We start from the raw sequence: 144,179 nt of genomic DNA on the forward strand, positions 1-144,179 counted from the left end.
ATTCAACTGAGGAGGAACACTATAGACTTTGCAGACAAGCTTTCATAGCTATTCATTGAGATTCTACAGATCTGTTGGTTACTGTCCTGTCTTCTGCTGAAAGCAAATGTTTTATTTTTCTGAATAACCTAATGATTTCAGTACAAAGGTTTGGTAGATAATTGTTTCTAAGCACCTTCACTCATAGAAATACATGGTGCCTCCATGACTAGTATCAAAAGTCTGTCATTGGGTTCATCTGTATGTGTCCATTCTCAACACTCAAAAGCTTCCTAAGGTATCAGTAATGAACAGCTTCTCTTTGAAAGAAGACGGTGACAGCTTAGCTGTCCTCAGCTCCCTGGATGTAGGGAAAGAAGTTGGAGACAGAGAACAAAGCAGTATCAGGCAGAGAAAGAGTAAAACTGAGAAGAAAAAAAAGCCTTGGCCCACCCAGTAAGAACACTGTCCAAGTCCAATTTGTGTTGCTCACACTTCCACTGGAGCATGTTCCAACTCCCAATGGCCCAATCCCAAAGACAACCAAGTTCCTTCCCATTTCCCTGCTAGAAGGTCATCAACTGAAGAGCTATACTTCAGCATTGTACTTTGTGTGTGTGTGTGTGTGTGTGTGTGTGTGTGTAGTGGGGACTCCAATGGATGGAAGGATGTACCCAGGAGGAGAGGGAAGAAGGCATGTTTGTCTACCAGACCACTGAGCTGCTTGGGGCTAGCTTTTATATCTACACATGGCCAAGGTATAAGATGCAGACTGGTCCAGGAAGGAAAAGACATGACCAAGGTGAGTGAGCCAGGGGGTGCAGGAAGTATCTGAGCTTCCTATGCTTATGGAGGGAGAGGACAGAGCTTTCCATATCTACAGGATCTCTTACCATGCCTAATGTCTATTCAACTACCTGATCCCCTTTCAAATGCCTATGCATTCCCTCTGTGGGTCTCTTTGCATTTTATAAACTGCTTATCAAACTTGTAACTTCCACCACACAAACACCGCGTAAGAATGAACAACAGTGGCTTCTCTCAGGTTCTCTGCCTCCATCTTTCAAAACCCTCAAAGTCCTTTAGCCCAGGGTAGATATCCTAATCCCTGCAGTCACCAGCATCCTCCTTTATGACTTGTTGAATGATTAAACGGAGAAAGCATGTAAGTTCATTGGCTCATTCTCTGGAATATCTTACCGAGCCAGTATATGCTATTATTAATGATGGATGTGTAGTAGTTAGGGCACACTGTCATGCTGTTCCTGCAAGAGGCTGAAAACTTTCTAGATGCACTGGTCAGTATTAGCAGAAGAAGCCAACTCTTTAATATATCTGCCTGTGAGGTATCAGGACAGCAGAACGAATGCTAAGTTAAAATAATTAAATAAGTGCGAGGCGAGGGGTGAGGGAAAACACCATCTGGCAGTGCTCTGCAAGTCATTCCAGAGTGAGCGGTAAGATAATGAAGTCCATTGCATTCTGGTCATGGATGGATCCTTCTGCTTGGCTGGTGTTTCAGGCTGAATTCGAATAAAAATAGTCCACGCATCCCTTACTGCAACTCAGTAAACACAGCCCGTATGAACAAAGATAGAAAGATGCACAAGAAAGTCTTGTGGGAGATTTGCCACAATGATTTGGTTTCCTAATGCACCCATGAATTCCAATATAATCAACCGTTTAATCTGCATGGACAAGCATTTGTTTTTGGCTGTGAGTTCTCAGTTTTACAGTCGTTTCCAGGCAGGTCTGATCACGTGATATGCCTAAGAGAGCCATGAAACAGTCTCAGATGCAAAGCAACACAGGACAGAAATACAGTGCTGTATATCCACTCACAAAGATGCCAAGGTAGACTTGGCTGCTCCTTACTTCATGAGGGAATTGAGTATCCCCACAGGTTATTCCCTTTCCAGCAAAATGGTGAGGCCAATAGAGCTTGTAATACATTCATGAGAGCAGATGCAAGATGCATATAGTATTTTTTTCTCAAATAACTGTAGCCAGGTATGGTGGCACACACCTATAATCTCAGCATTCTGGAGCAGGGAGATTACCACGAGTTCAAGGGCAGCCTGGCCAAACAGCAAGTAAGAGGATAGTGGGAGGAATATCGAGTGATACCCTATCTTCAAAAACAAGCAAAAAATGTTTGTAAATATTAGTTTATCCAGAGTAAATGTAATAAGCAACTCTTCAATGGAATTTTCATGTTATGAATTTAAAACTAAACAACATATTAGTAATAAAAGACCATCTGGCTAACAGTTCCTAGCCAGGTAAAATTACTTTAATTTGGGAACTCAACTTGAGGAAATTATTTAAATTTTAGAGTAATAATTCCCCCTACCCACTTCCTCTTTTTGTGTTTTCGAGACAAGGCTTTCATGTATTTCACACTGCCCAAGCTGGCCTCAAACTTGCTGTGTGGCTGAGTGCAAGGGACACCAAGTGTCTGCACATAGCCAGACTCCATTTCTTATCTTCAAAATGGTGTAATTAGATACTGACCTCATAAGTAGTTACAAGGACTTGAAGTAATAGTGCAGTCCCCTGGGGCACAGTGCCTCATCCTGCTTGCTTAACCTGGTTGCTGTAGTTTTTCTATCACAAGAGCCTATGTGATTCCCTTTGGCAGGGGGTGGGGGGTGGGGGCGATATTGTTCACATCAAATCTATTTAGGCAATTCTGGAATGCTTTGCTAATATTTCTATGTAAGCTATGGAAGTTTTTGGTGACACAAACTCAGCTGGTGTTTTGGAGAGACTGCAGTGACAGAAACATGAAGGGATTCAGCCTTTGAGCAAGTGGGTGGTGGTAGTGGTATGTTCCAGGATTATTTCTTGAAAGGTGTTTCTAATGATTTTGTTTTACTTTTTCAAAAGATGAGGACTGAAGAAGTTTATAGAAAATGTTGGAAGAAATGGACGCAGCTGTAGTCGGTGTGAGCCTGAAGTTACAGACTTCTTCCACCGTATCCAACCATCTATGAACACTGAGAGCCTAATGTGACTACGTAGCTCCCAAGGGGACAGATAGATAGACAACACTAGTGTTTCTTAAACCTGGCCACAGATTAGAGATATCTAGAGATTTAGAAAATCAGTGTGGCTGGTTCTACCAGGTCCATCTCAGAGAAACTGAATAACTAGGTTGAGATGGGGAAAGCGGTCTCAGTAGGCATTGGGATAGCTCATGAGTATCAACACCTATCTGTCTAGTGCTTACCCACTAGACAGTGTCTCCCAGTGCTCACGCTGTGTGTATCAGCATATCCTCCTATTACAATCACATACATAAAGATACTTACCCCGGTGAAAAACATATGAACATTGGTATCTAGAGGAGTTAAGAGAATCTGACTTAAGCTATTAACTCTCGGTCAAAGCAACCTATTTTCCAAATTTAATAGTAAAGTATGAACCATTCTCAGCCTCTGAGGGGTGTACTGCTAAAACTGTAACTGTGTGCTGGGTTCAACTGTCCACCCACGCAGTCTCTCTCATTTCTAGTGTGAAAAGTTCTACCTCTGTAGAAGTTCAGATGCAATAAATATGTAGTACCTGGAAGACTTCTCTAATTGGAAACTATAAGTAAAGGAAAATGTGGCAGCTCTTTTCTGGAGACTATTCTTCTCTTGTATTGATCACAGTACACAACATCAGCTTGGACAAAATAATTTTCCTTCATGATAAAATTTTCAGTGATTAAAAACCCCATACTTTCCATTTGTATCATTAGCATGATAGAAGGAGCATATGGCCTGGATTAGGGAAGCGAATGTTAGCTCTGAGGCTGCATGTGCAAGAGACATTAATTAGGATTGTGAGTACCTCAAGTACTTGACTCAGAAAACAAATTTATTTAAGAAGCATCACGGCTCACAGACGCCTTCCTTCCTTCATCATGTTTCTGAATTAAGCAGCTCTATGTGTACAGAGATAAACACACCTGGGAATCCTACAGTTCTCTGGCTTCACTCCATTTGTGGTTAGAAATAAGTTGGCATGACCCCCACATGGGTAAGGTGTCTCTAATAGCAGTGGAGAGCAGGCAAAGAAAGCACCACTGTGTGAGGTCAGGATCCTCACCCAAGCCTAACTCGGGGGCCTCACCTTTGCAAAACTGTCCCTTTGATGGAATACCCAAGACAATGTTCTGTGCCCATACCCAGAGATGCTCTGGGCCAGGGCGTGCTTGACTGGAGGACTTTGCACATGTCCTGCCTCATGCTTGGATCAATTCCTGCTGCTTCCTTTGATCAGTGGCTGATGAAACCTCTCTTGGGCTTTGGGAAGCTGATAAAAGCCATGTGTTTGGGCTAACTCTTTGGAACTTGAGTTTTGGCAGTATCCAACTGTTACTATCCAACTGTTAGTACGTTTTAAAACATGTGCACAGGGCCTTGGTTTCATGGAGTTATCTCACTAATGCTGGCTGGGGCAGCTGACATATGGGTTTTGTCGAACCCTCGAAAGCATGCACTGCATCACTTAAATGAGGAGAGATGTAACTACTCCCCGGGGACAAATAAACATTTCCTGTGAAGTCCCCACTTGCTTAATTGCCAGCCTTGAATGTTAAAGTCCTTGCTACCTTAGTGAACTCATTGGAATGAAGCTAGAAGTTTCCAATTCTTTTTTCTCCTTTTGTAAAAAAGAAAATATCAAATAGAAATTGATGAAAGAGTCAACAAGTTAAGACAATATCTGTGGATGCTACAGAAAGATGGACAGGTGGGGAAATTGGCCAGTGGAAGAGTGAGTTTCTGGAAACAGACATTCTGGCTTTCAGCTCTAGCTCTATAACTGTTCTTCTTGGAAAATTCAGACAAGCTATTAAACCCTCTGTGCCCTGATTTCTATGTAAAAATGTGTACAATGACTGAGAAAACAAGTTAGTATTTGTAAAGAGATTGGCATTGTGCCTGTATATCAAAAGCACTCAATAAATGCTGTCACATCAAAGGCAATAAAATGCTTTAGAATAAACCCAACCAAAGATGTGAACAAGCTCTACAGTGAGAACTTCAAGTCTCTGAGGAAAAAACACCACAAAATAAAAAGTTATCTCATGTTCCTAAATTGCTAGAATGAATATTATGAAAATGGCCATCCTACCAATTTATAGATTCAGTATAATCCCAATCAAAATATCCATAACCTTCTTCACAGAAAGAGGAAAAACAAAGCAAGCAAGCAAACAAACAACAAACTACCCTGAAGTTTATATGGAACCAGTAACATCTCCAGATGTCAAGGCAATCCTGAGTAAAACAGAACCCATGAAAGAATGCTATTCAAGACATCAAGGTATATGGTAGAGCTATAGTAATAAAACCAATATGGCACCAGCACAAAGCCAGATATGTAGACTGATGGGAAAAAGCAGAATACCTAACTGGGTATAAGTACAAAGAGGACTTTTCACTATAGATATCTGATATTTGACAAAGAGGCAAAACACATATGCTGGAGAAAAGACAGGTTTTCATCTAATGATATTGGGAAAGTTGGATCTCCATGTGTGTAAGAAAACACTAGACCTTGATGTATCATCCTGCATAAAAATTAAATCTACATGGGCCAAAGATCTCTATTTAGAAGCCAAACCACTAAAACTACTAGAAAGATCATAGGCAGTACCTTACACAACGTAAGAATAGGAAAGGACTTCCTGAATCGGACTCTATCTGCCCACGGAACTGGAGCCAGCATTTGACAAGTGAGACCTCATGAAACCGAAAGGCTCCACTTAGCTAAAGTTACAATCAGTGGAGTATAGAACAACTCACAGAATGGGAGAGAACCTTTGTCAGCTATCCACCAGAGAATTAGTACCCAGAATATAAGGGACTCTAAAAACAAGGAGTCAAGGAAATAAATGACACAATTTGGAAAAAAGTGGACTAGGGAATTTTCAATAGAAAAAATAAAAATAGCTAAGAATGAGAGTAGGTGCCAGAATACCAGGAGGCCTTCTGGGAACCATCTTTCCTAGGAATGGCTGCATAAACAAGACCAGAACAATGGCAATGGCAATACACATGTTAGTGTGGAAGGGGAAATTGTTCCCATATCACATTTCTAGACAAAGAACAATAAGCAAAAATAGCTACTGGGAGAAGAACAATTAGCCTCTCACTTATTAGTTACCCAATGTAGAATGGGCATCCTTTAAGTCATATGCACACAAACACCCAAAATGAACTCAGCAGGTTGTATTTATATCACACTTGCACACACACGCACACACACACACACACACACACACACACACACACACACCAATATTCAAAGAAAAAGTGGCTATCAATTTGAGTATTGAGGGCAGACATTGGAGGAGTTGGAGGGAAATTACTTGACAATGGCAGGGAGCTGGAAGGGCAGAGAGGAAAGTATTGCACTTCTATTTAAGTTAAAAAGTATTTTAAAAGACAAATGTTGCTTATATATTTAGTAGGGCGACAACCAAGTATACTTCTCTACAACCAGGACAAAATTGTGAATGTAGACTAAGGTTTGTCTTCCAGTTATGTGGCAGGGGATTCTTCTGTGATGTTGCCCTTGTTTATGGAATGTAGGTCATGTCAATGCTATTTACAGGATCTTGGTAAAAAAAAATTACTAAGACCATTCCTATAAACACTTTGACCTCACATGGCCAGCAGAACCACAAAATGGTGTGTATAGTTACCCTACTTCTCAGTACAAAACAACCCTCACAATAATTAACCGCACGATAAAGGCTGAATATTCCTTTTAGTATTCACAAATCACAATAAGGATTTTATTGAAATATAGTGAGTTTTTAGACTGGGTTTTTCAAGTTTTTTCAGCTAGCCATTTATATAAAGCAGAAGAAACCTTATCGCCTTTATTGTTGATATACTCCACTTAGGTCTAGGAAGCATTTAAGCCTGCTGATGAGTACTTCAAACAGAGGAAGTTAGGAGCATGTATTACCTTGTGACCTTCAGTATTTTGGTATATCAAAGTTTCCTTTAACCATGTTTTTGATTGAGACAGCAATCTAGTAGAAACCTGTAAGAAACTCTTGTCAAAAAGTCACCTTGTAGTGAGGTTAGAATTAAATATTCACGTTATTAGTTAGGTATTTGTTAGTTAGTTTGGTCGGTTGGTTAGTTGGTTGGTTTTGTTTTGTTTTAGTTTTGTTTTTGTTTTTGAAGACAGGGTTTTTCTGTGTAACAGCCCTGGCTGTCCTGGAACTCAACTTTGTAGGCAAGACTGGACTCAGACTCACAGAGATCCACCTGCCTCTGCTCCAGGTGCGCTGGGATTGAAGGGGTTTGCCACCATGCCCTGCAGTTAGTGATGTTTTGAGCTGTAAATTGGTAGCTGGATGGTTGGTTGGGTTATCATACTTCTTGACACCTTGTGAGAGGCTCTTGTGATCCCACCCAATCTTCAGTTCCTCTAATGTGTTTGTGGTTGTATCTTTCATTACTAAGTTGGATCTTGAGGTAAATAAGCAATGAGCATGTAGGTGCTAATGGATTTGTTTCCTTTCATATACAGCAGGACTTCATTAAACATTACTGATCATCAGTGTTTCTTTTTCATATTTGTAATAATATTTTTGGAGAAAACTAGACAACAGGCAATTGGCTGATAGTGTTACTTTTCAACTTACCCTGGTAATGTAGGCAAGATATCTGTCATCTGTGAATTAAATGGGACATTCTAGCTTGGTACTCACCTTGCAAAGTTGAGTAAAGTGATCTTCTTCTTTTTTTTATTTACATTTCAAATGATTTCCCCTTTTCAGGCCCCCCACTCCCCAAAAGTCCCGTAAGCCCCCTTCCCACCCCTGTTCTCCCTCCTACCCCTTCCCACTTCCCTGTTCTGGTTTTGCCCTATACTGCTACACTGAGTCTTTCCAGAACAAGGGGCCACTCCTCCGTTCTTCTTGTACCTCATTTGATGTGTGGATGTGTGTTTTGGGTATTCCAGGTTTCTAGGTTAATATCCACTTATTAGTGAGTGCATACCATGATTGATCTTTTGAGATTTGGTTACCTCACTTAGTATGATGTTCTCCAGCTCCATCCATTTGCCTAAGAATTTCATGAATTCATTGTTTCTAATGGCTGAATAGTGCTCCATTGTGTATATATACCACATTTTTTTGCATCTATTCTTCTGTTGAGGGATACCTGGGTTCTTTCCAGCTTCTGGCTATTATAAATAGGGCTGCTATGAACATAGTAGAACATGTATCCTTATCACATACTGGGGAATCCTCTGACTATATGCCCAGGAGTGGTATAGCAGGATCTTCTGGAAGTGAGGTACCCAGTTTTCTGAGGAATCACCAGACTGATTTCCAGAGTGGTTGTACCAATTTGCAACCCCACCAGCAGTGGAGGAGTGTTCCTCTTTCTCCACATCCTCGCCAACACCTGCTGTCTCCTGAATTTTTAATCTTAGCCATTCTGACTGGTATAAGGTGAAATCTCAGGGCTGTTTTGATTTGCATTTCCCTAATGACTAATGAAGTTGAGCATTTTTTAAGATGTTTCTCCACCATCCAAAGTTCTTCAGGTGAAAATTCTTTGTTTAACGCTGTACCCCATTTTTAATAGGGTTATTTGGTTTTCTGGGGTCTAACTTCTTGAGTTCTTTGTATATATTGGATATTAGCCCTCTATCTGATGTAGGGTTGGTGAAGATCTTTTCCCAATTTGTTGGTTGCCGATTTGTCCTTTTGATGGTGTCCTTTGCTTTACAGAAACTTTGTAATTTTATGAGGTCCCTTTGTCAATTCTTGATCTTAGAGCATACACTATTGGTGATCTGTTCAGAAACTTTCCCCCTGTACTGATGTCCTCAAGGGTCTTCCCCAGTTTCTTTTCTATTAGCTTCAGAGTGTCTGACTTTATGTGTAGGTCCTTGATCCATTTGGAGTTGAGCTTAGTACAAGGAGACAAGGATGGATCAGTTTGCATTCTTCTGCATGCTGACCTCCAGCTGAACCAGCACCATTTGTTGAAAAGGCTATCTTTTTTCCATTGAATGTTTTCAGCCCCTTTGTCGAGGATCAAGTGGCCATAGATGTGTGGGTTCATTTCTGGATCTTCAGTCCTGTTCCATTGATCCGCCTGCCTGTCACTGTACCAATACCATGCAGTTTTTAATATTATTGCTCTGTAGTATTGCTTGAAGTCGGGGATACTGATTTCCCCATAATTTCTTTTGTTGTTGAGAATAGTTTTAGCTATCCTGGGTTTTTTGTTATTCCAGATGAATTTGAGAATTGCTTTCTAACTCTATGAAGAACTGAGTTGGGATTTTGAAGGGTATTGTGTTGAATCTGTATATGGCTTTTGGCAAAATGGCCATTTTAGCTATATTAATTCTGCCAATCCATGAGCATGGGAGGTTTTTCCATTTTTTTGAGGTCTTCTTCCATTTCCTTCTTCAGAGTCTTGAAGTTCTTGTCATACAGATCTTTCACATGTTTGGTAAGATTCACCCCCAAGGTACTTTGTACTATTTGTAGCTATTGTGAAGGGTGTCATTTCCCTAATTTTTTTCTCAGCCTCCTTATCCTTTGAGTATAGGAAGGCTACTGATTTGCTTGAGCTGATTTTATAACCTGCCACTTTGCTGAAGTTGTTTATCAGCTGTAGGAATTCTCTAGTGAAGTGTTTTGGGTCACTTAGGTAGACTATCATATCATCTGCAAATAGTTTGACTTCCTATTTTCCAATTTGTATCCCTTTGACCTCCTTGTTGTCTAATTGCCAGAGCTAGTACCTCAAGTACAATATTGAAAAGATAAGGAGAAAGGGGGCAGCCCTGTCTAGTCCCTGATTTTAGTGGGATTGCTTCAAGTTTCTCTCCATTTAGTTTGATGCTGGCTACCGGTTTGCTGTATATTGCTTTTACTATGTTTAGATATGGGCCTTGAATTCCTGTTCTTTCCAAGACTTTAAGCATGAAAGGATGCTGAATTTTGTCAAATGCTTTTTCAGCATCCAATGAAATGACCATGTGTTTTTTTTTTCTTTGAGTTTGTTTATGTAGTGGGTTGCATTGATGGATTTCCGTATATTGAACAAACCCTGCATCCCTGGGATAAAGCCTACTTGATCACGGTGGATGATCATTTTGATGTGTTCTTGGATTCGGTTGGCAAGAATTTTATTGAGTATTTTTGCATCGATGTTCATAAGGGAAATTGGTCTGAAGTTCTCGTTCTTTGTTGGATCTTTGTGTGGTTTTGGTATCAGCGTAATTGTGGCTTCATAGAAGGAATTGGGTAGTGTTCCTTCTGTTTCTATTTTGTGGAATAGTTTGAAGAGTATTGGTGTTAGGTCTTCTTTGAAGGTCTGATAGAATTCTACACTGAAACCATCTGGTCCTGTGCTTTTTTTTTTTTTTTTTTTTTTTTTTTTTTTTTTTTTGGTTGGAAGACTTTCTATGACCCCTTCTATTTCTTTAGGGGTTATGGGAATGTTTAGATGATCTATTTGGTCCTGATTTAATTTTGGTATTTGGTATCTGTCAAGGAAATTGTCCATTTCCTCCAGATTCTCTCCAGATTCCTCCAGATTCCTCTCCACTTGTGTTGAGTATAGGCTTTTGTAGTAGGATCTGATGATTTTTTGGATTTCCTCAGTTTCTGTTGTTATATTCCCCCTTTTCATTTCTAATTTTGTTAATTTGGATACTTTCTCTGTGCCCTTTGGTCAGTCTGTCTAAGGGTTTATTTATATTGTTGATTTTTTCAAAGAACCAGCTCCTAGATTCATTGATTCTTTGTATGGTTCTCTTTGTTTCCACTTGATTGATTTCAGCCCTGTCCTGTCTTCTACTCCTTCTGGGGGAATTGCCTTCTTTTTGTTCCAGGGCTTTCAAGTGTGTCCTTAAGCTGCTAGTGTATGCTCTCTCCATTATTTATTTATTTATTTATTTATTTATTTATTTATTTATTTATTTATTGGAGCCACTCAGGGCTATGAGTTTTCCTCTTAGGAATGCTTTCATTGTGTCCCAAAGATTTGGGTATGTTGTGCCTTCATTTTCATTAAATTCTAAAAAGTCCCTGATTTCTTTCTTTATTTCTTCTTTGGCCAAGGTGTCATTGAGTAGAGTATTGTTCAGCCTCCATGTGTATGTGGGCTTTCTGTTGTTTTTGTTGCTATTGAAAACCACTCTTACACCATAGTGATCTGATAGGAGGCATGGGATTAGTTCGGTCTTCTTATATTTGTTGAGGTCTGTCTTGTGACCAATTATATGGTCAATTTTGGAGAAGGTACCATGAGGTGCTGAGAAAAAGGTATATTCTTTTGCTTTAGGGTGAAATGTTCTATAAATATCAGTCAAATCCAATTGGTCCAAAGCTTCAATTAGTTTTGCTGTGTACCTGTTTAGTTTCTGTTTTCCTGATCGGTCCATTGATAGTGGAGTGTTGAAGTCACCCACAATTATTGTGTTAGGTGCAATGTGTGCTTTGAGCTTTAGTAAAGTTTCTTTTAGGAATGAGGGTGCCCTTGCATTTGGCGCATAGATGTTCAGAATTGAAAGTTCTTCTTGTTGGATTTTTCCTTTGACCAGCAAGAAGTGTCCTTCTGTGTCTCTTTTGATGACTTTAGGTTGAAAGTCCATTTTATCTGATATTAGCGTTGCTACTCTATCTCGTTTCCCAAGACCATTGGCTTGTAAAATTGTCTTCCAGCCTTTTACTCTAAGGTAGTTTTTGTCTTTGACACTGAGGTGTGTCTCCTGTATGCAGCAAAATGTAGGGTCCTGTTTTTTTATCCAGTCTGTTAGTCTATATCTTTTTATTGGGGAATTGAGTCCATTGATGTCAAGAGATATTAAGGAATAGTGATTATTAATTCCTGTCATTTTTGATATTATTTTTCTATTTGAATGGTTATCTTCTTTTGGGTTTGATGAAAGAAGGTAACTATCTTGCTTTTTCCAGGGTGTAGTTTCCCTCCTTGTATTGGAGTTTTCCTCCTATTATTCTTTGCAGAGCTGGGTTTGTGGAAAGATATTGTGTAAATTTGGTTTTGTCATGGAATACCTTGATTTCTCTATCTATGGCGATTGAGAGTTTTGCTGGGTATAGTAGTCTTGCCTGACATTTGTGTTCTCTTAGAGTCTGTATGAGATCTGCCCAGGATCTTCTAGCTTTCATGGTCTCTGGTGAGAAGTCTGGTGTGATTCTAATATGTCTTCCTTTATATGTTACTTGGCCTTTTTCTCTTACTGCCTTTAATATTCTTTCTTTGTTTAGTGCATTTGGGGTTTTGATTATTATGTGACAGGAGGTATTTCTGCTCAGGTCCAGTCTGTTTGTAGTTCTGTAGGCTTCTTGTATATTCATGGGCATCTCTCTCTCTTTAAGTTGGGAAAGGTTTCTCCCATAATTTTCTTGAAGATATTTGCTGGCCCTTTCAGTTGTAAATCTTCACTCTCATCTATACCTATAATCCTTAGGTTTGGTCTTCTCATTGTGTCCTGGGTTTCCTGTATGCTCTGGGATACAAGCTTTTTGCATTTTGCATTTTCTTCGACTGTTGAGTCAATGGTTTCTATGGTATCTTCGGCATGTGAAATTCTTTCTTCCATTTCTTGTATTGTTGTTGATATTTGCATCTATGGCCCCTGATTTCTTCTCAAGGTTTTCTATCTCCAAAGTTGTCTCCCTTTGTGATTTCTTAGTTGTTTCTACTTCTGTTTTTAGATCCAGGATGGTTTTGTTCAGTTCCTTCATTTGTTTGTTTGTGTTTTCCTTTAATTCTTTAAGGGATTTCTGTGTTTCCTCTTTCATGACTTCTGCCTGTTGACTCAAGTTCTCCAGCATGTCTTTAAGTTTCTTTGCGTTTCTTCTTTATTGGCTTCTCTCTCTTGAGCCTTATTCTCCTGAATTTCTTTAAGTGATTTTTGTGTTTCCATTATACAGGTTTCTAGCTTATTTATGTTCCCCTTCTTTCATGTCCCTTTTGTCCAGAGATTCATTTATGTCCTTTTTGTGTTCTTCTAGCTGCATCATGACCAGTGCTTTTAAATCCAAATCTTGTTTTTCTGGTGTGTTGGCATAACCAGGACTTGGTAATGTTGGAGAGTTTGGTTCAGATGCTGCCATATTGCCTAGATTTCTGTTAGTAGCATTCCTGCGTTTGCCCTTTGCCATCTTGTTCTCTAGCATTAGTTGGTCTTGATTCTGGCTGATGTTTGAGACTCCTGTGAGGCTCTAGGGCTATTTTAGCAACACTGGATGGCTGGGTTTACCCTGTTGCAGATTGCTGATGTGCTGCCCCCCTGCCCTTGCAGCCATAGTGTGCTTTGCCCCAGATTGTGTCTGTGAACCAGATGGTGCCTGTTTGCTCCTTCAGGGAGTGCTGATGGTGTATGCTGAGGGACCTTTTCTGAGTGATGATCACTCTGCTGGGCAGCCGATCTCCCAACCAGGTTGGTGCACACAAGGCTAGCCTAGCTGCTCAGGCCCCGAGTCTAGGCAAAAGCCTGGCAGGCCAAGGTCCGAGCAAAGTTCCCCTAGGGCTATGACTGCTAACTGGTTCTGTCAGGTGGCCAGGATGACAGCATGCGCGCGTGCGCGCTCCCTGAAAGTGGCAGGAGAGTCTGCTGGACTAACAACCTCCTGGCCAGGTTGGCACACAGATGGCCCACCAGCAGCTCAGGTCTTGGGGGCAGTCCAGGGCCTGTCAGGCCTAGACCCCCCCCACCCCCCTCCTGTTAGCCTCAGGCTATGACTCTTAGCTGACTTTGCCTGCTAGAGCTCTCTGGTGGCGCTTGAGCACAGGGCTGGACAAACAACCTCCTGGCTGGGTTTGCACACCGATGGCCCCCTGAACAGCCCTGGGCCTGGGTGCAGGCCAACGCCCGTCAGGCTTAGATCCCCGCGATGTTGGCCTCGGGTTATGTTTGCGTACCTCAGACTGTCTGATCTCTCTGGCATCTGAGATCCAAGATGGTGGAGAGTCTCTTGTAACTGACTGGCAGGAGGCAGATTTCTGATGTGGCTTCTGTGTGGTGAAAGGCGTTGTAAATCTGTCCCCACTTGCAGCCTGGCTGGCCAGCGATGGTCAGTGGTAGTGGGCGCAGGGCCTGCCTGGCCCCTGTCACCTTGGTTTCACTGCTGATGGCCCTTCCGCTGGACTAGCCGCTGCTGCTGTTTGGTCACTGCCTTCGTGATGCTCTGCTAGCTGTTCATCTACCTCGAGTAAAGAGATCTTAATATTCTAAGTGTCAGCATAATTTTGGAGACCATTGCTGCTCTACAGGATAACTCCTTAATTTTTTTAAACTTTGCAGAATTTATATAGATCTAAAACATAAAGTCTTTAAAGTATTTGGATATCAGATGATTGGGCTTTTCATTTTATTTTATATAACTTGATTATTAGATTCTTGCTGGGCATCACTTGGTATGGGCTTCTGTTTTATTTGCTTTTGGAAGTAGGTAACTGCACAAGACAGGCACATGTAATTTACTGAAAGGAAATATTTCAAAATAACTATAAAACAGGTACTTCCTTTGCATCTGTGTAGGAGTGCATATGATGGTGTACCTGTGGATGTCAGAGGACAACTGGTATCAAGGATGGATCTCAGGTCATTACGGTTTGCCAACAAATGATTTACTTACTTAGTCTTCTTGCTGGCACCCAAAAGGAATATATTCTTGTCAGGCAAGTGGCTAATGTCAATATATACTAATTCAATAAATATTTACTTAGTAATCTAGTAAGAAGCAATAAGGCAGTGGATAGCACACAGGGCTTGCCCCAAGAAGTTAATGGTCTAATGGAATTTTGAAAGTAAATAGATAATTATAAGACTGTGATAGAAATGATAATTGGTAGAAGCAGAGTATAATCTTAACACAACTGGGGGAATTGCTACATACTCCCAGAAGACTTGACATCTAAGTACTGGAGTAGAATTCATAAGAACCGGACAAGGTTAGCAACCACATACAACCCTGGGAAAGAAGCACGTGTTCAGGAACTGAAGGGACTTACTGGATGCATGTGTGTGTGTGTGTGTGTGTGTTTGTGTGTGTGTGTGTGTGTGTGTGTGTGTGTGTGTGTATGTGCATGCCTGTATGCGTGCACGCACACACGCGTGCCATTGACAAATGTGTGGGGAGAGGTGAGGTAGAAGGGAGAGGGGGAAAGTGATCTAGACTGAGCATCTAGGTGGGTGGCAGCAGTGTATTTGAAGAGATGGCAGTTTCTAGTTAAGATGGAGACAGCTGTGTATCTGGTTATAAGAAGCAGAGTTCCAAGAAGGTTGTCAGAGGTGCCTGGCTGAGTCACATGGTAGCATTGTTTCTCAGATGATTCTCAGTACTGCTGAAGCACAGCATAGTTCTTAGTACACAGTCCTCAGTAATAACATCAGTAGGTCTTCTATTCACAGAACATGCAGTGTTTTCTTGGGTTTTCTCATTTAAATTGATATGGTTATTTTTCCACTTAAAATAATAAAAGGTGAAGAAGTTTGTGACAGTGTTTCTTATTGATATTTTTAAAGCTTTAGGTAGAGCAAAGTTTTAATGTATATAGTAAAAAGACAAAAGTTATCACTATTTCTGAGTTTGGAATGGAAAAAGATCATTTTAAGTTGATGCTTTTAAATATTTTTCTCTCAACTGAAATTACCATCTTCTAATGACATGTGGAAACACCACACAGCTATTTCTTATGAAAGTGAAAATTGATACAACTGTATTCTCAGAGTCACACCTGTCCTCACATGCATTGCTCTTTGAATAGAGAGAATAGTTTAAAATGTTTATTATATGCCGATTAACCATTGAGTTCAAATCATGAAAATGTGAATTTTGAGTATATTTGTGGTATATTTACACTATGGAATACTACTCAGCTATTAAAAATAATGAATTCATGAAATTCTTAGACAAGTGGGTGGAACTGGAGAATGTCATTCTAAGTGAGGTAACCCAATCACAAAAGAACATACATGGTATGCACTCATTGATAAGCACATATTAGCCCAGAAGCTCAGAATACCCAACAATTCACATATCAAATGATGTCCAAGAAGGAAGGAGAGTCCCCTGGTCCTGGAAAGGCTCAATGCAGCAGTGTAGGAAAATACCAGGACAGGGAAGCAGGAAGGGGTTGATTGGGGAAGAGGGGGAGGGAAGACAGCTTATGGGACTTTTGGGGAGGGGGGATTCAGGAAAGGGGAAATAATTTGAAATGTAAATAAAGAATATATCAAATAAAAAACTGTGAAAAAAAATTTGTGCAAGCAGAACTTTTTTCTGTCAGTGGATTTATGAAAATAATGTAAATAACCAGCAGTTTTTTATTAGTTTTGCTACTATAACATAATTCTTGAGACCCAGTAATGTATAGAGCAAAAATTTCTTCCTTACAGTCTATAATTTGGGTAGAGTGTATGTTGTTATGACCGGCAGGCGACTGCAGTGGTGGCTGAAGCAGCAGCAGCAGCAGCAGTGAGACCACAACAGGCCTAACAGTTCCATGTGGGGTTTATTAAGGACAGGGGCAAAGGTGGCAGTGGAAAGAGGGGAAGAGAAAGAGAGAGAGAGGGAACTGCTACTCCCATATATACACGGATGGCGATGTGGTTGCAGGTAAAGGTCAGCCCAGTGAACTCTGGGAACATGGTGGGTGTTGCCTTGGCAACAGGCTGTAGGTTGAGCTGTTGACTATGTGATGTCACAGGTGTCACAGGTCTCGATACCAATAGTATGTAATGAGGGCTTCCTTCATATTTCATCCCGTGGTATCAGGGGGCAAACTAGAGAGAACATGTGCAAGGGCTGAACTCATCCTCTGTGGGACATCCAGTCCATAATAATTAACCCAGTCATCTGCTGTGACAGAAGCCTCAAAACATGGGAGGCACCCCTCACAGGCCATTCCGCTCAATACTGCTGCCCTGGGATTTGATTTCTTTTTTTAAATTTTTTCTTTTTTTTTAATTTATTGATATATTTATTTACATTTCAAATGATTTCCCCTTTTCTGGACCCCAACTCCCCGAAAGTCCCATCAGTCCCCTTCCCGCCCCCTGTTTTTCCACCCAACCTTTCCCACTTCCCTGTTCTGATTTTGTTCAATACTGCTTCACTGAGTCTTTCCAGAACCAGGGGCCACTCCTCCGTTCTTCTTGTACCTCATTTGATGTGTGGATTATGTTTTGGGTATTCCAGGTTTCTAGGTTAATATCCACTTATTAGTGAGTGCATACCATGATTCATCTTTTGAGTCTGGGTTACCTCACTTAGTATGACGTTCTCCAGCTCCATCCATTTGCCTAAGAATTTCATGAATTCATTGTTTCTAATGGCTGAATAGTACTCCATTGAGTATATATACCACATTTTTTGCATCCACTCTTCTGTTGAGGGATACCTGGGTTCTTTCCAACTTCTGGCAATTATAAATAGGGCTGCTATGAACATAGTAGAACATGTATCCTTATTACATGGTGGGGAATCCTCTGGGTATATGCCCAGGAGTGGTATAGCAGGATCTTCTGGAAGTGAGGTGCCCAGTTTTCGGAGGAACCGCCAGACTGATTTCCAGAGTGGTTGTACCAATTTGCAACCTCACCAGCAGTGGAGGAGTGTTCCTCTTTCTCCACATCCTTGCCAACACCTGCTGTCTCCTGAATTTTTAATCTTAGCCATTCTGGTGTAAGGTGAAATCTCATGGTTGTTTTGATTTGCATTTCCCTAATGACTAATGAAGTTGAGCATTTTTTAAGATGTTTCTCCGCCATCCGAAATTCTTCAGGTGAGAATTCTTTGTTTAACTCTGTACCCCATTTTTTAATAGGGTTGTTTGGTTTTCTGGAGTCTAACTTCTTGAGTTCTTTATATATATTGGATATTAGCCCTTAAGATTTATTTATTATGGGTAAGTACACTGTAGCTGTCTTTAGCCACTCCAGAAGAGGGCGTCAGACCCCGTTACAGATGGTTGTGAGCCACCATGTGGTTGCTGGGATTTGAACCCATAATCTTCAGAAGAGCAGTGCGTGCTCTTAACCACTGAGCCATCTCTCCAGCCCAGGATTTGATTTCTTGCACACAGTTTTAGGGGACCCTTTCAAATCATACTATCAACCATCATCACAAATTCTAATTTAAAATCAGAAATGTTCATTTAGGATCATCCTTATTATATTTCCAGAAATAAAGTGATAATAATACTAGATATTTTTGAGAAATTTTTGCCATATCAGTCCAAAAAAATAAAAGGAATTTAAAGTTTATATTAGTGCCAATAAAAATAAATTGTGACATTGTACCCATCTAATGCGTTAGAATTGAGTCTCTGAGCCTGTTCTCACAAAATAGGAAGTAGTCTAAAGTAATATTATTTTGTCAACCATCTTTGGCTCCTAGTCTTAAGTGTAAAGTGATCACATACTCAAAAAGTCAACATCTTTTAACAAGAATCCTTTAATCATTTGAGACTTTGCAACCTTCAGACTTATTTTTTTCCTCTGAGTCTTAGTTTGTTTGTTATTCTTTATATTTTAGGGATTTAAAAGACATCTGGTTATCCTATAGTGTATGTTCAGAAATGAATGGAAATTATTGACGTCAGAAATTTCCTCACATTGTTCTGAAGGCGCAATTATTGTTTTATAATACTGCTAAAGCTCCATGTGATCACAAAAAATTACACTATCATGGTTCTGGCGAACTCAACAAAGCACAGCATTGACTGGGGATGCTGATAGGCTGTTCTGCTGGGGGAAGGCATTCATCACCATGGCCTGATATGCCCGAAAGTGTCGGGGAGAAGCCATGACACCAGTTACTGATCTATGCTTAATTAGGAGTTCCAAGAGTCTGGAAGCATCTCAGAATAGATTACCGTTTAGGAGAGTATTTGTGTTTAGTGAAGTTCATATTTTAGAGAATAGTAGAATTTGTGACTTGAGTGTTAAAGAGAATGGGCATCAGATTTTCATTGGCACCAGCTGGAACTAGTTTATAGGAGTAAGGGTTTCTTTGTACGGATAGCTCTGGAGAAATGTAACTTGACCTGGTGTAATCGGGCTTGAGTGTGAGCCCAAAAGCCTGGGATTTTTGTAATTGGAGGAGAGAAATGCACGTTTTCCTGAACACACTATGCAGGGCTGTCCACCCCCTAAGTGAGGCTGCTTCCTAGCCGCAGACAGAGTTTGGTAATGTCCATGTCTCTCTACAAAGACAAGCAAACCTTAGCGGGGTCCCCTTCCCCTTAATTGTTTTGTAAGTCAAAGTCTTTGAATAGTGCCAGGTTCTTATTTTTAAAATTTCCAGGCACTTGAAGGTCACTAAAGAGCCAAGTAACAGGCATCCTCAACAGCCCGTTTTCATATGAATGTCTGCTCCAGTTCCTGAGGAGTCAGGAAGCAGCCGCTGATGTGACAGCATAGGGGATGTTCTTTATTGGGTTAGCCTGCTGGGTTACACGAGGTTCCCTGCTGCTTAGAGTGCAAAGGTAGGTGCCATTGCGCCAAGCAGCAATTCCCATGGGTCTCTGCTTTATGTGGGGTCTGTCGTTCAGCACATTAACATTTACAGCGTTGTACACTTCTCTTGTGTAAAGAGAATGAGTACTCCTTCGAGATGTCAACAGGCTCATAAGGAAGAGCTGACCAAGTCATCCTGTCAGATGCTGCCAGTCATTAAGGGTATGGAAGCTTGTGGTTTAGGACAAACTTGACTAAGCTAAGAGAGGTTGTGATCCCTTGGGTGCCCTTGTTCATCGTCTTTAATCTTATAACACCTTGGCTGGAGCAGACTTTTGATCCAACAGTAATCTGAACGCTTCTGTGGGGAAATTTGTACAGAGCCATGTGTCATGCCATATGGTAGGAATTTGACCTTGGCCAAGGACAATTCCTAGCTTCGGGCAGGAATCTGAAGTTAGGGCATAATAGGGAAGTAGGTTACAGCAGGAATATTTATCCTAGTGTGGAGTGCTAAGAGTGTACTTGACATTGGTCAAGGTGAACTTCTCCCAGCCTAAGTTGAGCACAGAATCCTGTGCTAGTCAGGATCCTGCTCCACCTAGGGTGGAGAAGCTCAGAGTGAAGGTTAAGTTCATTGTTCCTCCAGGTCTACGAATTCCTGAATTAAACAGGAATTTGTACCCAGCTGTCTGAGCAGTGGAGCCAAGTATGGCCAGACAACTTCCCCAGAACTCAGCCCAGAGTTATAAGGTCTGACTGCCATTAAAGTTGGGGCCTAGATCAGTAAACTATCACCCTGGCCTCTCGTTCTTTTCGCCCCTTCCCCATCTATCCCTCTGCTTCTGTTCCAGCAACCCAGTTCAGAATACAACAGAAATTAACATTTCAATGGCAAGATTAGAGTGGAGAAGACTGACCTCTATTATAAGTAGAATAAGTTGAAACTGATCTCTCTAGGCAAGGATTGCTGCTGACAGGTTGCCTGTGACCTCAGACTGTAGCTCCTCCCTAGTCTCCAAACTGCTCACCTTTACTGAAGACTATCTTTGATGAATTTATGTGACTCATTTTCAAAAACCAACTACTCCCTCAAACACACAGCCACAGGTACATCCTGCTGGTAGTGTTTTTGTGGGGTATATTGCTGTAATTTGCCTAAGTATACGATTAAAATGGTTCTTACTTCATGGAAGAAATTAAAATGATCAAATGAATCAACCAGTAAAAATATGTAATGGCAGTAAAACGTGTACTGTAAAAGTCTGAATACCCAGAACCTATGCAAAATGTCTGGCATGAGAGCATATGACTGTAAACCCAGTTTGCGGAATCAGAGACAAGAGAGTTCCCCTGAGCTTGCTGTAGGGCTCCCAGTCTAGCCAAATCAGGAAGAGACACTGTCACAAAAATCAATATGGACAGTGAATTATAAAGACATGGGATGCTAACCTATAGCTTCTATACACCCCTACATACACATACATACTACATATCGCACAAAATAGGCTTGGAAACGTAAATTAATAGTGAAGTTTCAGGGAATACTTGTCCATCCATACTAAGGTGAAACTATATTTACATCAGCCATGAAACTCGATGGTTTCAGAGGAAAAAGCCTCCACCAGTCTTGGCATTAGTTTAGTACCTGCCGACTTAACAGTTTCTTGCTCTGTAAAATGGCAAATGTGAACCTTCAATGACATTTAACATCCTTTGGTTATAAGATGTTTTAATGTGGGGAGGGAAGAGGGCTTATGGGACTTTCGGAGAGTGGGGAGCCAGAAAAGGGAAAATCATTTGAAATGTAAATAAAAAAATATATCGAATAAATAAATAAATAAATAAGATGTTTTAATGTCATACTTTTCTTTTGGTACCTTCCCAACATTTCTTAGGGTGTCACTAATCCTGATGGGCTCCACTCAGAAGCTGCCAGTGCAGGAGACAGCGCTTCCCATTGCTTCACGAGATGGGAATGGAGGGGTTGAAAGAGAAAGATAATTGGGCATAGGAAGGCGGTTCTGTTTCCTGGGTACTATGGAGAAAAACTTAGAAATGACTGAAGTTCTCTCTGTATTTTATGAGAAGCCCATTCTGCAGTTCATTGAAAAAGGAGCTTGGGGTGGCGGACTTATCTCTAAATGGCATGATGATCAAAAGCTTCTTACTTGCATTCATGATTTTGCCTGAAAAGGAATTTAGTGTTTGCCAACAGCTGTCTTAAAAAACCAGTGGGTCCTTTTGCAGCCCAGCATTTATTAACATCAGGTGTTAAATATGATTTAACCTTTTGTTGTTGTTTTTGTCACCAATTTGGACATAGAATATAAATTCAAAAGAACAAAACTTTAATGACCTGAGTACAGTGTTTTGTATCTTTTCTTCCATCATATGCCATTTAGAGAAAAATCCTCTCATTTCTCTCTTCTGTAGTTATTTAATGAAAATATCCCAAATACATGAGGACATGCTCTCAGCCAATCATTGAACTGAGTGCAGGGTCCCCAATTAAGGAGCTAGAGAAAGGACCCAAGGAACAGGTTTGCAGCCTCATAAGAGGAACAACAATATGAACCAACTAGTACCCCCAGAGCTCCCAGGGACTAAACCACAAACCAAAGAGTACACATGGAGGGACCCATGGCTCCAGCTGCATATATAACAGAGGATGGCCTTGTTGGGAGAAGAGGCCCTTGGTCCTGTGAAGGCTCAATGCCCCAGTGTAGGGGAATGCCAGGGTGGTGAGGTGGGAGTGGGTGGGTTGGTGAGCAGGGGGAGGGGAGATGGGTTAGGGGGTTTTCCGAGGGGAAACCACGCAAGAAAACATTCGAAATGCAAATAAAAAAATATCTACTTTAAAAAAAAAGAAAGATTATGAAGCTAAGAACATCATCAAGATCTACTGCCTGCAATCTAGTTTTCAAATCATGTGAACTTTTTAAGTAGATCTGTATTTAAAATCCTATACACTCTAGTATTCAAAATGCATCCAGTGAAATTTCAGTTCTAAATAAATATTCAAAATATTTCTTCTGTGTCAAGTAGAAATCATTAATAATAATGAAGCAAAGCAGTAGAAAAAAGAAAAGAAAGGAAAATATTCATCTGAGCTGCAAAAGAAAAGATCATTACAATTTTGACTCTTGCCAAAGAACAAAGGAAATTGCATTCACTTTGTAAGAGGGCAGAACTACAGAAAGACCCCCCCCCCCCTTATTAAATATCCTGACAAAAATTAACTGGTCACTGCATTATTATTTCTCCCAAAATAAATTTGCTCTTTGCCATTGTTGAATCTTCAGTACTTGATGTCAGAAAACATGGAGAAGGTGTGAGGGTTCTGCCTACTCAAAGTGCTCACTGCATGAGCGTTTGTGTGTTGTGGTGCTTTACCCTAATAATTATCCTCGCACCTACACAGATGTGCACAAAGACCAGGACTTTAAGAGAGGTTTGTCTATGAAGCCATTGTGAGAACAGGTTTTTCCCATGTCAAAACCAAGACATGTCCAAGCCCTAACTCATCTGTGGCTGTGGATTTGGCATTTTCTTACCCATCAGTGTTGGTGTGTAGAACAAATTCAAGGCTTCTCACTGCTATAGGCAAATGAGAATCACTCTGGTACATTTCATCTTGGTTTTCTGGACAGACAAAGGGTAACAAGCCCATTTTTCCCAATGTTCTCACTCCAGCATTGACTCTTTGGAGAGCAAGCATTTGCCTCTGCTCCTTTTTAACCATGGGCACACCTCTTCTTCACTGCTGAGCCCAGAAGAGTCTTCAGCAATCAGTGTTTGGCAAAGGGCATGATCCTCTCCTTCCCTCTATGCTTTATTACCTCCTCTCTCCTCTTTTCTTCTCCTCCTCCTCCTCCTCTTCTTCTTCTCCTTCTCCTTCTCCTTCTCCTTCTCCTTCTCCTTCTCCTTCTCCTTCTCCTTCTCCTTCTCCTTCTCCTTCTCCTTCTCCTTCTCCTTCTCCTTCTCCTTCTCCTTCTCCTTCTCCTTCTCCTTCTCCTTCTCCTTCTCCTTCTTCTTCTTCTTCTTCTTCTTCTTCTTCTTCTTCTTCTTCTTCTTCTTCTTCTTCTTCTTCTCCTTCTTCTTCTTCTTCTCCTCCTCCTCCTCCTCTTCCTCCTCCTCCTTCTCTCTCCTTCTCTCTCTCTCTCTCTCTCTCTCTCTCTCTCTCTCTCTCTCTCTCTCTCTCTAAATATAGGGTTTCATGTCACTCATGAATTTGCTGTGAAGCCAAGGATACACAGCCCTGGATATTCTTTGACCTTGGACTTCTAATCCTTCTGCCTTTATGTCCTGAGTGAGTTCTAGGCTTAGACACTTGCATCACCTCTGGATTAATCATCCTTTCTTCAAGGTATGCCTCCAGCTTCACGTGTGTGGCTGGATCAGCCTTTAGCATCAAACTGTTCTTAAAAATCTATTCCTTCCGAGGGCCCAGTTTGAGTGTCAAGAGAGGACTATGGCTCAGTCATTTGGGTGGGGCTAGTTATGTGCTTTCCAGATCTCAGTTATTTCCTGCAATGAGGCCTCCACCAGACGAACATTGGTTTGCCACATCTGTATTATTTTATCTTCATGTTTGGGTATTAAAGGGAACTAATTAATTGGGAATTAAAGGGAGTTGATTCCTTAGAAATCACCTTAAGTTCTCTGTAGATGACTATCCAGAGAGAGCTGGTGCCTGACTGACCTTGTCTATCAAGCACACCTAAGAGATAGGCCTTGCCCAGGCATCTAGGCAGATGGTATACATAGCTACCACTCTCCCCTCTCAGTGAGGTTGCTGGCCCTGCAATAACCTTTTTACATGCAAACCTGCTGTTTTCTGGTTGGTGATCTCATGAAATTTACTTAACTGCTCTGTAACCACACTTTCTTATCAATAATGCAGTGCTGATAGTAAGCACACTGTTTTCATTCAAAGCTAAGAGATGAAATACACATTTAGCACTGTTCCACCCCAACTAATGTTAGCCATTACTACATCCATGATTCAGATAATTAAGAGAATATTCTAGTAGTTGTGCCTCCTAGAATAAAGGAGAGCTGCCATCATTAACAAGTATGTTTTTAAAAATCCTAACAAAACTTGAATATCATTTTCCTATTCTATAAAGATGTATTTGCCTACAGCTACTGCTTGGCTTTGTCTGAATCTGTTTAGCTATAATATTTTATGTTTGTTCAATTGCATCTGAGCTTAGAACTGGCTTTCCGCAGCAGTATTTAGATATTTTAGAAATATAAATATAGACAACGGAAACAGACAAGACCTCCCCTTGTCTATATTTATACTTCTAAAATATCTTCGTGTGGATCATCTTTCTTGTAGGGAGCTGGATTTGGCCAGTTACCTCATAGAAGAGGTCTTTGGTAGGTTATCAGTTGGTTCTTAGATTGTTATCCTCAAAGGAACATTAACAAAGAAATTGTAATCTTTTAAAATATGTTATTAAATTTCTCCAAAACTATTTACTAGATTATAATAATTGGCAACTATGTATTCTCAACAACATATAGTATTTGAGAAAGGAAATGCTTTTTGTTCTAAAAACTAATTTATTTATTTTTTATGTATGGGTGTTTAGCATTCAGGAATGTCTGTGTACCACATGAGTGCAGTGTCTTCAGAGGTCACCGGATCCCTCGGGACTGGAGTTACAGATGGTTGTGAGTCTTATGTGCTTGCTGGGAATAGAATTCAGGTCCTCTGGAAGAGCAGTCAGTGCTCTTCAATGTTGAGCTCCGTGTGTGGAACTGTGGATACTTAATTGTTTGGGAGACACAGAAAGTTGTGTTAGGCTGGTGAGATGGCTCAGCAGGTAAGGGTACTTGCTACAAAAACCTGACACCCTGAGTTTAATCCCTGGGACCCTTGGAAAAGAGAAAATTGACTCCACAAAGTTGTCCAGTCACCGTACTAAATGTCGCAGCAGCCTATTCTCCATCATTGCTAGCACACACACACACACACACACACACACACACTGAAATAAACGTGAGATGCTCTCATTTCATGTATATCCCTTTACTAGTTACGAGTGAAACAAATTATTATCTAAGTTTAAATTTGTTTTTTTGTGCTGTGCTCTTAGACTACTTTTTAAAAGAATGTATGAAGAGTAGACAATTCTGTGAGGACAAAAAATCCTCTACTTTGTAAGCTTATAAGGAAAATACAGTAAGTGTTTCAAAGGAATTTAAAGAGAATCCCAAAAATATTGTCCTTGAATGGACAGTGCTGCCCAGAAGTAACATGGGTTTTCAAATTAAAATCCCAGTGCCAGTAATGAATTACCTCCCACAAATTATTGGTGAAAGAGGACCTAGAGATAGCCAAAATAGCACAGGCCATTACCATTGCTCTTCATTGACTACTAAAAATAAATTGTAAGACTCTATTGCCGAAGACAGCATGCCCTTTGGAAATAGGGCATAGAGAAATCAGCCTCTCTTTTCCTTTTGGTCAGCTTACATAGTGCCAGAACTGCTATTCCATCTGCCGGGAGAGAAAATACATCAGTGATCTCACCCAGCACTTGACCCTGCATGCTACAAAAACAACCTGCCTGGAAAGATATGACTTCTGCTGTTCTGGCCTGGTAAGGGTCTGAAGGGTTGCCTTCTCTGGTTACATCTCAGCTATAATCCTATTGCTTCATTAAGCTGCTGCTGAATGGACTCTGCTCCAGCCTTGGTCACACTCAGTCTTCAAGAAGTCCAGGAAGCTCTTTCCCTCAGGGTCTCTTCTTTCACTAACTGCCTGAGATGCTCTTTGTACTCAATTCTTGTCTTTGGGTTTCCAGTTTGGGATAGGGGTAAAGTCCTTCAACATGTGGCTTTTATTCCCACCCTTAAACCACCTTCTCTCCCCCAAAGTCTTGACTATGTAAGGCAACTGCTCTACAACTATGTGCCTCTGCCTCTCTGACTTCTTACAATTCCACTGGAATTTGGGATTTTGCTCAAGGATACAGAGCTAGGACACTTCACATTTTTTAAAAATTTTTTACCACATCTTCCCAGGCCCACTTTAGTAGCATATCATCTTTTTCTTACCTGTGGCCTGATTTCACCTTTATGCTGTATCTTGGTTCTGCTGGGTACAGTATGTTTCCAGTATGAGACACTCTCTCAGCTGAATGCATTCTTTCTGGTAGCTAAAATGATCATCTCATGGCAACTTCAAACCAGAGATTATGCAGGGTGAAACTACATTTTCGATGCTCCCAAAATGCTGTTTTATAAATACATAAAAACATTTAGATTAAGCTGGGAGAAGAGACAAAACTGGTATCTTTCATGTATGTTGTAAAGATCTATTTACTCTTTGTAAAGTAAAAATTGATGTTGAGGTAGAATCATCATTATGTAGTCAAATTTGTGATTCACAATGTGTATAGTTTCTTATTGTTAAAGCTAAAAATGCCCACCTTATTGTCAAGGAACAACTATATTTCAGTTCTATTTTTCCCATATATTTAATAGATTTTTAACGACTTTACTTTGGAAACATTTTTTGCAATCTAATTATACGTGCATGTATGACTATACACATAGAAACAAGTTTATTACCAGCTCTTTTTGTGAACATTGACTCTATCTTTTTTCTTTATTGTTTTGTGGTTCTTCTTCATTGAATTTAATTAACTGTCTTTATTTCTCTGCCTCACTTTACCTATACTCATGTTACTCTTTATCCCTTTACTAGTATAACAATGTACTTAGCTTTCCAAAGCCTTTGTTTCAGTTCAAGCAGCTTCCCTTCATGCTTTTATGGATTTTTGCAGAGTCTTCTAATTAGTTATATACAGATAGTTTCTAGTTTCTCTCAAAATCCATTAGTATTTTCTTTTGTTAAATTAAGTCAGGGGACTTGAAGAATAGCAATTAATTATTGTTGTCTATAGGGCTTGTTAGCATTCATGAATTAGGGCATGAAAATAATTGTCTCTATCTGCCCCTTGCCTATTATTCTGTTTAGGCCAAATTACAATTTCACAATTACAGATCAGAATCGAGTGATATGCCTTATCTGTGGGGAAAAAAGTTAGAGAAAGACATATGACTTAAGTAGTTAGAAACCAAAACCACATTTTTCTATCTATTATTTAGATGAGTAATAATATAAGTTTTTAACTGCACAGATAAGATTCCTAGGACTGTCATTTGCTAACTTCAGAGTTGCTAATGTTCTGTTATTACAACGATGATGTTCCAAGGCTTCAATTGATGCATTTTCAATCATTTTAATAACTAATATAAGCCAGGGATTGGCTTCCTACTTCCTCCAGCTCCCCATTTACTCCTGTTTCTCACATTTGATTATGTCAGTTCACCTAGCCTCTAAGCGACATGAATGTTTCCCTGTCACTATTTACTTCATAGTGGGCCTAAGTTCATAAAAGCAATTCTATATTACTCTGTGGATTTATTTGTTCCTGTGACCATGTATGTCTAGTGTATTATATATTAGGTTATATATTATATATCCTGGGAGCATAGTCTTTTCACTTAGGAACTGTCTGTGTATGTTATTTCACAATGAAGGTTGCGTGGTGTTGGTTACTGAAGGTGGTGGGCATGGGGTGGGTTCTGGATTTTGCAGTCGTGTAGGGTCTTTGTACACTTGGGGTTGGTACAATGGCTGCCTTTGTCATTCCCTGTCAACTTCTGCAAATGCACAGAATTAAGGGAGATAGGTCAGGGATTAATGACTGGGAGGCACATGGGAAGATCATTTATTAAACTGAAGGAATTTATAATCTTCCAGCTTTTAGCTCTTAAGCAAAACAAAGGATCAAGCTGTTTGATACATTGAGTTTTCCAATGCACTAGAAACCTTTTCTGGCTTAGTATTTAGAAACCTGGATAAGAGCAACCCAACCTGGAAGAAAGAAAAAGATAGATGCCAACACATAACTTCACCCAAAAAGAAAAAAAAATGTTAACTGTTCCAAGTGTTACTTACAGACAACTAATCCTACTGTTAAGTTTTCACTTATTTATCTAAGTTTATAGGATGCTTTACATCTAAATTATTTTCTGAACTAATTGTAGATATTGAATTTTACCAGAAAACTCAATAAAGGGTAAAATATATTTCTTCACATCAAAAGCAATGCACTATGATTTCAGCACCTTATCTTTAGTAAACAAATTGCATTATACATTTTTAACTCATGCCAATAAATAACCAAAAGCAGTTTATTTGCTGCTATCATGACCACCCACGTTTAGCACAGATGTTCAGCAAAAGATTTAGGAACTATGTTGAAGCTTTCATTAGCTCAGATAAATTAGTAGTGTATTTATTGGCAATAGTAAACCATGCAAGTTCATATTTCCTTTCTTCCTCATTTTATAGAGGCCTCCTAAATACCATCAGCTTATCCCTCAGGAAGTTCTTGCACATACCAGTAAGCCTGAAGCCTGAAGCCATTTAAAGGGTTCTGAGCACTGAAGTAGTGATCTGATGAGAGAGCATCCCAGCTAGACTCCAGCCTCGAAGTGACTGTTATCTAATTTAAGCCTCTGCTTGTTTCTGAAGCTCTTTGTGCATTTTGTCTATACCCAAATGGTTTTCCACAAAGGATGTGATATGTTATGAGCTATATTCCCCCCTGAGCCTCTAGGAGTCTATTTTATACATGGAACTCAAAAGATATATACAGGAGGGAATTAGAAAGCATTACTATATTCACAATAGATTGTTTAAATTAATGCAAATCCGGTTTTCACATAGGTATGCCTTCTTTCTTCATTTAAGGCTGACTCAGTCTTTCAGGAACTCAGTAGACTGGTACTAGGCAAGTGAAGACACCAACTATTCAGAGAGATACAGAACAGTACAACTACATGTAGAACTTGTTAATATTCGATTGGTAGGTGAACAATAAGCAAAGCAAAACAAAAAAAAAGGAACAAACAAAAAAACCTTTAGGTTGTTAGTTATCATATCTACTTTGGGGTTAATTTTGGAGAAGTAAATCATAGAGTCTAACTTGAATTCATCAAAATGACTGGAAGAGAGGCTTTATACAATAGATTGCTACTGGGCATGCATCTTGATAATGGAGTCCACCAAAATCTTGTTAAATTTGAGCATGCCTATTAGCAATATCAGCAAAAGGAAGCTGTGATGGAGAATTATGGGAAAGACATTAAGGTTGATTAACTTTACATAAGACTGATGAGAATTGTAGGCACTTAGAGGCAGACAAACAGGTTCAAGTGAGCTGTGCCAGTCATGCAGGTTTAAGTGAGATGGGTCTGAGTTTGGCAATGACAACAAGGAGTGGAAGTGGTCACTGAAGCCATGGTGAGCATTCCCCATTGGTGGTAGCTCACTGCTAATCACAGTGAGGAGGGTAGATTTGAATTGTGTGGTATTTTGAGCAAATATAACTAAGAGAACATAATTGTTACTAAACAGACAGGCTAAACTGGAAGGGTTCCAGGTATGGAGGATGCTATAGGTTGAGCTTGTACCCTTTAAATGCATGCTGCAATTTGATTGCTATTGTAACACTATTCGCATGAAACTGAGAGAAATGATTAGCACCTTAGGGTGCTAGTCTCATAGGTGGTATTGGCAGTGTTATGAAAAGGTGAGCTCAGATCTCTCTTTCTCTTTCTGTCTATTTTCTGCCAAAAGATGACATAGTCATAAGGACCTCCTCAGATTTAAGGCTCTTGACATATGTGGACTCCTTGGTCTTGGTCTTCCAAGACTGTAGGGCTAACCATTGGCTAATAAGTTTTTGCTAACTGTAAATTCTCCTCTCTGATATTGTGTTATATTAGCAAAAACTAGGATGGAGCCAGGAAGTTTTTGCCTTGCAGTCATGAGATCCTAACTTTGATCCTAAGAAGCTATTAAGAAAAAAAAAAAAACAAAAAAAACAGGCATAGCAGTATGCTTATAGTCCCAGAAAATGGGAGACTAGTTAGTGTACTTGATGAACTCCAGGCCATTGAGAAAGCCTGTCTCAAGCAAAACAAAACAAAAGACACAGGATGTATGGAACCTGAAGAACATATTAAAGGTTTGTCCTATAGTCTTCCATATGCATAAGTATCTGCACCCTATGAACATACATACACATACATGTACATAATACATACATGTATATGTATATACGTATGCCATATGTATATTATGGCAGTACTTAAAGAAAATCTTATTGAAAGTTAAGATAATGTGTTAGTTTTTTACTCCCTCAAAGTTGGCACTTTGTGAATTTATAGCCTAGATCGTGAACAAAGAGAGTAAGTCATTAGTGAATGCAAAATCTGAGGACACCCATGTGTCTGGGACCCTGAGACGCATTGAAATAGATATAGATGAAACTGAGAATAGTGAACACTTAAAAATGATATCTGCTTCACTCTGGGATAAGGTCATTAAGGAAAGTTCCAACCAGCACACTTGAATTAGACAGTAGACTGGAGCATCAAATCCAGGCGGAAAATATTCACCGTGATCACTACGTAGGAACTTTCACACTGGGAAGTTTACATAGTTTGTGGGCCCAGGAGCAAACAGATGGTGAATAACCCAGAGGTTAACATTAGCAGGAAACTGCACATGCCTAGAGCTGGAGGACCATCAGAGATGCAGTGTGGCCAGATCCTTGCAGCTGAAACATACAGTGAGAGACGAACATCTGTAATTGGGAGAGTCAGAAGTACTAACGGTGCTCCAAAGGGCAGGGAGCTGAAAGAAGCAACACGTTGACCTTGTTCCTTAGCCTTTCCGTCAATCTTCCATCACAGGTTCCCAAGGGCTAAGCCTATCTCCAATCTAGGGGGCCAAGGAGCCTGAGAAATGTCCTTTCCTTCTGCCCGGAGCCGAGGAAAAGGAAGATTGCAGACCATTCACTCATTAAAAGAAAAGAGCCTGTAAGGTCAGCCTGCCATGTGTTACCTAATATGGAGTACAGTATTTTAAGGGCTCGGGGCTGTCTCCTGGGAACTTTTGGAAGATAAACAGATAAAATGTTGAATATTTTTCCTCCTCTGTAACTGTAGTCTGGGGGTGTGTGGGATGCGACTTTCAAATGCTATTAAAAGCTGTGAGTTTAATGGTCATCTAAAAATAGCGGAACATGAGTTTTCAGCTGCTGAAGGGCCTTAATCTTCTTCCATCCCTGTATCTTGTCAACATCACCATGTGCTGCTTCTCTAGACATCAGAAACAGTGCATCTGCTTAAAGAACATGGCTCAGCCTCAGCGAGCAGAGCACTGAAGGATTCTGGGATGTGGAGGTAGCTTCTCAAAGATAAGGGCTAACAAGTTACCAACCAAACTCCATTTTGTATTTTAAAAGTGATTTATGACCCCCTGGCTGGAAGGCTCATAGTTTAGATGCTTTGCTTTTGGATTTCTGTGAGAATCTTGGAAAGTCACTGACTGGCAGGGTTCCTGTTTACTTACACAGAAATGAATGTCTCAAAGATAGAGACAGGGAGATAGGAAGAGGAGACAAGCAAATGCCCTAAAGAAACACAACAATGTATTTATTCTTTGCTTCTGCTATAACATAGCACATTGAATTTAGTCTTTATATTTGATTAAAAATAGTAACAACTAACATTGTATATGAGTACTCACTAATTCCCCAGTAAAGTTTAAGTACATACATCCCTAGTATTACATTATTTAATTTCTGGTAAAAATCTATGAAGGAAGTCCCCGTGTATTTTACATTTAAATCAAGGCACCAAAGAGGTGTTGGCTATAGAAACTACCTGGTGTGTAGCAGGGTCAGTATTGGATACCCACAACTTGTCCTCCATGCTGCATTTACAGTTTGAGCTCAACTCTGGTAGTTTTAGCTACAGGAACATGGATCACTGTTGGCATATTCCACAACATTCTCCACTAATGAGTGAAGCAGAGGTGGTGGCTTCTGGAGAGACTGGGTTATGCTCAACCTCAGGCTCTTCCGAGGCTCATTTTGGACCAATGTGTCTGAATAGCCATCAATAATAAAGGATACAGAATTCTCTGGTGTCCCTATGTGAAGTAAGAGATGAAGAGTGGCTAGCCCAGGTCAAATCAGTTTGACTGGGCTTTTCTGGGATTTTACTTGGACTTGGGTGTTAGTTATTTGATCTGCAAACTCATCCTGCAACTCCTACCACTTGAGAACAGTTCTAAAAGATAAATAAATTAATATAATTAATGCTTGTCACATCCTAAGAACAGCACTCAGTATATGGTGGTTTTTTTGTTGCATTGTTGTTTTGGAAAATAGGGGAGTGTAGGTTAGCTCCCATGTCGCTATTCCTTCTACAAGTCTAACTGACCACTGGCTATGGTCCAAAGCTGACCTGTTGTATGGGCAGCTGACATTAGTGAGCCCATCCAAGGAAGGTAGCTTTAAAATATGGTTTATTTTTAAACATTCTATTTTTATTCAACACTACAACGAATAAGAATCAATTTTCTACTGGAGACTTCTGAGCCAACATAAACAGTTTAAAAAAAAAAAAAAAGCCCATGGAGCTTTCAACCTTTCTGTAAAACAGACTTCAGTGGTATGTCTGTCTGATCTCCTCTTTGCTATGTCCACTGATCAATCAAGCCAAGTACTGTTCCCATACTTCCTCCACTTGTTGTGACTTGTTCTTATTTTATATTTACCTAGAATAGACCCTTCCCTTCAACCTGACAACGTTTCCTTTCCTAGGTCGGGCTTACATGAATCTGGTCTACAAAGCTTTCTATTGTTTTCCTCAGTCAGTAGGATGAACGGATGAACTGCCCTGCAGTTCATTACTCATCTGAGTAATGATGAGCTATCATTACCTCATCTATCGGAGCAGCTTCCTCCCTTGCACTGTTTGTGAGTGGCAACCCTGTGAGGAGGTACAGATGAGAGAACTGAGGTGCAACCAGACACACTCTTTGCAGCAGCTTTCCTTATGTCCTCCACAGAGCAGTTGTTTAAAAATTATGTGTGAAAGTAAGGAATAGAAGGGTTCTTTTTTTCTGAGAAATATTACATCTTCAGTTCCTTCCATCTCTGACCCCGTTCCTCAGCGCCGCTGTATTTTTGCTTGGAGTCTCTGTTCCCAGGTTCTGATTAAACAATGCCTAAGCAAGCCTTGCATTGAAGAGGTCTTTCTTGGAAAGAGATCATAAGTGGGAAACGTTTTCACCATTTATTTTGTTGTTAACTAAAAGCAAGAGAGTTTTAAAATTAAAGCCAACCTACTATAGCTGTTGGAATAACTCTTTAATTGGCCATTAAGCATGAGCATGGGAATAAAAGCTCTCCAAAGTGCACTGAGAATTATGTCACCTGACATTGACTGCTTCCCCCCTGCAACCCCCCAACCTCCAAGGGAATTGAATGAGTCAAAAGGAATGAGTCAACTTCCTAGCATCCTTTTCTCCCTCACAGGGCACCCTGCTTCTTCAGAAGTGTGAGACCCAAAAACTCATGGCACATACGCATACAAGCAAAATGTTACCTTTCCTTTCTCCATTCATAAAGACAATGGAAGCTGGCAATGGAAACCCTGGGGTGAATATTGTGGTTTACTTGCTTTCAGTTGCAGGTTATAATAAAGATGATAGAAAGTGATCACAGATGACGGTTTTATTCAATGGGCCACATTCTCCTGTATTTATCATTTGGCATCGGGTTTGCTGGGAATTTGAGTACATACTAAATAATGTAGAGAGAACCATCCCATGGGGAGGAACAGAGAGAAATGCAGAACCCCAACCTTTTAGATTTGTGTTCCCATGACAGTGTGGCTACACTACAGGCTTTAGGCATTTGTCTGATCCATTCAGATTTTTTTAGAAAAGATTCTAAGCTGTAAATTCTCATTTCAGTTACAGCTGGTAAAAAGGAAACTAGTCTAAGAGTTATTAATGTGTAAATCTGGTAATATAGAAAGTTGAGTGATCTCAGGCTAGAGTTCTGAATTTATACAATCCAATTTTGACCAAAATGACCCAATATAGCAGCGGCTCTGTGTAAATCAACAGCAAATTGCAAATGATTCTTTAAAACTGCTCTGGAGAAAGAATGCACATGAAGAGGCAAGAAGTTACCATACCAGTGACCTACATAGTCTGACCTCTCATTCCCCAGAGGCTAGTATGATTGTCTATGGGAACCCAAACTCCAAGAAAAGAGTTCATGTTCACAAATAGAGCTACATGGATGGATCCTTTAATAACATTCTTTACCTTTGTTAAAACTGGAATGTTTTCTCTCAATGATGGTATAAGCATAACCAGTTTTTAAAAATCTTTGCTAGCAGCCTTGTCCTTTCTAGAGGTAGGGCTGATGGGGGAATGTTTCTTGGAATTGCTCTACCACCAGGTCTCAGATAGACACAGCTGGACTCCATTATGAAATGGGATACCTGGTTAATCAGCTTACAATATGGACTTGAGGCTTGACTGCTATAACTCTCTGCTTGCAATCACTTGCAAAAATCTCAAGAAACCTGAAATAATCGATTTGTTTTGAAAACCAATCCCGTGGTTCCTTTCCCTGACTAAAATAGTAGTTGACATGGTGAGCAGGTTACATTAGTCGTCTATTATCCCACGGAACCAGAAACACTGCGGAGACAGTCCTCATTATTTTTTCATGCTGAAATATAGCTCAGTCAGTAAAATACTAGTTCAGGCCCCAATCTACTGAGCTTAATGATTTGACAGTACTGTGAAGAGAAGACTTATATGGATACATATGCCTTTCTCAAACATTGTTTCTATCTTGGTTTGCTTTACCTGACCAATCTGTTGTAAATGTGCTATATAAAGAAATGTAATTATATATAAAGCCTGCGAAAGTTAAGCTTCTATGTGAAGTCGTTTTTTGTGTGTTTTTTAAAAAAAATAAAAAAGTCTCACAGAATTGTCCTTACTTTCAGTATGCAAGGATTTAGTGAGCAACTTCATATGGATCACTCTAGTTGCAGGAGTTAGCTCTGTCCTGAGACCTGAGAGGAAGAAGTCTTGGCTTTAACTCTTAGGTTCCTTCCCAGTAAATTAGTTGAATATGACAGTCTCCTTTTCCTCTGAAACTTAAAGCATGCATACCTCCTGTATACATCCTTTTACGTCTACAGACTCAGAAAATACTACTCATTAGGCATTTTACCAGATCCTAGTGATGCACAAGTTGAATAATTATCCATTTTTGTTTTACAACCCAGGATCTTATCCATTAGTGTAGGCATGGTGCAGACAACAAGCAAGATTAGTAACCCAGGCACCAATACGAAAATTGTTGGAACTACAATAGAGCCAACATGCCCAGAAATTGAAAAAGAAAGGGAATTTATTTTCCTTCTTTCATTGGTTTTAAAAAAGAAGTGATTTTAATTTGGGCCAAAGACCAAGAAGAGAATGAACAGGTGTGGAATCCCGAGAGAGGCGTGGTAAGGGGACTGTGTGACTGTTATAGAATGTGGGGGTGGAGTGAGAGGAAAGGAGAGCAGGTGTCCCTTTGCCATCAGAATATAACAACCATCCCTCTGGTTTCGATGTCACGGTCACGCTTTTCTACCTTACCAAACAATGCACCACAGTATTCACTCATATTTCCTTGTGAAAACATGGGCCACGTGTATGCACATGTGAGTTTTCTACAGGCTCACCAGTCCTTATTTTTATTATAGGTTGATCCAGGCTTCCAAGTGTGGTAAGAGGTCTCATCTGTCTTTATTTTCAATTCTTTTTGGAAAGTGCCTTCGGCTACAGATTGGTGCTGGCCATCTAACAATCATTTTGAATATGATAGTCTGAACTGAAAAAATAGTAGCTGTCCATAGGTATATGATTCCAATGTGTAATCCTTATAATATTAGCAGATGGATTCCTCTGACCCTATCATGGTGTTCATAGCTTTGGAAATAAAGAAATTCTATGGAGGATTTGACTTAGGCCTTAAAAGGACATAAAGAAAGTGATGGCTACACAGGCCCCAGAAACTTCACAAAAAACTCAAGCAAGAACATTTAGGGCAGGAAGTACAGAGCAAGATCAAAAGCATTGAGTCACTGGGTACAAAATCATGGTGACTGCTTGCACATTTTGGCTTTAGTTCACGGATACTTTTAGAGTAGCTGAATTTTGAGAACGTAGGACTATAGTGGTTTAAACTGATCTGTAGAGGGAAAAAACCCTCAGTCTAGAGAAGACTGAGCATAAGGAAAGACAGTAGATAATATTTAGAGAGTGTATAAATAGTGAGATGAAATATCTTGAATTGTGGCTGTGGTATTGAACACAAAGAAAAAGGGGGAAAGTCGAGATGTGTTTGGGAAGTATGAGCAGCTGGCAAGTAGCTGCAAGGGGGAAGGGCTGCGCTCATGGTGAGCTGAGGCTTTGGACTAACTGAAGCTGTTTCTGGGAATAGAAAGTGGAAGCACCAAAGACCGAGGAGAGCTAATGTTTCGGGGAGAATATGACGAGTTAATTAGCTACACATATGTAATGTAAGTAGAGATAATAGACTGCTTATAAAATTAGATGTGTGGGTTAGAGGAAATTAAGCCTCTACCATCTGACATCTGTGTTCTTTTCTCTTTTGGTGCTGACTGTAGTAGATTAGGATGAAAGGTGAATTGCAATTACCGGGTTTGTTTAGATTAAGCACAACATTGTCCTCATCTGAGTATCTAACTCTCTCACTGCTTAGCCTCTGTTCATAGTAATAGGCTTTCTGTCCTCCATCTAACTCAGCTGTCTCCGTGAAATCCCCAGCAAATAGAGAGTATCTGACTACCTTTTTACGGCTGCATGACAGCTGGAAAAGGTTACTGGTTCTGAACCCAGATAGCTTCTGTCTCATTCTCCCGCTGAACTCCCATAATTAATCTTTTCCAGACTGACAATAATTCCACTGTCTTCATTTCAGAGAAACTCGTGGTGTTTCTAACACTTCAGATAACTCATTACTGGGTTAGAAAGGAATGGCGATACTCTACCAGGCTTCTCCGGTTTCTCCGTGTGCTGTCGGGTCAATGCTCTCAGCACAGCTAAGCAGGGACAGATGGTGCCCATTCCCTCAGTGACAGAACCATCCAGCAATGTCAAAGGCATTTACATCCTTGAGAGAGAAATGCTTTATGACTAAAAGTTTCCTACCATGTGTACTTCAGGATACAGAAATGAAACTCCAAGAACAATTCATGTCCAATTATGTTAAACTTTAATTACATGAATCATTTAAAAATAAACTCAGTTACTCTCTTCTGTTAGCGATTCTCCAAGGACCCTTTCTAAAAGGGCATTAGTGCACTTGGCTTGAAGGCCTCTACAGTAATTATCATGTAAAACTCAAGAGTGGACACATGTTCTATCATAAAGACACATACTTACACCACTAAAGAGAAAATAAAAGCAGGGAGAGGGAGAGATACTTAGGACAGGGCCGTCAATCCAGGTTGTATGGAGAAAGCTTTCTGTTTCTTTAACTACAATCCGTAACCTTTATGGATGACAGAGGCTTTTGTTTGATTGATTTTGTAAATATGAACTCACAACCTCTGCTTAAATAACAGAAATCTGAAATCTGAATGTAATGGAATATGCCTGCAATTCCATCTGTAGAGAAGCCAAGGCTGGAGGATTTGGGGTTTGACATCTAGATATCTAGAGAGACCTTGTATCAGCAAAGCCCAGTGAGAGCAGTAGGGGGAGAAATAAATTTGAAGAGTGTGCTGATTTGCATTCTAGTTCCACATGGTCTTTGCTAACTGACTTATTTTCTGAATCTCAGACTTCTCATAAAGAACAAAGATTTATAGCTAAGATCTCCCATGCTTCTGAAATGTCAACAACATGATTTGCCAAGATAAAAACAGTGAACTGATTGTGATATGAAATAGTTTGCAGAAGTACATTTTTCTGAGGTTCAGCAGATAAAGTACTTGATAGTGAAACATGAGGAGCTGAAATGAGATCACTCTTTTACTCTTAAAAAAACGCTAGGCATGATAGCGTGTGCTTGTAATCCCAGAGATGGAAGACAGAAACAGGAGGATCCCTAGTGCTTGCTAGTAAGCGGGTATGGGCTTGACTTGAAGATGACAATATCTGGGTTCCCTTTTCCAAAAAAATAATTGGGGAAAATGATAAAAAAAAGACATGACTAATGTAGACCTTTGCCATACATGAAACATAGACCTACATGTGCATGTATATTCTATACATAAAATACATATGTTAATCCTATATCAAAGTTCATGTCATAGGATCTGAAAGAATTAAAAAACCTGTAGTATTTTTGTCTTTGCCTTATCTGGAGATGACAGTAATTCTAATCCTGAATATAACAGAGCTAGGAACACAATTCCATGTTTACTATGTTATTGCCACTTCTGAGTATTTCTATCACCAACGTTGTATTAATAGTTAAGCTATAGTTATGTTAACGAAAATATATGCATTGTATATATTTGCAGTTACTCCATATAGTTTTACCATTACCAGTATATTTAAAGTAAAGAGGACCCAACAAGAAAGTCCTTAAGCTATAAACATCCACAAATGTAGATGAAGAAAGCATCTTAGTTGATGGTAGGTTTATGACTCACCAAGGTGATCCACCCATCAGGCACCTGTTTGCCCATTCCTTCCAAATCCATCTAATATTACATCAGTGTTGTGGTCTGATGTCTGAAACTCTCACCGTGGGCACACAAACTGCATTGAAGTGGTCACATAAAGAGTCCAAACCTAAACCAGGAAAGAAGGTTGGAAATCAAGTGTTAATTTGTTACTCTATCCCTTTCTGTTGTGTTGAGAAGATGCTACCTACATATAGGATGAGGAGACAAATTCAAGTCTAACTTCTGTTTTCCTGTTGTAATAAAGGGACATCCCTGGGGCAAGAGTTGGCTCTTGTTAACCAAAGGTAAGTGTGAAGAGCAGCCTGTGCTGTAATCTTGGTCAGGTCAGGTTCCTAGGCTGTCTCAGATCATCAGCTTCCTCTCTGTTAGGTACATGGCTGCCATATGATACTTTAATTTTAGATTCTTTGTTATGAAAATGTCCCTAACCATAGAAAAAATTGATGAATGCTCTAGTACTTTCCCAACCACACCATCTGGATTCACATCTGGTGAGGGCCATGTTGTTGTGTTAAACCACAGTGGAGGGTATGGCCTGAGACAGAGCAAGCATGGGATGTCATATCTGTGCTTCTTCTGACAAATGACTGAGGTCATCATGAAGGTCCCACTCTTTATCCTCATCTGACCCTCATTGCCTCCAGAGATCCATATCCTAATTACCACGAGTACAGATTTGGAGTTAGGCTTTCAGCACATGAACTTTTAGGGAGCATATTCACTCAAGTCAGAACATTATCCCTTCCTACTTACTCTGCCTTTTTCCAGCTTATGCCTCAACCTGTCATACAACACCCATAGGAACAGCATTGCAAGGCTGTGAGCATCCAGGGGCTTCTGTTCAAGAGTGGATCAGAAGAGTTCTCTTGGTTACAGTCAACTGATGTGCGTTGTTAGGTTATAACAGTTGGCTCCTGTCAGAAAGACACTAGCTAATGTGACATGTGTGGTAAGTTCCACAAATAGTACACACATTATTTTAGTACATATGGAATTTCAGAAAAGTATTATTATTATTATTATTATTATTATTCAAGCCGTGTTTTACACATCTAATCATAAGATATCATATTTTAGAAAATCACATTCATCTTTGCTAATAAAGTTTAGTAGAGTCAGAGAACTTTGTGCAAACTTGTCAAGGGTGCCATGAAATGATAAATGCAGACATGAAAGAACTATGACAGAATTACTCTCTCTTGGAGACCAAAAGCAGACGATATGTGTACTGCTGTTCCATGTTTGAAAGTTTTCATAATGAAAAGTTTAGGACATAACTCAGTGAAAACAGATCTACTTTGCAGGAGAGATAATTTACCCAGACATATCAATACACTGATACATTCTGTAGAAGAATTTGATCATGTAGCTTTACTGCCTCATATTATGAAGTGGATATTATTTTAAGTTAATTTTAAAAATGCATAAAACATCTACATTACAAATATTTTAGCAGCAGCATGTAACATTTCACCATAGATACCCATTGTTTGATGCTTAAATTGACCTAAAAATAACCATTGACCCAAATTCTTGTCATATCTCCATATGTGTGCCTGCATACATGTGCCTACATATGGAAGTTCAAGGTCAACATTATTGTGTCTTCCATGTCATTCTCTAACTCATGTTTTAAGACATGGTCTCTCGCTTACCCTGGCATTTTCTAATTGAGCTAGGCTTGCTATCTTGTGAGCTCTACTCTAGGGAACCACTTTTTCCATGGGTGCTGGGCATCTAAACTTGGGTGCCCATCATTTCACAGCAGGCACCTGGCCAGTTGAGTCATTTTCCCAATGCCTAATCATTGTTTTTATAGTAAAAGCATTAAAAATTCCTTCTTCTAGAATTTTGGGGTGATAAATTCTATTTCTGTCACCTACATAATGGAAGGAGAGAATAAATTTTGGATATTGTTCCTCATATGTGTTCTGCGGTGCACATGTACACATTCACATGTGCATACACACATATATGCACACATGCACACATACAACTAATGTAGTAAACTGTATTTTTCCATGTGAAACTTAAACAGATGGATTTTATATATTCTTCATCATTGTCAATGAGATCATCATGCAAATAAGATTGATTAGGATATATTGGTGGGAGCTGAGAGAAAGAAGGAAAGACAGCCAGACAGAAAAGAAATATTTAAATATTTCAGACTGACAGAATATTTAAATGTTGGAAATAAATTTACTCAACATATCACATTGGAATTTAGAAGCTCTGATGTCAAAATCAATAAAAACGATTTCAGCTACTGATTAAAATTAACCCTTCTCTTATACAGAAGCCCTGACTAAACCAGCTTTCAATGCTCTGATATAGGTACTTCACTTTTATGAAGAAGTAATCAAAGCTCGCAAAGCTAAGCACGTGTGGAAGTAGAGTTGTGACAAGGCACTAATTAATAAAATATATTCAAACGTCTTTGTCATGACTTGAAGTTTATAGTTTCCTGAATTTTTTCTCATTTATAATATCCACAGCTGGACTTAGTGGCATATGTGTGTCATCTTCAACATTTAGAAGGTATATGAGCCAGGACAAGCAAGAGCTCCGGGTTAGCCTTGGCTAAATAGTGAGATCCTGTTCAGTTTCTTTCATCTAGAATAGTTTATCCAAGGAAAGAGGACCTACCCGCAATGTAGATGGAACCATCACATGCCCATAAGCAAGGGGATCCTAGACTAAAGAAAAAGACAACAATGAGCTGAGTATCAGTATTCATTTCTCTCTTTCCTGATTATGTGCATGATGTAGCCACCTGTCTCATACTCCTGTTGTCACATATAAAGCTGCTCTCATGGCTATGCATGTGCCACCTTGATTAATTGTACCCTGGAACATAAGCCAAAGTAAGCCCTTAGGTTGAATTTTCAGGCCCCTTTTCGCAGTGATAAAAAATCTAAAGCAATGCTCGATGAATGGATAAGTAACAGATAGGTAGATCAATAGACAATGGGTGGGTAAATAGAAACATAGATAGGGGATAGAGGATAGATATGTGATAGTTACTGATTGTTAAAAATTAACTGAAGGCATTGTGAAGGCTGAGAAATTCCAAGATTTGTAGTCTGCAGACCTGGAAATCAAGAGGGCTAGTAACATTAGCTCAAATCAAAGACTAACGGCAGGAAAAAGCCTAAACTGTACCTCATCTCAGATATCATCGTGAGGAGAGATGAGTTAACTCTTGCCCACCATCTTGTTCCACTCAGGCCTGCAAGGGATATTGGGAAGACACTATGCTTCCCTTGGTCCACCAATTCAAATGTTAATATTCCAGAAGCTTCCTCAAAACTGCACCCAGAAATGATGTTTAGACAAACATTTGGGGACTGATAGCCCATTCAGGATGACACATCAAAGTTATCAATATATCTATCTTCCTTCTCTAACATTTTCTCTATTACTGTTTTGTATTACAGTTCCTTAAAATCAAGTGTTTAGGTGAAAGTTTGTGGAACATCAGTCTACTGAGGAATTCCACCATGGAAAATAATTAAGTTCTAGACAATGGTAATGGGAAAGAAAGGAGGCCAAGTCAATGAAAGGCTAAGCTAAGCCCTAGGAAGACAAAGACAGTCTCCAGGTATGTATGTACATTGCAAAAATTTCCCAATGCAGTGCCTGAGAAGCTGAGGTATTAATACCTACCAGATCAGCAAGAGTTAAGGATGCGAATCTTCATGAACTGCAAGTTCCTTATCCAGGCTTGATGGGACACTGCTAGTAGGTGGCTTCTGAGCAAGTAGCATTGGTATAACGTTGGGAAGCTGTTTGTGTCTGTAATATTCCCGAGAGGCTCATGTGTTCAAATCCCAGACTCACAGCTGAGGTGATGCTTTCAGAAGTTATAAGTAAGACCTAACTAATCACTGGGTAGACCTGAAGGAATACGGATGCTCTGGGTGGGTTGTGTTCCACAGTAAAACATGGGATGATAGAGCCCTCTGGAGCCCCAGATGCTGCCTCATATCCTTCTCTACAGTCCCATATCATAAGGTGAAAATGCCAATCTTTGCTCTGTAAGATAATTGGGTCAAATGCCAATATTTCCTTTAGTGGTACAGTTGACATTTCACTACTTATATAATTATGCTCTCAAATCCTTTGCTGTTACTCCATACCATAACTACCTCAAACTATAGCCCTTAGATGATGAAGAGTTATCCACATCTGAGTTCTCTAAAAGAATGTTAGAAGGTGCATTAGTTGGTGGGTGAGTTGTGCCTTTGTAAAAGCATATAGCTTTGCACTCTGGGCTTTAAAGCCTTGCTGGATACAAGAGAAGTCTTGAATGTGTGGTATAAAGACAGTATTTCCAAACTTAGCCTTGGACCCCTAAATGTAAAGAGTAAGTGCTGGAAAAATTCCATGTCCAAGCTGTAAATTCTGGGTCCATCCCACGTGGGTGAGTCATGAAATTTCACCTCCTAAAGGCTCTCAAAAGAACAGCTGCATGCTTTTTAAAACAAGATATGCTAGTGTACTCTACTACACCAGCATCAGCAATTATTTTGAGCTCTCTCATAAATGTGTATAGAATTGAAGACACAATTAGGAAGATTTAGGAAGCTTTGTGTTTTCTGAAGTTACTTTCTATTCTGCAAAAAAAAAAAAGTTATCAAAAATGAGCCCATTCTAAAGGGCAATCTTTTTAAAAGGTCTAACAAAGGATTGATTGGGTAACCAAACATATGTAGGTGCCTTTTGTGTTATAAATTATAGCTTTAATATCATACAACTAATATTTTCAATTCCTGGGATTTGTCAAGAATTAAACAACTTGAAAGTTGTTTAGACAACTCCAAATTAGATCTTTCTGTTTATATGTGCAGCGAGTGTGAAATTAAAATTTGATAAATGTGCACAGTTTTATAATATTGAGCATGTTAAAAGGTTACACTGAGAGTCTCTTATTAATTTTCACCTTCTAGTTTAGCACATGTACTTTTTATTGTGATGCCTAGAATTATTTTACATAGAAGATTATTCTCCAAGAATGCTTTTGTGTGTGTGGATATATTTTAAGTTACCATGTATTGGTATAGAGATGCTTCATGCAGTAATTATAAGAAAGACAGCTTGAGGAGCCTAAATTATGTGTTTCCAACTGGCCCTCTTCTAATCAACCTTAGAGGGGGGTAGAATCTAAAATAGTTTGTTGTCTTTATTTGTGTGGTTTCTTCCTTCCTTCCTTTCTTTTTTTCTTTCTTCTTTCTTCTTTTTTTTTTTTTTAATTAAAAACCTACCGGACCCATACATTTCAACAATGCAAACAAGCAAAAGAATGGCAAGTCCCTTAATTTTCCAGCATAGTTCTATTTCTTTCAAAACTCCAGTGGGTAGTGACTGTCCTACAATGGTATCTAATTGTCTCTGAGAATCTCAGAGGAATCCTCACATACCCATGCACACATACCACACTCATGCATTCCCGAGACATATCAATCCCTAGCAATCTGTCATATCTCATCAAGACATCACACTCTCTCGTCTCTGTTCAAGAATCCAACAGAATCTTTTAGAGGAGTAGGGAGAGGTTAAAAAAATCTCTGAGACAACGAATTTTGAAACTTGCTTAGCAGCTGGAAATGTGAGTGCAGAAGAGAGTGAGGATGGCTGGGAGGGAAGGGCTTTAGAGGAGTGTGGGAATGTGCTGCCTCCACTGCCCCATACAATGCTAAGCCTTATGATCTTCAGCTTTTGGGCACCCCCAAGCCCCTTCTCCCTGAGAATACTACGCTCCAGACATATAGAGTTGAGGAGGAGGAGCAGCATGTTGGTCCATGGCCAAACCCTCTGGGAGAGGATATGGCAATGTGTTATAGTCTTCTGCTGCCTCACTCCAAAGAAGGCACATTAAGGTATATGTTTATACATTCTCCTCCATACTGGTAAATATTTCTTATTATGATAATAACATTTTAATGAGGTATACATTTTTTTGATTTAAAGTATTTTCACTGTCTTTACAAATAAGGACCACAATGTCAAGAATATTTTCAGTTGGAAATATTTGGGTAGACAAACTATACTAATGAGGAAAGGGCTAAAAACATAAAACATGGGCAAAACATATGCTGCACTCAGTTTCATGGCAGAACAAATTACAAATCAGGACAGCATGGCCGTGTGGCCAGGAGGCAGTCTCTATAGATGTGGGCAGGCAGAAACACATCTCGGCGAAGGACAGGCAGCTTTTAAGCTGTGGAAACGTAACTATGCAAATGCAAGTGTGTTCAGTTGCCACAACAGAAAGTTCCTCCTTGATAGGGCTTCTCCTACTCCCAAACCTTCACAGAACATCAGCAGCACAAGGGGAGGAGAGCAATCGAGGGTCTTGGCCTAAAGGGAGAAAATAGGATCAGAGAAGACCATTTTAGAAAAGATGAATAAATCCTCATATAACCCAGGATGATAAAAAAACATACTAAAAATCATGACATCATTTAAATGCAAAGTCCTATGCCAGCAGGGTGCTCAAACTGCTAATGCAAATATTTTTACATGGACAAAGGGCAACTTTAACCCAAAACACTGTCAGAGGGATAGTCCCTGCTTATGAAAATGTTCATGATTCTTAAAAAGAAAGGAAAAAAATTATAAAATATTTTCCAACCCCAAAGGGTTTTTTTTTTTCATGAGATATGGTACATTGCAATTAGTGTCATAGAAACTTAACTGTTCTTCATGACAGCCATCATTGAAGAAGAAAAATAGGATGTTGAGCTGGGAGAATATTAGACATCTTCAGGCTCTGGAAATGGGTTGAAGAGGTTCCAGCTCCTTGAAAACTGTGTACGACTTATGTTTACATTTTGAGTGCTTTCCAAGTATTCTCATGAGAACCAAGACATCTCAAACATTAAGAAACTATGTTGGAGAAAGCAGGATTCAATGGATGGTGACAAGTCTACGCATTTTATATGAAAAATGGCTTGTGCCACAGAGAAAAACTGTGCACTTAACTGAAGTATGCAGCAAAGCAAGTGTGTGTTTATGCCTTCAAACAAGTGTAATACAACAACAACTCCCAGTAAAATGGTTTTCTTCTGGATCAATGTTTAGATATGCAAGCTATTTGTCACCAGACACTTTTTTTACAATTTTAATATTAAAAGATCCATGGGAACCAAGCATAACTATAACTATGTCATACATTTCTGATAAATACTCGTGAAACTACTGGCAATATATGACTCAACCTAATGACCAAGGGATATTAGGATAGGTAACAGGGAGTTATCTGGCGATATACCTGGCTATGGGCTGTGAAACACACAGTGGAGTGAACTGCAGCAGTACAAGGCGACACAAAACACTCTCTGTGTTCTGGTGAGAAAAAAAAGAAATTAATTTTGAAGCTTGATTGTGTTATGATTTTTCTTGTTACAATTCCAAGAATAGCTTGTCAAATAAAGGAACTTAAGATTCAGTTATTGGTTTCTTATCCATAAAAGGATGTCAAAAGAACAATGTGATGCATTTCCATGATATCGAGTTAGCTAAACTGGGAATTCTGTGCTGCAAGTTTCTACTTCTAGATTAAAGAAGGATGGTAGAAACAGGGCACATGAGTGTTGTTAGTAAGCTTGTGCCACAGAGATGGGGCTTGCTCCTTTTTGTTTCAAAAGATCAGTCTGCATGGTTGAAGGGCAACTTCAACTGCAGAACACTGTCAGAGATGAGATGCCATCAGCAGGCGCCCTGGAGCTGCTCTCATCCAGGGGTGATCATCAGCTGACCCACCTGTGTCTTGGGGCAGCAGTTGGCCTCCAGCTCCTCCAGCTTCTGCCAAATCCTGACTCCCCACCAAAACACATGTTGAGCTCTGTGATAGAGCAGTGGCTTTCTCTATCTGAGTGGTAAAACATACAAAACGAAAAAGGGAGAGCCCTTTAAGAGCATTTTGCTTCCCTGGGCTTCAGAAATCATCAGAACTAAGAGAAGCCTATGAATCCATTGTACTTTGCATTATTTGTAAAGTGAGTTTCTGTTGCTTTTTTTTCTTCTAATAATAACAGTAGTTGAAAAGCTCACTTTCTACAGAGAAAGCAAAGAAGGAGGGAGTCCAGGTCATGACTGGGGAGGTCAAAGATGTTGACATTTGGCAGCAAAAACAGTGCAAAGATATCATTTGCAGAAAGAGATATCTGGATAGAGCTTAATGAATCTGTATTAGCTTTTTTTGTAAATACTGGTGAAAATTCTTACATACTGCATTGATCCAGCCAAAGATGTAAGAGGCAGAGAATCATAGGCCAGGTTAAGAGTTGGTAAATTACACGGGGCTAAAGAGATGGCTCAGGGGCTAAGAATATTGGCTGTTCTTCCAGAAGACCCAAGTTTAGTTCCCAGCACCCACATGATAGTTACAACCATTTGTAATTCCAGGTCCACAGAATCTAACGCCTTTTGATGATGTCCTTGGGCATTAGGTATGCAAAGAATGTATTCTTATACATGTAGGCAAAACACTGAAAAATATATAACAAATAAATGTAAAATTTAAAAGATTTTTAGGTCCTAGAAAAGGATTGCCACAAGGAATAAAAATGATCTTGGTGTTGTAGCTAGGTAGGATTGTCGGTTGCTTTCCTTCTTCTGGAATTTGCATTGTGCCTTCTGGTTCTGTGAAAGCTTACCCTCAGGAAAGTGGCTTTCTCATTAGTTCCAGCTCAAGGGCCTCTGGGTCCTGCATTGGGAGTGCATGGTGTCTTCAACAATAGGGTCTTACTTTCCACCTCTGGGAACAACCAAGGATTAATAGCCTGTAATGCTTTAGGAGACTCTTGGAACATTCTGACGAAAACTCAAAAAGAGGCTTTCTCATGCCTGGTTGTTGGCCAGGCAAGGCAGGAAGGGGATGTCTGTTAGATGGCCTTTGGCTCTTAGATGGAGGGTTGCCAGCCTAGATAGTAAAGTTTTGTTTAGACTACACAGTCTACTTATAATAGAAATAAGTTTCTATTATATTTATTTGTTATTTCTATTATAGTTGGTTTTGTAAGAGAGAGATTAAAAGTATAAGTCCTTATGACTTACAGATACCTAACTCTTGTTTTACCTTCATTACTACTTCTGTATTTATCCCACATCCCTGATTAACAACCCCTCTTATTTACCGTCCCACTGATACTTGAAACCTTCATGGCAAAAGCAGGGAACCAACTCCTGCGAGTTGTCCTCTGATTCTATACAGATACAATGGCAAATGCACGTATAGCATGCATGCATGTGCATAGGCACACATAAACATAAAACATAATTTTTTTTTTAAAATGTTCTCAAATTAAGTTGAATTAAAGGAAAAATTTTGAGTTCTTATCTGTGGCTGCCTGCTGACTCTAGAAGGCATTGCTTCGTTTGATTCAGCCTCTGGCTCTTACTCTCCCACCCTTTGTGTCTCCTCTTACTCAATGGCTCTTGAGCCTCGAAGTGTATGGTATATATGTTATTTTTGAGGCTGAGAATCCCACCATTTTGTACCTTGACAAGTTTGAGCCAGTGTGACTTCACTGCAGTCAGGAGTGCCAGATGCTCTCTGTTTTCAGGCAGGGAGTCTGGCGACTCTTAATGCGTTGGTCCTATCATGTCCATGGCTCTTAATGTGCTGTTCCCATAAGATCCATATGTGGCCGGAGCTCATTGCTAGTCTAGATGTGAAGTTTACACATAGCACATGTTAATTACTTTTGAGGTGGAGAGCCATGCTGAACTCAAGGCTCTGAGATTTACTATATTGACCAGGCTGGCTTTTGACTGATAGCAATCCTCATGCCTCAGTTTGCTGGACGCTCAGATTAAAGGCATGAGACACTGTGCCTTGCTAAAGATTTTACTTACAGAAAAGGGGAAATCATTTGAAATGTAAATAAAAAAAATATATCGAATAAAATTAAAAAAGAAAGTACTGAACCTTTCAGTTATAAATGCTATAAAATATAAGATATGGCAGTTACAAGTAAATACCTTTTCATGACATTTTAAAATCTCAGTTAATTCTTCTCCTCTAGATAATAATAGCCTTCTTACTGACCAGAAAGAAAAGGTTCAGATATGCATTGTCAAGGTGTGGTTGTAACAAATGTGAAGATCATTACAATAGGCTTTGTGATATGTCTGACCACTCTGGGGCTGTCCCCTTGCTTCTGTATGAGAGGGAGAGAGTGTGAAACAAAATGCTAATTTCTTTGGCTGGTTCCCTCCCTCCCTCTTTCTCCCTCCCTCCGTCTCTCCCCCCTCCATCCCTCCATCCTCCTTCTTCCATTTCTCCCTTAAAAATATAAGATTATAATAAGTGGTTTGTATGATTAGAAACATAATTCTGGCCTTTGTTCACAATTTATCTTTGTGCAACCAAAAGGTGTTAGTTAAGGAATGTATTTTAAAAATATTAATTAAAAGTCATGTTTAGGACACTCATATTGATAGAATTGGTGATTTTTTCATAGTCATGAAGTACTGGAGAATTGAAGGACAGAATGAAGTTGTAAGGACAGTACAAGATGAATTCCCATTGCATATCAGCTGGGTAGTCGATAAACTAGGAGGGCATAGGTACTGGAGATGCTGGAAGGAACAGAGAAGCAATGAAGCCTCCACAGTTTTGAGAAAGAAAGAGTCATATTGCCATATTTTGAACTTTCAGAAACTTGAAATTATTGGTCTATAAGGAACCTGTCCACAGTGTGACAAGAAAAAGGTCTACTAGTCAGAGAAAATGAAAGCTAGAGTAACTGCTTGCATCTGGAGAAAAGGTGACTTTAACCTTAACCCCTAGGCAACTGTTTGTAAGTCTCATCTTTTCCCCCTTGAGATGCAGTGACTGCCTTCTCACCAGTCAAGTCTCTTGGCTCATTTATACACTCAAATTCCATCCAGAGAAAGCCTTTCATGTCTATTTATATAATATTCAACTTCATTTTGTTTATTTAATGATTTATTAAATTCATTAAGCAGCATGACTCCCTGGGAGAATTAGAACCTAGGAATAAAATTATTTAAAAATTATGTTTATGTTGTGATTTATAGAATTGCAAATTGTCAAAGACATAAGGGATCATAATAAAGCAATACACTGATGCTTGGAGCCCACATCTTAACTCCTGAAAATTTCCCCAAAATATCCCCATAGGGAAGGCATATGCAAGTTGAGTTGAAGCATACACTTTGAATGAATGTTCCCAGCAGCAAAAGGCTGGTCATGGGGTAGCATCAACAAAGAATACAAATATGGGAGTGAGTTTGTAAACCATTCCAGACCAGGCCCCATTCTCTTCATGATATACAGTTTCTCTTATTATAAGAGAAAGACATTTTACTAAGAAACAAAACAAAGGGTAGAGAAAACTCATATAGACTACCTCCAGTGGAAAGGCTCCCACCCATCTCATAATTTTTAACCCAGAATTATTCCTGTCTAAAGGAAAAATAGGGACAAAAAAATGGAGCAGAGACTGAAGGAAAGGCTGTCCAGAAACCCCACCACCTAGAGATCCATCCCATCTGCAGACACCAAAACCCCACATTATTACTGATGCCAAGAAGTGCTTGCAGACAGGATCCTGCTATAGCTGTCCCCCTGAGAGATTTTGCAGCACCTAACTAATATAGCTGAAGATACTCAAGTCAACTATCAGACTGATCCTGGGGACCCCAGATTAAGAGCTAGGGGAAGGACTGAAGGAACTGAAGGGGATTGTAACCCCATATGATGAACAATATCAACTAACCAGACCATCCAGAGCTCCCAGGGACTAAACTACCAAACAAAGAGTACACATAAAGGAATCCATGGCTCCAGCTGCCTATGTAGCAGAGGATGGCCTTATCTGACATCAGTGGGAAGGGAGGCCCTTGGTCCTGTGAAGGCTCAATGCCCTATCATCGGGGGATGCTAGAGTGGTGAGGCAGGAGTGGGTGAGTGGGTGGGGAAGCAAAGGAGAGGGGAGATGGGGTGGGAGGTTTATGGAGGGGCAAACGGGAAGGGAGACGTCATATGAAATGTAAACGAATGCAATGATTAATTAAAAAACAAAACAAAATAAAAACAACAACCAATCAAACAACAGCAAAACAAAACAAAACAAAACAAAACAAAACAAAAAAAACCAAACACAATTCCTGACTTCATGGTGTAGTATGTAAAAAGCAATGCATTCACGTGCCTCTCTTATGGTGCTATAGATTTAGAAAACAGAACATATTATATTGTTCAGGAGCTATAGCACCTGCTATCCATTGTCACTTAACACATTGGTGAACCTTTCTGTGTGTCAGTTCTTAATAATTCACTCACCATTGCAACAAATGCTGATTGTCTACTGAGCATATTTCACTGGTTCCGGCTGGAGAAGAGCCCCGAGTGCTATGGTGATGCAAGATGTAAAAGGGTCCTGTAACAATTAGGAAAAGAGATGCTGTGCAGGTGGAGGAGGGTGTGGAGGGTGTGTGTGTGAGAGAATTTTAAGGGAAGAACATGGAGGAAGAAATGTACTTAGAATCTGAAAAGTACAATTAAATAATAAAATAGAACAGGGCATTTTCAAAAATCCAAGCAGTTGGGATTTTTTTTCCCTTTTCATCTTTTAAGTGTCACTAAAGGATTTTAAGAAGAGTAGTGTTGTTAGGTTTGACTCTTGAAAATAACACTCAAGCTGTTGCATGGAGTTTTGATCAAAGATGGGCCTGGTCTCACTTAGTAGACAATTGTAGTTAATTAGACCAAAGATGGGGCTTGAGCAAGGGCCATGCCAGTGGTGCATGACATTCAGAAGTTGTTCTCTCGAGAACAACTTAAATGCTCAGTTGAAAATGAATTATATGGACACTGAGAAAGCAGCCGCCTTGACACTGATTGAGACAATGCTTGTGATGTGGATGTGTCCTGTTCAGACCTTTACAGATTCACTCTTATAGCAATAAAAGTACCTGCTAGAGAGGCTTGCTAGCTGTGTCTACCAAGTTGCATGCACACAGTGGCACAGCACGTTTTCAAACTGGGAATGAAATGGCAGCCAGGTTAAAAGCTAGCTTCTGTTGTTTCACTTCTGTTAATAACTAGGCTGAGGAAAGTGGTCTCAATTGGCAGCTTTTATGGTTTATATTTGAAGAACTGCCCTTACTTCTCTGTGGCAATGGAAAACAAGCCACATATAGAAAACTCCATCCGCAGCTTTGAGGTCTAACAGTGCCGTGGCTTGATGGACGAGAGCACCCGAGCATCTAGTTCCTAACTCCAGAGAGCAGATGTGAGGACAATAGAATTGATGAATCCTTGACTCCAGCCAATTTCTTATATACCTGGCCATGGATTTTATGTCCTGTGTCCTTCAGGTTTCTCAGCTCGTAGAAAGAACTGAATAGAAGTGTAGAGAAACACTGGTCTGCAGGCTAGTGATCCAAGAGTGTACAGTCAAGTTTACACTGACTGCTGGCAGGAAGTAAAGGTGCTGTGTTTTCCTGCTTGTTGTTGGATCTGTTTTTAAGATGGAGGGAAGAGTGAATTTTAGTGGACTTCTGGTTAAGGCTCATGCCATAGAGTGCACTTCACCTTTGTGCAAGTTTAGAGTTGAGCATTAGGATCTGATGGGCATCAAGTGAGCAGGCTCACAATGTATAATTTCTCTTTTCTGAATTTATTATTATTATTTGTGTGTGTGTGTGTGTGTGTGTGTGTGTGTGCTAGTGCAAGCATGCAGTGCATGCTTTAGTGTATATGAGGATATGTTTGCCCACACATGTGTGTGTGGAGACCAAAAGTTAAATTCAGGAGCCTTCTTCTAGTACTTCTTAGCTTCCTTTTTGAAGCAGAGTATACCTTTATACTTTGTTGTGCAGTGAGGTACCAGAATCTTCATGATTCTAGGCCCCGGTGCTAGGATTACAGAAGTGTGGTTCAGTGCCTGACCCTGACCTTTTTATGCACATGATGGGTCTTTGCTGACTCTGGTCTTCATGCCTTCACAGGAGGCACTTTTATCTGCCAAGCCATCGCCTCAATATACCATGTATAATTTTAAGGTATCTTCATGTATTTGATTTTGGATCTAGTGCAGAGTAGCTTTGGTGCAATGGGGGAAGACACTCATGTGGTAGAGTGAGGCTATTGTTTCAGCTTGGGTAAGTAATGTAAGAATAATTTGCTTCTGTTTTCTCCATACAGTACTGATTGCTTCCTTATCAAGCTGTGTCTGCAAATGGCAATGGTGGAAGATGAGATGGCTTAGGATCTCCCTCATCATGAGGCTTTCCTGTCCATCCTAGAACTGCACATCATAGCTCTATTTCATCCACTGAATCTAAATAAGAATACACCAAGCTTTGCTGTGAATCAGTTTGGAACAAACAGGTAGGTACTTATAATCACATAAATCTTAAAGAACTAAGGTAAGTGTCAGTGACATGTGGAGAGTTTTTGAGTTTTGAACATCACTCTCCTCTTCCCCCTTTCAAACCACAGAATAGCCCACACATGTCCATCAACACCCCACTGCCAGCATTTGGTCTGGTTTTTCCTGCACTCACAGCTCAGCTGCCCTGGATTACTACTCAAGATTAGAGCTGCATAGGTCTACAGTTTCTGGGGCACTTGGTCATTGGCAATAGGTTTGCACTGACAGTCCCTGAGGGCTTGAGTTCATCTTGCCTAGCTCTGTATTTAATAGTCAATAAAATGTGGCTGATTTTGATAGCATACATTTGAAACATTAGTATTAAGGCACAATTTTAATTTATTTTTCCATAAACAAATGAACAAATGTGCATAGAACATCAGATACTACAATAACTAAGCAAGTTGCATGTGTGTATGTGTGTCTGCATGTGTGTGTCTGTGTGTATGTGTGTGTGCCTGCATGTGTGTGTATGTGTGTCTACGTGTGTGTGTGTGTGTGTGTGTGTGTGTGTGTGTGTGTGTGTGTAGCTATGTAACTGTAGGCACATGTGTAAGCCAAAGGACAGTTTGGGAAAACTGGTCCTCTGGATTATGCAAGAAACACTTTTCCCTACTGATGCATCTCACCCACTCCAAAATTATCTCTTTAAAATCAAATACTGGGGGCTAAAGATTTCATTTAATTTCTAATTTATTTAGAGACTTTTTGAGTATTAACACAGCTTCTTTCTATAAGGAGTGGCACAATGGGCCAGCAACCTATTGCTGAGTCATGTCTTCAGCCCTTTGGCTATTCTTATCTAAGAGTATTAAGAAGAAAGGAGTGTAGGCAATTATTCCATCTTTCAAATCTTCTCACTTTATAATCAGCAGTGTTTATATAAAGCATGAAAGGCCTTATTTGACCTCATTTTCATGATTTGTTTACTAAATACATGGATTTTGATTCAAATGGCAGTTTTTCAGAAATAAGCATGAGAAATTGGTGAACATCTTGTAGCAAATAAATAAAAAAGTCCTCTTGCAAAAATAGCCCTGTTCAAATTTGGACTTCCATATCATTGGATTTTATCACCCATTACTATATGAGCACAGAGGAAACATCTCTGTTGTTTAACACATACTTCCTAAGCAGGGATACTTTATCAGGAGGGTGAATTGATGTCAAATATTGACTCTTTTAGTCCTCTATGTTTATGAGGTTTCAAATCCTCATATTTCTGTGACTTTAGTGTTATTTCTTTGCAAAAGACCTTGAAGTATTTACTAGGGAGGGTCCTTGAGACACCAGGTCCTGACATTTGGACGATTCTATCAACTTATACTTAAGAGAACTTATTGTGTTATTTGATCTTATATAATTCAACGGAGCAATTTTTCTATTTAGTGTTGATAGCAACACAGAACAGAAAAAAAAGACAATTCTGGGCTAATAAATATTTCTTGTGCAATGATTCTTGGCATTTCTTAAAATTAAATTTAAGGCTTAATGTCTTTTCTAGGGATTTCTAGTGGCTATTTACACACTTCTAAATTTTGAAACACAGAAAAAACCCGAGTTCTGCTGTCTGTAGTGGAAACTGTTGAATTTTTAAGCCATCTTGAAGCCTAGCTCCAACAGTTTTGGGGTGTAATACCTGTGAGATGTTTGTGTTTGCTTTTTAAGGGCTTCTCCCTGTTGACTCATGTTCTCCTATATTTCGTTAAGGGAGTTATTTATGTCCTTCTTGAAATCCTCTATCAGCATCATGAGATGCGATTTTAAATCCAGATCTTGCTTTTCTGGTGTGTTGGGATAGCCATCATTTAATAGTCATTGGTCATGTAAAGAATTATATGAGAGAGTCTTCTGGTTTCTGTCTCCGGCTTGAGACCACCCTCTGTTACATCATGCCATATCCAAGTGGCTCAGAAAGGTAGCTAACCACTCAGGTGTGCAGAGAGGACAGTCAGCACAGGTGGGACCACCTCTGTGGCTAAGAGGAAGCAGCCAGAAACCCTGAGGATACAAGAACCTGGGACAGGAGTCGTTTGATTTCTGCCCACACCCAGAACTGATTGGGGCCACAGAGTTACATACCAAAAAACAACCATAAGAGAGCTGGTCTCTCAGGAGTACCTACATACCTGTGTACACAGAGAGAACAGCTCTCCCAGGAGCACAGATACAGAGGCTTGCATGACAGACAAGCTACCACCAGAGACAGTAACACCAGCTAACACAAGAGATCCCCAGATGGCAAAAGGCAAATGCAAGAACATTACTAACAGAAACCAAGGCAGCATGGCACCAACTGAGCCAAGCTCTTCCACAACAGCAAGTCCTGGATACCCCAACAAGAAAAGCAAGATCTGGATTTAAAATCGCATCTCATGATGCTGATAGAGGATTTCAAGAAGGATATAAATAACTCCCTTAATGAAATATAGGAGAACATGAGTCAACAGGGAAAAGCCCTTAAAAAGCAAACACAAAAATCTCTTAAAGAAATACAGGAGAACATGGGTCAACAGGTAGAAGCCCTTAAAGAGGAAACACAAAAATCCCTTAAAGAATTACAGGAAAACACAAACAAACAAGTGAAGGAACTGAACAAAAACCATCCAGGATCTAAAAACAGAAGTAGAAAGAACAAAGAAATCACAAAGGGAGACAACTTTGGAGATAGAAAACCTTGGAAAGAAATCAGGAGTCATAGATAAAAATGTCAACAACAAAATACAAGAGATAGAAGAAAGAATCTCAGGTGCTGAAGATAACCATAGAAAGCATTGACTTAATAGTCAAAGAAAATGCAAAATGTAAAAGGCATGTAACCCAAAACATTCAGGAGATCCAGGATTCATTGAGAAGACCAAACCTAAGGATTATAGTTATACAAGAGAGCAAAGATAAACAACTTAAAGGGCCAGTAAATTATTCAACAAAATTATAGAAGAAAACATCCCGAACCTAAAGAGTGAGATGCCCATGAACATGCAAGAAGCCTACAGAACTCCCAACAGACTGGACCAGAACAGAAATTCCTCCCATCATATAATAATCAAAACACAAAATGTAATAAACAAAGAAAGAATATTAAAAGCAGTAAGGGGAAAAGGCCAGGTAACATATAAAGGAAGACCAATCAGAATTAAACCAGACTTTTCACCAGAGACCATGAAAGCAAGAAGATTCTCGGTAGATCTCATTCGGACTTTAAGATAACACAAATGCCAGCCCAGACTAATATACCCAGCAAAACTCTCAATCACCATAGATAGAGAAACCAAGATATTCCATGATAAAACCAAATTTACACAACGTTTCCACAAAATCAGCCCTACAAAAAAAAAAAAATAGATGGAAAGCACCAATATAAGGAGGGCAACTACACCCTAGAAAAAGCAAGAAAGTAATCTTATTTCAACAAACCCAAAAGAAGATAACCACATAAACATAAAAATTACATTAAAAATAACAAGGGAACAACAACCACTATTCCTTAATATCTCTTAACATCAATGGATTCAATTCCCCAATAAAAAGACATAGACTAATAGACTGGATACGTAAACAGGACCCAGCATTTTGCTGCATACAGTTAACACACCTCAGTGCCAAAGAAAAACACTACCTCAGAGTAAAAGGCTGGAAAACAATTTTCCAAGCAAATGGTTCCAGGAAATGAGTTGAAGTAGCCATTCTAATATTGGATAAAATTGACTTTCAACCAAAAGTCATCAAAAAAGACACAGAAGGACACTTCATACTTATCAAAGGAAAAATCTACCAAGAAGAACTCTTAATTCTGAACATCTATGCTCCAAATTCAAGGGCACCATTATTTATAAGAGAAACTTTACTAAAGCTCAAAGCACACATTGCAACTCACACAATAATTATGGGTGACTTCAACACCCCATTCTCATCAATGGACAGATCAGGGAAGCACAAAATAAACAGAGACACAGTGAAACTAACAGAAATTTTGGACCAAATGGATTTAAGAGATATATATAGAGAACATTTCATCCTAAATGAAAAGAATATACCTTCTCCTCAACACCTCATGGTACTTCCTCCCAAACTAACCATATAACTTGTCACAAAATAGACCTCAATGGAAATAAGAAGATTGAACTAGTCCCATGCCTCCAATGAGATCACTATGGAGTAAGGGTGGTCTTCAATAGCAACAAAAACAACAGAAAGCCCACATACTCATGGAAACTGAAAAATGTTCTACTCAATGATACCTTGGTCAAGGAAGAAATAAGGAAAGAAATCAAAGACTTTTTAGAATTTAATGAAAACGAAGGCACAACATACCCAAATTTATGGGACATAATGAAAGCAGTGTTAAGAGGAAAATTCATAGCTCTGAGTGCCTCCAAAAAGAAGCGGGAGAGAGCATACACTAGCAGCTTAACAGCACTCCTGAAAGCTCTAGAACAGAAAGAAGCTAATACACCCATGAGGAGTAGATGACAGGAAATCATCAAACTCAGGGCTGAGATCAACCAAGTAGAAACAAAAAGAACTATAGAAAGAATGGACAAAACCAGGAGCTGGTTCTTTGAGAAAAACAACAATATAGATAAACTTCTAGCCAAACTAACCAAAAGGCACAGAGACAGTATCCAAACTAACAAAATCAGAAATGAAAAGGGAGATATAACAACAGAAACCGAGGATATTTAAAAAAAAATCATCAGATCCTCCTACAAAAGCCTGTACTCAACACAACTGGAAAATATGGATGAAATGAACAATTTTCTAGACAGATACTAAATACCAAAGACAAATCAGGATCAGATAGACCATCTAAACAGTCTCATAACCCCTAAAGAAATAAAGGCAGTCAGTGAAAGTCTCCCAGCCAAAAAAAGCACAGGACCAGATGGTTTTAGTGCAGAATTCTATCAGACCTTCAAAGAAGACCTAACACCAATACTCTTCAAACTATTCCACAAAATAAAAACAGAAGGAACACTACCCAACTTGTTCTATGAAGCCACAGTTATGCTGATACCAAAGCCATACAAAGATCCAACAAAGAAAGAGAACTTCAGACCAATTTCCCTTATTTCCATGCCAAAATACTCAATAAAATTCTTGCCAACTAAATCCAAGAACACATCAAAACAATTGTTCACCAAGATCAGGTAGGTTTCATCCCAGGGATGCAGGGATGGTTCAATATATTGAAAGCCATCAATATAATCCACTACATAAACAAAATAAAAGGAAAAAAACCACATGGTCATTCCTTAGATGCTGAAAAAGCACTTAACAAAATTCATCATCCTTTCATGTTAAAAGTCTTGGAAAGATCAGTAATTCAAGGCCCATACCTAAACATAGTAAAAGCAATATACAGCAAACCAGTAGCCAGCATTAAACTAAATGGAGAGAAACTTGAAGCAATCCCACTAAAGTCATGGACTAGAAAAAGCTGCTCTCTCTCTCCATATTTATTTAATATAGTACTTGAAGTTCTAGCTAGAACAATTATAAAACAAAACGAGGGCAAAGGAAATTTGGACAAATTGGAAAGGAAGAGGTTAAACTATCTCTATTTGCAGATGATATGATAGTATACTTAAGGAATCAAAAAAAAAAAAAAAAACTCAACCAGAGAACTCCTACAGTTTATAAACAACTTCAGCAGTGTGTCCAGATATAAAATTAACTCAAACAAATCACTAGCCTTCCTATACTCAAAGAATAAACAGGCTGAGGAAGAAATTAGGGAAAGGACACCCTTCACAATAGTCACAAACAAGATGAAGTATCTTAGTGTGAGTCTAACTAAACAAGTCAAAGATCTTATGACAAGAAAGTCAAGTCTCTGAGGAAAAAAAAGAAAACGAAGATGGCCTCAGAAGATGGAAAGATTTCCCATGCTCATGGATTGGCAGGATTAATATGGTAAAAATTGCCATCCTGCCAAAAGCAATCTACAGATTCAATGCAATCCCCATCAAAACCCCAACTCAATTCTTCATAGAGTTAGAAAGGCAATTCTTACATTCACATGGAATAACAAAAAAAACCCAGGATAGCTAAAACTATTTTCAACAATAAAAGAATTTCTGGGGGAATCAGTATCCCGGAATTCAAGCAGTACTACAGAGCAATGGTGTTAAAAACTGCATGGTATTGGACAGGCAGGTAGATCAATGGAATAGAATTGAAGACCCAGAAATGAACCCACACACCTCTGGTCACTTGATCTTTGACAAAGGAGTGAAAACCATTCAGTGGAAAAAAGATAGCTTTTTCAACACATGGTGCTGGTTCAACTGGCTGTTAGCATGCAGAAGAATGCAAATGGATCCATTCTTATCTCCTTTTACAAAGCTCAAGTCCAAGTGGATCAAGGACCCCCCCACACACACACATAAAACCAGACACACTGAAACTAATATAAAAGAAACTGGGGAAGAGCCTAGAGCACATGGGCACAGGGGAAAATTTCCTGAACAGAACACCAATAGCTTTTGCTCTAAGATCAAGAATTGACAAATGGCACCTCACAAAATTACAAAGTTTCTGTAAGGCAAAAGACACTGTCAATAGGACAAAACAGCAACCAACAAATTAGGAAAAGATCTTTACTAACTGTACATCTGACAGAGGACTAATATCTAAAATATATGAAGAACTCGAGAAGTTAGACTCCAGAGAACGAAATAACCCTATTAAAAATGGGATACAGAGCTAAACAAAGAAATTTCACCTGAGGAATATGGAATGCCTGAGAAGCACCTAAAGAAATGTTCAACATTCTTAAAACAACCCTGAGATTTCACCTCAAAACAGTCAAAATGACCAGGATCAAAAACTCAGGGGACAGCAAATTCTTCAGAGGATGTGGAGAAAGAGGAACACTCCTCCACTACTGGTGGGATTGCAAGCTGGTGCAACCATTCTGGAAATCAGTTTCACAGTTCCTCACTAAATTGGGCATAATACTACTGGAGGACCCTGTTATAACACTCCTGGGTATATACCCAGAGGATTCTCCCACATGTAATAAGGACACATGCTCCACTATGTTTATAGCAGCCCTATTTATAATAGCCAGAAGCTGGAAAGAACCTCAATGTTCCTCAACAGAGGAATGGATACAGAAAATGTGGTATATTTACACAATGGAATACTACTCAGCTATTAAAAACAATGAATTTATGAAATTCCTAACGGAAATGGGTGGAACTGGGAAATATCATCCTGAGTGAGGTAACCTAATCACAAAAGAATTCACATATCAAATGAAGCTCAAGAAGAAGGAAGAACAAAGTGTGGATTCTCTTGCCCATCTTAGAAGGGGGACAAAATACCCACAGAAGGACATACAGAGACAAAGTGTGGAGCAGAGTCTGAGGGAAAGACCATCCAGAGACTTCCCCACCTAGGGATCCATCCCATATATAGCTTCAAAACCCAGACACTATTGTGGATGCCCACAAGTGCTTGCTGACTAGAGCTGGATATAGATGTCACCTGGGAGGCTCTGCTAGTACATGACAAATACAGAGGGGGCGACTCTCAGCTAGCCATTGAAATGAGCACTGGGACCCCAATGGTGGAGCTAGAAAAAGAACCCATGGAACTGAAAGGGTTTGCAGTAACACAGGAGGAACAATATGAGCCACCCAGTACTCCCAGAGCTCCCAGGAACAAAGCCATCAACCAAAGAGTACACATGGTGTTACCCATGGCTCCAGACACATAGGCAGCAGAGGATGATCTTGTTGGACATTAAAGGGAGGAGAGGCCCCTGGTCTGGGGAAGGCTTGATACTGCAGTGTAGGAAAATACCAGGATAGGGCAGTGGGGGAAGGTTGATTGGGGAACAGGGGGAGGGGAGATGGGTTATGAGACTTTCAGGGTGGGGAACCAGGAAAGGGGACAACATTTGAAATGTAAATGAAGAATATATCTAATAAAAATAAAAGAAAAAAAGAACTATATGAGACATGAAGATAAAGAAGGAACTATTCTTATTTGATAAAATAGCTCACATCAAGTAATAGGTAATGTTTTCTAGGGCTGAGAAAGCATAGTATATTTCCATTTCATTTAAAAATAGATATTAAATTTTCCTAAGGATGATGATCCTAATATTTTTGCTATCTTTTTTAATCAAGCAATGTTTATGCAAACTGATAAGTACTCTCCTTCCTTCTTGAATTCTTCTGTGTTACCTCTACTTCCGGCTGCTTCTGCAGTAGTCTTGTCCCACAAAGACGGAAGCTTTGTGCATCTGCAGGCTTGTGTGTGACTTGGCTCATGTGTATTCATTCATTGGAAGCACACACAGGATAAGGACCAAATTTATAACTGACATATAATTCAAGTGTATATGTTTTCTCTGTAATTTATGCCTCGCATGGAAAGTTTTTCATATAAAATCGTGAAGTTCTCACTTGATGTGTATTTGGTTAGTTGAGTTTGTTTATTATTTCCTTCTTTCTGGGCATTCTAATAGTTTACAAGAGTTTTTGTCGTCCAAAACCCTTGAGTTAACTCACACTACTACTGACAACATGGTAGAAAACTCATTCCATGACCTCAGTAGAAGTTCCAAGCACTCTGCAGGGAAAAGGGGATTTTGAACCTAGTCTGAGATACATGTTGAGTTAGAGGCCAACCTGGTCCAGACAATGAGACCTTCTTTCTAAAAAGTAGAAACAGAAATCCTCTGTCTTTATACTATTTTTTTTTTATCAGTAACTGGCAATGCTAATGAATTTTAAAGTAATATTTAAGAAATAGAATATAATTACATCATTTCCCAAGGGTTCCTTCCCTAAAATCCACCCCCATTTGCTCTCAAATCAGTGGACTCTTTTTCTTTGTTTTTACACATATATGCATAAATATATAAGTTTGGTATAAAGTAAATGGATTTACTGAGTCCTTGTACTGTGTCCTGTGTATACATGATTTTAGGGCTGAGTACTTGTGTTGAGTACACTATGATGCTCCTCCCTAGGAGAGGCCATTATCCCTCTCAGCAATCATCAGTTGCCTGTGGCTTTATCTAGGGGTGTAACCCATGAAATTTCCCCTTTCCACATTAGCACGTCAGTTGGTGTTCTTACTGTTCAAGTCTTCTGAGGCATCATGAATGGAGCTTCCTTGTCATTTCGGTGGGGTTCTTTGACATTGTATGGAAGATACAGTCTTCCATCAGATTTCCCAGTCTTCTAGATATTAATCCTCTTTCTGTCCCTTCTTCATGTTCCTTGAACTTTATGTGCAGGAGTTATGCTGTAGATATATCTGTGGGGGCTATACTCTCCACAATTGGTTGATCTCTGTATTATGACTGTTGTGGTTTTCTATAATGGTCTCTGTTCAAGGTAAGGATAAATTTTTTTAATAAGGGGTGAAATCTCCTCTTATCTGTGGATATGTAGACACAATGGGATACTTTCCATCTATTAAAACCAAGGACATTATGAAATTTGCAGGTAAATTGATGGAAGTAGAAAATATCATCCTGAGTGTATAAACCAAGACCCAAAGGAGATGCATGATGTGTACTCACTTAGAAATGGATATCAGTCATAAAGTATAGGATACCTACGCTACAAACCACAGACCTAAAGAAGTTAAAGAAAGAATAGGGCCCAAGGGAGGATGCTTGAATCTACCTCAGAAGGAGAAATAAAATAGTCATCAGAGGTAGATGGAGGGAGGAAACTGGATGGGAGAGGGGATGGCAAGGGCAGGGGTATCAGGTATAAGGAAAGCCAGGGAGAGAGGGCTTGGAGAGTGGATGGAAATGAAGTGGGTTGGGGGTATCTCTAAGATGTGCCAGAAACCTGAGAGGGGGGAAGCTCTAGGGAGTCTATGAAGGTGAGTCTCCTAGCAGCAGGGGATAAGAAGCTGAAATGCCCATCTCCTATAGCCAGGCAGGACTCTCAGTGGGGGGATAAAGATAACTACCCACCCACCAAACCATCCACCCAAAATTTGTCCTGGCTACAAAAAGTGCAGGGACAACGTTGCGGCAGAGACTGAGGGAATGGCCAAACAATGACTGGCCCAAGAGATCTATCCCATGGACAGGAACCAGTCCCTGACACTATTAATGATACTCTGTTATGCTTGCAAACAGGATCCAAGCTTAACTGTCCTCTAAGATGCTCCACCTAGGCGCTGACTGAAACAGATGCAGAGACCCACCGTCAAATGTCCGATGGAGCTGGAGGAGTCTTGTGGAAGAGTTGGGGGAAGGATTAAGGGACCCTGAGGGGATAAAAACTCCACAAGAAGGCCAACAGAGTCCACTAACCTGGACCCTTGGGGCCTCCCAGATTCTGAAACAGCAACCAAAGAGCACACATAGGCTGGACCTAGATCCTCTTCCCCATTGCACATATATGATGTGTTGCTTGGTCTTCAAGTAGATCACCTAACAACTGACTAGGGGCTAAACCTGACTCTGTTGTCTGCCTGTGGATCCTGTTCCCCTAACTGGGCAGTCTTGGTTGGCTTCAGAGGATGTGCCTAGTCCAGTAGTGACTTGATATGCTAGGGTGGGTTGGTACTCAGGAGGATTCTCCCTCTTCTCAGAGGTGAAGGAAAGGTGGTTGGGTGAGGAACTATATGGGAGGGGACTGAGAGGAGAGGGGAGGACTATAATTGAGATGTAAAGTGAATAAATAAATTAATTAATGGAAAAATAATAGAAATTTATCTCTAAAAAATCAAATGGCATTAAGAATTCTGTTGGTCTGGTAAGGTGGAGGTAACTTCTCTTTCAAGATACACTAGTTCCATGAAGTCGCCTAGTGTTTTAATACAGGCACAATTCTCCCCTATTCAGTGGACTTTATGTCCAATTAGACAGTTGTCAGCTGCTGTCAAGACATAAGTGCTCCTGTTGAACCTTCAGGGATATCTTGCCATGCTGATCATTGCTGTTCATCAATATTACAACTAGAACTATTGAGTGCTTCTCTTGCTTGGCAGGTTACATAGTATTTTCTAGTAATATTAAAGCCAGCCTGCAGGAAGAAAGCTTTTAAATCAAATCTACTTCAAATATTTCAAGATCTGTGTTCTATATGTGCAATCTCTTCAGCATAGGGACCTACCTTCAACCTTGGAGAGGTAACCAAGGGAAACAACCATAACATATCATTTAGGGAAGCACTTGGACTCCTCTGATGGACAATTCTGATGGAGGTTTCTCAAGTCTGACACTAGGGGTTTATTAGATAGTATAAGACTCCCGTGGGGAGTTTTGTCAGTCAAAGCAACATAGTCACATTAAGTGTGTGTATATGTGTATGTGTGTGTATATGTGTATGTATATGATGTAATGTGTATGTGTATATGTGTGTATGTACATGTGTATGCTTGTGTGTAGTTTTTGTGTGTATGTATGTATGTATAAATTCTTATATGTACTATGTGTATACTTTTAGATAAATAAAAAATAATACGGTTTTTGAGAAGATATCAAATGTATTTTGTGTTATTTGTCTCTCCTCCCTGTTTGTCCTCCTGTGTTGATTATCTCTTTTACTAGCTCCCTATTTTTCTACCCCCCCCCCCCATTTATATCACCTCTGTCCTGCTGTTTGCCTAAGTGTCATCACACAGGTGAATTCATTTTCATCTTTGGTGACCATCTTTGACATGATTCTTGATTATTGGCCTTCTTTTCACATATCTTCCCATGCAACATAACCATTTCCTCCAATAGATTTGCTTTTCTGATTCACACACACACACACACACACACACACACACACACACATTGAATTTAAGTCCATTTTTTAAAGCAGGGTATGTAGGGCTCAGAGTTGAAGCAGGGGAAACTCACTTTGGATGACAGAAGCTTAAAAATGGAAGCTTTATTTTCTGAGCTCTCAGAGAGGCGGCCAGTTCAGTATCTGAACTGTGTCCCCAAATAGAGATTACACAGCATTTTTAAAGGATGGGAATACAAAGGAAGGGGGAACAGAGTGAGCTGTTTCATTGTCCAATCATATGTTGACACAAGGGGTTAAGCAAGGAAGTTAACTCTGGTGACTGGACCTTATCTGGGTCACCTGGTTTCAGGGTCCTTGAGTCAGCTTTTGCAGTCAGGTCCTTTCCTGGACTCTGACCTAGAATCTAGGGTGATAAAAGAACAAAAGAGTGACCAAGTAGTCAATTAAGTCAAGGCCAGCAACACATTTATTTTTGACTGGTATTCCTTAGTTTAGATAATGTCATCTTCCCTCTTTTCATCCTTCACTGGTTAATGAAAAAACATGAAACATCTGAAGAAACAGAATGGGAGTGGGGTTCAGGGATCTGGACATATGAACTCCATTTTGATCCTGCTAGCAAGGTGGAACTTGTTTCTGAGATGGGTGAACTCAGGAAACTTCCTCCTAACAGGTTGTAAATATTCTTCTCCCATTCACCATTTTTAAAAATTTGTATTGATGTGTTATTATTATTTTATTTAGGTAATGTAGACAATTTTGCTTATTGTTCTCATGCACTATAGCACTTTGGAGCCAAACTAGATAATGTCTCATACCAAGAATTAGCTGATGTTTATTGATGTAGATTGTCTATTATTTTATAGCTTTATTTTATCACTTTAATCAATCCATCTGCTTCATCTCAACTACTTTTATGCATGTAATTTTTCAAGTAAACTAAACATTTTAGATTTGGATGATTTCAAAGTGAATGATATGCACAGATTAATGTCAAGCAAATGAGAATAGTAGCAATCTGGCATGTTTTAGCCCCAGCAGAAATATGGTATACTTCTCTACATGTTTAAGTTTTCCTTTATAATGAGCCATTCTACAAATCTTTGCAATTTTATGTGATTTCCTAGTGTTTCTGAAATTATAGAATTTCTTTGATGATAGCTTTTTCAAAAACTCTTAGGAAGAATTTATTTTGGTTCCATTTCTTGTTCCAAACAAGCCATTATGGGTGAGAGAAGGAGGCTTTCTCTTCTGCTGAGACTATGCTAGGAGAGCCAACAGTAGACAGACTAGGGAGGGCCTCCATGAAAATCATGGGCGTAAGCATGGATAGTGTGGATGGCGTGATATGAACATGCACACAGGTGGAGCCAGGAAGGGTCTTAGAGACTCAGAGTCTCTGATTCATTCAAGAAAGTACTATCATTGTCCATTGAGTCTGTTTATTTAGTACAGTTACCTAAAAACAATTATTCTTGCCTATTGTAGGCATAGTACTTTTCTAGAATTTAAAGAAGGTGCATGCAACTCGATCAACCCATACAGCTTTATTCTTACAGAGCACTTAACACACAGGAACACAGAAAAGAAGACTGAAAAAAATCACAGCACAGCAAACATACTGGCATTGGACCTCTGAGAACCAAAAGTTTGAATTATCATGATAGATTAGTTTATCTATAGAAAGTGTACATTCAAGTTTAACTTGAACAGAATAGAACTTAGGCAGTTTCCAAAGCACTAGATCTATGGATCAAGGACCTCCACGTAAAACCAGACACACTGAAACTAATAGAAAAGAAACTGGGGAAAACCCCTGAGGACATGGGCACAGGGGAAAAGTTCCTGAACAGAACACCAATAGCTTATGCTCTAAGATCAAGAATTGACAAATGGGATCTCATAAAATTACAAAGTTTCTGTAAGGCAAAGGACACTGTCAAAAGGGCAAAACAGCAACCAACAAATTGGGAAAAGATTTTCACCAACCCTACATCTGATAGAGGGCTAATATCCAATATATACAAAGAACTCAAGAAGTTAGACCCCAGAAAGCCAAATAACCCTATTAAAAATGGGGTACAGAGCTAAACAAAGAATTTTCACCTGAAGAAATTCAGATGGCCGAGAAGTACCTTAAGAAATGCTCAACATCATTAGTCATTAGGGAAATGCAAATCAAAACAACCCTGAGATTTCACCTCATACCAGTCAGAATGGCTAAGGTTAAAAACTCAAGAGACAGCAGGTGTTGGCGAGGATGTGGAGAAAGAGGAACACTCCGCCACTGCTGGTGGGGTTGTAAGATGGTGCAACCACTTTGGAAATCAGTCTGGTGGTTCCTCAGAAAACTGGACATGACACTTATGGAGGACCCTACTATACCTCTCCTGGGCATATACCCAAAGGATTCCCCAGCATGCAATAAAGACACATGCTCCATTATGTTCATAGCAGCCTTATTTATAATAGCCAGAAGCTGGAAAGAACCCAGATGTCCCTCAGTGGAGGAATGGATACAGAAAATGTGGTATATTTACACAATGGAATACTACTCAGCAATTAAAATCAACGAATTCACAAAATTTTTAGGCAAATGGTTGGATCTGGAAAATACCATCCTAAGTGAGGTAACCCAATCACAAAATCACATGGAATGCAATCTCTGATAAGTGGATATTAATTAGCCCAGAAGCTCTGAATACCCAAGGCACAATTAGCATAACAAATGACTCCCATGAAGAAGTAAGGAGAGGGACCTGATCCTGGAAAGGCTTGATCTAGCATTGGAGGGGAGTATCAGGACAGAGAAAAAGGAAAGAGGTGATTGGAGAATGGGTGGAGAGAAGTTTTATGGGAGATATGGGGAGGGGGGAACTGGGAAAGGGGAAATCATTTGGAATGTAAACAATGAATATAGAAAATAAAAATATATAATAAAAAAAAGAAAATCTTGAAGCTTCAGGTCCCATGACAGTTGCCACCATTGTTCACCAAGCCCCCTGCAATTCCATAACAGAAGATCCATGCCCAATGAAATAAATCAAGTCATTTGGAATATAGGGGTAGTGGGAGTTTTCTCTTGTTTATTGTGGAAAGAAGACTTCTCTTAAACATAATAAGCAATTTAATAATTTTTACCTGTACCCATTTAGAATTTTTCCAAATCTCCATATTTAAGACAAATTTTGAAATTTAATCTACTTCCACATTTTTATTAGATACACATTCATTAAGATACTTTAAGCATTTCTGATTTGGGTTTCTGAACATTCCAAGAGTTTACGACTTTGAGACTCAGTTCTTGCCTTAAATAGCCTGAAAGTGCATGCTTTTTGTTTTGTTTTTGGAGCCGTGGGCATTTATAGAACATTGTATATTATGGATGTAGATTCTGTCTACATCAGCACAGTGAGCATAGTTTCTTCCTTTGCAAACAATTATTGACTTCAAAATAGGCACATATTAAGTCACAGCACTTATAGTATTGTAGTTGAGGCAGAAGACTTGTGACTTTCTAACAGAGATTGTCATAACACCTGAGAACATAGATGGAAATTATTTCTCTATATGTGAAGTTGCACTGGATTAGAAATGTTCATAAGGCCTTCAATTTTGAAAGAGCAGTTAGGTTGTACCCCTACCTTCAACCACTAGGAATAAGAAGGGTAGACAGATTAGCTTCTGAAACAAGTTGCATCTCTTAAACTTTATATTTTAAAAAAAGCAAACAATCCAAGCTTATAACAGTATTTAGCAGCTATTATAATGATTCTAGCCTCAGAAGACAGTTTAAAATTACATATATTTAAAATTACATATAATACTATGCCCGGTAGAGATGGTTTTCTTTGTGGGTCAAAGGTTTAGTTTAACCTGATCATCATGAGACATGCATGGAATGTTCTGACTTTAGTAAAGTTTGAGATAGAATTTGAAGTCAGCAGAACACCTTGTGTAATTGATAGAGAACAGATAGATTATGGAGGAATTATTGAGCTCTTAAAGTCAGAGTTTGTGATCATCCAATATTAGAAAAAAAGATGGGCAGCTGAGGAGACGGCTCAGTAGGTTAAACTGCTCAAGCTTCAGGACCTGAATTTGGATCCCAACCATGTGAAAACTGGGCGTGTGCATGTGAGCCCATGATGCTAGCAACACAGGGCTGGATCCAATGGATTTGTTGGGGATTGCTGACTGCCAGCCTGGCTCCAGACTCCAAGTGAGATCATGCGAACAGGTAGTAAGATGAGAATAATAAACTGCTATCCTGTGCACTCATACTCCATGCACACTCAATGAGAGAAAACAAAGCCAAGTCTCAAATCAGTTATTCTTAGATAATTGTTCCAGAAAAACTGTGCAGAAAGCAAGCATATCAATGAACAATATCTGTCATTTTCTGATTTTTATCTACTACAAATTAGTTGGGTCCCATAATTATAATTGAATTACTTGAGTACACAGGTCTACACTGTTGTTAAAACATGAATATACAATTGGCACAGTGGTTAAGAAGACTGAACCCCATGCTGCATGCTTGTTTGTGTGATATAAAGTGAAACCAACCAGCCCTATCTACTCAAGAAGCCAGCATGTGGTAACTTAAGGAAACCACACTGTAGCAAAAGAACATTTGAAGGGTTTAGAAAGCAAAATGACTTACAACCATGCTAGCATTATGCCGTTGTTGAAATGCCACCACCCAGTGCTATCAAGCGACACATTTGATGTCTTATGTTTCAACAAGATAATACCTCTTAAGAACAACCTGAGTGTGCAGAGAGCCATTTTATCTCTGTTTTTCTTCTTATTCTACAATGTCTTTTAGAATGATCTTCTACCTAGTCATGGCTTCACTGGCTTCCTATATGATAATATTTCAGATATTATATCTCAATCCCATTTCCTTATTGGATTAATGATTTGCTGTTTAATGTCTATCTTTACTTAGATGTCTACACACACCTCAGACACATCTCAAATGACACTCTCTTCCCAATCTTCTTTCTTCTTAGCTTCACACACCTTTCTCTTCTCATTCTCCTGCTGTCAGTTAATCTTACCAGTATCCATTCATGAAGTGAATCACTGCACCTATAATCTTTCTCCTCTCCTTCATCTAAAGGACTACCTTATAAAAATCTGTCAATTCTATTATCTGTGTCTCAAAACTTTCCATGCCATTCCTGTCTTGTTGCTATTTAAGCCTGATTCAATTTCTACTGCTTCAACGTTTGAAATTTCTTAGTTGTTAAAAATAACTTTTGTACAGTTTTAAGGGTGTCTGTGTCTGTAAATGAGGTGGTTATATTACTATACTCAAAGGGACTCTATCCTGTGTCTTGTTATAAACCTAAGTTTGGTATTTAACTTTAGCTTTGATTGTCTAAGTTGAGCTCAGAGACACTGCATCCTTGCAGATATAGCTAAGTCTTGACATGCACAAGATAAACACAAGACTATCAGCTACATCTGAATTGGGGGTTGAACATTGATGAGTTCCCCAAAATGTGCTATCTTCACATATTGACCTGTGGAGTTCTCAACCAATGTTAGATAGCTATAATATCCAGAGAGTCAATTTTGTTTAGGAAATAAAAGACAGAACAAGAAAAAAATAAGTTGTATATCCACTGAGTGTGTATGTTTAAGAAATATTATGTATATTTAAGTCAAAGATGAAATAATTCTCAAAAAGCTGTTTTTGTCCAAGAAGATTAAAAATTATTTCACAAATACATTTTAAGAGATTTTTTTCTATATCAATAAAATAATACCATACCATGCTTTATTATCTCAGTTGGCATGACCATCACTGAAATATATCTGTATTGCTTGGAACTTTCTTTAAAATTTTATTTTATTTATTATTGTCAGTGAGATGGCTCAGGAGGTGAAAGCACTTTCTACTAAGATTGATGGCCTGAGTTCATTCTCCAGGACTGATGGTTTAAGGAGAAAACTGACTGCCACAAATTGTTTTTCTGGTTTCCATACACGGGCTGTGGTACAAATACCTGTGTATGTGAATGTGTGTGTGTGTGTGTGTGCCATGTGCTTAGAGTCTCATTTTGTGTCACTTAAGTTACTGCATTTTCATCTAGTGCTCAGTGTATGATAAATATCCTGTGCAGATATAATCATGACTCAGACATGACTCCTACTCCAGAGAAACTAAACTATAAGATGACTCAAAGTAAGAATAAGATAGACTGATCATGCCCTCTTTTGGACTGATTGATTTCATGCAATACCTAAAGGAGAAGACAATCCATCAGTCCTCTCAGCTCCCTGACTCCCACTGTTGTCCAAAAGAAGGTTTGCTACTGTGTAATCCATAGGCATATGGCCTTGAGGGTTTCCACAAGTAATCACTTCAACGGGTCATTTGGTATATCTCTTTTTAAGTCTTAACTTTTAAAGACATTTTAAAAATGTTTTGAGATTATATTATAATAACATTTCTTGATTCACTTTCCTCTGTGGAAACCTTCTCATTTACTCCTCTCTGATCTCCTTCAAATGCATGGTCATCCTATATACAACCTGTTACTTGCATGTATGTTTTCAGGATTGGCCATTTGGCACTAGATAATCAATTGCTCTGTTTTTCCCTAGGGAACACCTCTCCAGTTCCCAGCTTTGTTCAGTGCCTGTAGCTCTTTGTGTAGGGTCGGAGCTTCGTGGGCTTTTCTCCATCTAGCAGGACATCTATTGGTGTCCCACTCATTCAGCTCATGCTTGGTCACTCATGTTGGTGAAATTTTACAGCTATAGCGCTAGCATTACTGGGGGAACCAATCTCACAGGAAACTCCCTGATTCTCCTGCTTTTATAGTCTTCCAGCCCCATCTTCCACATTGTTCCCTAAGCCTTAGGTGCATGAATGTTTATAGATATATCCACTGGGATGGTGCTCTGCATTTTTGTTGGTTGTGGATTTCTATAGTGATCTGTCTGTTCAAATAGTTATTTATTTATTATTCTGTTTGTTCCATTGGCCCTTAAATCATGATTGTATTTTTTTCTCTTTCTAGGCACAGTCTAGTTTCAAATATATACTAACACAGAACAAATATCAAAAATGCCTTACGGTGCATTAAATATAGATGCTTGAATTTCCCCCTGGAGGTCTGTCAACAGAAGCAGGAAGCACCTTTTCAGAAATCTGCATCAGCTGGCCAGTTCCAAAGCATTCCTTACTGCAAACTGAAATGGAGAATGTTGAAGTTTACATGTGGGAGACACTGACATGCTAGTTTTCATTGTGAAGGAAATATCTCTCATTACCAAAAATTTAGAAGAAAAAATATTTGAAGATCAAAATTGAAGTTATTCCAAGCTGAGCCCATGTTGTAATTTCAGTTCTTTGTATATAGACTGCTAAGAACAGTGACCACTTTCTACAGACTGTTTTCTGAAATTCTGGTTTTGTCACTTGAGAATAATGTCATTTAGTTGATGTGCTGATAACTCAACCACAGTTACTTACTGTAGAACAAAATGGTATAGGTTGTGTAAAACTATGTTCATATTTATGCAGAGTGGAAGCAGACATATCTTCAATTAGACCTTGCAAATTTCAACACTTAAGAGTGGCACATTAATAGGTTAAATAAGATATATAATAATGTATACTAGATGTGATTTGTATATTTATGTGCTTAATGGCATACTATTGACATAGACATCTAGACATTTAATAAGTGTTAAAGCAGTATTTTACTCTTTAAAGCTAGGTTGTTATCTAGCTGAAGGTTTAGATTTTAGCATTAGTTATATACACAACTATATATATATATATATATAAACATATACGTTTTTTGAATAACTTGCTGCTATTTAGGAGGTGTGCTTTTTTTATTTAAGAAATGCCATGGAAGGGCCTCGTGGAGATAGGCAGTTTTTTCAAGTGTCTTACAAAATTATTAACTCAGATCATCATCATCGTGGAAACCCTTCATTGGCAGGTTCTAGCATCACTCTCAATTTGCTGAGGTAGGTGAGTGGCTTACTCCATGTCAATCAGCTAGGGGGCGGGACTGAGATTCAGAAGAAGGCAGAGCTCACCAAATTACAAAGTACTTTAGGAAACATAATCCACACATCAAATGAGGTACAAGAAGAACGGAGGAGTGGCCCCTGGTTCTGGAAAGACTCAGTGTAGCAGTATAGGGCAAAACCAGAATAGGGAAGTGGGAAGGGGTGGTTGGGAGAACAGGGGGAGGGAAGGGGGCTTATGGGACTTTTGGGGAGTGGGGGGGGGCAGAAAAGGGGAAATCATTTGAAATGTAAATAAAAAATATATCGAATAAAAAAGTAATATTTACTGCATTTAAAACAAAGAAAAAAAGAATGTATTAACTTTTTAATCATCTGTCAATGTCACACTGGATCATGCCGATCAGGTGGTCAAATAAAATCACAGGACATTTACCATGAATTTTCCTATATCCTAAGTGTGCAATAAACAAGAATTTACAATAAAAAAAAGCAAGTACTTGGAGGAAGTACATAGCTTTTCATGAGATACAAAGATGCGTCAGACCGTTGAGTGGGACTAACAAAAGTATGCTGTCACATCTGAGCAGGTTTTATTTATTAATTAGAAGTCAAGGGCACAGCAGGATTGCTTCCCTGTTTTCCTCTAAGAAGTCACACCTTACCTACTCTTCTCCTTGGGCCATGGTTGCAGAGGGTCACATAGGCAAAGTGACCCAGTTAGTCCCAAGCAGCAGCAGCTCTGCTCTGTGCTCTTTTTTTTTGACTGACAACATTTTTGTTTTTGCAGTGCTGGTGTTCAAAACCAGGGCCTTGCAGATCCTAGGCAACTGTTCTACCTCCAGCCTTGGGGAACAACTGAAAAGGACAAAACAAATTTATTCTATAGTTTTCCTGCTTTTATATTACACTAAATATTGAACACTAAAAGACAAGTTACTGTTTGGCTTAAATTCTTACTTTTTATATTTACTCGCTTTGTGGATGTGCATACGAAGGAGCATGCATGCGTGTGCATGTATGTGTGCATGTATGTGAGTGCAAGTGCCATGTGACGGGTACAGAAGTCAGAAGACAACTGGCAAATGTCTCCACTCTGTGTGTTCCAAGGATTGAACACAGATCGCCAGTGTTGGTGGCAAGTGCCTTTACCTATCAATACACCTCATTGGCTCACTGTGGCCCTTGAATTACATATAAAACTAATTGAGATCACCTTTACGTTATTTCAGAAAGTGAAGAGCCTTAAAAATTCCCTAGAAATCTTATTTTAAATTAAATTTTAAATTCAGAAGTTGTTCTCAAGAACAATTTAAAAACAAGTTGTTCCAAAATAAAGCTTAATAATATATATTATTGTATTTATAATGTATTTATGTATTTAAAAATATATTTATAATTATATATTTATAACTGTATATGTTTTATATATAATTATATATAATAAATGAACTTACTGTTTGGTTGGCAATCCTGAAGGAACAAGCTCCTATCCAGTGCAGCCACAGTGTAGACCTGCCACCTCCCTTCCATCCTACATACAGAATATGTAGTGGATGTTCTTCCTTTCATTTTATTGAAGAAGGAAAACATTAGAGATGTTAGATTTAAAAAAAAAAAAAAACACCCGGGCCAAACAGGTCATAAGTGACATCTATGATGGGTTATTCTGGCTTCAAAAACTATATTCTTTTCATTCTAATCCTATCAGCTTTCAAAAACGGAATCCTGGTTGTTTTTACCTTTAAATTAAACCACAGCAGCAGAGAGGCACTTTAAAAGAGGAAGGACATCTTTAGAGAGAGGGCCCTTTGTTCCTTTCCCCCAAATGATTGTAATCATGCTGATTATTCAGGGTGAGTTACAGGTGTTAGTGCTGTGGTTTAAACTAGAATGCACCAGTATCTTCATTAAATACCTGCTTGCTAAACAATTAAAATGCTGATTAGGGTCCTAGTGTGAAGTAGGAGTCTCTGTTCTCTGTGCCCTGGGGGTCACTAGACTTTGCAGATTCAATGCTTACAGTACTATAGTTTCACCTCAGAGCCCCTGCATAGCTGAGAGGAAAGACAGGGAAACCCTCAAGTGAGAGGCATAAAAGGTTACCACTCACCACTCTCAGTACCCTTGACCCTCAGTCCACATTCTAACTGTCAACAACAGAAGAACTATTGTGTGAGAGAATTGCTTAAAATACTTGAGACTCTCCAGACTGGTGGAGGTAGCTTGTGATCTGGGAAGTTATAATGACAGTTTGAAACTGTTGGAGAGTATATATATATATATATATATATATATATATATATATATATATATATACTCTACAACACACACACACACACACACACACTCACACCCATATCTGCAGTATGATGTGCTTTCTTATCTTCAGGAGCTTGACCTCAAACAGTTGACAAAGCTAAGCACAAGAAAGTAAAGTCTCATGTTTCCTCAATTCAAAGTTTGTGTTCAGTTGGCAATGTGAGTATCAGCAAAAGTTAGTATTAATCCATTTGTGATATGAACATGACTAGCTATGGGTTTTTAATTTTGTATTCCCTTGACAGCTGTGAACAAGGCTATGCAAAATTTATATTCCGCTATTGAAAGTTTATTATTTCACCATATAAAGTACAATAGTTGACCTTGCAAAGAGGTTATTAAAGTAATGTCACAAACCACTTATCAATCATATTGTAGTGACCAAAGCACAGTATTAATAGTAAATCCTAGGCAACCTTACTATAAAAAATTAAAGTCTTACAAGCCACGCATTATGTACCAAGTAAATATGTCCTGTATTAAAATGTGAAAAATGGTGTTAGCCTTGCTCTGAGGAATAAGCACAAAGCTAATTAGATGTTAGGTGCTCTTTAAAAGGAAGTCGATTTTATTCCGGAAGTAACTTCCTGGTTCATGTGTGTAGGAGCCCAGAGAGTTCTCCACCCAACAAGGAAGGTCAAGGCATGTAGGAAGAGCCAGAGGCATGGTGAGGATCTGGGAAAAAAGAAAAGTATTGCATCATTTTCGTTTACTGTTCTGAAAATGTCTTCATTTTAAACACATTGAAGAATTGTCCACAGATATAAAAGAGATGCAGAAATAAGTCAAAAGCCATAGAAATAAAGGGGAACAGGTTATTGAAAGGAGGGGGAACAGGATGTGACAGAAAAGGATCTAAGAGGCGGAAGGAGACCTCCAGAGGAACAAAGGTGTTTGTAAAATGATTGAGTCCTCTGCCCTTTCTGAGTCTTCCGACTCCTGTGGAGTCTCATTCTCTGAGTCTTTCACAGGATGTACATTTTTAGCCTGTTTACTCAGTAACTGAAACCTTTGCTTTTGTCCTCTTTGAACAAGGCAAATGTAAGGCTAGGACGGAGAAGTTGGTTTCAAGCCAGTTAAGGTGCAATTCTTGTCTGGGGGAGCAGTGTCTCAAAGTATAGACCCAGCTATACCGCTCCTGGCCATACACCCAAAAGATGCTCCACCATACCACAAGGACACAGGGTCCACTATGTTCATAGCAGTTTTATCCATAATAGCCAGAAACTGGGAACAACCTAGATGTCCCTCAACTGAAGAACAGATAAAGAAAATGTGGTTCATTTACGCAATAGAATACGATTCAGCCATTAAAAACAAGGACATCATGAATTTTGCAGGTAAATGGATGTAACTAGAACACACACACACACATATATATATCATCCTGGGTGAGGTAACCCAGATCCAATAGGACAGTCATGGTTTGTACTCACAGATAAGTGTAGAATACCCATGATATACCCCACAGACCCAAAGATAAGATTAGATAAGAAGGAAAGCCCAAGGAAAGATACTTGAATCACACTTAGAAGGGGAAACAGAATAGGAGACAGGGGAATGGAGGGAACTGGGTGGGAGAGGGGAGGGGGAGGGGAGAGAATGGGGAGGCAGGGTCAGGTGTGGAGAGAGACAGGAAAGAGGAGAATAAATGGAAATCTACAGTTGCTGGTGGGGAAGAGGTGGAGATGGGGAGGGGGGTGGGGGTTAGGGAGGGTGGGGAGTGGAGGCGTGGGGAGGTGGGGGGGGTGGATTGCTAGGAAATCCCAGAAATCTGGAATTGGGAAGATACCAGGAGTTAACTTGGGTGACCTTAGCCTAGAAAACTAACAGCGTGGACATGGAACCTGAAGAGGCCATTTCCTGTAGCCAGGTGGGATCCCCCCTTCCCAAGTGGAGGGATAAGGACAACAACCCAACCACAAAACTTGTGACCCAAAATTTGTTCTTTCTAAAAGAAATGCAGGATGGAGCAGAGAGTGAAGAAAAGGCCAACCAATAATTGGGCCAACTTGAAACCTATCCCATGGACAAGCACCAGTCTCTGACATTATGATACCCTGTTATGCTTGCAGAAAGGAGTCTAGCATAAATGTCTTCTGAGAAGTTCTACCCAGTACTAGAGCAAAACAGATGCAGATACTCACAGCCAAGCATTGGATGGAGTTGGGACACTTATGGAAGAGCTTGGGGAAAGATTGAAGGCCCTAAAAGGGAAGGGAACACCACAGAAAGACCAACAGTCAACTAACCTGGACCCCTAGAAGCTCTCATCCACCAACCAAAGAACATTCACAGGTTGGAAGAAGGCTCCCGGAACATATGTAGCAGACATGCAGCCCAGTCTCCATGGCTGCCTTGTCTGCCAGTGGGAGAAGATGCCCCTAATCTAGAAGAGACTTGATATGCTAGGGTGGAGGGATATCCAGGAGAGCCACACTTTCTTAGAGGAGAAGGGAAGCGCAGTTGGGGGAAGGACTCTGTGAAGGAGGGGGGAGGGAGCAGTGTTTGAGATGTAAATAAATAAACAAATAGAACTCTAAAGTGATCCCATGTTCCAACAGGCTACTCTTGTGGACTAAGTCTTCTTAGCCTACAGAACATCTTGTGACATCATATCAGTGATTTTTGAATGAGAAGTGCATCTAGTACCAGTAATGGGTTTTCTTTATAGCCATTTTAGAATGCCTTCCAGAAGATAAGTTGTTGATGCTCCAGTCAGGGACCTCCCACCCACACTCAGCAAGTGGCTCTAAATTCAACTGTTCACATACAAATGAAAGCATTAAAGTAGGAAGGGACTTAAGTTAAAATAAGTATTTCAACAGGAGAGGAAGGGGTGACAGAGATAAATTGGGGGTGAAGTGGCTAAAAAGCATTGTATAAATGTAGGGACCTGTCAAAAACAGGAAAAAATGAAAGCAGAAACCCATTTTAAAATGAAAATGACTATCTATCAAAAAGGTAAAGCTTTAAAGACTACAGCAAGTGTTGATGGAATCAATCTATCAAAATATAAGTCCCATGTAATGGAAGTTTTATAAATATGTGCTGAAAGAATTGATGAGGATAAGGATAACATGTAGAATTTGAATCTTTTTTACAAGTTAATATAAGATTCGGATAAGAGTTTAGATTGCAATGGGTCCCTGTTGATTGATGGAGTGATACTGGATATAACCCAGTCTCTGTCAGTGATTTCAATCCGTTGAGAAGAGAAGATAGCATATACAGCAGGTATGGATATCAGGTTTCTTACATAGCATTCTCTTAGGAAGTACTCAAATACTTATTAACTAGTTAAATGGAAAGGGTGAGTTAATTATAAGTGATAATAGCAATGTATAAAATAATAATTTTATTATCAAGGGATTTGGAAGAACACAAGTTATGTGGGTTGATTTCATCCTAACTCAGTGTTTTGGCAGATAATTGAAATACTTGTGGATGTAGGCTGGTCATCTTTGGCCGAGGGTTGCATCATGATAGAGGATAATCAGATATAGTCTGAATAGAAGAGTAATAGGGTTACTATTGCTGTGATAAAACACCATGGCCCAAAACTACTTAGGGAAGGACAGTTTATTTGGCTTCTACTTCCACTTTACTCTTTATCACTGAAGTGTTGGAATACAGTCCAAGAACGGAATTGTATGAGAATTCTAAGTTCTTGTAAGAAAACACCAAGAAAACAGACAAGACTTCTTGTGAAACAAGAAACTGCGTTTCTTTAAAACACAGAATTATTCTCAGGGTGTGTGCAAATGCCCTTCCCAGGAGTGGCAGATAGGAGTGAGTTTACTTCAGGTGTTGTTATGGTCATGCCTCTATGAAAAGATACGGTTTGCCATCCGTGGCTTGTTTTTGTAATTGAACACCTTACTAATGTGTGATTCGTCTGAACTGTCAGAGAATGAATTGTCTGACTCTCTGAACAAAGTTGGTGAGTACATGAGACTTTAGTCTGACTCGTTTTCACACCCTTATCGCCCAGGTTCACTCCACCAACTAGTGTGGTAAACACTGAAGGAAGCCAGGACAGGAACCCCGAGGCAGGAGCTGATATAGAGGCCATCAGGAAGTGCTGCTAAAGGCTTGCTCCAATTAGCTTGCTCAGCTTCCCTTTTTATAGAACCCAGGACCACCAGTCCAGGAGTGCCCCCACCTATAACCTAATAGGTTGGTCTCTTCCACATCAATCACTAATTAAGAAAATACCCTACGAACTTGCTGATAGCTGATCTTATGGAGGAATTTTCTTAATTGAGGTTCTCTCCTTTCAGCTGACTCTATCTTGTGTCAATTTGACATAAAGCCTGCTAACCCAGGGTCAGGAAGCCAAAGGTTGACAAGTTCCAGGAAGGACAGGGGTGGGGGTGGGGGGAGGATTTATTAGTAGGGCCTTGAAAAGATATTTAATAGCTTGGAAAGTAGTCATCCTGAGGCTAGTCTAGATCAATGCTGAGGTAAATAAGTCCTAAAATGGAGTGGCCTGTCAAGGCTGAGTGTGACAGATAAATGGCTCTCCTATGAGCAGCTCTGATATTAGGTAGGCCCAAATCAGTCTCCTTGGACAGTTGTATAAAATCTTCATGTCTTAAATTTCACAGCTACAAAGTGGACAATAATTCTGCCTCATGGAGTGATATTGTGACTGAAGAATGCAGTAAAAGGAAAAGCTGGGACAGAGGAAGATGAGGTAATAAAGAGAACAGAAGCAGGTCATGTGCTTCATGACCTCCTATGACCTTATTCCCAGGGATCTGGGTTACTGAGAAATCCCTGATTGAATTGCCCTGGGGAATCTCTAAGCTAGAGTTCTGTGAAGTAAAGCAAACCTTACCTTCTCCCCAGACTCAAAACCACCAGTAGTGAAGCTTCCCTCAGAGCTGACCTTACCAGCTCAGAAGTGAGATTAGCAATATGCAAGCCCATTGGTGCAAAATAAGAAATGACTCCCTTGAAAGTTTTCTTGGTGCTTTTAAATACTCATAGTAGAAGCAGAAGTAAGTGAGTCCCATGAGAAAAAGTTAAATGAAAATAGGAAGTGCTGAGCATGAAAGCCACATGTTTTGTAAGATTTTGTTCTTCCAAATTCTCTGCGAACTCTTCTTTGTAAATAAAAATCACTTAGGGTTTCCACCAAACACTATCTTGACGGCAGCATGACATTTCTGACTAAGTAATTTGGTGATGTTGTGTCACATTGTGTCTTAGGGTAGGCTGGAACTCAATGTGTAACCTAAGTTGACCCCAAATGCACAACTACTGTCCCTCCTCAGCCTCCTAAGTGCAGTGATCATGGACATGAGCTACTGTGACTGGTTGTATAGTTATTGTTTAACTAAAGCAGTATGTTGCTCAGAGATCAAGAGACAACTAGGAGCTCATTTTGAGCTAGAATAAATACAACTTAATAATATTGAGAGTGATCTAAGAAGGGTACATTCATAAAAATTAAATTGTCTTTCCATTTGCAGTTGTAGAGATTCGTCAGGCCAGCTTTTTGGAGTTATTTCTAGACATCGTTGGTGAAGTATCTCTGTGATATCTGTGATTTCCCGAGCATCTTTGTTCATTTTATTGCCAGGACAAGTCTCAGAGATGGAGCCAGCATTTTATTCATTGCACAGCAAAGAAGGAAGCTGCAGACAGGGACGAATAGTCCTAGGAACATATCCCTAGCTGAACTGTGGTAAGGCTGAACTGCAGCTCAACTTTCTTGGGATTCAGGTAATGGGAGTTCATTTCGGGCTGCAACATCCATTCCTATGGCCAGTGAGCTTTTCAACCAGAGTAAGTGGGAGACATTGTGCATCTTGCGTTTTTCTTGATATGTCATCATGGCAACCAGAAATACTCTCTTCATGGAACTGTGTATGACAAATGTGGCTCATTTTACTTCAAAATACATACTGTTTCACACACACACACACACACACACACACACACACAAAACTACATTAGATAATTTAGTCACCCAGAGGATTCCCCAGCATGTAATAAGGATGCATGCTCCATTATGTTCATAGCAGCCCTATTTATAATAGCCAGAAGCTGGAAAGAACCCAGATGTCCCTCAACAGAGGAATGGACACAGAAAATGTGGTATATATACACAATGAAGTACTATTCAGCCATTAGAAGCAACGAATTCATGAAATTCTTAGACAAATGGATGGAACTGGAGAACATCATCCTAAGTGAAGTAACCCAGTCTCCAAACAACACTCATGGTATGCACTCACTGATAAACAGATATTAGCCTAGAAGCTTGGAATACCCAAGACACAATTCACATATAAAATGATGCCCAAGAAGAAGGAAGGAGTGGCCCCTAGTCCTGGAAAGGCTCAGTGCAGCAGTGTAGGGGAATACCAGGACAGGGAAGTGGGAAGGGGTGGATTGGGGAACAGGGGGAGGGAAGAGGGCTATGGGACTTTTGGGGAGGGGGGATCCAAGAAAGGGAAAATCACTTGAAATGTAAATAAAGAATATATCAATTTTTTTAAAAAAGGAATATATATATACATTACAAAATTCTCAGATAATTATTATATTTAAAATATACTTATGTAAACCATACTATAGGTAAATAATATATAAAAATGAAACTTAGAATATTGAAACATGAACCTGACAAATACGATGTCATCAGTGACCTTTGTGTTGTGAGGATCTCTGTAGTGATTGAGATCCTGTGGTAGAGAGTTGTAATAAAGTTAAGAAGTTAAGAAAAAAAAATTTAGTCTAAATATCTTAGAGTTTCACAATCACAAAATTTTTATTCATAAAATTAAAAATAGTTTATACCTTTGTATTTGTGATTATTTAAATAAATATTATTAATGTGGTTTACATGATTTTGATACTGAGTGATGACTTCATAATGGAAGTATGCTTAGTGACTTAATTTTACAAAATTACATTTTAAAGGGTAAAACTGGTGTTATAACCAGAAATTCTTTGAAAAAAAATTCTTTAGAATATGGAGAAAATACTTCAAATGCAAATACATAAAATTATTTTTAAAACTGCATGAATTTTCTAAAGCTAGGCAACTCAAAATTCATGTATAAAGAAAACTCATAAAAATAGGCAGGAAACCACAATGAAGAAAATCACTAGGCGCTATTGTTAAACAAATTTTAAAATCTAGCATAATTCTATATTCAAAAAAACATTCCAGGTCTAATGGTGGCATAGGTCTATAATCCTGACTCCACACTGCCCTGAAGGCACATGCAAGAAGATTTTAAGACTAAATTGAGGAAATTAGTGCGATTTTGTAGTGTGATATGAAGTTAAAAGAGAAGTGGGCATGCAGTTTGAGAAGAAAGGAAGAACAAAAGTGGAAGAAAGGAAAGAAGGAAGCGTCAGAGAGAGGGAGGGAGGAAGGGTGGAAAGGAGGGAGGAAGGAAGGAAGGAAGGGAAGGGAAGGATGGAGGGAAAGAGGGAAGGAGGGAAGGAGGCAGGAAGGAAGTGAGGCAGGAAGGAAGTAAGGAAGGAAGGGACAGAGGATGAAAGAGAAAAAAATAAAGGAGGGTGTGGACTGCACTCAACACAGCCCCAAGGATTGACATAACTGGGACCATAAGGAAATGAAGAAAAGACAAACCCTGAAGAAGTGGAGTAGGGTGACCTTGGCTTTCTAACAGAGAAGTCACAGCACCTGAGAAGTTCAGTGTGTTTGTTATATATAATTGAACAGGGAAGCAGAGTTATTACTTAAAGCTGAACACGGAAGACAGGATTATTCCATATAGATAAACAATGAGGCAGAGGTATGTACTATGTATAGCTGTACAGTGAGGCAGGTTTCAGTAGTCTGAGTAGGAGCAGTCTCTGGAAGGAGCAGTCTTCAGTTTTCTGAGAGAAGAAAACTATAGTGGACATTTTCTGCTTACACTGTCAATGTTTGCGCTAGGATCCTCACACTCATAGTGAGCATCCTGGTCCTCTGGCTCTTACAACTTTGCGGCTCCCTCTTCCATGACTTTCCTTGAACCTTGGATTTATGGTTTCATTGTAGATGTATTAAGTGGGCCTGGTCTCCCCATAGTTATTTATTCTGTGCTTTAACTGGTGGTAGACCTTTGCAATAGTTCCCAGTATTTTTGTGTTTGAAAAAAGAATAAAAATCTGATGACTGGTGAAAGCTAAACTTTTCTGTGTGTATAAGGGTATTATATAGTAGAATTGAAGACTACTATAGGTAGGAAAATGGCAAAAGTAGGTTCAGTCTTTAGTATAGCATAGCTCCAGCTGTGGTGAGCTGGCTAGGTTTACAGTGTCAGGCATAAGCTCCCCCCTCCCCACGGAGTGGGTTATAAGTCCAATTAGACGGCTGTTGATTCTCTTCAAATAAATGTGCCACTATGACATCATTGGGAATTCTTGTCCAATTGTTGGAGTGGTTCATAGAGTTTACCACCAGATAGGACTAATTAATGTGTTCTTTTCCTAGGAAACTTGCATAGCCCCGTTAAGATACTATGAAAGCTAGTCTTCAGGGGGAAGAGTTCCAGAAGATATGTTCCAGCTAAATTCGTCCAAGTTCTGTATCTGAAGCATGTGTTATCTTCAGCATGGGGTAGTACCTTCAAGTTCTGGTAAAAACAAACAAATAAACAAACAAACAAATAAATAAATGAATAAATTCTTAAATCAGGACTGTCCAATAGGGCAGCCACTACTCATTGTGCTATTGAGCCCTTGGAGTAGACCTACTGTAAGAAGAGGATTTGTTTTTAACCTTTACCTAATTTCAATAGCTATACATTTATATAGCTGTGCAGAGAGCTCTTGGTACAGTTCTGGAGATCCAGGGCTATGCTCTCTCAGCCTGTCCAAGACAGGTCTATGTCTAATCCCACCAGAGCCTTGCATGCTGTCTTGTCTCCTTTCCTCCCCTGATAGAGAATGAAGCCAATGAATCTGACAGACTAAAGTCTCGTGAAATAACCAACTTCATTCAGAGGATCAGCCTATTGCCCTCTGAGGGTTAAGGGGGGTCATAAGAGTGTAATCACAAGAGCAAACCACATATGACAGGCAAGCTGCACATGATGGTCAAGGCATGTAAACTAATAGCAATAGGCAGCTGTAATGAATAATCTGAAGTAAACTCACGTCTCTCCACTACACCTGGGATGGGCACGAAAACATCATCCAGGAACAATTCTGTGGTTTCGAAGAAATCAAGGTCACAAGGCTCTTGTCTTGGTTTCTTGTAGCTTTCTCACAGGCACTCAGAGTCCTCTTCACAGGACTTCATTCCTGGACCGTGTTCAGACACTGTCTGAAGGACAATAAGCTTTATTTTTCTGTCTGTCTTAATTCTTCTTTATATGAGCTGCCAGTGTGCTGTACATCCCCACGGGTGGGACTGAGGAGAACTGTCGGGGTAACAGGTGTTCCTTGGAATGGCTGTCACTCTTGCAGAGCAGAAGCTGTCTTGGCATTACTCATGAAAGTTTGCATAACGGCACTCTCATTTACAGGAACCTGAGAGTCATTTTTTTTTTAATAATAGTGAATTTCTAAAAAGCAGGTATAAACACATTTATTCACCTGATTCAAGGAAACTCTTGAATCCTTAAAATAATGTTTCCCGCTTTCCAGATACAGAAACATGTTTTTGAGGAAACATTTAAATAAACATGAGTTGCAGGAGAACAGAATATAGATAGAATGATTGAGAGGTATAAAGACAGAAACTGGCATTTTCAAAATAGATTCTAGTAATCTAAGAATCACTCAAGTCAGCCCTATATGGATAATTTGGGACAGTCAAAAGTTGAACAGCATTCGAAATGGCAGCTTTGGGGCACAGGATACAAATTTGACTTTTAGTTCTCCTATTACCTTTGGATGTCTGAAGAAAGCTCCTCACTTCTTGCTCAGAGCCTTGGTCTCTTTATCTAAAAAAAAAAAAAAAAAAAAAAAAAGAGGAAACTCTGTGTTGTGTAAACATAGTTTTTGAAGAGTGGGAAGGGCCCACTTCAGGACATGTCAATAAAGGTGAAGTCCCTCACCTAGTATCTCCCCCACAGCTGGAAAATATTCTAGAAACAACCTCTCAGAATGCGGAAATTGAGTATTCAAAAATACAATCAAAGACAATAGTGATACTGGCAATGGAGTCTAACACGGATAGATGACGAGTACCAGATGCTGGACACCTGCCCCATGCTCAGTCACAAACTCTGAAACCAGAAGTCAGTGCCAAAACGGCACGACAGGCGTGTCCATATCCCATGCATTTCAGAGCTCTCTCTCTCTCTCTCTCACTCGCACACACACACACACACACACACACACACAGCCTGTTATTTCCTGCTTGCTCTTCAGTCCCTTCAAAGAGCTACCACAGTAATGACGAATGTGCTTGAGCAAACAAGTACACTCCCATTAAAAAAAAAAAAAGAAAAAAAAAGAGGATAAGGCCTTTGCTGTCGTTGCACATAAGTCTTTGAATCCTTCTGTCTTCCATTGGGATTCTTTGGGCAGTCCCGAATTCAACCCAAAACATGCATTTGAGTTTTTACACTTTTGTGTTTCCCACGAAGGGCTAATTTCAAGTTTCCCTTTGTCTCTTAGGGCTTATTTTTCTTTTCTCTGATAATCCTAAAACATAGCTTAGTGTGACATATAGACCCAGGAGATCACCTTTGGAGATGTGCAGTTCCCTAGGAGTGTCATCGATGGGCATTAACGTGGTGCAGCATACTAGCATCAACACACAGAGTCCACGTCTGCTTATGAGAAAATGTCCTGGAGTCCAACACTTAGGAAATTCGTTTTGCTCATATTTGACCATGGTCTTAATCTTAACGTGCAAGACCCACTTTCTTTTCTCTTTTTTTTTTTTTTTTGATTTGGGGTTCTGAGTTTTACACAGGAAAACATGAACAAAATGGGTCTATTTTCATTGTTTCAACGTAGTTTTCCCTTATAGCAGTTTTGAACTTCATCCAATTGGAAATGACTTAGTATTTCAGATAGAGTAGAATGTAGGAAGAGTACAAGTCAAAGCCATTTTTTTTTTATTTTGGTATAAAAGAAACCATACCCAAATACAAATGAAGCAATGTGCACCTAATATTTTATTCAAATATTTAAATATTACTCCATGATATCTCTCTAGAGGTCGACACAGAAGATCCCTGTAATTGGGTGATCCTATTATTATGGTCACCACACACTCTAATGTATCCAGTTGGTCATCTAGTTTTACCTTATGGAACAGGATACACCATTATTAGGGTTGCCAGAGAGTCTAATACAGTGGTTCTCCACCTTCCTAGAACTGTGATCCTTAAATTCAGTTCCTTGTATTGTGGTAACAACCAACCCAAAACTTATATTTGCTGCTACTTCATAATTGTAAATTTTCTGTTGTTATGAATCATAATGTAACTATCTGGTTTTTATGATGGTTTTAGGCAATCACTATGAAAGGGTCATTCAATGCTCCCAAGGGGGCTGAGGTTGAGAATCACTGCAGGAGGACACCTGAAGAAGCATCTGGCCTGTGCTTTCTACATTTGGTTATTCTTTTTCTCCAGTGTTCTCCTTGTCTTACCTGTCTTACTGTTAGGCCCATCTAACAATCTCACTAACACATACCTGTTCTATATTTATGTCTCTCTGTCTGTTTGTTTCTCCTTCTGTCCATCCACCTTATTTGGGAAAAACCCACAGGATAAGGCAAAAGTTAATCAAAAGGGAAGGTCAACACCCAAAGAAAGCATTCATTCAGAGTGCTGAATTTTTGTCTCTGCTTTTCCTTGCTAGATGCTATTTGGACAGAGTCTGCAATGGAACTTGCCCTAAACAATAACTCCCCAAGAAAAGCTGTTTTATGGCTGATTTTCCTCCTTTACAATTTCATGCTTTAGTGTAGTATTTCTGGACACTTAACCTCTCACTCCTTTCCAACAGGAATCTCTTCCTTTATGGAAAGTAACAAAGCCAGGAAGAGAAGCAGGTGTTCCAAGCCTCAGGGGCCACAATTATAAATAAAAAACAAGTACATAAAGCTTCATCCTTCATCTATATAGAATATAATCTTTAAAAATGCGCCTTTCTGCATGTCGTATTCAGTTTGCTTAACTGTGAGTGCTCCTGAGAAGCTTGCCAGGAGGTTTCTCTGGTGCTCTGTGTTTCTCGGTCTTGTTAATGAGAGGGAAACCCTGCACATCACACTCCCTTGGCTCAGCTTGTGCCCTGACCTGAGGGAAGGGGTCTGACTAAAATAAGGACAAAGGGACTTTGTCATCAGCCCTTTATAATTGCGGTCTGTAGTCATCCATGCTGCAGCAATCAAAAAGTCCAATTCTGAGAGGAATTTATGTTAGGAATATGAGTTCTTTACAAAATAACCATGTTGTACCAATTAAATTCTAATGCCAGTAGTTCACTACTTTTCTTTTTTAAGGGGGTGAAAGGGAATCCAAAATGATCTATGGAAATAATTAAACTCTTTAATGTGATAAATTAATGGAATTAACTTGTTAATTATTATGAGACATTGAAATATTAGTGCTTTCCACTCAGAGTGAAGAAACATTAGAGGCATTACCTGATACCTTTAATTTTTTTCTCTTATGTTACTTTAATTATCTAAAATGAAATATAAGTAAATATAAATATAAAATGTAAGTAGACTTCTGGGTGATTACTTGTCCTTAAGTGTATACATGATCTAAGTGACAGAGTATAGTGATATTGTCTGCATTTTTTATAAAGATTACAATCAGCCCAAATGCCACTAAACTAATAGGAAAGGTATATGATCAGTTTTTCTTTGTTTATATTGTGACATGACACCAAATTATTAAATCAAAAGGTAAATTATTACTAATAAAATCATGTTTTAATTAAAATCGTAATGATACCTAGCATCCACTGGTCAGCAATAACTAACATTTATAAAATGGGTAAATTCATGTAACCCCTTTATGTTTCTGTGAAGTATACACTATCTACCAGCCCCAGTTTACAAGTAGGAAAATCAAGATAAAGAGAGGATTTTTATTGTTGTTACTTTTGTTGTAGTCATCATTTTGTTTTGTTTCAAAGGAAACAGAATAAAGAGTCAATAATAGTATATAAGCAGAACCAAACTTATCCTGCACTACATTGTGTGCATTGTATTTATACAAAGTATGTGTCTATTTGTAAGAGAATATATATTAGAAAGGAAAAAAGGGCGAGGCTCTAGACCCTTGATTTATTTGAATTATAGTTCTTTTAAACGTGTACCTTCTTCAGATTTTCATTGTTCCTTCATAGACTATCATAATTCAGTATGCTTTGTCAATATCAGTGAAGGTTTTCCTGAGGTCTAACTCCTGGTAACACAGAACACTGTAGCATCCCTATGGTGTCCCCCAGGCATGTGAAGGTCTTGATGTTTAGCATGGTTCTTCTAAACTGATTTATACTGAAGCGAGGAAACACTTGTTTGGTTTTTTAAAAGAGAAGATGTAAAATTTCTAATTAAGCATTTTATATTACATTCTTATAAGAATGTCTTTCATCAAGTTAATTTAGTGTTAATTTCATGTATTTCTTTGACTTTTGGAAAGATGTCTACTAAAATGTAAGATTGTTCATCAAGGATTTTGAAACCTTCCGATTTCTTCTTTCTCCCCCCTGTCCCCCAGCATTAGTGTTCCTTGTCCTTGGTGGACTTAGAGTCCACTGGGAAACACTAAGTACTACCTAAGCTTCCTGCCAGAGGCTCTGAATGTCCTGGGCTCACCTGTGCTTGTCAGCTGGCCTGGAGTCTGGTGCTTTTAAAGCTCTAATATAAGGCCATGCAGAGAACATCTTCTCTAAGTTAAATGGTGTCCAAATAGCTTGGCCATTCTGAAGATGTTGCATCTAATAATATTTGAGATGATATATTTTCTGTTGCTGTTTACCAGGTAGAGTTTTTGGGGGGTGTTTCATTTTTCATCTTTAAAAGCCAAATAAATTGGAAGGCAAGAAAACATGCAATTTCAGGGATATCCTAGAAGTTTAAAATCTTCGTTTAGTAAGTTTTCTTTAGTTAAAATAAATCAGCTTTATTTATATTGTTATGAGTCCTCCAATCCTGGTCAAGAAGCAGAGTGTAGAACACTTCAAATGGAGTAAATGGAAAATGCAAACCTGTTTATATTCTGACAGTGATAATTTAAACACTTTCTCAAACAAGTAGTGGCCCTGGAGGATATGTCTTTGTAAATCACAGAAGTAACCTTTTATGGTCTTAACATTTTACTGCCATAGAAACAGAGGATGGTGCATGTGCCATTAGAATATTTTGCATCCCAACTCCAACTTTGTAAAAATGTTCCTCAAAATTGTTTTTTTCATACATCATATTTCATGAAATGACTATTCAGTTATCCTGTGTTTTCTGTAGCTTTACCTTCCCCTGATGGTGTTTTCTCCAGATTTTGGTTTCTGCAGCAAGATTGAGAAATGCTCATGTCTCCAACGCTTAGTGCTGGGTTGACACACACGTGAAGGGTCATGCTTGAAGTAGGTGCAAGAACCTGGAACCCTGGTTCTCAGGATTACACAGCTAAGGCTCCTAGCTGCTGAGCCATCTGTCTTGCCCTGAGATACTTTTAAGACATTTTTAAACAAAAAGATTTTTGTTACCAAATTTTGGAGAAATTAATTGACTACATTTTCAGTTTTTCCTATCAACAACTCTTTCAAGAGGCTAAATGAGAGCAGTAAACAATTTACACAGATCTACTGTAGCCTTTGTGAAAGTGTAGGGCAGTACCCATTCATGTCTCAGAGATTCTGTAGTGAGACTGAGTGGGCCGCGTTAATTGAGCTATGGTGAGGCCTGCGATGCTGGGGTCAGCTGAGGGCTCAGCTTATAATCAGGTGCAAGCAATTATCAGCTCACTTTGAAAGAAATGCTCTAGCTTGGATGTAAATTGGGAACAGTTGTGAAAAATGCCATTCTCTTCTCTAGATAGCTCCCAGATAGACAACTGGCATTTATAAAACTTGGCATCTAACTCAAGAGATCTGGAAGCAAACTATGATATCAGGTAAGATTATGCTTCCTTAATCAAACTGCTTATAGAGGGGGCTCTATCAAGTGTAGGATATATTTCACAAAATAGCCCTGATGACACTGGAGGTTAATCAAGCCTCATTTTATCTATCATTAACAATGTTTTCATATGTGTGATTAAAAGTGAAGAATGTTGCAGTAGAGGGGAATTCATACTAGATCAACCCTGGAGAAATTACTCTTCTGCAGCTAACTTGAGCTTTATGTTTGTTTGTTTATAAGTGTCAACAAAATACAATAGTTATAAATCTGTATCTTGGAACTAAGAGGGGAACATGATGGTGTGCACTTGCTGTTCTAGAGCTACTGCAGGAATTAATTTAGATCTCAGCGTTAAAGCAGCGAGAATAGCCAGCACTTGACAGATTGGAATTCTCAATATAGTAAATAGCAAACTGTGGGAAATTATGTAACAATTTGAGCAAATAAGACTCTGCAAAACTTTGACAATAAGAAGTTCAGCTTTAGCCATTAGCTAAATCTCCCTGCCTGGAAGACCCTTTAGCATAGCCAGGCTAGCATGTCTTACATTCTCTGCTGGCTAGCTGCTTTATTACCCAGCAAGTAGAGCTGGTGGGCTAATATTCCAAATCAAGTCACCGAGCATTGACCCTCCTAAATCTAATCCATATCATTATGATGGTCAAGATTTGTGAGAGGATTCTTATCTTCCAGACACATAGATAGTTTTGTTTGATCCCCATATCACCATGTTGGGATACAGAGAGCCATAAGGGTCAATTTGTGCTTACCCTACATAGAGCTAACATGGCTATCCACAGTGGGTCAAGATGGCAGTCAATGCTGAACATTGGGAATAGGGAGAGAGGCAAAGTGTCATCACAAAATACCTGACATACCTGTGAAGGGAACCCCAAAGTAAACCGTCACGTAATGTATTGCTTAACTGTTTAAAAGGATGCCACTTTTGTTGGGGATCTGTATTATTTGGCCTTCAAGTCAAAGGTCTCAGTATTTACCTTCAAGAGCCTTCCTGTGTGTCCACTGTAGGTCCACATATCTACTTCTAGCAGGTTTGTGTGCCATTCTTCCTGTGTGCCTGTGCCAGGCTGTGTGCGTCCCGTATGTGCTGGTATGTGATAGGTATTGGCTGGCATTCACTTTCATGGCACTCTGTGTGCTAGCCTTCACCCAAAATAAGTCAAGTGAGTCTTACCAATCTGTGACTCCTCAAATTCTCACTAACTCTTGTGTTCCGTGGCCTTCCTCCTTTCTGCATTGAGCCGGAACCTCAGAGAACCTTCTATTGAACGTCTTATTAGTTTGACTCTTTATGGGTAAAATAACTAAGACTTAGAAAGGGTGTTGGGCATTCCCAAGTGAGCACACGTTAAAGCTGAAATTCAATCACAAAGGATCTGATGTTATTATTTAATTTTATTATTTAATTTTAAGTTTAACATGTTTCTTTCAAATGTATATGCATATATACATATCATAGCATATGCATCTCATAGGATTTATTTTAAACTATACAGTAGATACAGCTAAATACTGATTTAAATGGGTATTAAAGAAGTGAACTTTTGCTCAAAAGAGTGATTTTAAAATATTTTACATGGGGTGTGCCAAAACAGTTAAGTGGGAGATCTGTATGAAGTAGACTATGAGCATTTCATAACAGGGCACAGAAACACCCACTGAAATGTCCCTAGTTAAACTATTAGGCTATAAGCATAAAAAGAATTAGTTGATTATCGCTACATTATTGCTACGGATTCTCAAGCATGGAATGTCTTCAACACTATTTCCTTTCAGTGATGATCAATTATCACTTCTACAATGCGAAGGATCAGTTATCGGCTGCGACCCCAATAGTAAGTACATTCATTGTGCTCTCCCCTCTTGTTCCATCATGAAACCATGGCTTATAAATATGTCCTTAAAGCATCATGCTAACAATAGTTATGAGAATGCTGGTTCTATGGTGGTCAGGATGAAATCACCCCTCCATTTTCAGGATAGGAGGAAGACCAAGTTGATGAATCACCAGAAACCATCTGCTGCCATTAAGAATCACCAGCTTCGCCAAAAACAAAAGTAGCTACTGCGAGAGAGTGATTATTATTTGAAACTTGGATGTTTACAGACTGTCAATGAATTTATACTTCATCTTCAGGTGTAGTATATTTGGAGTGTTACAAAGTTGTAGTTAAAAAAGAAAAATTCTACCCAGACATCAAAAGTCTTACCCTGGAAAGTATTACGATGTTTGTTTTTTTGATTTTTTTTTTTTAATTTAGAATGTGGTTACATCATTCTTCTCTTCCATTTCCTCTCTCCAACCCCTCCCATTTAAACTTGTTTGCTCAACTAAGAAGCTGATCACTTGGCATTGAATAATCTGGGGGCATTGTTCTTCCCTGGAGAAGACCTTTTCTCCAGTCTCAGTGTTCCTTAGTTTCCCGTTTCCTGTAGTTCTTTGTCTAGAATTGGAGACTGCGGAGCTGTGTCCTGTCCACATTAACTGGTCTGTTGGTGTTATTCTTGTTCAGGTCTTACTGAGTTTTTAAAATTGAAGCAGAAGGATGTTTCAGGCCTCTGAAACATCAACTTGGGATGTGGTGGGGAGGTAAGGGGGCGGGGATGAAACTGCCAAGTTGTAGGAGCCCCGATTTGAATTGGCAAAGTTGTCATAGCTCAAGCAATTGATGGGACAATTTCCAAAGAAGTTGCCAAATGGTGTGGGTGCTTATCTGTGTGGCAAAGCAGGGGAATCAAGTTGATAGGGCAACTTAGTCAGAAACCGGGACAGAAGTGACCCAAGGAAACAGCAGCCTTTGCTTTCCTCTATACAAAGATATCCAAAGCACTGACTGGGGAGTAAGATGAATTCACCTATTGTCAGCACTGTAAGTAACCCTATGTGTTTGTCAGAATAAAGAAGCCCAGTGGGACATATTGCTGGGCCAATCTCTGTTAACTCTTACAACTCCAGAAGAGACTTTAAAACTGTCGCAAGCTTCAAGATACACAGTCACGTGGAAGGGATGCGCAGGGTTATGCACAGATGGTGCTAACGCAATGGTATCCAATAAGAATGACTGTTCCATGTATTCAAGCTGTTGTACTGGAAGCAAGAGCTATTCACTGTTTCACACATGGGGGAAGTTCTCACCACTAGAGATGTTTGTTAAAGATTTAATAAAAGAACCTAATGAAAATATAGATCATCAACCACATTATGGATAGCAAATTAAATCCACAACTTCTTCTCAGCTTTATAAAAACACCGGCACTGATTTCAAACATTGCTGTTCATGTAAGAACTTGAGGAAAAGCTTTGTGTCTTTGGTGATAAATCTTAATGTGATGTGTAAGAACAAATACATCTTTGGATTGGTTTTCAAAGCATCGTGTTAAAGATGTATTTTCTCTTTTAAATGAACTAACATTGTCATCTCAAGGCAAGCACATCCCCATTTTTCCACCTAATAGGAACAGTGGGCAGGATGAATATACTTTTGACTCTGTGGGACAAATAGACCCCATACAGAGAACTGGATTGGTATGTTGGTCTGAATAGCCTTGTAAAAACTCATTAAAATGAAGTAAATAAAATATCCTGAAAATTTCAAATACTTAACAACAGATCTCCCCATAAATACCTGGCAAAGGAAAGGAGTCTTGGGAAAAGGTGAGCACTACAGTTTTATAGTTTGGTCCATGTTGCCAAATATCACTCACACTCATATTTAAATGCTTTTAACGTGAGTTCTTCTGAAAGGTCATTGAGCTAAATGTACTCAGGAAATGTTATGACAGCGTGAGTGAGCTATGATATCGCCCCGATCATGTCTGTGGCAATTACTAAACATGGTTCATGTGTGTTAAATTTCAGATATTCATTCATAAGTAAATCCTTTCATAAACTTGTGATACTGCAACTAAATAAATTCATTAATAATATCATTTATATCTTGTTCGGTCTTATGAAACCCCTTCAAAGCCAGGGAGAGCTCCACTAGTACTCTCAATTCCCTGTGCTTTCCTATCTCTGTCTTTCATATTATGCACTAGGATTCTGTGTGTTAAAGATACCATGAGTGTTACTTCATCTTGGTTTGGAATAATCTTTAAAATTAGCTAAATTGTTTGTTCCATTAAGAATTCTTATTCTGGAGCTCCGTTCTAAAGTCTTTATTAAATTACTTTATTAATTTACCTTCCAAAAGTTACCCCCTTCCTAGTTCCCTTTCCCAAATTCTTCATCCCTTCATTCCTCCCTTCCCCCATCTCTAAGAGGGTGCTCCCCCACCTGCCCATCCACCCCCACCTCAACCCCACCAGCATCTCTCTTCCTTGGGGCATCAAGTTTCCACAGGATTAAGCACATTCTCTCCCACTGAGGCCATACAAGGCAGTCCTTTGCTACACATGGGCCCCGTGGCCATTTACCAGCCCATGTATATTCCTTGGTTTTTTACTTAGTCTCTAGGAGCTCTAGGAATTCTGGTTAGTTGACACTGTTGTTCTTCCTATGGGGATGCAATTCCCTTCAGATCCTTCAGTCTTTCCCCTAACTCTTCCATATTGGTCCCTGACCTCAATCCAATGGTTGGCTATAAATATCTGCAGTTTTCTCAGTCAGTTGCTGGTGGAGCCTCTCCGAGGACAGCCATGCCAGCCAGGCTCCTGTCTGAATGCACAATATGGCCTCAGTAATAGTGTCAGGATTTTGGTGTGTGCGCTTGGGATGGATTCCAAGTTGGCCAGTCACTGGGTGGTCTCGGCTCCATTTTTGTCCCTGCATTTCCTTTAGACAGGAACAATTCTGATTAAAAATAATCTGGAGCTCTTAATTAATTTTAGTATGTTTTTAAAATGCTTTATTCCTGTTTGATGTTTGGACGTGCATTCTTCTAGAAGTCCTTTTTCTACGCTCCTGAGTTGCCTTTGTTTCATTACATGTGTCTTTTCAAAGAATCTCTTTTGACCGAGTTTTAGAAATAATCAATACATCTTATTTGTTTACATTTTTAGTAGATCTCTCCCCTATCTCTGTCTGTGACTTTTGTCTTTTAAGTTTATTGTATCCCTATTTCTTTATTTTTCATTTATTATTAGATAACTGATTTCTAGTCATTTTGAGTTATGAAGTTTGAACTGAAATATATCAGCTATTAACTTATTTTAGAAAGCTCCTATGTGTTTGCTTTCTCTGTTATTAACTTCAGAAGCTCAACAGCTGTGCCTGTGATCTCGTGCTCTCCCACATCACTGGGATAACAATGCCATTTATACCTCCTTTTATCATTTTTATCTTCAAGCAATTCTTAGTAGCTTTTAATAATCTTCAAATTTCATCCATAAAAGCAACCTTACCTCTTTCACCACACAATCTCTCTTCAGTGCGTGGCCCATCCTCTCCTTAGCTTTCCTCTAGAACAAATTTGCAGTACCAGCTGTCCCCATTTATCATGTGCCTGGACTTTGGCCAAATGCCTGTCCCACTTTTTCTCTTACCACCATGTGGCTATTTCCTGGTTCTTTGTACTGTGCCTCCTGCCTTCATAGTCCTCAACTTTCTTGATTCTGAAGTTCTTATCTCTTCTTTCTGGAACATCCTGTCAAAAGTTCCATATGACACCACATACAGATGACTTGTAAATATCTGGCTGTGCTCGTAGACACCCCTGACCTATTAGTGGCATTGTGTATGTGTTTGTATGTGAATCTACATGAGTTTGCATATGTGTTAGGGAGGTTACAGGGAGGTATGGACAGGCAGACTCCAGAGGCTCACAAGTCAGTCAGTCTAGTTAAAACAGTAAGCTAAGGTTCAGTAAGAGGTTGTCTTTCAAAAAGTAATATTGAAATCTGTCAAAGATATGAATCCTGATGCCAAACTTTGGCTTTCACATCAGTACTACAGCCCCATTCTCCAGTATACACCTACATACCGTACTACAGTGCCTATCTTCCAGTATTCACCCACATACTGTACTACAGCCCCTATCCTCCAGGATACACCCACATATTGTACTACAGCACCCACCTTCCAGTATACACCCACATTACACAGAAAAAGAGAATAAATGTCAGAGTAAGGAAAAGCCATGGCACCCCAGGCTTTATCATCATTTATTTCTCTTCCCTTTCCTCTGGCAAAGAATTCATAATGCTATTAGTCCATTGCAAACAAGAAAAGTTCTCCAAGGTTGGTGGACCCCATCTTTTTTAGCTTACCTCACTGTGGCACTACATTCCTGACCTGGGACTCCTCATACCTATAAGATTTATTTAAATGTAATTCTTTACTTTGTGAGTTGTGAATACCCACAATTCACTCCTCACCTAAAAATACTGTCACTGCTTCGCTTCCCATGACCATATCTTTGACACATTGAGCCATAGTTTCTATAGGTTTCTAGTTTATTGATCTTGTTCTTTAATGTTAACCACCAAGGTAAATCAATTAATAGATTCAATTAGCCTTTGGAAATATTGAAGCATGTAGATGCCACATTGTTTTTATGAAGATCACAAAGCCAATGAGCCCTTGTTGGACTTAGCTTTCCATAGTCAGAGAAAGTAGTTAATTTATAAAAGTGACCACTCTTCAATTCATATAATCCTGAAATGTTTCCGTTGATAGGGCAAAATGAATGGTTTACTAGGAGTCTTGTCTGTTACTAGGACCAGCTGCCACTACCATCAATACTGTTACATTGTTACAAAAGATACATCATCATGTTTCACACAATGTTTAGGTTTATAGGGAACTCCCCAAACTATGTATCAGTAACTTGTAAGCTTTAAACTCTGAACAAGTACCTTGAGTAAGACCCTGCTTGAACAAATAGAAGACCTTTTTTTTAAAAAAAAAAAAATGGTATTTCACCCCGTATGCATTGAATGTTAAGTCCTCATTGAGAAAGGCCCCACCCCTCCTGTCTCCTTACTCTTTCATCTAGATGGCCAACCCTCCAGTTATATGTGACCCTCCACATTCTCCAGACACATCAGGCTGTTTCCTACCTGTGGCATATTCTTTTGTTTTCATTATTGGAATCTCCTTTGTTTCATTATCCCCTATCCAAAAAATAATCTTTATTTCTTCCAAAGCTTACTTCAGTCAGACATCATCTGCTTATGAGGCTTTTTTGTGAAGCCGCTGCTCCTGCTTAGAACCTCCAGTGTTCTCTCTTACCCTGTAAATGCCCCTAAAACATCACAACCATTATGTCTTATCCCATTCATTTCTTTCCATGTGTTTACTAAGCTCACCAAGAGTTGGCATACCATGTGTACTTACTGTCAATGTATCTATCATATAGTTCTGAGTGTGTAAAAATGCTTAATAATACCTTGTTATTCACAAGTGATATGCAAAATTAATGACCATAATAAAGAATCTGAATAGCATTCATCCCACCATAAGGCGCAGCAGACAGCACCCATCACCTCAAATAGTATCTCCAAGTTGGCTTAATTTGTGTTACATATCATTGTTTTTTACTTGCTTGACTCTCCTGGATCTGGTGAAGTATTGTATGACCAAATGGTTCCCCAGTTCAGTAATATTTTGCTTCAGAACCCAATGTCTGAAAATAGCAAAAGCAGACACATCTCCCTTTGTTTTATAAAACCATATCAAGTTCTATGACAGAATCTCACCAGATCTTCATACTGACATATCTTCTAAATTATTTATGTAGACATACTGGTAGCACTATACAGACTGAGAAGGTGGTATTTATATTTAAAGGCCATGAATTTAAAAGAGAGCAAAGTGATTTGGAGGGAAGGAAGGGAAGGGAAAAGGATGCAATTAAATTATAATTAAAACAAATTCAAAGCACCTTGTAAAGTGAGGTTTAGGCACTCCCTATCAGTTCCCTATCTTATGAAGTGTTTTCTGTCTTATCTCAGACACATCAGTTAGATAATGGGAAATGAAATTATGAGTCTTTCTTTGATTTATGCAGCATCTAGAACTATCTTATCCACTGACAATGTTCAACAAAACTCCACTCAAAAACAGCTCCTGTTTCACACTATGAAGGTGATTAGATGAACCAATCTTACCGAAGTGACCATGAATAATGATAAACAGGGAGCAAATCTGCCAAAGGAGACTTAATCATCTCGGACTCATGGATTTAGAAGCACTTTTCTTTTGAAGACACACAAAAAAAGTTAAAATGAAAATCAAGTGAGCAAGCAAGTAGTGGTGCCTTCCATTGTCACCATACAAAGGCACACACGGAGAGACATATATCTTAGTCATTAAGGTGTAGGATTGAACCTTTTACAATTCCAGCATGCAGGATCAAAAAAAAAATCACATGAAATGCTACTCAGTCTTTAAAGAGTATTTACAACTATCCAATACCGCCTAGAATAAAAGCGAGCGAGGCACGTGGCAGACCATGATGGAAGCGGAGCAATAAAAGAGAAGGCACAGCTTGAGGTAAGGCATAACCAACCATCTAACCGGGTGACTTACACCTCCCTGCTGAAGGCAGCCGACTCGCGGTTATGAAACCGGTAATCTGTTCTACTGTTTTTTAATCAGATGCTGGCATTATCTGCCACTAATTGCTTTTTCATTTCCACTTGTAATTATTCCATTGCATGTTTGTAGTGAGAAGCTGAAAATGAGGCAGATCACTGAGAAAGAATTAATTGTTAATGAATAATCATCAGTAGGAAGCCAATTTCATTATCTTCAAAGAGGTAGCCAGAGATTAGCCACTAGCTGTGGGTCCTCTGCTTTCTGTGCATGACTGTAAAGTAATCACAAATAATCATGCCCTCCAACTTCATCAATTATTTTCTATTATGTGGATTGATACCCATTTTTGTCTTTGTTGTTTAATTATAATGGCAGTATTCAAGCTGGGGAGTGCTAATTGGAAGGTGTTACATTCAGTGGGCTCCCGGCCTAATTATTAGAACATCTTCTTCATTAGCACATGATCCTACAAGGGTTGCGAGGCAGGAGTTACTCATTTTCCCCAGCTACAGGAATATCGTATTAGGAAACTTTTGCACATCTTTATGCCAAGCAACACAGAAAATCTTCCGCTTGCCCAACGTAGTACAGCTATCGACAGACATTGTTTAAGGAAGCCAAGTCGGATTATTTAATCTGAGTCTTTGAACACAAAGTCTCTATCTGCCCCAGAAGCCAGATCTGCCAGGCTTGCGGGCAAGCTTCCATTTGTCCTTTGTTTCTTACTAAATGCTTTTCCTCCCTCATGGATCTCATTGGCCACCGAAGATGCAAGGGCTCTCGGGAGAGCCCTGTTAGCTCCTAATGGCCGCCTGCCGTGATGAACTGGATGTCAGGATAGAAGAGTCCTACTGTTTGCTGTTTCAGTGGTCTAATGATGTCGTTCTACCAGAATTTATTTAGAGAAAAATAGATAGATATTCTTGCTTCACACTTGGTTGGAACACTGTAGGTTCTCGGGGTATCTCCATGTTTATTGGCACACGGTATCCTTTAACAGAGCCTCTATTTTGCCTGGCATACCTGCTGTAGCTTCAGAAGATTCTATGTAGCATAACTATCTGCCTACCAGCATTCACCAGTCTTCCCTTCCCACGGCACTTGGCCCCTCCATGAACTCTATAAACATGAGTAGATACATTCTCTTTAATCTGTTAGGGGTTTCTTGGTGTTTCTAAGCACAGGCAACTGACTAACAGTTTCTAAGAAAAAAAAATGTCACAGCCAAAGGAAGGCCCAGCATACAGCTATCTCAACATTATTGGACTACAGAACATGCTTTAAAAATATATGCAGGAAATAAAACTTTGCAAAAGAGATGAAAAATTGGATATAGAGGAAGGAGCGTGGGCTTTGGTGAGCATACCAGGAATGACGTTGGATGTGTAAACCAGTGTAAATTGTTTAATATCTTAGACTATCAGCCTCCTTCCCTGCATTATTGTAGAGCACACGTGATATATGAAATTTTGTATAATTCATATAACCTAAGGTCTGGGTCTGAGTGCTTTCTGCAAAGGAATCAGAAATTTTGTAGGTGTTTACAAGTGCCTGCATAGGCAAACCCTAGAAGGTCATTAGCTTGGCCTGAGGGTAAAAACTCCTCTGTTGGGAAGCCCTCCCCCCCCCCCATCCAGTAAGCTGGGGATCTGGGTTCCCTTCACATGCTTCTGTGACCATCTGAAGACATGGTTTCCATGCTCACCCAGGAAGGGATGGGAGAGCCCTTCGGACCTTCATATCCTCACAGCCCACATGTTAGAATCCAGCCCATTTGTTCCAGTGTAGGGCTGAGAAGCATGTGCTTCTGTGTGCCATGAAGATGACATGGTGATGTGAACACAGCTCTGTGTCAGCCATACTGTGTCAAGCACCATGTCTTTAAGGCCTACCTTAAAGACATCTATTAGGAACACATGGAGATTGTTGGCAGCAGGGATAAGACTAGAACAAGTCTTTAGGGAATATCATAGAAGGGAACAATGAAGAGGGAAGACCCTGATTAAAGAGTGACAGACCAGAGAAAAATTGAGGTTAAGTGGTGCTTCTACGGAGACAGACAAGCTATAATGCTGGGAAAGTGGATTTATAAGAAGTACCACTATAAATAATCCAAGTATCTCTGGCCACTGCTATAATAATGAGGAGAGATACAGCCGTGGAGGAAAAGAGTGTATACCCTTTTAGGAGATGAACTTTGAAATGTCCGTTCTAGAGAAGAGGCAAGTTCTCAGCAGATAACACTGTTTGATGAGAATTCTACTGAGACGATTCCTAGAACACAGTAATCAGACTCTTATTTTGCAGAGACTTTCACCCTGGCACAAAACAACTTATTTCAAGGTTGATAACAGTAGGTTCTTGGTTCTTTTATGAAATGGTAGGTTTGGAAAGATGTAATGAGAATTAGAAAAAAAGAAATAGCATACACTTAGACACACCTATTTTTACATAGTATTTCTAATGCTATATGTGAGAAAAATGATTGTCTACCAGATTTTCTTGGTTATTAAAGGGGTAAAATTCTGTCGGTAATCATGTCAAGCTGTACATCATGGTAGCATAGGATGCTTTCTTCTCTATAAGTAGTATTGTTTAAGAGCCTTCTTCATGTTACTGGTCTTACGTGTTTCTGGTGATATGCAGTTAGCAGGCACTTTAAAATCTTGACATTATTTATGATGTAAATGTTAGAGTAGGCTTACCAATGACTGTTTCAACCTCCAATACCATTATCAGTGACTTACATGCCTTTGATGAGTTAAAGCTTAAACCATCTTAAACCCCAGTGACAGCATGACTGCCATATTTAAAACTGAAAGCTGAAGAGAATGATGATATGAACAAGAAGAAGAAGAAGAAGAAGAAGAAGAAGAAGAAGAAGAAGAAGAAGAAGAAGAAGAAGAAGAAGAAGAGGTAGTTCTTATGTGCAGAACTAATAAGTATCTTTGGATTGGCAGAAATGAAAAAGGAATAGTAATCTTCCAGCAGCAACTGTCTTCTGGTAAAGGCTAGACAAGATATGCATTCTTAGAGGGCACTGTGGTACTTTTTAGAGAACAAGGGCTTTCTGGAAAAAGGATGCTTCATCCCCACATCTCCCTTTAAGTTTTCATTTTGCCCAGTTTTCAAAATCAAATCAAATGTTCTTTTTAACTTTTTATTTTTAATTGGACAGATTTGTATAGTTAAATAATGAATTTTAGTCATATTTACTCCCTCCTCTTCCACTTCAGTCTCTGATTGAAACACCCTTTCCCAACAAGTCCTCTTATTTCTGCTCTTTGTGTAGGATTAATTTAGAGTTTGTTGTCTGAGCATCTAATGGAGCAAGAGAAACATCAGTGGCTACTCCATTGAAGATGGTGCCTCTTGCCCTGACAATCTGTCTATAATGTTGTATAACAATATTAATGTCCTATATTTACATATTATGATAGTTTTATTTGTGAATATCCTTTTATGCTAAATAAATAACAGTTATGATCTTGTCTTTCCCTCTAAAGCTGACCTCAGACATTATCTTTTAAAGCCACTCCTACTTCAGATTGTTTCACGCATGAATAAGAGAAGTATCGGGAAAAGAAAATCAAACTAGGGAATTTTGAGTCTTCTGAGTATTTTAGGTTATAATGATGGATAATGATGGTTATAAATCCAAGTAACACAGGTTTAAATATTAGAAAATGTTGTGAGATTGTAGTTCTTGACTCCAGGATGAAACTTGCTAATAATGATATTCTTTAAAATACATCAATATGAAGTTTATACCATATGTAAATAGATCTTGATACAATTAAAGTACTAAAATGTCTTTGATAGAATCCTTTTGTCAGTCCATTCTACCAGATATATAGCATCAAACCCTAGTCATTTCAGGAGTGGATTCTGAATCTAACACAGATGAGCAGAGAGATTCCAGGAAAAGAGTTAAAACAGATTGGATGCTGGCAAATGAGAACAGTACCCCCATTCAGGGTTACCCTTGCAGTCACAGCCTCAAACTGATTTTAATACGCTATCCCTCATCAGAGAGTGCTTATACTCTGACATAGCCCCTCTTGGTACACGTTACTAGAAACTAAAATAAAAATCAAGCCAGAGAATGACTGCATTTAAAGTTAATAATTCTAATAAAAATAACAGCAATGTTAGTTTCAGCTTGAGAATGATGGGTCTTGTGTGGTGATATAATGCTACAGATTATAACCGTGTCATCTACTGCCATAAAATATGCTTCTGTTGGGCTACTGTTTTACATGTCAACCACAATAACTTCTGCCACATTTTTCTTTTCTTTTCTTTTCTTTTTTCTTTTCTCTTCTCTTCTCTTTTCTTTTCTTCTTTCTTGGCATGAAACTGATGACCTATTAAATCAATATTAATCCCTCGCAGTCTTCAAAGCAGTCTCAACCATATCAGGATTTTAAATAACTTCATTAATTGCTTAACTACCCTTTTCCTCAATTCCTGTGGGACTCTTTGATGCTAGTCACTCTAATGAGTTACCAAGTGATTCATGACTCCAACCTGTTATCAAGCAAAATACATTTCCAGTTGGAAATCTTTGCAGATGGTTCTGGTAGAAAGTAAGTAACCTGTTTAGATTTTATAGAAGATAAATCTTATATTTACAGTGTGTATATGTAGTATAAAAATATTTGGCTTTCTTTTTGCTTTTTAGTACTCAACAAGAGAATAATATATTCCAAATTCAGTTGGGTAGCATGTGATCAAATAAAGAGATCCTGCTTGAATAGTAAAAGAGTACCTGATTATCTGTGAGTGAACTGTCCTTGGCAAACTTTTAAAGTCTGTCCTGGCTAAGACTCAAAAACTGCCAGTGCCACATCATTTTTTCTTTCTGAAGTATCTATAACAAACAGAATTACACACACACACACACACACACACAGTAGATATGGTAGCAGTCTTTTCAAAGGAAGAAAAGAAATTATTAAAAATCTGTCAAAAAAAGAAGTAGTAGAAGAAGAAAAAAGATGAAAAAGGAGGAGGAAAAGGAGGAGAAGGAGAAGAGGAAAAGGAAGAGGAAGAAGAGGAAGAAGAAGAAGAAGAAGAAGAAGAAGAAGAAGAAGAAGAAGAAGAAGAAGAAGAAGAAGAAGAAGAAGAAGAAGAAGAAGAAGAAGAAGAGGAAGAAGAGGAAGAAGAGGAAGAAGAGGAAGAGGAAGAGGAAGAAGAAGAAGAAGAAGAAGAAGAAGAAGAGGGAATAGAAGGAGAAGCATTTCAGGTCTGGAGAGATGGTGAGGTGCTGAAGAGCAGCAGCTGCTCTTACAGGTGAGCTGCATTTGATTCTCAGTCCTTAAATAGCATCTCCCACAAACACCTGTTTCCTCAGACATGCCACCCTGTTTGGCCTCCGTGAATGAGGGAGTTGTACATAATGCACAGATACACATGGAAACATGGAGGCAAAACACCCAGACACATATTTTTAAATTCCCATTTAAATTCTAATCAAATATTCTGTATTCTTTTTTTTAGCGAGGTACATACATACATACATACATGAATACATGCATATATATATATACATATATATATATGTATATATATATATGCATTACTGGGAAAGAGCATCCATGGTGGTTGATATTAGAGGGTCTTCCCTACCCCCCAATAGAAATCAACATATTCCCAGAATTGCAATGTTACAGAAGGAAGCAACTCATTCCATTCTACAGCATCTGCTTTTTTCAAATTTTATGTCATGAAATACTTAATGACCGATCTTTATGTATTTATTCTTCTATTTAAGATACCAATTCAGACTTCATGATGATATATGTAGAATGTAATTTGAGTTTTGGAGTTTTCAGAAAAGGAGACATGAATTGCCCTTCTGGCTGGCGGCCTGTTTGGATTCTTTCTCCTGCCAGCTTCCTGTCTATTTATTCAACTTTACTCCGCACGGGTTCTCTTGATTTCATTTAAATTGCACCAACTTGCACACACATATCTGCCCTAGAGAAGTTTGACTCTTTTAACATTCTACTCACCACTAATGTTCCTTTTTCATTTGAGCTTTTAATTTGGATGAATTCCAAATTACTATTTATTCTGATAGAAACCCTACTAATTGCACAGGGCATCGTAATAAAGAATGGAGATGCAATTCACAGCATTCTCCTTGTGGTATTCTAATGCCTTGTGGTTTTAAAATAGCACCAAGGCCCCTTGCTTCCAGAGCTGTTGTTATCTAATGCTATTAAAACCCTAAGTGGTCTTTGTTTTCTAATGCTGAGCTAACTTAGATTCAAAGGGTTTCTGGAGTGTTCTCAGTTCCTATATGGGTCTTAAATTTGATCAACAAGGACAGTTTAAGAAAGCATAGTGAGTTCTGCTATTGATATAAATAATTCACAAGAGTTCTGCTAAACACAGATACAAATAGAAATGAATACATTTTGTTTTCTCACAGCTGACATTGTTTATTACTGGATTCTGATGGATTTGCTTCTTGGTTTGTATTAACGCAGTATGTTAAAGCGTTAGGCTGTCATTCTCCCTCCCCTCCTCATCTCTATTCCTTTGGTTAAGCACTTCCCAGTTTTGCTTGTGACATGAAGGACTTCCTTTGTCTTTGGGTTCTGTGTGTAGGTATATAATTGGCTTTAGACAATGTGGTTCAGAAACTTGAAAGAGTGTTTCTGTGCCAAGACTTATCCTTGTGAATCAACCATTTCCATGAATTTGTGAGACCAGGCTCCCTTCTGGCTCCGAGCAGAACACCTAGGACATATGCAGCAAACCTCAGCTGATCTGGGGCAGGACCAGCTTAGATTAGTTTACTTCTGATGACATCCGGACCTGCCTGAATCCACTGTGACTACAATGATCAAAATGCTTGCTGTCACATGTCTCTGAGGAATGGGAAACGCTGTTGCAAAGTTGCCAAATGAATTAAAAACAGCTGGAAGGCACACTGCTTCTTTCCCTCTTCATTTGAACCTCAGGTGTCTAGAACTTCATAAAGGAGTGATCAGGGCTTACAGAAGTTACTTAAATGTAAATATAACAACCATTAAAAGAAATGTTTCTCAAACAAGTTTCTTTTGTTATCCTTGGTGATTCTAGTAGCCTCATCTGCAAACTTCCATGTGCAATAATAGATTTATCAAATGAACAAACCTGCAACTTGCTCTCCTGAAGAGGCTCAGCCACTGTGTTATTTTTCCCATTGATGTGACAATATCTTACAAAAGCCTATTTAAAGGAGAAAGAGTTTATGTGACTCATATTTGATAATAAAGTCAATTGTGATGAGAAGAGCATGATGGGAGGAGGTGGCCATTGTGTGTCCACAGTCAGGAAGCAGAGAGAGATGAATGCTCAGCTGTTTATGTCTCGTGTTCCATTTCATTCAGTCTTAGGTCCCAGCCCATGGGTTTGTACCATCTATATTTAAGATGAGTTTTCTCCCTTTGGCTAAACCTTTCTGGGAACACCCTTTCAGATACAAGGAGAATAGTGTCTCAGGGGTCATTCTAAATCTAGTCTAGTTGACAACGTAGGTTGATGGTCAAACACATTTCTTTTTCTTTCTTAACTATTTCAGATCTAATTCCCACAGGGTTTCCTTGGTCCAGTTTGTATGTACTCACCCATAACAATAAGATCATCAGCTTATAAACATTCAATATCTGTTGATGAATGATATGCAGATCAAAAAAGAGTACGGAGAGGAAAATCTTGTGACACTCAACACTAAACTAGTGTTTTATCTCAGGTTGTATTCTATAGCAAACTGAAGAGTGAACCATCTACATTTCCTTTTGAACTTACCTCCTTCTTCTTCCCCATCAAACCCAAGTCTAAAATAAGCTGTGCAAAAATATTTTTTATAAGGCACTATAAGCTCTGTTGCCTCTCATCGAGGGATTTGTGGGTGAACATTCCTTCCTTTGGTCATTCCATGATGCTGCCTGGTGGCTCTGCCTAATTTGATGGAAAGTATCGAGAATATGAGGGTAACTAACATAAACCTTGTATCTTTCTTAGAGTTTCCAGTTTGGAAGTGGGATGAGGGTGTGGAGCCCACATTGAATGAGGACACCACATGTTGTGAAGTGTAGTAAGAGTTGCTAATCTGTCAACAGAGATAGGGAATTCCCCTGGGAAAATTAGGTTTTCATAAGAAGAAGTTGAATTTGGTTCAAACTGTACAAGAAAACCATTGCTGGAAAATGAACTCTATAGAGAGAGGTCTTAAGAAGGGGAAGGTCATGATTTGTTTCAAGAACCAAGGAGGTTGTGGAAACACAGGCGAAGGGAGGATTAACCCTTGATGGTGATATCTGGAATAGTGTTCAAAGTGTTTTGACATCAAAATAGTGTCTTAGAGTGCTGTTAGGATTACCTCATGTGCGTGTTTAAAAAGTACATATGTGGGTGATTTCCAGTGTTTCTCAGAATATTCAGTTAGGCCTCTGATCCAGAATTTTGTAGGCTCATTAGGCGATTCTTATACTCTCGATTTTTGCAAGTCACTGGTCTAAATGAATAAAGATTCCCAGGGTATGGATACCCATGGAAGAATTTACAGAAGATATCTGCCTCTGGTAGATCTGTGTGTGAGAGTGAAAGGAACAGAGTAGACTCAGCGCTCTCAGATACAGTAGCAGATGGATCACAATCTACTATCTGGTGTCTAGCAGAGTGGCTGGTTCTTTCTACGGATAAAGATGTGACATTCTTCCCAAAGAGGCAAAATGGACCTTCCATGTTCTGCCTTGAGGTAACATACCCAATGTGTAATTACCTAACTCTTTTAAAGAAAATTTAGTTCTAGTTTTTATGTCATAATAACTTAGGAAAAGATAACCATGAGACCTTTATTATTGATATTTCCTTAATAGACCACCACACTTGACTATTCCTGGACTTTAGCAAACTTTTCAGCCCCTCTGGTCCCTACCCCCAGCATTCTGTTTTAGTTGAATTTTGTCAACATGACACAAATATGGACATATTTGGGAACAAGGAATTTTAATTGATAAAATGCCTTCATCAGATTGCCTGTTTGCAAGACTGTAGGGTATTACCTTGATTAATGATTGATGTGGGTGGTTATATCACTGGTCCAGGTGGTCCAGGGTTGTATAAGACAGCAGGCTGAGCAAGCCATGGGGAGCAAGTCAGTAAGCAGTATTCCTCCATGGCTTGTGCTTCAGTTCCTGTCTTGAGTTCCTGTCCTGACTTCCTTGGACAATGGACTATGATGTTGAAGTGTAAGCTGAAACACCTTTCTTCCCCAAGTTGTTCTTGGTTATGGTGTTTTATCGGACCATTAGAAAGTCCTAATTAAGATACATGAAGATGTTTGTGGAACAAGTGATCTTAAGAGCAATCACATATTTCTGCACTTGAGTTGCATTTTACCCTAAATAAATTTTTGTTCAACATTTCAGTGGATTATGCTGCTTATTTTTCATTTCACAGTTATAAAATTTAAATGCTAAAGAAATAAAATGCAATTGTTAAAAGAAATCTCATTTTTGTGGATGCTAAATTGAATGTTTTGCAAGGTTTTAAAAATTGCCTTTAATACTATTTTCAAGTGAAATTTGGGTTAGATAACAAAAAGTATTTAGGAAAATCGGAAATCCTAGATGGGGGCTTCTGAAGATTCTTTCATGCACGCTTTTTTTTTTTACTACAAACAAAATAATCAAAATGATTGTAATTTATGCTATAAAGGATGTAATGTGGGTTGTTATTGCACAGATTTTTAAAAATCTCAATCTAGGGGTTCCACAACTACCCCAAAATTCCCCTGACCCTATATTCCAAGATTGATAAATGGGTGGATGTACTGCACTGAGGAAGGATGAGGACAATCCACTGCAATAAACTGTGAACACGAATTCCAAATATAAATGTATTACTTTATAAGCTAATAACAACAAAACAATTTGTATTATGATGAGTGTGCCTTTCCATTATTTCAGTTTCAATGAACATTCTTGTTGGAACGTGAGTATTAATTGGCTTACAAGATCATCGTCTAAGAATCTTTTTATTTATAAAGAACATAGGAATCAGTGAACTATCAACTTGGAATGTTGCCTGATCTTAAGTACACAACCATCTCCAGCCTTCTCTAAATAATAGTCAAGTCTTTACAGCCAAAAGTGCTATGCTTATGCTATGAACCATGACTGATGATGTAATAGAGCATTCTGAAGCAGCAGACCTTTCCTTCTCTGGAAAGGAGCCAGAATTTGCTCCTTTGATTTATTTCCCCACAGTGCAAAGCCATAGTGCATTTATTTCTATTTAGAGAAATCCAGAGGTTATAGATGCTTCCACGATGGGATGGTTGTAATGGCAGGTGTAGCAGAAACAGAAAACTTCAACTGTGCACTCACTTCCCATAGATGCTAACCGGCTTTCCAAGACAGCCTCTCTTACAAGTCTAAGAAAGGAACATTAGCTAGAGGTGCTTAGACATCAGGTCCCTGACCAGAGTGCCACATGTAAGAGATTAATATCGGCTGACAAGAATGGTAGTCCTTGGCTCTGCTCTACAGCAAATATTCCCACGAGCAGTGACTAAGTCACCACAATGAGCACAGGAATCCGTACTTGCAGAGGCTGAATGAAGGTAGAGCATCAGGTCTAGGTTTTGTTAAAACAAGACATCACCGTGCACATATTAGAATGCCCCAAATCTAGACAGTAAATGCTAGTGAATGTACTGAGCATGTGCAGATTCCCAGCCTTTGCTAATATGAAGGCTCCAGTCACTTTGAAAACAGCTTTTGCTTTCATTTAAAAAAATTATGAAGGGAAAAAGAAGACAAAGTCAGGTGAATAGGAATGTAAAGGATCTCAAAGAGGGGAAATAATATGATCAAAATATATTGTATGAAAAATTTTATGTGTGTGTATGTGTGTGTGTGTGCACATGTGCAATGGAGCACACATGGTTGTGAGAGGACAACTTGTCAAATTGGTTCTCTTCTTCTACCATGTGGGCTCTGGAACTTGATAGAGGTTACTAGGGTTGGTGGCAAAATCCTTTGCCTGCTGTTCCATCTCACTGACCAGTTTTTCTCTGTTAGAAATAAGTGGAATTGTGGAAAAGGTAAACCATAAACAATAAAGACAGGTTGCCAGAATCCGAGTACAGAGGGTTTATAGGGCCCTGCAACTAGTTTATACAACACAATGATGGATGAATACTATACTTACATACATTTTATACGTCTGTGTTATACTTTCATACTTTCTATATGTTTGTTTAAACTCACACAATATGCAAGCCAAAAGTGAACTCTGACATAAAGTATAAGCTTTGAGATTATGATGTATAAGAAATTTTATAGGTGTAAAGGAAGTGTGCCATTCTGTTAGGGAGTATCAATCCTAGTCAGGGCGATGCCTGGTGTTTGGGCAGAGCAGGCTATGTGGAACTCGTTTTACTGAATATCTAAAATTGCTTTCCTCCTAATATACTTTTAAAATCCCAATGCTTATTTCTACAATTCAATTATTTTCAGTACTGTGAATTTGCGAGCTTCCTATATTCTTATTTATTTGGAAAACAATTTGTGTGATGAAGCCCACCTCAAGGACTCTTAGAAGTGGAGCCAGTGAGCGATGATCAAGGGCCACTCTGTTATATGATTGTGGCTGGTCTTGCACCATTTTATGTAGTTCTGTGATAGGTTATTTACACTGAGTCCTAGTGTCTCTCAGTGTCAGGGTCCCTATTGTGAACCACAGATATCTTGGCAATATCTTCATCGGGGTCTCTTGATGACAGATGGATGATGGTGTTTTTGCCTCGCAGTGAGTGAAATGTGTGTGTGTGTTCAGAGGACGTCGGCACTGCTCCATTTGTTTCCCATACATCCATTGCAGGCATAACAAATTGTCTGTCTCACAGAATTAGGTTGGAGAAATATATATTAGATAGTGATCCCTTGTGAAGAATTGACTAGCCACACAGGTGTACAAGATTTCCAAGGTGATTTTTTCCCCTTATTTCTTTTAAAGGGGGGATAAGGACTATCTATTTAAAAATTAGAAGAGATTTTCCTTTTATCTTGAGAACAGAATTTTGTGTGGTGTATAGATCATGACACATGCGCTGCTGTTGCTGTGGAGTTCTTGGCGCCAACCCTTCCTTGAGAAAATAGAATTTCATCATTTATTCTGACAGTCATGGTTATGTTTTACAAAATCAGCTTTGTTTCCTGCTGTTTGAAGGAGCAGGATGCTGCACCGGCATGATACCCAGCCTCAATGGTAGTAATGTAGTAGTTCATAGAATGGTTTGTTCCATGTTTCTCCCTGTCACTGCCTTAGGAGTGGTGTGCAGAGGGTTCACCCTTGAAGTAACCATAGAATCAAGCAGGTGACTAATCCATGACTGTGAATGGAAAGATGAATGCAAATACACAGAAGAGACTGGGAAGTCTGGTGTCTGCCACCCCACGCCCACTCCTCTTCTGATCCTTCCTAGTGCTGTTGTGGATGGTGGAATCCCAAGGGGAAGTAGAGGCAACCTAAGTGGCAAGATCAACTCTCTGTGCTCTAAGGCCGTGCTCAGCCTCTGCTCAATCCTACCATCTCTGGCTCTGGGTACAGATGTGAACCCCTGAGGACAAGCACAAGTGAAGGAGAATTAGGCAGAAACTAGCAAGAGTTTGAGAATAGTATTAACTAGAAAACAATTATTTTCACATAGGGACAGGGTCATGTTCATACCACTCCTTATCCATCAGTTTCAGACCTTCTTGTAGAGAGAAACATGTGGCCAATTTCACTATTGTGAGATCATTCTTAACCTTTTATATTTGACCTCACAGCAGAGAACTAGAACTTCCCACAGTCCACTTTTCATGGCCTTGGAAGTTTAGGTTAACAGGTTTCTTCCCCATTTTTCCATTTCCCCAATATACTTTGAGGTTGCTGGCACTTAGGGTTCATTCTTATTACACTTATCCTGGGCTTATTTTATTTGGTGCATAATCAAAGGTGGCAGCAGTTGGTAAATGGTGTGGGTTCTAGAGTAAAAAACCCTTGAGGTTGAAGCTCTGCCGATTACTCATAATGCAGCCATAATCAAGTTGTTTTATCTAAAAAGTGAGATAGTATCTATTTCACATCATGAAACCATGAGGTGCCTGAGTCTCAGAGTGTCTTCTCTTGGTAGGAAGTTCTAGTTCCGGCCACACCACAGTGATGTCGTGAATTTGCCCTCCTTGCAGGAAGTTCGCTGTGTACCTTCCCTATAACTTTCAGGTTCTTTCGGCTCCATTCCCATCTTCATTGCTAACTCTGACTCGTTGTACATGCTAACTTTGTCACTTTCCTAGGTTCGCCTATTCCAGATGAACTTATACCTTTGAATCCTTGTGCTCTACCATTTCTCTCTCTCTCTCTCTCTCTCTCTCACACACACACACACACACACACACACACACACACACACACACATGCCTCACTGTGTCAAGCACACAGAAGGAGCTTCATTCTTTCCTTTAGGGTCGTAGTTGGAATTCACAAAGAAAACCTGTGGGGAGACCATGATTCTTCAGTGAGAAAATGTACCCAGATTGGAAATTTAAATTTTATTTGTCATTTTTTTTTGTTACACATTCAGGAAAAAACTAGGGGATAGTTGATACCTTACCTTTCATGTGAAATTCTGAGTATCAGTAGTATATCTCTATCAGGTCATGATGTATTAAGATAGTTATTTCTGCTTCTTTTATTAATTTGATTTGTTATTTGGCAGTTGATACGTGTATATAATACACGATGATTCCTCTCTTCTCATATCCTCTTTCCTATCCCTTCCTACTCCCATTTTCCCTACCCTCTTTCTCAGATTCTTGTCTGTTAGTTTTGTTTGAACATGTAATTCTATTACTGCTGAAATCTTACAAGTTTTAAAGGCCTTTGGGAAGCATATACCAACATAATACTGCTTTTGCCAACTTGATGTGGCTACTTTTTACAACCAGCAGAGTACTGGGACAAAAGCACAGATACAAAGATACAGTGAGTAAAGTCCCCCAGTGGATAAGCTTAAGGTCTTTCTATCTCTGAGATTCTGGTATTCTTTAAAGTGTGAACAATAGGTGCTGGGAGATGAGACAGCTCAGCTGTCAAGAGCTGGTTCTTGAAGAGGACTTGAATGGGTTCCTAGCACACATATCAGGAAGCTCATGTGTGTAGCTCTAGCTCCCAGGGAGATTACACTGCCCTCAGTGGAGACCTGCACGTGTGTGGCATACATTCCCATAGACACACACATAAAAATAAAAACAAATCTTAAAAAGTAATTTGACAAAGTGAAAACACAGGAAGAAATTTGCCCAAAGTGGAATCCAGCTTAAGGGGAGGTCCCAAGTCCTGACACTATTACTGAGTCTATAAAGTGGTCACAAAAAGGGACCTAGCATGACTGCCCTCCGGAAGGTACATCAAGCAGCTGAAAGAGTCAGATGCAGATATTTGCACCCAACCAATGGACAGAAGTGTCTGACCACTGTGGTTGAATTAGAGAAGGCTAAAAGAAGCTGAGGAGGAAGAGCAATCCTGTAGGAGAAGCAGCAGTCTCAATTAGTCTGGCCCCCGGGATCTCTCAAACACTGGACCACCAATCAGGAAGCATATACCAGCTGATATGAAGGCCCCGACATTTATACAGTTGAGGACTGCTGGAACTGTGTTTATTCAGAGATGATGCACCTAACCCTCAAGAGACTGGAGGCCCTAGGGAGTTTAGAGGTCAGGTGAGGTGGGGAGTGAGGACATCCTCGTGAAGACAGGAAGTAGGAGGTATGGGATGTGGAAGAATCTTATGTTCCATCATTGCCAGTAAAGCTGAATCCTTGGACATTTTGCTGAGGAAAATTGTCAATTTCATATCACCTTTCTGCTGTTCACCCTTTGTAAAGGGGTCAAAAATGTCAGCAGTCAGATGATGGCTGTGTATCAATCATCAAAAACTCTAATAATGCTGATATCCTGTTTACTGGGCATCTTCAATCCAGTTTTTCTCTTTTTATTCCCCTCCAAGTTCTGCTAGGACCCCTTCTTTCCAGAATGTCCTCCTTCAGGAAAACTTGCCTATCTTAATTACCTATCTCCCTTGAAGGCTATCAGCCCATCGTGCTATGGGATAAGACTAAACTGGGGAAGCTAAAATTTTGAAGACTCACATATATGAGCTGTCCCTGCCAAAGTCATGGCTGGAGTTATAGCATTCACATGATCTAATTAAAGAAGTTCTTGATGCCCCACAGTGACTTAAGTTAACAGTATTGCCAAGATGGGATTCTAAATACTCACTTGTAAAATCAAACTGGTGTGGAGGTGACTCTTTTAATTTCAATCAGCATGTTGCCTCAGCAGGGAAACCTGGCAGCTTCTCAAGGTCTAAGAATTGGGCTTCTGTTAAGAAAGGAAACTAAAATTGCATGCTATGGGCCCAAACACCAAAACCACATGAGAAGCGTCAGGGTCTTGTTCCTAAAACTCAATATAATCTGAAATTCCTGTAATCTCAGGGAATGATTTGTATTGTCTCTGTTTTGTGTCTCTGACTCTTTCTATGTCTCTGTCTCTGTGTTTCTGTCTCTGTCTTGTCTTTCTCTCTGTCTCTGTCTCTCTTAGTCTTTGTGTCTCTCTCTCTCTGTCTCTCTGTCTCTCTGTCTCTCTGTCTCTCTCTCTTTCTCTCTCTCTCTCTGCCTCTCTGCCTCCCCTGTCCCTCTTCCCAAGACAATAAACTGTCAATATTCTCTGTGTAATTCTGCTTGTCTGTAACTCAGCGATCTGCCTGCCTCAGACTCCTGAGTGCTGGGATTAGAGGTGTATGCAGTCACTGCCTAGCTCAGTTTCACTTTTTAAACCATGAGAAAAGGAAGCATTCCACCCCATTTGGACTAGCATAGGAGATGACAAAGTCTTTGGGCTTTTCCAGTGAGTAGCAGTCCCTGTGAATTCCTTCTCCTGGATCACAGAGGGAATTAAGAGATAGACCTTCCTGCCCTTCAAATTCAATTGACTTCTCTTTAAAAGAGATTAATTAACATGCTGTTACCACATACCTTGCTGAGTTCTCTCCTCCTCCACATACATTCTATAGACAAACTCGAATGAATTAATATTTTATTTCTAATTAAAAATAACTACAAAGAGTGTCACATCATGTCATAGTGGACATACATCAACGATGTGCTGCAATGTGAACCCTAGGGAAGAAATACCTCAGATTTTATGCATGAATATTCAATAAGTCTGTGCATCTCTTAGTTGCAAGTTAATGTTCAGAAAGAAAGATAGGCACTGTGTGTTCACACAAACCAGAAAACAATGAACACTTGATTTATTGAAAGCCACAGATGTCCCTTATACTTCCTTTTTATCCAGACAAATTAGATATCTAACTGGAAAAAAATACAAATGAAATTTTATTTTTGATCACATAATATTTAACAATTAAGAAAAATATTTTACCAAAAAAACAATCTCTAGTCTCTTAAATATGTGCAATATTGTATAAAGACACAATACTAGAGTTTTTTCTATTATAATAGATATTTTATTTTCTATGAACTATCTCTTAATTAGGAGTTTTTATGTCAAATGATAAAGATATCCCTGATCCCTGGCTTTATTAGAAATGGAAGGGTTTCCAACTTTGAGCTTGGAATATATGTTCAATGAATAAGTTTTGGACTACCATATATTTAATGTCTAGGAAAGTAAAAAGAAAGAAGCAGACTTGAAGAAATAGAACAGGTGCCGGGAGACTGATGCTCAGACATCATTATGTCAAAAAGAGATTTGTTTTACAAAAAGCCTAACTCCCTTTAGATATAACTGATAAATAGATTTAGATATTTATGGTTTCTGGTCTTTACTAGAATAACTTAGTCTTATAAAAAATGTAGGACTACTCTTTAAAGGGGCTGAAATGACATTGAAGAGTATTTAAAAGAAAAGCTGAAGTATCCCCTCAAAGCCAGTGCATCTATACTGCACATTCTGTATAAATTAACACTAGAACTCATTTAGAAAGTCATGACTTTCTAAGTAGCCCCCAGCCCTTACTCACTCTCTAAGAGCAAACTTAATACCTTTCAGCCAGCATCCTCATCTTCCCCCACTGTTCTGGCCCTGGCAGCTGGGGTTCTATGTCAAGTTTGTGAACTGGCTGTTTAGTTTCCAAGTATAACTGAGACCATGTGCTATTTGTCTTTCTGTGCCTGGTTTAATCTCACATCACATGTGTTTTTCAGGGCAATGTTTCCTCTTTTTTTGTGGCTGAATAATACTCCTTTGCATGTGTGCATATCAGATGTTCTTGATCTGTTGTAGCTATAGTTGATATTACTGTACTGATTCCTTGAATTTTGGTGTTAGAACAGATTTTAAGTGGCTTATCCTTCCTCCTGATGCTCACAAGTTAACTATGGAGGGGTGAGTATATTAATCAATTTAATTATAGTTATTATTATAACATATATACATCTATCAAGCCAACTTTATATCTTGAATATGTACAATTAATTATGTCAATCAAATAGGTTAAGATAAAAATAGAAAAAGAACAGAACCTATATTGGAGGAGCTTTTTTTTAAGCATAGGATAGAGTTTATTTAGGGAATGGGGGGTGGAGTTAATGGGGTAGTAGAGGCGGAGAAAGACAGAGAGAAGGAGAGAGTAGAGAAGTAGAGGCTGGCCATGGCCACATGGAGAGAGGGAAAAGGGAAGGAAAGGGAAGGGGGGAAGAAGAACCCAAGAAGGCAAGAGAGAATCAGAGGAGGAAAAGAGGATAAAAGAGCCAGTGAGGAAGGGGGAGGGACTCTTTAATTGTATTGATTTAAATGAAGGTGCTCTGGATACTGATTTACTTCCCAGGCTAGCTACACTGCTACACTATCTATCTGTGTCTCTGGAATAAATACAGAAATTAATAGAGCTTACAGTAAAAGTAGCCATGATGACTACACCAAGAAAAGATTTTTTTTTAAAAAAAACCTTTCTGAAACCAAAGTTTACTGAGTCCAGGATAGCAACCAATCATGATTTGTTCATTCATTCTCAACATGAACTTTTTCCAAAGAACAGAACATTAGCAACCGCTCTCTCTACAGACTCTGTTTCCTTAAAGAAAAAATAAATTAAAAAAGAACGCAAGCTGCATTTAAACCTCTTCACTTAGAACTTCCACCAGTGCAGTGGGCAGCCTCTAACAGCAAGCTGCAGCTCACCAACCCTTTCAGCATGTGTTTGCTGCTCCATTAGAAGGTTTACTTCAGAAACAGTCCTACTATGTGGGATGTTTTATTGTTTTCTACTTGCAAGTCAATGACATAGAACCAGAAAGAAGTATCTGTTTGCAGCGTCTGATGGCATTTAAACAACAAAATATTATGTCCGCGTAGCGCCTAGACTCAGACAAAAGCAATACTGTCATTTGATTGTAACAAGGAAATGTGTTCTGAGCCTTTGAGTTATATCCGTGCCAGAATACAACAGGAAATGGCAAAAGGTCATATCTATGTATCTGCATGAAACACTTGGGCTCTCATTCACACACCAGGCATGCAGGAGAAGACATATTGCCTCTTCAAAAAGGTCCCCTCTGCTTATCAGTTTCCTGAAAGGGCAGCAAGGAACGGCTCACAGGGGCCGGAAAAGGCGACCATACACACAATGAAACACAGAGACAACATAGTTTATCATTTAACTTAAGAATTATGGTCTAGTTGGTTTCAATTTGCATAGTTGTAATCAAGTCAGACAAAGGCCTTCCCCCAGAGGTTTGCATTCCGTGGTCAAGAACTGAGAGAATGCAGTTATTAACCACAGACAATTGATTTTGTTTAGACTACAGGCTAAGGAGAGGGACAGATGAACAGAGGAGATGCAATGGCTTAAAAACAAACAAACAAAAAACCTTTCTGCCCTGAGTGCAGAGCTTGCTCTTAGGTATTCTCTGTGACTGGAGAGAGTGTGGGGATGATGCCTGCTGCCTGCTATAGTTCATTCCTTCCCAAATCCATTGTTCTCACATTGTTTTAGCTAAGTCAGGTCGACTGGTGCTCCTGTCCCGATTTCCTGCTGAGTAACAGACTTCTGCAGGCTTCAGGATTGGAGAAGAGCCCGACTCTTCTGGAAGAACAGAGGGTTTTTGCAGAGTGAATAACAGTGTGAAGCTCTGAAAACCTTCTCTTCACCAGAGAAAGAAATCCTCCCACTGTATTAGAAGAATGAGAGAGATCCCAGCCATGTGCTGTTAATCATGTTAAGTGACAGCAGTCAAAATGCCAATTAAATAAATCTTACAAATGCTGTTTATACCTCATATTTAGGTGACCTTGAATGTTTTCTGGAACTCCAATTTATCATGAACAAATCCATACTGAGCTCACAGTCAATGTATTAATCATCCGCTGTATAAAATAAGCTACACAATAAAATTAAATTAAATCTCAATTTACCAAAACATTAACATGCTAACAACTACCAACTTTGTGACACCACAGAGTAGGGATGAAATAAATAAAACAGCATATTCACTATACTAAATGATGTAATTGAAGTTTAAAAAGCTGGGTTTTTTGTGTTCTTTGAGGAAAAAAATAACATGCTGTTTACTTTAATGCAGTGACATTTTATTTTGTGATTAATTTAAAAATAACATTGTAAAAACTACAAACTCATTTTAATTTGACAAGCAGTTGGTAATTAATTTTCAAACAATGCTATGGGAACCCAGAAAGCACTCTTCCTTTGACATGTATTTTATAATTTATTTTAAAACAATGCTGCACAAATCTGCAAAGGCATAATTCATTTGGGAGTTCATTAATTATGCAAATGAGTTGCAATTAACAAATCTGTTCCAAGGATGGCATTTGCATAATAATGAACTTCATGTTTGTGACATTATTTAATAAGATACCTTTGTGCATTTTTAAACGAGACACTCTTGTGAATACTATATGATGAGTTGGGGTTAGAAATGGACATGTACTCAATGAGATTCAAAACCGCATGCAGAAAAACATTAAAATAAACAGAATTATCTGTAATTCAAATAATAAATATGGATTTTTAGAACACAGGGGTTTTGATTAGTCTCAGCTTCCCTAGGTAACATAAGACATCAATTTACATTTATAAAGACCTATATACAAATTAGACTAAAGTGAGGTGAAGCAAACAGAACTATAACCTTTAATTTAATATCTAGTAAAAGTGGGTCACATTCTATTCACATGATTTCTAAATCATGAATATTTTATTACAAATAAATATATTATTATATAGCCAAAGACTTCTTTCAGAGACTTATAGCAGAATACCCACAAAACCTTCATTACTTTTCAATCAGTAATCATTTTCCATCATCTATAATGGACGTGACTGCGGTCAAGTTATTATGGATGACAGGAAGGTGAAGGGGTGGGGAGATGGTCAGTGTGTAAGAATGCTTACTCTGCTATCATGGGCATCTAAGTTGGAATTGTCACTGTTCTAAGAAGCTGGGCGTGGCTATCCGTGCCTATGGCCCTCCAGCTTTATGAGACAGAAGTGGATAGATCATGAGAACTGGCCAGAGAGCCTTGCCAAAATGGCAACCTTTAGGTTCAATTAGAGGCCCTGTCTTTAGGTAATAAAACAGAGGGTAATAAATGAAGACAGCCTGTGACCTGCTCTGGTCTCGATCTACATACACATAGGCTCACGAAGTCATGCACTCAAGTACATGTAACAGCACACACACACACACACACACACACACACACACACAGAGAGAGAGAGAGAGAGAGAGAGAGAGAGAGAGAGAGAGAGAGAGAGAGGATATATTACTACCTTTATGTGAAATGAGGGATAGAGACATGAAACCCTAAAATTCAATAAGAATTATGAAAGAGAAAGAGACTCCTCTGTGCTCTGGAGGAGTCTAGGGTTGGTAGAGTGATTTACTTACTTCGAAGAATTCAGCAAAATATCTTTGTAAAGGGTGAAAGAGACCAAACTGTCATAAAGGGAAGGAGGTCAGCATGAAAGTAAAGAGCACTGGAGAAGCAACAAGCACAGACTCCTGTGACAGCCTGTGGGAAGATTGTGTTCAAGGAAATGAGAGGAGACCAGTATGATGAGATAGAGGGGGCAGGCTGGGAAATAAATGCTTATGGAAGAACACTGTCCAAGGTTTGAGATCCAGCTTTACAGAGGTGAGAACGGCTGACACAAAGATCGGCAGGAAGGGACGAAAGAGTGGCTGTAACTTCCTCTGCCGTTCACTGGTTACACAGAGTGTCTTAATTGATTGGCATGTATGTTTTGAAGATAGGATATGGTCAGGTGACCTTGTGAACTGTATTTTTGTTATCTTGAAACACTGTGACTGTGGTGCCCATTAAGATTCTGCTTTTTATTATGTCTTCTGTACTGAGTGTTTGCTCCACTTGGGATAACATCTCATTTTGAAAACAAGAATCATGTAGGAATCACTCCACAACTCACCAAACTTATTTTCTGTAGTTGGAAGTTCTTCCAAACCTTGCCTTCTCTACTCATCATGTCAGATGGGTAATAACTCAAAATTATTTCCTAATAAAATAAGTAAATATGCAAGGCAGGAGTAGCCTAACCCCAAAGTATGCAAACAAGAATTAGCTGCAGATGCATCCATTCCAACCTACATCAAAAATCACATGCAGGAAAGAACAAAAATGTTCGTGATACTAAAAGTACATAGTATTATATACTTTAGTAAAGTACAGTAGACTCAAGGAAACCAAGGTTTCGGATTTTTGTTTGGTTTTATCATAAATATATCAACTTTTTTTTAAGGTAATATTCCTTTAGTGGTAAAGTACTGCCAAATGGGCAACCAGTTTTGATGGATTATTCCATAATAGTAATAATATGGAGGTGAGCATTATTAGCTTTTGAGCATTCAGCATCTGTTCTCTGTTGACAGCACTAACCCAGTTTCCTTTGGAAATACTGCTTTCTCCATTATGCATAGTTCTGCTGGGGTAATTGTGCCAGGTACTTCCTTTCTATTCCTTCTTTGAGATTCTGCTAGGCCTTCTCTCAAATTCACACAACTAAACTCTCTCCTTTGAGTTTTCATTAGAGTATTTTGAAGCCTCACCCTTTTGTGGTCAATGGACAAAAGATCTGCTTATTCCAAAGACAGACCACTACTTACTTCTCAAATCCTGCAAACTCCTACAAAATTTACTTTCTGATGTCATTACTTGATGTTGTGTGACGATGTTTCTAGGAAGATATAAACAAGCATCTACTTACTCCAGATAGGGAACCAATGACAAGACCACCAAAGGTCAGCATGGTGAAACAATGACTTTTATTGGGGTTACTTACAGCAATATAGGTAAGGAGTTACTTTCTAGAACAGAAAACAATGTGCAAGTAGCTCAACAGGTTGGAGAATGTCTTTCCATGTGGTTTGCTTGGCCTCTGTTTCTTTCAGATAGCTCAGAAGTCCGTGCTGCTTATATGTACCTAGGGAGGGGAGAATCTAGTGAATCTGATCAATTTCAGTGACTTCCTGAAGCTATTGAGTTGTTTACTTCCTCCTTAGAGAATGGAGTGTGTCCCTTCCTCTTAGAACATTCTGTTGTGTCCTCCCTTCATCTTACTGAGATTGTTCCTTAGAGATGTCCTCTTGTGTCACCTCCCCTGGATCATCCTTTGGTTCAACAAACTTTCTTTGAGTGGAAACTTCTAATCTCAGAGAAAAGTACTGCATAGCACCAGAGAATTCTGATGTGATATAAAAGCACGTAAGACTCAAACTAACATTCCATAAGGCAATTTTCCTAATAAGTATAAATAACCCAATTTAGAAAATGATATGGGGAAAAAAATAAAAAAAAATCACGTTGAATAAAGAAAGGAGATGTTTGTTTTTGGGCAGCTATTAGTGGTAGCACTGATCCTAAGTCCCTCTGTGGTAGGAAGCAGAGATTGAAAGCTTGTTCAAAGCCTTATCTCCCTTTGGACCTTTACAACATTTCCCAACCTAGCAACAACCACTGCCTTCAAGAGGGTCCGGCAAAGAAACATTCTCGCACAGAGTTACCTTGAAAATGGGCCTAGGACAGTACTAACAATCCTGACACTGAAAACAGATGTTAGCCACAAGGCCTTGGCCATCAATGGCATTATATGGTTCCAAGGGCAACTTGCTGGCTCAAATCAGCTTCCATGTGTCTTTAATACCCATCACCCTTAAAAGTGTGAAAAGCACAAAGTAATTTTTTTTTTTTAGTTACAACTGTGTAATGATAGCATTGCTGTGGGAGATTAAAGCATCAGTGTCACTTGCTTACATTTGATTCTGGCAAGTTCCTTATGTAAAAGAGATTACAGAACGAAAGCTTCCATCAAGCACCTGAGCATTTTAAGTTGTTGGAATGCAAAGCGTCCTGATTAAATCGCATACACGACATTGTTGAAAGAGGCAAATTGTTGAGTAAAGCAAAGCATTGTGGGTAAATGTTCTCCCCAGTATGTTTTATATCCAACTGTATACATGAAAAAGGGGAAGATGGAAGGAGGCCTCCTCACAAAATCTCTCTCTCTAATGACCCCACGAAAGGCAGGCTTTAACATTCATTGTTTAGTATTTATGTTCCCCAAATCCTCCAAGTATACGTGTGCTCGCAGGCTCTCCATGCTGCCCTCACTCTGTACTCAGTGCTGAGGACACATTCCGCCAGCGAGGTCCATCCTGTGCTCCTGCCCATGTGCTTTTGCTGTCTTGCTCACTTTCTCTTTTCAAGTCTCACTGCCAGGGTTGGGCACATAGCTCAGTGGTAGGACACTTGCCTAGCAGATACAAGGTCATTGAGAGAGGGATGAAGAGGGACATAGGGACAGAGGGAAGACAGAAACAGAGAGAAGTTGCCCCAGACTGCTATTCCCCTGGAGGAGCTTTGTACATCATAAACATTCTCTTTGGCCAAATGAGTTTGACCCTTGAATGCTATTAGATGTAAGTTCATCTTTAAATTTTTTGACTAATAATCACTGCCCAGCTATTTACATTAGCAATTTACGTCTCCAGTGGAATATTCTACACTCCTGGGAATGGTTCAGAAAATCCATTGTTCCATCCGGAGCCCAAGGAAAGGAATTAGAGACCTTTTAAAGACTCTCAGATGAGCCTAATGTGAAACTAGAGTATAGAATCCTGTGTTAGGCTGTGAAAAAGGCTTAAAACATTATTGGTGGTATAAGTTCTCCTGTTTCATACAGCAGATTTTGCTCTAGCTCCCTGCTAAGAATGATCCCAGTGTCTTTCTTCCTTTGTTCTTTGATCTCCTTTTGCCTGTATTGATCTTTAAGATGTGTTAATTGTACACAGGGTTGCATTGTTCATCCAGTTTGCTTGTTCTAGTCCAAAGATGTGTAAATGCATGCATGTAAGCACAGACATTTTTAAACAGTCACTTCTATACACTAATAAAAATGCTTAATACATTTTTTCTGTTTTTTAGTCATTATATTAATGGAGATAAGCAAGCAATAAACAAATGAAAGAAGGATGAATTATAATTCCTACTAGCATTACTGAAATTACAAGTATATATAATTATACTTATATACATATATGTTTATATAGAATATATAAGTTAAATTATAATTATAATTTATTAGTATATTATCCCAGTAATAATATTTAGCCTCAAAAAGCACTTGTTTGTTTATATGAAACAGTTCTCAGCTACCTCAAAGTAACCTAGCACATATCTCAAATTCCCACCTATTTTTGTGCCCTTTCCTACAATCTCCCTTGAGAATCTCTCATAAAACATGTCCATCAAGTATTATGTGGTCTTACAGCCAGTAAAACCCTTAACTTGTTAGACATACAAGATGGCAGACTTAATATGGCTGTCAACAAATTCTTAGCAGTCTTTTTGTCTTCATAGCTCTTTCTAAAGCAACAGTAATCAATTATATCAAGCTCAAAACAACTTTCATGTAATAATAAAATTGGCTATTTTCTATGTGCCATGTGTGATTTCCATGCATTTACCTTAGAAGGAGAAAAAAAGAAAAAGAGAGGGAGCAGAAGAGAGGGGGGATGGGAGGAAAGAAATAGGTCAGGGAAGGGAGGGTGACAGCAAGAAATGTTTATAGAGTTGGAAGTATGTGAACTGGGCAACTGTGGAAGTACCTGGAGTAAGAACAGGCTAGGGAGGCAAGTAAAGCTACCCAGAGAGGTACAGGGCTGCAGAAGTAGCTCTGTTGATAAAGTTCTTGTTTGGCAAGGCTATCAACCAAAGTCGGTATCTCCAGGATCCCTGGGAGCAGCACAGGAGTCTGTCATCCCTTTAAGCTCAGAAGCTAGCCATTTTGGTGTTGGTCGCAATAAGAAACCCTGACATAAACAAGGTAGAAGACAAGAATGGCACCCAGAGGCAATCCTCTGACCTCTACACACATGCTGTGGGACACACACACACACAGACACACAGACACACAGACACACAGACACACAGACACACACACACACACACCACCTCACACAAAAAAGATGTGCAGTCTATTCTGAGGCAGCACACTATTTCTATGAAGAAAGGGGCACAAGAGATCACAGGAAGATTAATGCAAGGCAGCAGGCTGGAAAGTGGGAGGACACATGGTCTACTGGAGAAACTAGAAGTTTCCTACATTTGAACTACCTAGCTATTTGGCCTATTAACCAAATCATTAGGATTATTTCATATGTTGTAAAAATATTCATTTTTGCTGTGCCTCTGTGTGAGGCACAACATTGTACCTATTGATCTTCATCTTGAAATCATATCTTATTCTACCTAAAGAAAGATGAGAGGAAACAGGTCAGTCTGTGAAACTACTGCCACAAGGGTAGTCATGTCCAAAAGAGAAAACGTATAATTAGCCTCAGGTGAAGATGGTATGGACCAATCCCCCTGTTGATGCACTGTTGACAGGGTAAAAGAGTAATGTTAGAGGCTTCCAATATTGGGAGAATTTTTGTACTATGCATAGATTACAATTCACTGACTGATACATAGGATCTATTCAATCAAATTATCTGTTGTTGTATGTATAGTGGAATATTCTTCAATGCAAATAAGAAACAGTAACACACACACACAAGGAAGCATAGAGGAGAAACTGTTCGTTCCAGAGAATTATTATTTCACCTTAGGATAAGAATAGAGCTCTCTCTTACATTTTACAAATGTAAAGCAAAATAGAACTGCAAAGACTTTGTCTTTCAGGGGTCAGCACCTTACTGGCTAGACTCAGAAGAGGGCTCCGGGAGAGCAATGCTCGCAGTGGGTGGGCTTCACACAGAGGCATGACTTATCATGGTCAAGGTCTTCTCATCTGACCCATCCTATCCACTTACTCCCAGGAAGTCAGGAGTATGGATTGACTATGAGGAATTGTTCTGTTCTCTAGGGCTCTCTGGCTAAATCTGTTCAGACAGGATGAGGCATAATTACAAACACAATCTCGTTTATGGAGGTTTGATCTTGAATTGGAGAGTATCAACTGGTTAACGAATGGAAACTACTGTTCTCATGAGAGACAATGCACTCTCTCTATTCAGTCTCTAGGAAATGAGTAGATCCTCATTTAGACATAGCAGAGGCTAGTACTAGAGGTTAATTTCTGTCTCACACATTTAAGCTTCCTAACTGGCTTAGTCTTCTTATCTGTATACCAACAATAATAATATCATATGCATTCTCTCTGTCTCTGTCTCTATCTCTGTCTCTGTCTGTCTGTCTGTCAGTCTGTCTCTCTCTCTCTCTCTGTCTCTCTCTCTCTCTCTGTCTCTCTCTCTCTCTCTCTCTCTCTCTCTCTCTCTCTCTCTCACACACACACACACACACACACACACACACACACACCCTGCAGTGTATTTATAGGCAGCATAATTAAACTTAAAAATGATGTAAAAATAGTGTGGCCGGTGGCTGGAAGAGCTTTTATTCCAAGATAATATCATGCCCTGACATATGTGATCCAGCTGCTTAAGGTTCCTGTTGCAAAGAAACACACTCTTAGCCATTCTGCTCCTCCCAGTGATAGCAAAACAGAAATGAAAGCTTCCCATTCAATACCTTGGATCGTGTTCATAAAAGAGAAAACCCATAAGAATAGTGACTGCAAAACAAACAAACAAGAAGAAGGTTCTGGAGTCCAGCAGTGCATGAAGGAGCAACAGCACCACAGTCATTAGCTCTCCACACACACTTCTCCTCTTGTGGCTCTTGTTCCATCTTCAAGTTTGCATCACAGTTTCAAATGGCAACCAGAGCTTTGATCGGCACATCTGCAGCCCAAACCTCAGGAAGAAGAATCAAAATGCTAAATACCCCTGACTTTACACTGCCTAGGCAGAAATCAAGTTCTCACAGGCTGGTACTTCATCGTTTTGTCCTACCTAACTACAAAGAACAAATGCAATCTTTTGGTTGCTGGCTTATGTATTCTGGATAGAAATTTATTTCTGAAGAAGAAATAGAAAAGGAATTCTGAAGGGCTTCAGCAGCCTCTAGCCCTTCGTCACACTCAGGGGGAGGGTAAGGAGTTACAGCTGAGCTCAGATAAATAACCTTGGACTTCTCAAGTGCCAATCCCAGGTCCCCATGTAAGCATTCCATTTCCACTCCGTGCCAACCACTTTCGCTGTTTTAATTATTTCAGAATAAAACAATTACAGAAGATTTTTCATAATGTAAAGCAGAGAAGCAGAGATTGTGTGCTTTATAAATCAATAGCCCCTTTGTGCCAAATAGCCATTCTGTAATGGGATTTTTCTCCAGACTTCTCAGAGCATTTGGCCTGGCAAAGTTGACCCTTGTTGACCCTTGACAAGTTATAAACTGAATCATTCATCTTAAAAAGAAAAGGTGTTATTCATTCTCTTACAGTAAATTCTCCATGCATTTTACTTTAAATGCACTGAATTTTCAAAAGAATGTTTTTACACATATAATTCTGTTCCCATATATTCAGAGTATTCACAGACTTAACAATACATATTAATGAATGCTGTAAAATACCCTTGCATATTGCTTCCTAAATATTTATTTACAAATACTAAAAATTAAGCTAAATTCTTCATAGGCAAATAAAACTAAGGAAGCATTGTTTTGTTTTGTTTTATTTTATTTTATTCTATACTCTGAAATTAGGAAATCTATTGTAGAATTTTCCTAAAAGATGTTTCGATTCCAGAAGAAATAATCCACACATGCAAATCATTCAGAATGACTTTGAAGTGTTTATTATTTTAGTTGGCTGGTGTAAATCTCTGCAAATTATTAGGGGGAATAATTAATTGATTTTGTTCAGATTTGTCACTTTTAATGCTTTCAGGCAAGCCAGTATGTAAAGATTGTGTATTAATAAATGAGATGTGTTCTGAAAGAGAAGTATATGACTAAGAACAGCAGCATGTCCAGTGACAACCTCTTGTAATATTGTAAAAAAAAATGGTATTTATTTCCTGTCAAGTTAGAAAGAAAATGGTAAGTGGGAATGAAATGCAAAACAAAGCAAGCTCTCCAGTCTACTGATTAAAACACCAGGGAGGAATTATTATAACTATTGGTTGTAAAAGATCCAAGGATGAAGAAGACATGAATCAGTGCCCAACAGTTGAAGTCCTGTTATCAGGGAAATTCAGAGAACAAGTGGCAGTGAAACAATTCCCTAAGAATACAGAGATGGAAGAAACCAGGAATCAGAAGTTAAAGCACTCCTCTAGACACAGGGCCCCTTTACCCCAAAGGCATGGCTGCCTTCCCCATACCTCTCACAAAGAGCTGTTCTGGAACAGCCCTACAGTGCCATGATACTACTTAGACTTAGTCTGCACTTCCTTTTCAAAGGACAAGTAATTAATTCTTCAGACACTCTTTCAACCTGACCTAGAATATGTATATACATATATGGAGAGAGAGATAGCTTAGATATTCTATAAAACCATACATGTGGCTTAATGAATTCACGTATTCTAAAACGATCTCACTGTACACTTAGGATTATCTAAAGTCTCAAAATGAAATCAATAGTGATGCTATCAGATTCTCGGGGACTAGGAGAACAAGTTCCCCATTTTAGGAGTTACTTATCTATTCTTTAAAATATTGAAATGATCAATAGAAATTCATTTGAAAATGCAAAAAAAAGAGACTTGTAGTTTGCACAAATCTAACTCAGAACTGTTCAGATGTTGCTTGGGTTAAAAGGATGTGTTTTCTAATGGGAAAATCACATCCTTTATGCAACAAAGGCTGTTTTCAACATCCAGAGCACTAACACTGTTAAATAGACCATTGAGGACAGCTGTTCAAGTTCAGCAGTGAAATAATTAGGGATTCTCCACTGCTGCCATATGAGATGAGGTGCCCAGATAAGGACCACAAGGAAAGGAATCACAAGTTTGTAATAGAAGACGCAAGAGGGGAATATTGTAGATAGATTGAGTAACACCAAGTGGAATTAGGATTCTAGACTAGCTCTGCTAAAGATTTATAGCCATGAAAATCCCAAACCTAAATAAAGGAAGGAGTGGAATGTTGGAAGGCTCTCAGTGAGGGGAACATGTGTGAGACTGCCAAATGGGTCATTGTTTCTAAAAATGATATGTCCCAAGATGACAGCAAACTTGCTTTTTCAGACAACTGGTGTTTCTATGTGCTCCTGTGCCAGCCCTTGCTTCCGTCTTGATTTGTTGGAACAAGCCTGGGGTGTTATCCACATGAGTTGATGTGGTTATGTGAGCATGTTTTAAGTTCATGAATTGCGCTTTCTTTTGCTGTATGTTACTATAATATTTAGGGACGGGAGACAAGTGAGGTCAGGTTGGACATTTCATTCAACATGCAGTTAACACCAGAACTCTGTGTCTATAGGAAACTCTCTTTACTTAAATTCACATGACTAATTGGTTATTTGTACAGTTTAGCTAACTTCCTTCACAATGATTTATTTAAGAGAGGGCTTTTATTTTCCTAAAAATGCTTTTTTGTTTTTTAACAAGTAGCATCAGTTAGGTTTCATTTTGTCCAATTTGATTTGTTGGATTCATCACCAACCGTTGGAAATACTTTGCTGAAGGACTGTACCATTTCTTAAGGAAGGTTTCTGGAGGACATACTGTTGCTGACCATGGGACTTTGCAGTTCCTTCCTTCTGCTCTCACCATAGCCATTGTTATGTCTTCTGCCTCCAGGATTCATACAAAACTAAACGTCATGCCAAAGAATCAGATCTGCTCGACTCTCATGGTCTGTCACCAAATGGGGAAATTCTGCTCTTTGGACAGTCTAATGCTTTGTCTTAGCATTGTCTCCATTACTAAAAGATCTCCCTCACTGGCTTTGCTGTCAGGATTCTCCTCTCACCCCCAACCCCTCCCTCACAAATGACTATCTTAAATAACACCAACGGCAGTCTCTCTGCCTGTCTCCACTTGTCTCCAGTTACCTGCAGGAGATACTTTAGCTTCAATCACTAGTGTGACTCCAGGGCCATTTCTTACCACAGCTCTGCTTATCTCTTCCCGTTCTTGGTTCTAGCCACTGACCAACCAACCATCACTAAGTATCCTGTCAATATTCTGTGTGAAACCCTACACACAGGCAATGGTCTACAGCAGAAAAAAAAAGTCCCTTTCAGTGAAGCTACAATAGCAATGCCAACATAGAAATGAGCCTTGCTGCCTGCCTTTCATCTGTCCACCCACCCATTGCCTACTTAGAGATTAATATTTGAGTATCTACTCCTACTCAACACTGTGCTGGCTAAATCAGCTATGACAATTGTGGAGAAACATCCTAGGTATAGCTAAAAATAGCTGATTCCACTAGTGGTAATGAACAATAGATTCTGCATGTGTGTCTGTTATATGTAAACATATGCATAGCAGTGAGAGTAGGAATCTCTTTTGACCACTGGGGGCAACACGAACTGATTAACAGGATTGATTCTTTTTTCCCCCCTGAGTTACAAAAGGAGAAGTGGGAGAAAAGAAGGGAGTGTTGAGTGTTGGGTGAGGGAGAGAGCAGGAAATGGAGGGAAAGGCACATCAAAAAACTCACCAAAAGACCTGGGACCAAGGGTGCCTCATTGAAGAGAGCCTTCAGATCTCTCCCTACCTACAAAGCATGGCAGGAACTGCTACTCATGACTGAGCTTGAGACAAAAACATCTTACATTTTTTTACTGTTTGGAGGGCCACATGACACTTTCTGAAAACTATTAATCCTTATCCCCCATTCCTTTAAACAAACAAACAAACAACAGTGGTTTTATGAAAAGCAGGCCTGTGGTCAACCAAGAGAGAGGGCAAGTCCAGCCCGGGTAGGTAGACTGATAAAGGTCAGTCAGTTACATATTATTTTTAGAAGAAAACTCTTCTAAGCACCCCTACCCCCCCCCCAAAAAAAAGAAAAGATATTGATTGCAAAAGTTTCACAGATGTCTGCAGCAGTTGACCCGAACTCCTGGGTTATTATTGCTTGTCAGACTATTAATGGCTTTGGCTAACCATGACAGTCATTACTTTTCCCCCTCCTGTGAGTCACTTTCTATGTAATTTATGCATAGGTTTTGCCAAGATTTGACAACTTTCAGGATATTAACATAAAATTAGACTGCAGAGCTGAACAATGGGTGGCTTTAAAATTAGCTGTGGTGAAAACCAATCAAAGCGAATTGGCCTCTCCTTTGGATTGTCTCTAAGTTTATTAGCAGTCTTTCTTTTCAACATTTAAGAGCCCATGTCGGCAATTCTGTTCCTTCTGATTCAAGGAAGGGCACAGAGCTGCGTGGTGACCTTGGAAAGGGTCTGTGTGACCAAGCCAAGATCTATATGCTTCTCCCACAGAATGTGCCCACAAAGGCTTGAATAGACCTGTGAAACCCCCATCCTTGACCACACACACACACACACACACACACACACACACACACTTTGGAGCCCATTGGAGAAAACTTTGCCTCGGCAGTGTCTGGGTTCTACACAGCTTGCTTGGTGAATGCCATTACAGAATGCAATGTGCGTGTTAATAAGCCAGGACATCTGGTAACCAGCTTTTTTTCTGATTCATTAACTGACTGTGCTTCTGTGGCCAGCGGGAGAAGAGGAGAAACTGGAAGGTTTTGCTTTTAGCAAATGGGTGTTTGATGGATGTCTGTTTTCTTCGGTGCTGCCTGCACTTTTAAATTTTAAAAGGCAAGCATTCACAATCCCAGCAACCTTTGCAGAGCAGTGTCTTGGGCCACAGAGAAAACGAAGGGTGCTTAAATCCTTTCAAGCACTCTGAGGGAACAGGAAAGAGAAAAGTCAGGTTAGAAGGGGAACTGCCTTGATCCCTTTTAGAAACCCACGAGGAAGACAGCACAGGGGTTGCTCTCATCACACAGCAGAGCTCAGACAAAGCAGCCGCCAGTCTCCTGTCTCCCTACCTTTAACCAGTCTCTTCAACCTCAACATGTTGCTTGAATTAACTTGTTTTTTTTTTTTATCCCACTGTTGTGTCTTAGGTTAATGGAGCAGTGTGCTTGACTTTTCTTATTTCTCTTCTCCATATGCTCGTAGGACACTTTGAGTTGAGTAGACTCCAGCAGGCTGCCGAAATCCTCCTGCCTCCCCTAATAAGTAATTAGGGACCCACTGGAGCATTCTAGGAGATACTTAGTGATAGTTAATTTAAACTTTTGAAGAATGGACAGTTTCAATCCAGGTTGCGAACAACTCTGGGGAATACAATTAGCTGACTAGAATAGAATGAAAATACAAGTGGGGAACTAAACAGCGAGGGATTATAAAAAGAAACTCTCAATGACTGTGGTAGCAGAATTATACTTGAAAATAAATGCCATCTTTCCATTAAATTTTTACAAAACAAAATCCCCTTTTTGAAATAAAACAGGTCCAAATGGCTCGGGAGAATGATGGAATAAAAGCGATCTGCCTTGATGGTACACGTCGAGGGATGAAATGGACAATGAAGTTTCCATATGTTGTTTTTATGCAGTAATTAGAAACTGTCACACACCGTTTCATTTTTTCATTTCCTTGGGCTTATTTGCGTGTTGGAGTTTCCTTTGGAGCCGAAAGGAGAGCATCAAACTGGCACCCAGTAGAAAGGCGGAGCGGTGGCTGATGGGAGTCCTCCCCATCCCTAGGCACCTTGGCCGGTGCCAGAGGCAGGAATGTCAAGGCACATTGTGCACTGAAGCAGCGAGGAAAGCAGCGAGCAGCAGCTGCCCTGGCAGAGGCTCACCTGGCGCCGCTTCCTGCCTGGGAGGGAAGGCTGACCGAGCCCCAGAATACGCCTGAAGGTCATTAGGAGGCACTTTGGCATTTTCAGCCCGGGATCCCTTTCCTTCCATCTTCAACATCTACCATGATGTGTATAATCAACTTGAACCAGGGCTCCTGTGGGACACAGGGTTCCCATGAGGCCCCAGCAAACCTAAAAACAGCTTTCTCCTATTAAAACATTACTAACAAATCCAAGGACATTGGAAACAGAAACTTCTTTTGCCTGAATTGTATGTCTTCCTGGACAACTGTTCAAAGGACCACTTAAATGGCCTAGAACCATTCGAAGAGTTGAACTGCAAGATATGACTTGCAAAGTAGCAAAATATGTTCAGAAACTGTGATGTGGGCAGAAAGAAATGCCTTTAAATATTTAAAATGTAATATAATAAAATCTATTAAGTAATACCTTCAATTAAAAATGAAAATAAGAAAAAAGACAAAACAAGAAGAAAAGAACATTCTTATAGGCAAGTACTACTGTTACTTTATAATTAAATTAATCTTAATTCAATTTTAATATTTGTCCTTTGGCTTTTTATATGTAATTTCCCCACAAAATCGTGAACAATAAACCTAATTTTCCGAAGGCATCGATAATATCTTTTCATGACAGATACACTACTCTAGTATTTTAGATACTGTATGATATTCTAGAATTTATATATTTGGTATCTTTTAGGCATTATTTTTGTTAGACAGTTTGACTATTTTCTAGTTATTGCCAATGATATGATCAACATGGGCCATCTATACTTGGTACATTCTTAGATCCTTGGGAATGATTTTCAGAAGCAGGAACACCCAGTGGAAAGCTGTGCATGTGTTCAGGCCTTTGATACATATTGCCAATGCCTTCCAGAAAACTCGTAGTAATTTAGGATCCCAGCAGCAGGGTGTGCTGCCATGCTCCCTCCCTCTCTTGCTCACACCCAGCACTAGGTTTCTTTTTCATCATTGCTAACCTGAGTAGTGAAAAATGGTGTGTCTTTGTTGTCTTAATAAATACATTGCTCAAAACCAACGTTTCTGGAGATAGAATGGCGCTTACTTCTCTGGTCGGTGTTGTGTGCCAGTCGTTAAACCTAAAATTTGCTATTGCTTGGGTCTCATGGCTGCTGCCATGCCACAGCATGCTGAAGGGATCTTATTTAGAACACAAGCAATGTGACATCTCAAGGAAAGTACAGATGTATGTAAATGAAGCGTGAAGGCCACCTAGTTCCTTGTATTAGGAAAAACACAAAAGATGTGAGATTTTAAAGCCACAGTCTGGCTGTTGCTGAGGGAATATGGAGCTAGCCTGTGGGAAGTCTGTGTTATTGGTCAGCCAGTGGAAGGCATCCATTGGCGACCACACAACTGCTGGGAGTGACTGTGTTGGTATCTGTAACATGTTGATGTGTAAAGTGAAAAAAAAAATGAATCCTATTCCCCAGGAGAGTCCTGCATATGTCAAGTATATTGTCTCATTAAGCCAATCCATTTATCAACCCGCTGAATGCCAATTAAATTGCACAGAGTGGTGCAGGTATATGGTGGGCTGTTGGTGCCAAACTTTATTACAGCTGAGCTTTTCTGGCTTAGTGAATTCCACCCAGTGAAATGGCAGGCACACCAAAGCCAAATTAAATGTTCTTGAAATAATGTCTTTAAAGAGGATGAAATGCCACAGCCTGGCAGAAAAGAATGTAAAACCTAATGTCAGTTCTTAGTGTACTTTTAGTTCCAATGAAGATGTCAAGGCTCTGATCCAGCCAGTGCCAAATGTCTTCACAGCGTGCAAATTAGATCAGTGTAATTTCATCAGGAGAATGATCAGCCTGTGCTGTAGTTATGGCTGAATTCACTGCTTCTGCCCAGGGCTGGGCTGTGGACCTGGGGCCCAGCTGTGCTCACACTACCAACCTCAGAAAGAGAAAGGATGGGATTTAATATACTTCTCCCTCAACCTCACTTCTTAGGACTGATGCTAAGAGAGCATCTAGCATAATTTATATTAAATTTGGTTGAGAATAAAAAAAAGTCTGTTTAATGATAATTATACCCTGAGTTAAGTGCAATAACTAATTCAGCTGCTGCAGGGTGTTACAGAAGTTTTATACATTTACCTGAACACGAGATTTAAAGGATCACAGGTAGACATCAGTATTAAAAGCTTAAAGGATTAAAATTCCGTGTACGTTTGGAAAGATATTCATGTAATTGAATATATTGACAAAAGACAAAAGTCCTAAAGAGTCAATAAAAAGCAATAAGTAGCAAATGCACAATAAACAATATGGAAAATCTATAACCATAAACAAGTACACTAAAGATACAGTGAGTAATTTTTAATGCTAAGTATAGGGAAAGAGTGGCCAAATTAAATTCTTGGAAAGAAAAACACAACCAATGTAACTTACAGCTAAGGGCACATGGGATTCACCACACATGAAAATGACATGAGGAATCATTGTCATTATCAAATGATTGTCCACCAGGAAACTGATTGTCTCTGCGGCATTATATCAAATATTCCTCAGGCAGTACTAAGCTTAAAATAAGATTTCCTACAAATTGTTTTCAATCATAACCCCTCTTTGAATTTATTGCTCAGTCTTCAGTAAACACAAAGAAAACTCCCTTTTGATTCGAGGGACAATCTTGAGAATCACTAGAAGATTCTCAGTGTTTCCCTATTTGCAGGTGTTCTTTCTCTCCAATTTCCTAAGCTGTTAGGATGCTATAATGAAGCACTTCATTTTAAGTCAGCTGGCAAAACATTTTAGAAAGTTTATTATATACGATACTTACAAAAATTTAAAATGCTAAAAAATTCTGAAAGACAAAAATTATCTCAATCCACTGTCTAAACCTAGAAATTACTAACATGACTTTTGTAGTGTTGACAGTTATCTATTTTTTCTCAAATTGGGGACCTATTGATGATAATATCCTCTCTCCTTTAAGTATCATAAGTATTTTCTGTGTCATTAAATACTTAAAATCATATCAATACTAGGGAACAATGCAGCACCCTGGATTATGGGAATGGTAGGTCAGCATTTAAACATTTAAGTCTTACAAACAAACCTGCCTTGATACATGACCAATTTCTAAGAAACAATTCCCAAGTTGCATCATTCAGGTTTAAGGTGACTGTGTCAAGGTTTTGAGTACAATTCTACTACTTTTTAGGACCTACTCTAAACCTACAACTGTATCCCCAAGAAAAACAATGAATGTATAAAATCAGATGCAGGGACCAATACTTTTTCATGTTCCAAAGGCCCTATTATGATTCCACATTTAAAGTCTTAATTTCCTAGACAGAGGGCAGATGTAATTCAGTTTGTTAAAATTGTAAAATTGAGGACATAGAGGTAATCCCTTCACCTTTGTTGGAACTACAGAAGGCATGCTCTCCTGCACTGCAGAATACTTCCATTGCTGCAGTTGTCTTGGAGTGTGCTTTTGGATAATGGAGAATCATTGTCCTAAGCCTTGAAACTCATAGATATTGTCTTTGTATGTTGCCAATTAGATACCCACCAGCTCACTGATAATCTACGGTCACTTTGAATTACCTTTCATTCTTCTATCTCTTGAAAACCATTTGTAATCTTTGCTGTGAACTTTTCTTTCATTTTCTATTTTAGGAATAGGAATGAGACCCACAGCTATCTCCTAAGCTTGCCAAGACCCCAGATGCCAAGCTTTGGAACCTTCTAGCAGCAACATCTGGCCTTTTTGTGAGTTCCACAAGCAGTTGTGCACTGGGCTCAGAACTACAACTGGGATGTCACACGGTCAACATTTTACTGATTTGGGGTTGGCAAGGGACCATTTCTTTCACCACATAGCTTGACTATGTCACAGATAAAACTAGAACAGTTTTGTGGAAAAATCTTTTTCTTCAGAAAATAATTTAAGGATTTATTTTTCACTGATAGTAGTTCTTTTTCATTTATGCAATTTTCAAAAGCTCAAAAAGCTTCAGTTCTAGATAAGTCTTGTACAATTGTACCAAACTGATAGAACACATCAGATCTGCATGTAGAAATGACAGGAGGTTCTGGAATATAGAGGGACAGACACTAACACTTCTGAAAGTAAGCACTCTATTTTATTTTTTCACTAGCATTTCCCATGGAAGTGCTGTGATCCAATTTGGTATTTGGTTTCCTAAGCCATTAGATTGCTCAAGATGTGTTTTAATGTCTTTTTCAAGCAGGAAATTAAAATTCATATTCAAGTAATAACAATGATTTCCTTAAAGTTATTATCAATTTAGCATAGAAAGCAATCCCAAATGTTTCCCCTTTTTACTATGCAAGATTAATCAGACACAAGATAAAATGCAATTAAATTAACATTTTTGCCTCCAACAATTTTCTCTTCCTTAAAGAAGATAAAGTGCAACTGTGAACATTTAGTATAGTATATAGAACATTGAGACTAATACTATGTTAGACTACATGGATTTCTTCACATAATGGTTTTATTCTATCAACTTTAGAAGTTGCTATACTTTAGCTTATTAAATTCTATTTATTATGACTTATGTAGTTTTCAATGGTAACAGATTATTCAAAGTTTTATATTCCCTTCGAAATAAATTTTTGCATAAAAATTTAGACACAAAGTTTGGTTTTATTTATTTCTATTTTAAGTTTTATAAGCATCATTATTTTTATAATCTTTCAGTTAAAGTACTGAATGAATAGTTAGTAGCTCTATAGATAGATAGATAGATAGATAGATAGATAGATAGATAGATAGAGAAAGGGAGGGAGAGAGATGGGGTTTTCTTAGTTCTATAGTGAAATTGGTGATGCTTCCTGGTTGGCATCAGGTAAATGTTTGCCCAACCTTCAATGGAAGAAAACACCCTGGTCAGTGCAGCCAGCCAGTGTGGCTGACCTGAAGCATCTGAATGCCTAGCAGAAAGGATCAGAGAGCACAAAAGAGGTGGACTAGCTTGAGAACTCAGTCTGTCCTCAGTTTCATGGAACATGATTGGAATATCACTTTTATTAAGGAGCAATTTCAGGGCTGGAGCAATGACAGGGGGAATAAGAGCACTTGTTGCTCTTCCTGAGGATTGGAGTTTGCTTCCCAGCACCCATATTGGATGATTAACAGCCTACTATACTCCAGCTCCAGGGGATCCAACATCTCTTCTGGCCTACCCCCTCAGTTCTAAAAGGAGAATAAATTCCTTTTAAATTTTGAGATTTGGAAATATTCAAATTAGTTTAAATGATAAGACTCAATGTGCTTTTTAAAAATAAATCTATCAACTTGTATAAAATTATACCTAATTATTCTACAAATTAGACCATTAAGTGGGAGGTATTCTAATTTATATTTGGTACCAGGCTAAGACTCAGCAATGGTGACAAAACTATGAACCACATATAATTTTTTTCATTTCTTTTCAAACTGTACTTTCATTGGAATCCAATGGCTACTCTGGTGTCTGAATACTTTCGACAGCTACAAACAACTTTTTATTGTGTTGTTATAAGGAAAACAAAAGAAAACATTTTTGTTTCTAGCAAGTCAGAAGCTTTGGGGCAGGATGAAAATCTGGTTTTGCTTTGCCCCTGTCAAGCATTAGGGGAGCTAAGAAAGCCTTGAAGGAATGCACTGTCTTAACATGGATACGAAGCAAGGCCTTACACCTATAGGAAATTGGCAAAGGCTTTCCTCTGAGTCAGGCTCAGAAAGGCAAAACCTTCCTTTAGTCCAAGTGTTTAAGAGCAACTGATCAATGTGTGTAAAAACTTGCAACTGTGCCTACCTCGTCCTGATGTTACTGCCCATCTACAGATACCTCCGCACTACTGCTGTGATGTACATAACAAATGTGCTGAGATTTGGGTAGCTCAAGTACCATTCCATCAGAGTGCAGATAACCCAGCTGACCCCATGGAGAAATGGCAGTACATGTCTGCCATTTCTTTAGCTTCTATCATTTCCGCATTCTCTCTTTGCAGTCAGTCATGTCAAAGTGCCAGGTCATGCTGTAACTCTTAGGATAATATTTTTCCTCCTGGTCAAGAGGGGTGGCACAGAAGGGCAGCCTCCACACAGTTTGTTAGACTATGGCCATACACAATGGCACAGGCATGGATCCAAGATGGTGGGGCAACTGTATGTGCAATTATAAAAGATAAATATTGGACTCCTTTGTGTCATACTCAAAACTAATTTAAATCATGTATCTAACAATAAAACTAAAATTATAAGGGCCTTAGAGCCAAATACAATTGTTCATCTTCATGATTTTAGATTAAGTAATATTTTCATATATATATATATATATATATATATATATATATATATATATATACAGAAAAAACACATAATGTAAGAAAACATAGATAGGTTAGACATCAGCAACATTGAAAAATTGTACTTCCAAAGAAATTATCAGGAAATAAAAAAGAAAACAAAATCTAAGAAAAAAATTCAAATTATACAAGTCTAAGGTCTAAAATGTAAGCTCATTTTTAAAATAACATAGTAAAAGGGAAGAAGGATTGAAAGTCAGGTTTCATAAGGATGATATATACACATAGCTAGCAAGCACATTAGAATGTTGTGACATTGGCTTTCAGAGAAGCACAAGCTAAAACTATGCTTATAGGGAACAAATGGGGGCACCCAGGGCTGCATTCTTGATATGGAAAAAAAGGCATGTCCAAGAAGTCTCAAGGCAAAGCACAAAGCATAACTACCCAATGCCTGAGACTGGGATATTTGCTGAGGCAGGATGCTTGTGTAACAGCTGATGTTTGGCAGAACAGCAGTGTAGAAGGCTCTGACCACAGTTTCCTTGCTCAAGAAGACTGTATGATCATGCAGCTCCCTACTCAAATCTCCTACTGAGACTACTGGTCAATCTATTGTTTTCCATGTGTGTAATAAACACTGAGTTTTGAGGCCACTGCTAGAGTTTCTCAATCCTAGCACACAGCCTAATGCCAGCTTTGCCTTACTTCTGTCTGTCTTTCTTAATATCCTATTACTTTCAGTCAGGCTTCCAGTGCCCAGCTAAGCAGTTTATGGCATATACCATACCATTTCATAGTATGATAATAATTTTTTTAAGAAGTTTGGCACTGGTAGATGATATCAAGGTTGTAAAGGTACTAAAACCTACCTATGTACACCTAATGGAAATGATGCAGCCATTGTGGAACAGTCTGCCTGTTATATTAAACATAGAATTACCATTTGACCAAGCAATCCATTCCAACCAAAGGGAAGGTATTTGTCAAACAGTGGAAAGATTCCAAGTGTTTACCACTGGATGAATACATAAACGAGACATTATGGAATATGAAAAAAAGAATGAAATGCTTATTCATGTACAATTTAAACACTGAAAGCACATGCTAAATGAAAGAAAACAAATATGAAAATAGGTATATTATATTATTCCTTTATATAAAATAATCATTATATTTATAAAGCCTATGAGGATAAAAAATTAACTGTTAATTGTCAAAGCCTGGAGGAGAAATTATTGGTAATATGGGGTTTCTTTGGGGGGTTGATATGATAGGTGTGCCATCTTATGAAAAATAGATATCTAAATATATTTCATTATGGAGAATTGTATTAAACATGAATTACATGCTGTTAAATACTCTTATCAATTCTTTACATACCTACTATGTTGATGCTCAAAATCACAGATATTGGTGGGAAAAGATGTTTTTATTGTTTTCAACTTTGCTTTAGTCATAAACCCTTTTAGACAGCCAATGGACAGAGGCTAATCCTAACAAACTCAGTACTCAGAATGCCAACATTTTCTACAAGTAAAATTATGATAGGAGTCTTACAAGTAATCTAGGAGAAATCATGTTTTTAAAAGACAAAATAGATGCTGAAGAGATAGCTCAAGTACACTGACTTCTCTTCCAGAGGTCACGAGCTTAATTCCAACAACCACATGGTGGCTCACAAACATATATAATGGGATATGACATCCTCTTCTGTCCGGCATGTATACATGTAAATACAGCACTCATATACCTAAGATAGATTTTTTGAAAAAGACAAAATAATATGGTTTTGGTATTTTTTTTTGTAGAAAGAGTTTAAGAATCAACCCATAAACCAGACTGATGGTGTCACTCCTGCCTGTTTGAGAACCTCCATGTATTCATCATGCCTTAAGAAGCATCCACATCTTTACCATGGCCCCCAACACAGGTTCCCAGAAACGTGGATGTACTTTAGATTCTCGGTATACTGAATCCCTCACTATTTCATGAGAGAATAAGGATTCTTTATGATTCAGAACTTTTATCTTTCATTTCACTCAAAAGTTGGATGCTTTCATTGGATTTGCCATTGAGTGATTTTTAACAAAAGGCAAATAAAAAACACAGTCTTTTCTTGATGATGGAGTGAACAAATTGTTAATCTTCATTTGCTGAGCACAATTGTTGTATGCATTACTAGGCATATGATACCATCATTCCTTACATGTGTGTGTGTGTGTGTGTGTGTGTGTGAAAAAGAGGGAGAGAGTGAGAGAGAGAGAGAGGAGAGAGAGAGAGAGAGAGAGAGAGAGAGAGAGAGAGAGAGAGAGAGAGAGAGAGAGAGAGGAGAGTGTGGTATGTGTTCATGTGCTTCAGGAATAATTCTCTAAAACTTGGGTTTAAAGCAAAAGAAACATTGAAAAATTATTGGTAAACTACTGAAGCTAGCTCTTGTGATTATTAGCTACAGATGAAAGACCAAACTGGCATTTCACGTCAATTTGTAGAAATCTATCTTGTAAAGATGGAATTTGATTCTTCCTGGAATAAAAACTATTCTTTTTTTGGGTTTTATGATGTAAAATATTATTCTCTCTAATCCACTGGTCTTATTCTGACTTTATTTTGTCAATTCCTATAAATGGAAACTCAAGTTTTTTTGGGTACCATTTCATAATCTTGTTGACCTCCTCATTCAGAAGTTTAGCAGATCCTTGGCATGTTCTTAATTCTATATAGGCATAAAACTTGACATTCCATTTTACATGTAACAATTATACATCGAATATTGAATTTTTCAATACTGATTTTTTCAGTTTTCAGAAATATTTTCAAAAGTTTTGTCCTAATCACCTTCAAAATACTTTTCAGAAAAAAATTATATTTCAAAAGGGAGAGGGAAGCTACATTGCCCTGGCCCAGTGCACTAAGTAAGGGCAACAAGCAAAGATATGCTTGGCTCATGACCTTTTCTAGAATCATTTTCTTCAGGGAAATTTAAATAATGCCCTGTCTTTTCTTATAGGCAAATAATGTATGAGATATTATTTATGGAGTAGAGCAATAACACCAGATATGGTGTCATGTCTTTTAATCTCAGCACTGGGGAGGCAGAGGCAGGGGATCTCTGTGAATTCAAGGCCAGCCTCATCTATATACTAAGTGCCAGGCTAGCCACTGTTGCCTAATGAGACCCTGTTTCAAACAAACTGAAGAAAAAAGGAGAAGAAATGGGAAGGGATAAAGTGAGAGAAGAGGATGGGGAAGTTGAGGAGGGGAAGAGGCAAGAAGAGAGGTAGAGAAACAAAGGATTTCAGTGTAACTGATCCAAGAGCAAGTCAGATTAGTAGAACCTATGCAAACATCTTTACTCATTTATACTAATTGAATTTCTAATTATGATTCTTAGGTTTTAAGGTTAATATTTTTAATGTAGGCATACAAGATAGAAAACTTTCTATGCTTACCTTTGGAAGTTAAAAATATCCATCCTGACATTCTCTTAAATTATATTGTGGCTTCATGCCCAATCAATATAAATGAAAATTACTTAGAGCGTATTCACCAATAGAGAACTTATGAAATGATAGCAAAATATCTGCAGTTTGAGGTTGTGGTATATTATTCTCAGGGAGCAATGTTTTTGAGGAATTAATATGCAGCAAAAATGGAAGAAGAGTGATGTTTTCTGGCCCTTTCAGCTGGTATTCTTCACCCTTTTCTAATCCTATTATTCTTAGGTTTGATCTTTTCATCGTGTCCTGAATTTGTCCTGAATATTTTGGGTTAGAAGCTTTTACACTTTGTATTTTCTTAGACTGACATGTCAATATCTTCTGTGGTATCTTCTATGTCTGAGATTCTCTCTTCTGTCTCTGGTATTCTGTTGGGGATGCTTACATGTGTAGCTCCTGATCTCTTTCCTAGGTTGTCCATCTCCTGGGTTGCCTCTCTTGTGTTTTCTTTATTGTTTCTATTTCCATTTTTAGTTCTTGGACTATTTTGTTCAATTAATTCATCTGCTTGATTGTATTTTCCTGTATTTCTTGAAAGGACTTATTTGTTTCTTCTTTAAGGGCTTCTACCTGTTTACCTGTGTTTTTCTGTATTTTGTCAAGGGATTTCTTTACATCCTTCTTAAAGGCCTCTATCAGTTTCATGAGTTGGAATTTTAGGTCATTATCTTATTTTCATGTGTGTTAGGGTATCCAGGACTTGCTGCAGTGGGAGAACTGGGTTCTGATGGTGCCAAATTGCATTGGGGTCTGTCGTTTATGATCATACACTTGTCTCTGGTCATCTGGTTCTCTCTGGTATTAACTGGCATGGGTGTCTCTGACTGAAACTGGTCTCCTTGGAGGCAGGTAGATGTCCATGACTTGAGTTAGGGCTAGCTTCCTTAGAGGCAGTCTGTGTTGTCTCTTGTTAGTTTGGGCCTCCTGTGTCTCTGGTTGCAGCAGGCCTCATGTGTCCTTGGTTACTGTGGACCTCTTGGGAGGCTTGTAGGCTGTAGTGTGTGCGCTGTAGTGTTTGGGCAGGTATTGGGCCACTGGTCTGGCCTGGGCAGGGAAGTGGGCTAGAAGGAAAGTTGGGCTCTGTGCCCTTGGTCACTGTGGACCTCCTGGGAAGTACTCAGGCTGCTTGAGTGTTTATCTGCCAGGCCACTGATCTGGCCCAGTGGGGAAGTGGACCAGAGGAAAGGTAGATCTGGTGTCACGGTAGGTCCCATGTCAACTGGGCTAGGTGGGTATCCTAACTGGCATGGGTTTTTAGGCAAATTTTTCATGTGTCCTTGGTCACTGTAGACCTCCTGGGAAGCATGAAGGCTCCAGTGTTTGGCTGGGTATCTGCCTACGTTTAAAATCTGAAAGAACATAATATAATGTGTTCAAGAAAAACCAAAGAATGATTATAATACCCAGGAGGCTTCAGAGAAGCCCTACAGAAGAGCCAACTTAAATATGATTTATTATCTTTGTTTCCTTGTCTTTGATGCATTAACTTTTTTTGACCTTGAAAATTCATGACTTTATTAATCATATAGAGTCCTTACTTATTTTTTATTTGATATATTCTTTTTTCTTTTTTAATTTATTTTCTATATTCTTTGTTTACATTCTAGAAGCCTTCCCCTTTCCCAGTCCCCCCCCCCTTATGTTCCATAAGTCCTCTTCTCTCCATCCATTCTCCTGTCTTTCTCCCTCCCTTTTCTCTGTCCTGGTACTCCCCTACAATGCTGGATCAAGCTGATATATTCTTTATTTACATTTCAAGTGATTTTCCCTTTCCTGGATCCCCCTTCTCAAAAGTCCCATAAGCCCTCTTCCCTCCCTCTGTTCCCCAATCCACCCCTTCCTACTTCCCTGTCCTGGTATTCCCCTACATTGCTGCACTGAGCATTTCCAGGACCAGG

The 144,179-nt window shown here is 39.1% G+C and overlaps 2 long non-coding RNA genes across 2 annotated transcripts; one reads left to right on the forward strand and one right to left on the reverse strand.

Annotated features, from left to right (window-relative positions):
- Window positions 1–36,868: 36,868 nt before the first annotated feature.
- LOC127685513 (uncharacterized) lies at window positions 36,869–84,117 on the forward strand. Its single transcript, XR_007977888.1, has 6 exons — window positions 36,869–36,951; window positions 42,531–42,694; window positions 53,276–53,461; window positions 80,167–80,255; window positions 81,147–81,251; window positions 84,024–84,117. It is a non-coding gene; the product is annotated as an uncharacterized LOC127685513 (long non-coding RNA).
- Window positions 67,319–80,496, reverse strand: LOC127685512 (uncharacterized). Its single transcript, XR_007977887.1, has 5 exons — window positions 80,400–80,496; window positions 76,017–76,231; window positions 74,692–74,799; window positions 73,900–74,092; window positions 67,319–72,442 (listed from the first exon to the last, which is right to left on the reverse strand). It is a non-coding gene; the product is annotated as an uncharacterized LOC127685512 (long non-coding RNA).
- Window positions 84,118–144,179: the final 60,062 nt, after the last annotated feature.

This window comes from Apodemus sylvaticus, chromosome 5 (assembly GCF_947179515.1).
Source record: "Apodemus sylvaticus chromosome 5, mApoSyl1.1, whole genome shotgun sequence".
Taxonomy (NCBI): domain Eukaryota; kingdom Metazoa; phylum Chordata; class Mammalia; order Rodentia; family Muridae; genus Apodemus; species Apodemus sylvaticus.